Consider the following 105,337-nt stretch of genomic DNA (forward strand, 5'->3'; position numbering starts at 1 on the left):
AGTTGAATAGATAAAAAACAGAAAGCACAATGGAGAAACTACTGTTCATAATTAAGACCAATATGTTCTGCCCCAGGAAAGAGGAAGAATAAAAGCCCACGTGAGGCTTTTTCCAAAATGGGAACTGTGACCAACAGTAAGATACATTCTACTTATTCACCTCAATCTCTGTTACAGAGCTGAAGTTCTTGGATGATTCTGTTTAAAAATATTACATAAATTTCCTGAACTATAGAAGGAGGTGACTTGTTACACCTTTAACCTATTTAAGTCTGAGGCTTTCACAAGCTATTAAAACATGTATTTCTGCATTTTATTTGCATTTCTCCTTAACCATGTGATATCAGTTTCATTTCTCCTTCAGCAAGGAGGTAGCAGTGTTCCATTAAGTAGACAAAAGTATTTAATGGCTGCCTGCAACATTCCTTTCTTTCTTTTGATGTTTCAGCTTATGAAAACTATAAAGTTTACTGTAGCACCACAAGAAAGAGCAGCTTTCTATTATTTAGACAGACATTTCCATCACTGATAGCCCAAGTGAGACTATCATCAGGGTCTTGGAAGCTTGCCACATCTCCTTGTCATTAATTTCTAAGAACAAGCCAAGTTTGTGAAGAAAAATGCTGTTACAGGACTAAAGGAATTACCTGTTTCAGAGAAAGAAATACACAGCCTTAATACTTCATTCAAGGGCTGAGGCAGGGGAATTCTACTATTAGAAAGGGCTATGCTAATATATTGTTTTCTAGCTGCTGCTCTAGTCAGATGCAGCTGTCAGTATGTTGATAACATTCACCTGACTGTGGTTAAAGCTGTGGACCAGTAATTGCCCACATATCTCAAAGTAATCTGCTTTCTCAAGGTGTTGAAGTTGTTTGAACTTATTCCAGCTGCCAAAATCCATCCATTTTCTAAAAACAGGAATAGGAAGGACTTGACAGAACTCAACTGAATCACCTACTTCCTTATTTTTCCTGTGCAAGTTCTAGGGAAAAGCCAGCTCCATGATTCTTGCTTGGCAAGAATGAATCGAGGATGAGACTAAAGCTTCATGGGGATATTCACATGCTGTTGATAAAAATCACTGAAGGCTTCTGCCGCCTTATCAGCCAACTCAAACAGGCAGTAGATGAAAGGAAAACTTTACAATGACTGATCCAAACCAAGAACATAGTCCTTCTCCTACAACATGAAAATCCTAAGTGAAAAAAAACCAAGTGTTTGAGCTGTGATGTTTTAAAATAATACCAAACCCACGTAAGTCTTATGCTACAGGACTGACCATGTTTTTTTACCGGATACGTGCTTAGTGGTTTTTCTCATCTGCTTTTGAAGTGTTCAAATTAACAAGGCAAAAACCTCACAAAAGTATTTCAAGTCTTTGGAATTGCATAGTAACTTCAAAAGCTTCTCTGTGGAGTACTAAAGAAAAAAACACCAGCAGCATGTCCCACCTTTAGAAAACAGCATTCTCCTGCCTTTGAGCTGCTCCAGGCTCTAAAGCAGCACTATGCACCAATCCTAGACCTACAGTTCAACAAAACACACTTGTAGTGTAAAGTCTGTGAACTTCCTGGAAATGTTCCTCTGATACATCTTTTATTTACATAGATTGAACTAAGGTAGACATTGTGTTCTTTCCATGCAGCCTGCAGTTTCATTCAGCCTTGTTTACATTTAAAAATGAGTGCTGTCACTTGGCAACAGGTGTTAAAAGATACTCTGTACAAGTTATGCTGCCCTTCTGTGCCAGTATTACTAAAAACCCACAGTTTTTGTCTGTGAGTGCTCATTAGACAAACCAGAGCAGATAAAAATACAAAAGTGTTTGACATCTGCTCACTCACATCTATGGAAAAATGTTAGGAGCAAAGAGGACAGATTCTGAAAGTATCAGCTGACAAGTCTAGATTAAAAGAACTGTCTAGGATTACTGGCATACAGAAAGCACCTGTTTATCTGAAGGGAGGGCTTCAGAGCCACTGTTCTAAAACAACTTTGCCTGGGAAAAAAAACCAAGAGGCTGAACTTCACTGTCATAAAATATACTGGCATTCTAATTTCTCCCGAGGCACGCAGGAAACAGCTGAAATTTCTGTTCACATTCCAGATTCTGTATTTAAAGAGAGAAATCTTAAGACCTGTATTGCTATTTTTTTCTCATGCTGTGTGCAAGGCCACAATGCTATATTTACAGAGTTAGTGAAGGGAGTTTTGCACTCAACTTCTCTCATGGGTATTCATGGTAAAGGCAAAACAGAACTACTTTATCTATAATATCCTGTCTTATTCATATGGAAAATGCACTCAAGAAAGAACCAAGTTAGTACTTTATACAGCATCATAAAAAGTTATATTTGGCAATTACAGGATTAATCCTTGGATTTAAAAAACCCCTCCAAAAATCAGTTGTGAACACTGCCCTTTCTAAAAGTTGTACAGGGAGAGGCAGAGAAGAGAAAGTCCAATAAAAAGACAATTTTTAAAATCCACCTTTGAGGAAGCAGGAAGGAAACAGCTTGGGAAGCCATTTGCTAGTACTGCGTGCCTCAGTGCAGGGTGTTGGGCTGGGTCCCTTTCAGGCCTACCCTGCTACAGCTGAAAACACTTCCAATTTCAGCTTGCACAAGGGCAAACAAGAACAATCCAGAATTCCCTCTCACCTTGCTAGTGCATAACACAAGGAGGGGCTTTTCAGACAAACATGTCCTGGCCTTTGCAGTATTCCCTTGAAAAATACCACAAAACAAGTGCCAGCAGCCAGGCTCAGTGTCTGAAGTGCTTGGCTCAAACTGCTCTGAACTGGGTGTTGCTTGCTTCTCCATACTGGCTACTGCAGCAATCTTTTACCCACTCACACATCAAGAGGAAAAGAATTCCTCCAAATAGGTAAGTCCTCAGTTCATAGCACTAAGCTTGTGTTCTAAACAGTAGATCACAGTGTGTGTCCGCTTACCTGGCTTGAATTTTCACCACCGTCCCCACTTCTTGACTGAGTAGATGTTGCAGATGCATAACTTTACCCATTTGGAAGTCATCCACTTGCCTTCATCATCAACAGTAAGAGACTCTGAACCTTTCAGTTGTCCTGTAAGGATCAACTGCAGCTTTTTATTTACTTGATCCAACTAAGGCAAGAGGTGAAGTCTCAAAATGGCACCAAATAAAGTAGATATAAGAAACAAGACAACACTGGACTAGAAAGTTAGCTGAAGTAATAGGACTTTATTCTAGAGATACTAGTAACAAGCTATTATATTTTTTTTTCCTGAGCAATTTGTTAAAACTGGTACTTCAGACTAAATTAAGGATTCTGTGTAGCTTTCAGGCCCAAGGTAAAAGTATACAGACTTTTATGAGTTTTTATTTTCTGAAACAAATACAAACACAAAATTGCCATAATCCTAGACAGATTTATTCCTTATCATTACTCTGAGGTATACTAACAAATCTCCCTCTTGCAATGTACGAATACTGCACTAGTCAGCATTGCTTTTGCTCAAAATTCACTTACTTAAAAAAGGTTTCTATTTTCCACTTTTATAGGAGAAACTATTTCTCCTGCATATGAACTTAAATAGTGCAATTTCTATGCTCCTGCAAGATGAAAAGTGTAAGAAAAGTTTTGAAAGCAGTTATTTTCCAACACAAGCATCTATTGAACATGAAAACGAAAGAGGAGAATGTACCTGAATGGTTCTAGATCAATGGGAGATGGTAAAAAGTGAATGCTGACAAAACTTGCAAGGACTGCAGCTGGAAATCCCCATGCTGGGAACCTGGGAAGGAAAGAAAACCCCTCTGTACTCATACATGTACAGGAGGAGGGAAGGGAATGGAGACTGGTGGGGTTTTTTGCAAATGTTCAAAAACTGCAGTGCTGAAACTTCAGCCTGCAGAAAGACAAAGCAGACTGACAATCTGTCAATCCCTGCCATGGAGAGGAGCGGCCCAAGTGCTTCCACAGACAGTTGGTGCTGTCCTGCTCTGCCTCCACACTAAACTCATCAGTCTCCAGATGGATGATTCTGCCCCTGATCCAGCCAAAACACACGAGATTTCTTTTGCTGAGTTGTATTTCTGATAGTACATAACTGCCACAGGCAGAGCCCAGTGAATTGTATGGTCAGCAGCTTTGCTGACTGCAGTATCTGTAAGGCTTTTATCCATCCCACCCTGGCTGAGTGCTGAGGTATTAGCCATTTGCAGGCCTTACCAAGCACACACACAGTCATAATGGGGTTGTTGCACACACCAAACTGTGAGGTCTCACATAAACCAGCCTTCAAGGCACTGGCTGAGCCACTGCCATCTCCTCTGTTGTGGGGCCAGGGTGCCCAGGGAAGTGCCACAGAGACCAAAGCAAACAGCTCAGCAGCTCCCTTCTACCAGTTCAGTCAGGGAGGAATACAGCACTTCTATGAAACACAAATCAAGTAATTGGAAAATTAAACATGGATGTTACCAAAGAAAACCACTAAAAAGCCATTAAAGATAAAAAGGAGTGAAAAGCATTTCCCGGGGAGGGAGGGCCACCATATCACCTCCAGCCTTGGTGTATTGGCCTTGTTTCTGCAAGATGTTTTTCAACAGAAAGGAACCCACTTGCCCATGGGCTGTCCCACCCAGCACCACTACGCTCCCCCTATGGAGGGGTCAGCTCCATGAGCCCCAAAACCCTCAGCTCCCTCCCTCTCTTCCAGGCAAACCTCAATTTATGCTAAAGGCCAGCTGTGTCTGCCCACAGGACTCACTGCTGCTTTTCAGGGAAATTCATTTGGCCCCACAGTGATCACATCACCATCATCAGGTAAAGGAAAAACCAAACACATCACATAACCAAGTATTGCCAACTTCAACTTTAATAATGGAACCATCACTTCTTTTGCCATTTCAGTAATAACTTTTAGGGGAATAAACACTTCCCTACAAAAATAAAACTAAGCTTGTTAAAATTATAAATAGTTTAAATGTTTGTATTTAAAGACATACATTTTAACGTTTCCCTGCATTCCCCCCTCTCATCATTTAGTCATTCTGGTACCATCATATAATGACAAGAAAACAGTTTTGCAACAAAAGCTTTGACAGTTCAATTTGATGCTAAAATTAAAAAAAGAAAAAACTGACCAGGCAAGACCATTTCTTTTAAATTAAAGCTGCTGTAACTGCCAGTGTGTAGAACAAAAAAGAGGAAAATCAACTCCACACATGACATCTTACAGTAATTAACTGTGAACTAAGACAAAATTAAAATAAAAGTTCATTTTGGTCCCCCACCCCCTTCCCCTTCACCCCAAATCAAGACTCATAGTGCATACAACACTGATTGAGGTTTTTGGCTAAAGTAAATGCAGATGTGCCTACTTAAAAAGACTGATAGTTTAGTTCAAGTAAAACCAAAATTCACATATTTTTATACTCAACTTTAAAACTCAAACAGTGTTTAAATCTGAGCAACAAATGGTTCAATATTGACAGCGATTATGCAATGATTACATAGCTATGGGCAGAAACATAAATTAAGATGTTAACAGAATACCACCAACATGCTGCTGCATTCCTAGAAAAACAAATTGTAACAAAACACAAAAGCATTCCCTGAACCATTATAAAGTGTCTCACTTGAGGATAATGTTACTAACTCACACATGCACTACAATGTTACATGTGAAATTAAAAACAAACAAGATATGCCTTAGATATACTTTTTAGTTAGTCCTACTCTTAATTTCTCTTTACTCTTTAAAACATTATGATTGTCTCATAAGCTTGCAAATTCTTTTTACCTACAAAACCTGTGAAGAGTTTTTAAAAGAATCTTATTAAGGAAAGGAAACAAAGGCACAATTACATAAAATTAAGGGGAAGAACAGAAGCATCTTGGAGTTTCACACAGTATCCATTAGATGTCACCAAAGTTTTAACAATTCTTTGGGAATTTAAAATGAACACTTTAAGAACAGAGGGGGGGGGGGGTAAAAACCCCACCACAACTTCTGCTGCTCTTCAATCCTTAGCACTCCTCCACTCCCCCACCCCCCAGGACATAACTCATTTCCTCTCTGGCATGATAATGACTACAGTATCAGTCACTCAAATCTGCCTCATGCTTCCATGCTTCTATTGCACACCCACTTCTTTGGTTTCTTTTGAACAAGCTTTTTTTTTTTTTTAGATAAATAACTCTTAAAGAACAACAACTATATTTACACTAAAGTAAAAAGTTTTCTTGCTACATTTTTCCTACTTTTAAATCAAGTAAATCAGCAGTCTGCAGAATTTGGTAATCAGTTTTTCAATTAAGAGTTTAAAAACCATAAGGAAAAAACCTTCTGAATTATTAAAAGCAAGAGTTACTAAGCTCAGTCACCAACACAGACAATAAATGTTAACGTTCTGTTGGGCTGGAAACATGAATAAGAAATTCTATTTTCTTTGCTGGACTGAGCCTTTAACAAAGAAAGAAGCAGAGGAAGCTATTTCTGTCTTTCAGATATGGTAATTCAAGATTATCCAGCCTAAAAATGGATCACTGAGCCAGAGGGAAGACCTGACTTACAATAAAGACCAAATGCACCTGTAGCTGTAGCTTATGCCTGCATCCTCGCTAGACAGGTATTTCTCACAGAGTAATCTGAGACATGGACCACTTTTCAGAATTCAAGTAAGCAGCTTTTTAGGTTTGCCACACTCTTCAAACCCTGACTATGCCTTTATGCAATTAGCTTCTCCAAAAGGGACCTGTATGTGCAGCTCCATTTCCATTCTTACTTAGCTTTTGCTTCTTGTTCCTTCCCACTATTTCTGTCATCTTTATTTCTTTTCCAGTGTGGATTTACACAATTAAAAACCATAAAACTTATTCACAATACTATAACATACTAAAACATTAACCTTGTAAAATTAGTATTTCAACTTTCCTCTGTGTAAATACTATTTTTATTTAAAACCTCCTCTGTCAGCTATTAGAGTTCTTCTCCCCCAACTCTTACCTTCTTTTCGACTTTCTCTTTACCTTCTTCACAAAGACCACTTAAAAGCTTTTCATAAATTTCACAGTACAAACCATAAGATCTCATAAGCTTTCCACCTATAACAGTTCTCTCACAAATTATACAGTAACTATTCAAAAACAGAAAGGTAGTGCAAATCAATTTCATCTCTAAGATAGTGCTCCAACTAATTCTCATCCAAATGGCTTTAATAGTATTTTTAACCCATCAATTTGCACATCCTTACTTGTAAAGATACCATTGAGCAAAGAAGAAAAAAAAAAAGTATTATTTCATAGCATCCTAGGAAATTGCTTAAAGTTTCACAGCTTGCTCCAAGATAACTTGGGAAACTCTCTAGGCACACAGAGGGTTGCAAACTGATGTACAAACACGCAGAATCCCTTACTTGTGGGTGCAAGATGCTAAGTGACCTGGCTTATGGAACTAGAGTCTACCTTGGCCTCACAAAACAGTCTTCTGAATAAAGAAAACTACTCTCTGCTGCTCTCTGTACATTGGGTTTGGCATGCTCTACGGACATTTGGTAGTGCGCGTTTTCCTGAGTGTCCTTTGGCCCCCTTTTAACCAGGTTTCAGCACCCCACGAAGGGCTTCTTCAAGTTTGCCCCTGTAAGCTGCGTAGCGGTTCTTCAAGATCTGCAGTTGGTCATTTTCCTCTTTGTCCAGTATGCGCAAGAAGTTTTGCAGTTCAGGAATACTAAAAGCTTCCCACTGGAACGACAAAGAGAGCAAAGAATGGATGAGATGAACAGAAAATTAATAAATCTTTTATATATATATACACACAGTATTTCCAAACAAAACCTCAGACACTGTAGACAATTTCCAACTGAAATAGTATCAGGCACCTTCCTTGCAAATCTTAGGGCATATGAAAATATTTTACTCTTTTAAATTGATTTTTTTCTTCTGCAAGTAACAACAGGTCAATCTAACAACAAATGAAATGTTTACAAAAGGCACAAAGGGAATTAACAGGGGAAAAGAGTCCGGTTCCAAAAAATGAACTGTCTGGTCAGCACAGCTCAAACAGAAGCCACTCATCCATGAAGCTACACCAACACTGACCCAGGAGGGTGTGACTTACCATGACTTCTCCAGTTTCATGCTCGCGTAGAACAAAACTGAGCATTTCTGTTTTGGGGCCTGCCACCAAGCGCAGGTAGAGGGGATGTTCTCTGTCTGACAGCTTGCATGTATAAACTGCAGGAGAAGGAAACCACAGTAATTATCACCTTTACCAACAATGTTTCAAACACTTGGAATGACTAACCCTAGCTAATGCTAAAACATTTCAGAAAGATGCACGTGTAGCCAACATTTACATACTGTTTATCTATCAGTCTGCATACAAGTTCTGAGCAGTGAGTTTTAGGGAGGAGTTGAGCAGGTGACTGATGGTGACAGTGCAACACTGCATTTGCACAGGAATGAAATGGCCTCCAGCCAACATCCAGTACATGCAGGGCCAGGGGGAAAAAATAATCCATAAGAAAAAAATACAACACACTGTTGCTCTATCTAAGCATTTACGGTATCGGAGCTGTGTATCACTGTTCTGATACCTTCTCCACTTAAAATCTCACGCACAAAGTCTGAAAGACAACTCTGCCTGCCTGACAGCCAGAAACATCTGAACTACTGAAACTGCTCTCAATATCCACGGAAGGAAGGTGGATTTTAAGTGCAAGAACACAACACTGGCAAAATACACCTTTCCCTACAAAAAAACCTTTTCCATCTTCTGGTATTTCCATCACAACTTAAAACAAACTCCTAATAGCAGCCAGTGCCCAGGGACAGCCACGTGCAATAACACAAGTGAGCACAAAACATGTGCCCATGGTCGTCACCTCGAGAGCTGTCTGCCAGTGCCAGTACCTCATGCATCACAGACACCATGGCTTATCTTTTTAAAAACCTGTCCAGTAACTTAATCTCACAACTCTGCAGTATATCAAGCCAGCTGAAATTTAGGGCCTGATAAGGGCATAAAATAAAATGGACTGCAAAGCACAGCTGTTTAACGTTTTAGCAGGTGACTTTGTCTTGGATGATTTATCCTGAAATAAACCCAGACTTTTACTATCTTACCATGCTACTTTACATAAGGAAAAAAAGAAAAAGTAGGAAGATTGTCACTCCTATTTATCTGAGTTCTTCCACCCGGCTTATTTCAAGTATTACTATAGCACAACTCCCTCCCCAAACCCTTCCACTACCAAAATGTCACAAGCTCAGCTTATACCTTGATCTTCCTTGTGACAGCGTTTATAAAGTGCAAACTTGGCAGGGTTGTCGGCCACAAAGAACTTCTTGAGCAAGGCCTCGATAACTTCCCGCACGGTGTTGGTGCTGCTGATGTGCAGGGTGTTCACGCAGCCATCCGGCAAGTAAAACGCAGTCTCCTGATTGCTGGGAGTGTTCCTGCCCTGGGTCTGGGAGGACTGCACAGTGATGGGTCTGCATAGTTCCATCTGGACTTTGATGAAGCCAGTGTAAACCCCATTGGCGTTCTGCAAAGAAGGAAAGGCCTGAACTGTTAAAATCATCAGCAATGACCAGCTGTGACACAGCAGTGCAGCAGACACAAGAAAACGCTCACAGTGAACACTATTTAAATACCACTGCAATACATGACATCTCACAGGTATTGAGAATGACATCTTCAAGCTATTGTTTTGGTAATTGAGACAGTTATTCCTTCTGTTGTATCTTCTGAATATTGATTTTTCTTATTAATAACTACTGTGTATTAATCTTTTCTTAATAATAATTGATGAATTCTAAGTATATTAGGACCCCATCAAGCAAAAGGTACAACACATCAGAGAGATGTTTTCACTTTAGGAGACAACTATGAAGTGAAAAAGATAATAGCACCCCTCTTTAGCAACAGATTTCATGCAGAAATACAGAAATTATCTCCCACATTTTAGCCATCTTTGTCAACTTAGTCTGAGGCATTTAGACAGTCAAATCATGTCAGAAAAAAAACCCAACCAACCAAAAAAAAAAAAAAAAACAACAAACCCAAAATCAAACCAAAACATACACCTACAAAAATGAAACAAAAAAATCCCAGGCAAACCCCCAGAACAAATGCCAATCCAATTAACATCTGAAATTGTTCATTTCAGTTGCTTCTGAAAGACAAAATAGCAACATCAATCAAACCTTACTGAGCTAGAAAACTTTTGACAATCTGGTTTTAGGCATATTAAGTCCTGATCCACATGCAAACACATGAAGGTCTTTTTAGTACACAGTCATACTTATATGGCTTAGGACATAATGGAATTTCAAAATTTCCATATAAATCCACAAGAATATGTTGTGTATTAGAAAATCTGGAGAGCATGACAACTGAATGACAGCTTGCTAAGCAGATAGATATGAATTTTGTCAGTATGGTCTTGAGTAGACTAAACTGAATATGAGACCTGGTTCACAATCCTTGGAAATGAGAAGTCTTATGTATTTCTTCCCCCCAAAAACATAGACAATACAAACTGAAAGTCTCTTCATGCTGAAAATCTATACGACTCCTCTGAAAGTTAAGTCTCCTGTAATAAATATTGTATGTTTTAACTTTTATCATTGCTTGAGCATCCTTATCAAAGAAATCTGACAAATTTATCTGCAGAAACAAGAAGAATATATCTTAATTTTTACTATTTCAGCATTTTCAGAATCGCTGCCAGAAAATTCTGATAAATGTACACTTTAGTGTCAGCTGACAGTTTACCTTAAACAGATTTCAAATTACATCAGTTTGCCTTTACAAAATTTTGTTTTGATCTATGTAGAAGAGTTACAGGGATAGAAAGCATTTCAGATATGAGATTTAATTTGCCAATCTAAGGAAAAGTCTCTTGGAAAATCATTAAAACAGAGACAGTTTCATATGTAAGATGCTGAGAATAAAGCAATTCACAATGCACTACAAAGTTACACCTCAACTGCTCACATTAAAAATTACAGAAATTCTATGCAAAACTTACCAAGGTCATCTTTAATTTATCAGTGACAGATGAATTATAGCTTTGTATCTTCTCTTTAACTTCTTCTTTACTGAGATAAACATGAGGTTCTCTCTCCTTCTGAACATCCTTTAAAAACAAGACAGCAGTTTTAAAAAACAAAATAAAATAAATTATTTTATGATTCTGGATACGAACATTCTTAGTCCAAATGGTAATTATTCCACAGAAGCTCAACATAATAGTAATTTGCTGTGCAGCCATAGAAAGTATTAACACATTAAGCAAATCAAACAGAACACTCGAGCTAAAGGGAGATGGTTTAATCAACACACCCAAAGACACCTGTGCCTTTTGGCTGCCAACTGTTTTCCTTCAAATATTTTGCATCAGTATGCAAAACAGCTCAGCTCATTTTATGGCTTGATTTCCCCATGCGAATACCATGCCATCCTATTAAGAACACTTAAAATTTTCATTAAATATTATTTGGGATACAATTAGGTATTTCACAAATGAGGAGTACATCTGAAAATAGCAACACGTCCTAACAAGTAACCCCAACAATCCCAGTGTGTGCCAACAACACTACAGCATCCCTGCATTCCAATGTGACAGACAGGATGTTACATACAGGGTCACTGCCTACTCTATAAACCATCAGAAGTAACTCTCCAGATACATAATGTTACACCAATGGCATGTTTTTTTCCATGGGGAAGGCCCTATTAAGATTTTTCAACTGTTGCCTTTACAAGGTTGCTATGGATTTCACGTGTGGCAGTAAAAGAAGACCCTGGAATTGGATTTTTTCCAAACAAACATTTGCTCCCAATCTGCATTCCCGCAGCAAACCAGTGTTATAAATACACTCCAATTTCTACCACTAGCACAAATGCCATATATAGTATGAAAGAGTTTCAGCTCTCAGCTTTGATGATTTAAGGCTTCAATTAGAAAAGGGAGAAGCTTTGAAGAACCTCAGTGCTTTCAGAGAACACCTGAACACATTCACCCTACAGACAAACCAAGTCACAGTTTCATCTGTCCTCACAAACACATTCCAGTGTAGTGTATCCTGAGAAAGAACTTCCCTGACTGCAGTGGCCTGTCCTGTATCCCACTCTATTGGACACCACTCAGCACAACTCAGCATACATCTTTGCAGGCAATTCAGTTCTCCAGACATGACCCCAAAGGTATCTGCTGTGGCACTGTAAGGTTCCACTTGCCAGAAAGAATCTGCTGAACTTTCTCTGTCTCCTAATTTAAAATCAAATATTTTTAGCTCTTTTAGGCTTAGTTTTGCTTTTCCTATATGGCATTTCACTAAATGACATGCTGGAGCAGACTTTTTTCCCATAGCTATAAAAAGAAAGGTGTGGTCTGAATTGAGAACTTGAAGCCAGAAACCTTGAATTCTGATCTGGGCTCAGATACTTATTTCCTGCATAACACTGAGAACATACCTTTATTTCAAGATCAGGAAACTGAGGCAAAAAAGGAACACCAGCGAAAGACAGCTCCGCCATTAGTTCCTTAAGCACAATTCTGAGGTTGTTCTGTATTTTGCCAGACCCCACCTACTGTATTAAAAGTAAATTACTGAGTGTTTTCAGAATTCAAGTCTCTATTCTCCCTAGAGAAATGAAGCCTTCTTGCCCTTCTGTTTATCATTTTCCCTCTCGCCCAAATTGCCCCCCAAATAATAAAGACATAGCTTCATTTAAACTGCCCACTTCATCTCCCCAAAGGCTCTTTCAACTTTATAGTGTTATACCATCTTTCAAAAACAAAACAGGCACAAAGGGAAAAAGTGGGTACTAAGGGGACAGGAAACAGTCTGCAGGCCTCTGACATATATGACACATTTCAAGAACCCAAGCTTTAACTTGCAATGTTCCCTGTCAGTGTAAGCACAGACAAACTCCGTCATGTGGATACCAGCCCAGACTCACCTCAGAGACAAACACACTGTGGAATTCATACCTCTCCAATCTACTAACAATATTGATACTGAAATTCCAATACTGGACACCTCAGCTTTAATGCTTATTATTAATTAATGTCTGATTGTTCAAGCAGGTATCTACCCTGTTGGAGCTGTCTTGTCACCATGATTACTGAAGTCACCCACAACATCCACTACTGTTAAGCAAAAACACTAACTAGGAAAGAGGAAAACACCTCACCTTTCCTATGCTGACACATCAACCTTTAAGAACAAACAATGAACAAGCAAACAACCACTCCACATTATCTTCTATGCACCTCAAGGTTTAATTCCACAAAAATTCCTTTTAATAACAGTAGATGACGAAAAGAACCTATGGCCTTTAATGGAAATGGCAGAGGGGAAAGTTTACAAGGCTGACAGCTAGGAAATTATCTGTAAGCATTATTAAGTAGAAAACAAAATGCAAGAAAAAAACCCTTGCTGATTTAGTATCAACAGCAAGACACTTTCTCCTATTTTCACATAGGAATGTTTTTACACTCATTTCTGTTCTCCCAAAATGACAGAAATTTGATCTGGTTAGAAAAGACACTGCCCCACAAGATCACACTAATCCTGGGGAGTGCCATGGAAGCAGGCATGACAAGCACAATCCAAGCACAGCCTGGAAGCCCAGCACCCAAGCCAGCTGATTTCCCAGACTTGCCCTGGTGATGCCCTGGTAGTCAAGCCTTCCCAGGTGCAGCTCTGCTACAGAGCTCTGGGCCACAAGGCATCACCAGGGCAGCTGTCATTCCCTCAAGTGAGTTAGACATGATTCCATACTTGAACATACCACAGGAATTTCTGCCTTCTTGCACTAGCACTAGAGGCTGGACAATTTTGGCAAAGCTCAGTTAAGCCCACAAAAAGCACATCTGTGTGTTTACGCAAAAGTGGGGATTACCTCCTTCTGTAGCGAGCATTCTGCCAACAAACGGAGCTCTAACTCATTTTCTGAACAACCAGAGCCTGTGCCTCAATTAACTTCAATGGCATATAGTTCATAGCAAATGTCTGAACTGAATACAAAGAGGACTACTGGGATTAAAACAAACAAATGGACCCAAAATCATTCAATAAAAATACTGTACTTAATAGCCAGAAATGCTGTTTTCTTCAGTCATTATTTTCACCCTACTCCTCCATCTTTCACCATCAAGACCACAGGCAGTGAAAAGTGAAGATGTGTCCCAGGAGAGAAAATAACTTGATGCCACTGGAAACCTAAGAACAAGATCTTCATGAATTAATCTGGTGATACCATCCTGCACCCAAACAAAAAGCTCAGAACACTCCACCTACACATCATTCATCAGGGTACAACTCCAAGCAAACAAAACCTCACTAGTACACACCAGAACTCCCAGAAAATCACACTGCTGTCACACAAACTGCAGAGACAGTAAATCCCACATGACTGCTGCCAACAGAAAGACAACAAAGGAACAACTCACTGGGTTAATTATGAACAAGAAAGCCTCAGCCCACCATGATTCACTGGATCAGCTGCTCTCACTGAGTGTCCTTAAGCAGAATACACAGATTTGAGGCACCTGTGTCTTTTAATTTTCCTAATTATACTTAGCCAGCATGCAGAGAAGCTAACAAGATGTCATATGGTTTTTTTTCCTGGTTTTCTCCCCCAGCTTTCCTGGGGCTGAATTGCTCTCAGTATACATTGGTACCTATACTTTGCCATAAAGCTTTGCTAGCCATGTTAGAAGTTAAAATAAGTCTTCTTTGACCAGTATACTTAGGTGTGTTGAGGAAGACTTGACAAACTAATTTCCCACAGGAAATAGCAGGACTTTTGTAACAGGATCCACTAAAAGAAAAGCTGTCCCCTGCTAACTCTGCTTCTGTTTAGCAGATCAAAGTCCAATCCGCTATCTCAGCAGGTAAAGCTATTACCTGTGAAGACCTTGAGTCATCCAATACAACATTAGTACTTCATTCATCTCTACCACACTTTACAATGTGCTTCTGACATCTTGCTCTTGAAATGGCCACCAAGTAGTTGAAACCACACCTGCTCAGAGAAAGCAATTGCTCCCAAGTCAGCTGTTTTAAACAAAGGAGCAAGAGCATTTTGGAGGTAAGATTGGGCACAGCTTCTCAAAGCCAGTGCACAGCTGAAGCACCAGGGGATGGATTCATCTAAAGGCTGATTCAGATGCAGCTGATTCATCTCTGACTCCCTCCAAGACACCCAGCATACGCCTCACAAAAGTTATATGTGGGGAATTGGGCAACTGCTTTTCTTCAAAAGTCGGGCCTGGTGATGAGTTTCCTAACCACAGATCCTTGCATATGTCACAGCAGCAGAGTGAAATATGAGCACAACCAGCAGAGCAGTTCCCACTGTGTCTTCTTCCATCAACCAAGACAAGGCCTAGATGTTGCCAGGCTAAACAATATTACTTCTGTCTGGGTGCTAGTGTTCAAAAAAAAAAAGATTTTCTTCTATAAAACAATGCACAAACATTTCCATGCCATTTTTTGTAGAAATTAAATAATATAGATAGAATAGAACCTGAGCTAGGTTCCATCTTCCATCACTTAGCCAATAGATATTCTTACTAATGTCTGCCACATCAGCACCTCTTTCTCCTTTCAGCCCAATTGTTTTCCTCATCAGAGCTCCTGGTCTCCTTCCATTCTCTAATGCTAATGTGATCTGCTACTTCCTCCGACGAGCACAGAAGGGAAAGACAAAAACTAGTCTCAAGGAGACAGTTGAATACATAAGAACCCACACAGATTATATATTTGGGTGCAAACACTAATTTTCTAGTCTGAGCTATTAATTTTTAAGACAATCATTCTGTCCTTCAGAACACTTACAGTGCTCACCATTGGCAGCCATTTGTATTAAAGCCATTTCTCAGGTCAACCAAAGCAGCATTTCATTCTCAAACAAAATTCCTAAGCAACAGCTGCCAGCAAGAGAGAAATGAGGCAAGTGCTTTTATTTTCCCAAGGAGGATAGCTGGTCTTTCATTAGAGCTCATGATGCAATGCCTCTTCACAGTTGAGCTTCCTCACAAGAAAAAGCAGAAAATGTTTTTTCTTTATCGCCTGCACCCCCTTCCCACCGTGCTCATTTCATTCATTGCAGCACAGATGTTTAGAGAAGCAGCACTCTCTTTGTAACATTTATGCTGAGTGCAAAGCCCTGGCTGAGACTAGCTCAGCATGAATCCTCAAGAAACACAACTAAAACTGCACAAATTACAATTAAAGAGAACTGCAAATCAAGTTGTGGTCCCGAAAAAGAAGAATCACATCACATCACATCAGGGGCTTTATGGAAGTCTAAGTCTCACAGTTGCTGCCAAACCCTAGCCCTGCATGCAATAAGAAAGCACTAATAAAATCAACAGCTACAGGCTGCTATGGGATAAGGCTGAGAAAAAGTTTTACAAAGAAACTCCAAAACCGTGAACCCTGCATCCTCAGGATCCTTGCCCTGAGTCAAATACCTGACTTACCCAAACTGCTACTGCAGCCTTCTATATATGGAGAGATACAATAATGTCTTTCTCTTCCATCCAACCTACTATTTTCGCTAAATTTCAAGAAATTGGCATCCCTCGAGGAATGAGGAACCAAGCTCCTCTTAATATTTCAGTTTGAAAGACAAGAGGAAAATATAATGGACAAAAGGTTAAACCTATCCCAGGAACATATAAAAAGAATTTTTATGAGAAATCTGAAGAACCAAAGACCTGTGGGAAACTCAAGCAATCTTCTAAGACACATCAGTCCCTATCTCAGCTCTCATGTTTCACATTAATCCCACACATACAGTGACCATGATTCAGTCAGATGAATGAAGATGTCATGATCTTGCTGTTAATTGTGACCAGAAATCATTTTTGAAATAAAGCACTGAGGGTTTGAAACTGAGAAATCCATCCTAATCTATGTTAAAAAAAAAGTCTTGTTTAGTCATAAAAATTACAGTTAGTGAATCCTACTTACATCACATTTGCATTAAATAAAAGATTTAACTAACAGTGCTATCATAAAACCAAAAAAGCCCAACAGAATATACAGGAAACAAAATAAAGGGAATTGTAATCTCAGTTGTTACTCCTTCTACAAGCAAGAACAGTCTTTCCTACAGAGCATGTCAGCACTCCTACAGGAAAGAAAGAAACTGAAACCTTGCAATTAAACTATTTTGAAACAAGCATCTTAGTTCTCCCTCATCCTAACTCTCCTGAGAGCAGAGCAGCTTTCCCAGTGACAGTAATTCCTCCTTCTATCCTGGGGCAAGCCTGAACTCCAGCTACGTGCTCTTCCTTCATTGGAAACCCTGAGACTCACCAAGCAGAGAGACTGGTCACAGCCAGTCAGAGACACCAGCAGCCAAAAAGGCATGAAGACCACCAGCTGGGGCCAGGGTGGCTGAGAAGAAACATTAACATCCAAGTATCTCCAAGCATTGACCTTATCACATAGCTGAATTTTGAAATGTTCATCCTCCTGAACAAGGTGAGGTTGTTCTCTGGGTCAGGGAAAGAGGAATTTTTCTGACAGGATGAATGTAGGCAGAATAATCTCTGTATCTTCCTGTAATACCTTTTGCTTTCTGCAGCCAGGGAGATCCAATTTTCACGGTGGCACACAGAGCAAGGAAGCAGTCTCGCTTTTAGGAGAAGGTTTTGTTTTTCTAAGTAGGTTTGGCTGACCTGAGTCTTGAACAATTATACTGACAGTTAGAGAGAGTTCAAGAACAGCCCACATGTCCTCCTGACAGAGCCAGAGAAGTGGCACCCTCCCAGGTCAGGTGTACAGGGCATGCAGCCTGATACTCTGCCTTGGACAGCAGCAAAAACAAAAGCTATTTTGAGCAAGCACGTGAGCCTTTTCTGCAGCCCCTCTGCTGGCATCCACAAGTGTGGAAGCAGGAATTCAGAGGGCACCTCCCTTCCGAGTCTGTTTAGTGTCCATTTATGGGCCTGGTGCCTATGCATGCACACAAACCCTTTTTAAACCTGCCAACACTGCCTGTCTCTACACCTCCTGTGGCAGCAAGTGCCACAAATTCATGCCTGCAGTGTGAAGGGTTACTGCCATCTGCTTTAAGCTGATCTTCTATTAAGACAGAAGATAACTTCTGTTAAAAACATTGAGCACCCTTTAAACCTAATATGGCAGGACCTGGTAAACCCAAGTTTCACATTCAGCTTATCACCTTTGTGATCTTGTAAACCACAATCACTTCTTTTTTCCTTCTCCAAAGTGAGGAGTTGTGAACTCCTTAGTTTTTCCTAAGGTAGATGCTCCATCCTCTCAATCATTTTACAGCAGGACGACTAACCACAGAAATGGGATGTGGGACCAGACCTGCATCAGAACTTGAGACACAGGTGCACCAAAGCTTAGATGCTCTTTGTTTATAACTCTGTATGCTACAGGTCTATGGAAAATCTTTACTTTTATCCATAATGCAATGTGATCTCCCTTCAACAGTGGTTAAAGAAATCCCCATGCAACACCGCAGTTTATAATTTCATCATAATTTTACAAGACACAGGCAATACAGTTAATAAATACTTGTTACTTTCTAACTAGTTTCAGTTTTTACCAAGTATCACCATGTGGTTTGGCATGCTAAAGAAAGCAATGAATGACAAAGTCAAACATTACGGCTCCGTCTGTCCCCTCTGATGTAAACACTCAAATGTTTATATGGTGAATATTTATTTTTTAGTAGCAGAGAAACAAAACAAAAGTAACTTCCCTTTATTCCTTTTAAGAAATTATTTTCCTTCAGAGGCAACGTAAACACAGTTCACATTCAGGCATTGTGAAAGGGAGGCTAGAAAACTGAATATATTTGTTGGTGACATTAACATTGCTGCTTAAGTTTCATTTAAGTTCATCATGACCTCACCTCTGAAAACCCCAAGTTACAAACTCTGTCGTACCCTACATGGTTGTACTTTAACTACTGGCATGCAACCCAGTTTCAAAAAAGCAGTCATCTGTTTAAAGTGAAAACCAACTGTACAAATAATAGCAACTCAGGCATAGCATTAGATTTTGTCCCTGAAGACACAACAGATTTTACGCAGATTTATATATTTTTCCCTCTCCATACTATGACATGTTTTAAAAGAAATATATTACATGATTTAAATAACATTTGACAGCTGTTTCAGTTTTACAAATTTCAGTAAAACTAGATGTAAGAAATATCACAGACAGTACATTGTTTCCTTCAGGTCTCCTCTCCAGAAAGTATGAGTTTGACCTGCTGGCTTTTAAGCACATAAGGTGTTTAATGAACTAAAATGGATTACCAGCCTCTGTGACCTGCACAACAAAATCAAGCTTTTAAAAGACCATTAGGAAACAAGCTTATACAGGGTATTGTATTGAAAACTGCTTAGTGTATCTTGAAGGTTAAGTATGGTCTGAAGCTCAGGGTACTAATACAAGTAGAGATCAAACAACCAAGTAACATTAGGGCTCTAGGTTATTATACTACAGTATTTGCATGTGACCCCACAATGCAAGAATCCAACATGTTCCATCCAACAGAAGGCAGGAAGAGGTTGTTTACAATGACAACCTCCCAGGTCTTCAAATGCAACTATCTACATTTTACTTTAAAACTGACATTGGAAAGCAACCAGCCATTCCTGGGCAAGTGAGCCCCATGCCAGGCCAAGGCACAGTCTTCTCCCTGTGCTTGCTGCCAGCACTTTCCAGTCTGAAGCAAGCTCAGTTGTGAGCCACGTCTCAGCAGAAGCTGGGTAATGTGCCAGCTTTTGCTAAGTGTGTCAAACACCATTTAATCTTCAGAGCAACATTCCCTTCCTGGGTTTGGTTGGGTAGCTCTAAGATCATGTCACCAAAATACTTTTAAAACCTTTTGACAAAACCTGCCTGTACTGAGAAAAGACAACAACTTCATAATCAGGCCAAGGCTTAGGGCTGGTGTTAGACAAAAATGGTGAGCCTCTCCATATGATCACAACAGGCCCACCAACCAAGTAATTTTTGTTTGGATTCGTTCCACTTAAAAGAAAAAAACAAACCACAAAAATGTACACTAACAATTCTCATCTAGGAAACATAACACATTGTCTCTTTGAATATAGAACAACCCTGACAGTTTTCCCTTATCATAGATAGTACAGTGAAAAATGTTCAGAAAGATGAATGGTCTTTTCAAAGAAATGCCAGGGTCATGGGGAGGATGTAGCACTTTGAAGAACATATAGTTCTTCAAATTCAAAAAGTTACTGTTACTTTTTACTGTCTTTATCACCCTGGCACTAATCTTACATTTGAAACTTTTCTGAAGGGAAAATAGCCTCCTTTACCACACATGCATCTCAAACCCGCCAAAAAATAAGAAAGTACAGCTATTTTTCAAATGAAATCTACTTTTGAAGGGCCTCAAAAGCTTATAATGATAACCTTGCTGGGCTGGGAGAATGCTTACAAGTTTGAGCAATCACTGGTATCTTCAGTAATATACACAAGCTCTAAGCCAAACTAGCAGATCTATCTTCTTAATATGTTAAATATGATCACAATAAAACCATCACATGCATTTATAGCCAACTTATGTAACTGCTGCTTCACAAACAAAACAAACAGAACTAAAAAACAACTCCATCTAAAATCTAATAAAGTTTACACTGACTGTAACTCTATTTCACAAGTTAGGTTTTCATTAATTAAGTCCACAGGAAATATTTTTACACCAACACTACCTCTGTCACTGTAATTTGTGCAATTAAGTCTCTAAACAGCTTCCACAGAAATACTAAAAACCAGTCTTCTCAAAGAGACATCAAAATTAGATACTTCACAGTGCAGACAAAAGGATGCACTCCTGCAGCCTGGCCTGCATGAAAAACTTCCTCTTCCTTTCACGCTACAGAAAATTTGTATCACCTGGCACATTTCATTAACAATTAAAACTTGAATGACTGTAGCCTTCTGTACAGCCTTTATATTACCACATTTTATTAAAAATCAGATAGTATTCAAAAGACATTTCTAAAGCAGCATACTATAATCATCAGCTTTACCTACTACTGCCTGAACTGGTCTGGCAAAAATTCAAGAAAGAAAAATGGATGGGGACAAACTAGGCAACCACATACTACTGTAGAGTAAATTTACATGGACCTTAATGATAGGATTTTACCTCTGTTTTGTACCCCCAACCCTAAGAGGTAAGATGTTGGGAAATAAAAAACAGAACCCCTTAGGCAATTATCTCTAGGCTGAAGCAAACAAGAACTTTTCAGTTCTTTCTCCACCCTCCTTCAATTTGACTGGCACTCCAGTTTGAACTTATTAAGATTTCAGAGCTCAGATTTGATTGCTGTTCCAGTAATATGGAAAAAAAAAAAAAAAAAAAAAAAGGCTTGAACCACTCTTGGACTCTTTGCTGCAACTCCCCAGTGTAAGTTATTCTTCCAGTCCTGTGAGATGGATGACGGATGCAGCAGAGCATTCATGGCCCAGCTGAGAACAAACTGGTGAAGGCAGTTGGGCTGCTGGACCTCAGCCATGCAGCCCCATGGCACCACCCACTAAAGCCGTGTCCTAGTGACCTCAACATCACACTGGTAAGATGGTACTCAGTCCACAGATCTCTGCATTGTAAGGAAACCAACCAAATAAGCCAGCAAGATTATGCCTTGAACAAACTCATCAGCACGGTAATGATAACCTGCTTCTGAGGGGTTTCAAGTTCTTGTTTTTCTACCACCTGGATTTGATCTATCACACATATATTTAAGGCTACCAAGAATTCAGTTGCAAGCAGAGTGAGACTGACGAAAGGACAAGTTTCTTCAAAACTCCTAAATTCTCTAAAAAGACAAAACAAACTATTACCGTTACAAAAATTGAAAACTGCCACCAACTTGTGTTTCAATCCTTTTTGCAAAAATACATTTGTTGCCTGGTTTCAGTATGAATTTGTTTGCCAGAATACACAACACATTAATTTCTTACAAATGAATTCAGGTGCCTCCAATGCTGATACAATTTAAAAGATGGCTGCTTTTAGCCATATGCCTGCTTTTCTGCTAGATGCTACCACTGTCTGAGAAACCAGTGTCAGCTGTCACAGTCCTCACCCAGTAACAGAATCACTACCAGGCTCCAGATGACTTGCACAGATCTAGGAGGCTCCTTTGTTAAATAGGATGTGTTGGCAAAGATGGGACAGGAAGGGCTTGTGGGTATAATTGCCTGCTAAGAAATACTGGAGATGTAAAACCTGTGAGTGAAATTGAAACGAAAGCCAGCTTTGGGATGTGATCATGGCAGGCAGGAAGACGATGATTAGCTGGAGATAGGCTGAAGGACAGAAAACAAAAGGACCCAAGGGCGTAGCCCATTTCCACCCTGCCAAGGCATCAGGGAAAAAGTAGATAAGAAAAGTAATCTTTAGAGTTTAGAATATAGGATGATATGGTAATATAGCAGTTCTCACAGGCAGCATGAAAAGTTTGTAGGATTTGTATCTCGTGCCGGTTGGTCACTGTAAATTAGAATATTTAACACAAGAGGAGATATAATGTATTGTAATAAAGTCCTCACTCCCCTACCGCTCTGACCCGACCCCTGCACTTTTCTTACCTCTCTTACCTCATACCCTCTCTCTCTCCCTTTCTCTCTTTGGGGCTTCCCTTCAGCCGAGGCTGACGACTGAAGGCAAAGCCCTCTTTATCCACGACCCTTGCAATAAAACCTCGTGTTTCTAGAACATCTCAGGTCTGCAGAGTTCCTTCTCCCTGCCGTCCACGGATGCTCCTACAGGATGAATAAGGTAGTTTTTTCCTTTTTACAGGTGAAAAAGAACAGAATAAACAAACTGAAAACAGAAGAACCAGGAAAGGAAAGCCAGGGTTTTATTTTTGTACAGGTTAAAAAAAGACCACAGATAATATAAACAAGCATTAACCAAGTCTGCAGCATGAGAGAACTACAGTGCAATAAACACCTCATGGCACAAGTCCCAACTTACCCAAACACTGTGCTAGCCTGGTGCCATGTATCAGCAGACAGTTTACACCACTAACATCTCCAGTGCTTATTGTGAGCATGCTGCTCCCTTCTCACCAACTCACAATTTCTGTATCTGGGCAGACCATTCTGTAGCGGTGAATCACTTCAGAATTACAGGACAGTTGTTACACTCAGACATTTATTTTTTTAACACATCAACACAAAAGTATGGTGATACCAGAGCTATTTAGATCAATACTGGCAGGACACAATGGAGAGAGAACACAGTGGGAGGCTACAACCAGTAGGCGTTCAAGGGAGGTGTGAAGAGAAGACTTCAGAAGATGGTTAATGAATACCCCACAGGAAAAGCTGGATAAACAAACTCTCCGTCTGAGGAAAGGTCAGGAGAACAGCAATTAGGCGGCACTGGAGAACAGGGCTTGCTTGCTCACAACCTGATGCTATGGCACGACTCCAAACACAAGTTCTTTTGCCATGCTGGAGAACGGCCACCAGGAAACCAGAGAAGGGGGAAAATGATTATATGCTTTGTTCTTAAACAGCAAATGGGGGAATGTGTTGATTTTACAACAGAAAGTTCAAAAAGTTGTTCTTTTTTCCTTTCCAAACGTCTATTTCCCTGCTTTTATGGGCAGGATGTTACAGGCACAAGGAAGCGCTGCTGCTACTCCACCTTTCCTTAAGCCTGACCTGCTTCAGGAAATGTAATTATGCAGCTTATGAAGGTATGAGATCTGCTAGAGCTGATAGGTATTTCAGGTGAAAACAAAAGAGTCTAGGAGAATTTTTCATTTAAAGAAAATCCTTGTTAGAGTTAATAAGGATAATCAGTACCACCACACCCTCTGAGAAAACACTCAAAAGACAGAACACATTTGAAAGGATAGGTCACCTTCTGGGCAAGCATCAGATAAACTGAAACCAGTACAATCAAAATTTCCTCAAATAAACAATAAATTTTGCAAAGCAAAATCACAATTGCCTTCTAATAAAAGTATCTGAAATATTTTGTTAACATTTCCTGTACTTTAACAGAAAATAGTAAGAACTCAGGGTTTAGCTGATAAAATGAAGCATGCAGCAACCATTTAAACCATATCAACACCATTTAAAAGGAGGCCAAAATAAAAGCTTAAAAAAAAAATCACCTAACTGGAAACACAGTATTTGCCTATGACTTTAAACTTAAAGTTGTTAAGTTACACCACTGTCTTATCTTATTAGAAGTTTATAGATCGCAGGAACCATTCTTAGCTTACAAATATACACATACACACTTAAAACTGTACAGAAAATGTGAGTCTTTTTGAGAGCTGGAAAAATTAATAATATATCTGGAACTTCTGACACAGACAAAAGCTTTAGCCTGTAATCAGACCAGCCAATTCACATCCACTCTTCCACTGAGCATATATAATACAGGTCCACTAATAAGACCTCTCTAATTGCCACATGTGAAAGGCCTCAGCTTTCACACCTCAAACTGTTTAATTAATTAAAGTATTGTTATTTCTTCTGTTCCAAACCTTTAAGACAATTTTGCCAAAACACTGAAATTCAGCCAAATTTCTACCAGTATGTCCTTTACTTGATGTGATAGCAAAAACTTTTCAAATCCACAAACATTATGGGTTCACATAAGTTATTCTGTAATGCCTGGTTGCAAGGGGTAGGGAATGGGGAGAGGAACACATGGGTGCTCCCCCTATGCAGCACCCTACAAACAATACCAGATTATAACACAAAGAGCAGAACTGGGAACTACAGACAACAGAACAAAGCAGAGGATTTTTAAGAGGCATTAATTTAGCATCCAATTACTTCCATCCCACATTAAGAATGTTGGAAGTTACCATAGTACCATAGTAATAAAACTGTCACTTTTACACAAGAAAGTTCTCTCAAAATGGCAAAGTATAATCAAGAGTCCTGGATTACCAGGACCATTCATCAGGAAATCCTAATGAAATCAGCAGGATTCTTCATTTATTAATTAGTAAAAAATAACAAAAATCAAAATAGTTACTTACATAGGCTGATTAAGGTGACACCCACTGATGCCAACATATGCACACATGCAGGAACGACAACTTTTCAGAAAAAATGGTATGGCATCATCAAAGTGTAGAAACAGGAAGAATGAGGAACAAAGGAAGCTTACTACGTGCTTTTAACCAAATAGTTTTTATGTTGCAAAGTGAGAAGAAGTCAGCTACAGCTTTTTCAGCATTTCAGAAAAACTGCACAGGCGATCTGAACAAGCAAACTACAAAGGAGGTACGTGTCCCTAAGAAAAGATAAAGCTGTGGGGTATACAACTTGAGGTGCAACCACACTTTCCAGTTTTGATTCAGTAAAGCTGCATTTTGTTTGCAGTTTCCCAATCTCGTGAATCTAAGTAATTTACATTATTGAAAAATTAACAACTCTCAAACATCTTATAGGTTTAACCGGGCTAGGAAATACCACAATTTCTAGTGAGTTGGAAGTCTAGCTGTATCCTGAGGAAAGAGTTATCAAAACCAGCAACATCTTGATGTTACTGGTAACGTAAAGAGAGAGTGCTCTCCCTTTTTGTACTCCACACCTGCTTCCAGCTACCATCCCACATAGCTATATGGCAGTAACACAGCCCATACACAGGATATCCAAAAAGCCTGCTCTGGGATAAGGCCTCCCAAAGCACTCTCTGCATTTGACAGGGGGTCAGACACTGCGCAGACTCCGCACGGTGTCTTCCTTCTGCCACCAGAGTCCCAACTCCATGCTCCAAGACAAAGGATGAAGCTGGGCAAGAAATAATCTACTTTTTCCAAAAAGAAAAAAGTTTATCCCCACCGCCCCTCATCTCCTGCTTGGTGCACCTCAGGAGACCACCAGCCACCATTATCTGCTTTTCCTGCCTACCAGAACACCTGTGCCCAACCTGATCTCAAAATGATTTGAAGACAATTTATGTGCATGTAAACTGGCAGATACAGTACCACCACCAGGGGGTCACGCTCATGTTTTAGCTAGTTCAGGTGTTGTCAATGAAAGATGTAACACAATACATTTCCCTGGAGATGCAGACTCTTTTATAAATTAATAATAGATAATAGGTAGATGACCAACTGACTGCTATAGCTGGTGGGTGGAGAGAGGCTCCCTGCTGGTAGGCATGAGAATGCCAGCCTTTTGCAGTGACTTGCCCATTAACTGGGACCATCAGACATGCTCCTGTCTTTCAGGACTGGTCATAACCACACTCCTACACCCTCTGGGATCTCTTTGCAAACTACGACTGGTTAAGAGAATAATTTGCCAGCACAACTGGGAATATTTTGCAAATCAGCTGTAAACAGTAGGCTTAGCAAACCTTTTCTAAACACTACACAGGAGAAGCAAATATTATCTCTGCACCCACAACCTCAGCACTCTTGTGTTTCAGTTTACACTGAGTCCCATACGTCTATTTAATGGGATGTTTTGAAATACGAAGTTATCAGGAATGCTGGCACTAGAACACTGATTCTCACATTAATTTTTCTAACATTACAAGATCTTCCAGATCTGACTGCTCCAGCTCACAGAGCACTCCCACTGAAAGGGCTACCGCCACTCTCCACAACAGCTGTTTACAGAACATGATCTTAATTTCTGTCCAAACCCTCACTGGTATTTGCTGTCTTGACTCAAGCTGTTTAAATGACTGAATAGTTTTGAAGTAAAAAAACACTGAACAAATGCAGCTGAACAAGACTAAAAACTAAGGATTAACATAAGAAAGAGCAGCCAAAGGAGTACATCAATGCTTATTTAGATTTATAAATAACAGAACGCAATTCTCCCCATACCCAGACCAACTCAGAAACTCCCAATATCCAGCTTGCATATTAGAAACCAGAGATCTCAAAATGCTGCCAAGGGACACCTGGTCCCTTAAGAGGCCTCTAATTTACTGTCTCTGCAGCTGGATAATGGGCAAAGTCCATATTTTTCACTCCAGCACTCAAACCAGGAATGAAGAGCCAGTTCAGATTTTGCCATGAATACACATGTAGTTCTAAGAAGAGGTTTAATCTATGAGCTTTGAATTGTGTGCCCTTTGGAGGTAAAGTACTGAGCAAATGTAGGCTGTAAGCTTTACCATGAACCTGAACACAACCACAAAGTAATGGGTTTATGTATATTCCACTGAAAATAAAGCTAGGGAAAGGCACTAAAAATGCTTTCAGAAGATAAATACAGCAAACGCCCAAGTGTCAAATTTGCAACAATAATTTGCAAACAGATTATTTTAAAATAATACAAACCATTATCTCTAGCACACAAGCATGTATTGACTGAAATTGCACAGATGGCAACAGCCATTTTTTAGTTGATCACAAATGCAACTAATGTTAAAAAGGTTGAGCCAAGGTTCACAACATTACGTATCAAGAAGGCATTTTTTCCCCTCTCAAAACTCCAGCCAAACAGCTCCATTGCAGCAGAGGGAGAACCTGCAGGGAAACTGTGGGTTTGTCCATGACAGAAATTCCTCTGAGTGTCCCTGGAGCAGCTGCAACTGCAAAGGGAAAGCGGTGGATTCCACGAGGATGACAGGGAACCAGTAGGGAAAACAGCAGGTCAGGACCATGTGCTGAAAGAGATGTATTTAGCACTGTTTCAGAACTGTTGCTGAATTCAAGGTCCACCTACTCTTTAAATAAATGCATCCATCTTTTTGAGCAGCATTGTTAGACTTGTTCTCATCAACAACTCAACAGGACTATAGAACAAACCAATTAATTTATGAATTAGCGTATTATTCTTCATGCTACACATAGCACTATTTTCCTCATACACCTACAAATATAAGCTTTTTAAAGGTGTTCTGTAGCAATATTTTCATCAAGCAACTGTAACTGTGAGGCTGGGTCTCTAAAATCCCTTGCAGCAGAAACTGGAAGGAGCCCAGCAAATAAGGAAGGAACCTCTCAAGTGAATTTGGCTTGGCAGGAACAGGTTCTATCCCTGCCCTGGGAAGGACTTTTAAAGTACAAAAAATATCCCCAGATGATTGCTAATGGCAGGTTCTCTCCTTTTAGGGGAGCTGACTTGAGACTTGATAGTTACTAGGATTTGCTGAGTCATGAACATCCACATCTGCAAGCAAAGCGAGCACAAGCTGGACAAGTTCTCTGCAATGTGAGATACATGCAGAAGTCTGTCACAGCTGCAGATCTAACCAGATCAGAAGCAGAAGACAACTCTTACTACGCAGAGGAGGGAGCAAAGTGGGGAACAGGAGAGGACACAAGACACTGATTTGACCAAAACTCCTGAACAGTTTAATTCCCATGCCAGGTGATGCAGTAAGACAGAGGAGCCAATTCCACCAGATAAACAAAGTGCCATATGTGAGAAATCCGCACACATCCCAGACACCTGCACAGGGTTGGCAGATATGACAGAGGTTTAGCTGGACGCCTGCAACCTACCAAGTGGCAACAGGAGATTGGGCAGGATACACATCCAGCAGTACCCAAGACAACGTGAGACACCTCTGGTTTAAGCAGTCCCAAGTGCCGACCCACAGCCCGACTCGGTGGTGGGCTGAATGGCTCTCAGCTGTGCTGCCAACACAGTCAGTGAGACACCTGCATTCACACACCTGCACACAGGCATTCAGTCCAGAGCTGAATCCTACTCCAGTGACATCAACAAGAGGCAAACTTCAAAAACATAGAAAGACACAGTGGTTTTTGCAAGTGGATCTGTGGAATTCCATGTCTCAGCACTCTGGGGATGCTACAAGTTTACATGGGTGCAAAAGCAACTAGATAACTCCCAGGAAAAAGCAGCCCAGTCTGCAAATAGAAGAGGCTAGAAGAGTGTTCTGTCAGGACATTACCACGCAATTGCCCCATTTCTCTTACTCTTCCCCAGCATGAACCATTAGTAACTGCCAGACACTGCTCTAAGACAGATCTTGCTTTTGACTTCATATGGGTATCCACAGGTTTCTTATGTTTCAGCTTCCATATGAAATGGGCGTACCACCAGCAACGTGCAAGAGAGAAACAGCAGGTCCCAAAGTGAGGCTGGCCAACCAAGATGACTGTCAGATGAGGCATGCACAGAGCCCGAGGTGAAGCAGCTAGGGATCACCCAATTCAACCACAAAACAAAACACATTTTGACTTAAAGCCAGAAACATGAGCAGTAGTGCACTTGCAGAAGGGAAGAAGCTGTTGTTAATATGTTATTATTGGAAAGCACTTTTACAAACATTTGTGAAATATCATAGGGAAAAAAAAAATCCCTGCTGAAATTATTAATTATTCTTTTAAAGCAAGCTTTGAGTACCATGCAGAGAATTTATGGCCTTATGCCACATATTCTACAATAAGGAGAAGGGGAAAGACTCATCAAGATTAGCAGCATATATTCTGTGTGCTGGATGAGGCAAGGAGTCTGTGGGAGGGATGCTGGCAAGTGATAATGCAATTAAAAGTAGCTTAACCCAGAAAGACAAGGGGGAACAATAATGCCCGCTTTTCCAAACTTAGCTATCAAGTGTTTTTAAAAATAAACACAAAAACACTTCAATGTGGTAGTTTATAAAATAATTCTTTTATTACCTAGAAAGCACAATACAGAATTGGAGTACCACAGAACTACGATTCATTCAGTATCTATGAAGACTATGACAAGACTTTACACTTAAGGACAGTGAGATGTTTTCAGGTGAAACAGTTACACCTAACTTTACAGTGTAAAGCCTTGGCATGCATATATATATATATGCACATATAGATATACACATACATTCTCATACCTCAACAAGACTTCTGCTAAACAACTATTTCTTTTTTCAAGATTTATGATATACTAAAAGATGTGGAAATTGAACTTGAATTGAAAAATAAGCTCACGAACATCTGAAATATTGCAAAAAGGAATCATGTTTTCTTGCTTGTTTTCTTATTAAAATAGATGGCAGCATAGGTAACTCTTAAAAAGGCTCTTTTCAAGAGCTCCTCTCTTGGGCGAAGAATTTATTCAGCTTTTTATACAAATGGTCTTTGAAACATTTTCTTGCTTTACATGTTTTAGTTATCACTCATATTGCTGCTTCCGATTGAGACACACTAATTGCTTTCTCCTCATTACTAATGCTCTCCTCTGTTCTATCTCAGCACTATGTTAGCATATTGTCCATATACCTGACAAAAAGAGAGCTACCTCAAATTTAACAAGACCATAGCACTCTTCTCTCACTTGCTCAAGTCACAGCTTTCAAGCACAAGTCTTGAATCTGAAGTCAGTGTTTTAGTATTAAAAACACCCTCAGCTTATTTCAGAGCTCCATTTGAAGCCCACAGAAAAAGCAGTAGTACAAGTTTTCTGCTACCATGGAGAAAGTACGGTCAGCCCACCACACATACAGCAGACACTGCAGAGAGTAGCTGTTCCAGGGTCTCTACTGAGGGAAAAATAATCTACCAAAGAAACTTCCACTCTCTCAAAGAAAGTCTGGTATTCTGAATAGCAGGCCAAGCTTTAGAAAACACAGCTCTTGTTTCAACCCACAAGATAGGTATCAAATTGTTACAGATGGCTTTCATTTTGACAGGTCAAGAGTGATCTGCAAATCCTACACACTTAAGGCACATGAGAACTAATCTATCTGGCTAGGGCAAAACAAAAAGCAAGAATCACCCTCTCTGTTCACAGCCTTTGAGGACAGACACTCATGTTCTGTTCTATCTGCCTTTCAATTGCAGCAAGCATTAATAGCCTGGTATAAAGGACAAAATTTAAAAAAAACCCACCAAACTAAAAAAAGGTCACCATTTCTGCCTGAATATAAGTAGACAAAGAAATAAGGAGAAATGAGAAGTAAAGCACATAATAGATATGGTCTAATCTAAGTAGGAATACCAAGTAAATAGTAATTAAAAGAAAAATCAGTTGAACTACCATCCATCCTGCTTCAAAGGATATTAAATGAAACAAATTAAAAAACAACCTTGAACACCACCACCACCACCACTTAAAAGGATAATAAAGAAAAGTCTGAGCAGATAGGGTATCTGGTCAAGAGTTCAAGACCACGTTCATGTTTCATGGGTAATGAGATACAGTGTGGAAGCCAATGTAACAGGACACCCTTCCCGAGCAAACGAAAAATTATCAGCTGAAAACGAATAGAACAGCTTCTGTGTTCCTGGGTACTGGAGGGACCAAACCCAGTGTGTCAGGCAATCCTTTAACAAAGATGGTATGCATTAAAAAATGCACAGAGACACTGTAAAACCCCACTTGTGCATTTATTTACATTTCCCTAATCTGAGGAATAGGCAGAGTGGCACTGGTAGAGGCCAAAGAGCTACGTCTGGCACCACAGAAAAAGGAAACTAAAGGTCCTACAGTGTTTTCCTTGCAGCTGCAAAACAAAAACCAGAGTCAACCTTCACTGTTCATTTCCACACCTTTTCCAAAAATTTACACTGATAAGGGATGGGGGGTGGGGGGGGGTGGGGAATGGGATAGCCTTTTGAAAGTCATGTTTGAATAGAAGTCCACTTCAAAGAATCCCACCACCATCTGTTGCCATTTATAGCAGGGATGTATTTTAAACCACACAATCCCCTGAGGCAATGCTGCTCCTCACACTGGCCTCTCTTGTACAATTCAGAGAATTCTGACTGAGGAGCACCAACACACAGCCTGAACAATTAGAAGATAAAGACAAGTATCTTCTATTTTACCTGAAGTATCTATTTTATCAGTGAGTTTGTCTCAACACTTTGTAAATTCTGCTACTGCCCTGATGTTACAACTTTCCCTTGGGCTGAGGCATGCACGGAGAGATAATAGAACATTAACTTTTTGTGAAGTAAAAACCAGGCTACAGCATCAGGATAGGGCTGCTGCAAGCAGCTGCCAACAGATCAGAAGGGCAATATATACAACCTGGAGTCAGGGTAAACTGAGAAACCACCCCAGTGAGGGCAATTACAAAAAGAAAAGGATAATGAATTCCAAACACCCCTCCATTCCCCGGGCAAGATGGGAGTAGAAATCTTTGACAGCCCCCCTACATGAAAGACTTCTTCTGCCCCATCTTGTTTTTTACCAGCAGACCTCTGAAGGACAGCTCACAGCCACCCAGAGAGCAACTGGCTCAGTGCCCACCTGCTCCAAGCACATCTGGGGAAGCCCAAGCGTGGGTGTCTCAACCTGTGATGTGGCTGCACTGACACAGGGGGTGCAGGCTCACGCAAATTCATCTGGTTGAAAAAACCCACTAGCCTCCTACACAGAGCTTCTGAAAGGCACAGACCTGATGAATGTAAATTAGCTAGTTGTACCGAACTACAGTGGGTCAGGAAGAAAGTGCAGATGATCATCTGACCTATATCCCACAGGGATTAAAGCAAACACTGGCATTTGGGGAAGGAAACAGCTACAGAGAGTAAATACTGAGGGCTGCAAGTACCTGCATAGAGAGCAGGCTAGTAACTGTGGTATCTGACAAAGGAAAGAAATGGCTCTAGGAGGTACTAGAGATCAAAGAAAAGTAAGTAGTAGAGCAGGGAGGAGATTAAAGGCTCCAGCTGCAGACACCCAACCCAACCCAGGCTGAGTCAGTGTAACACCTTGGAAAAGACATGGGAGTGAAGTACTCAAACCACGGTGGAAAAGGGAATCCTGCTGCACCGAGGACATGTGCAAACAGAAGTCATCAAAGGGAGCAAAAAACCACAGCTAAGGTAGGGCTGGGGAAGAGGAATCAAAAATAGATGCAGGCAAACTAGTGGAAGGCAAACACAGTCACTGTTCCTACATCATGAGCACTTCCCTGCACTGCAAACACCTCAGAACCAGAGTGCTCTTTGGACATGGCAATGGTTCACCATGACAAACAAAGCTGTCTTCTAGTAAAGCCACACCACCACAACCTCCATGCCCAGGGAGGAAACACCTGGGAGAAGCAGTAGGGAAACCATTTATATTGCATCCCAGTATAGATGCTCACTGGTTCAGGACATACAGACACTTCTCAACTCTGGTTGAGGATCTGCTTTAGAAGGCCAGAAAACAGACTGCTACACTTTTGACTTCCAGCTCTCCAGAAGTCAACAGCATGCCCACGAAGGCTCAGCCTTAGTTTACAGATTACCCTGCATCTGGTTTAGTACAACAAACGTGATTTGATCTCCCTGCAGCAGGTGCTGTCTTCCTGCCTTTCCTGGGCCACTCTCGCAGGACACAGATGAAGGTAAGCTATAGCAGCCTGGCCTGCACAAACATCAATTTCCTTCTTTTCCTAAAGATTCCCTATTCGCACTACGTAGCAAGCAAAAAAGGAAATGAAGATAAAGAGCCAACTGCAACTAGTCAGCAGATTTGTGAGTTAAGTAGTACAGCTTCCTTGGTCATACAATAACATAAATAAGAAAAAGCAATGGAGGCAGTACAGTTCCATGATCTAGAGGTACCAAAAAGAGGAGCTAGGTTGCTGCTAACTAATAACCGAGATCAGGCTGTCTCTACTCACTGTGGAAACTGAGGAAAAAGGAAGCAGCACTTCACTTTTCAACACTTAAAAAAGCTAAAGGGATTTAAAATGCATGTTAAAAAGGAAAGGGAAAGACAGCTCTTTTCCTACAGATGTGCACTTTGTTTCACCAAATGTCCTCATGCATCTGGGGGCAGTCATCACTGCACCCACTGCATGTCTCAGAGGAAGCTGTGGGTGCCACTGACTAACTTCAAATTAAAGCCTAAGCAATAGGCAAGGTTGCTCCTATTGCTACATGTAAAGCAAGCTTCCAAGAAAGCACTGCTGTCAAGTCTTGGGTTTTGTTTTTTTTTTCTGTTGAAGTACCTGTCACAACAGCTAAGCCATTTTAGGCAGTGTTTATAAAAGAGTAAGCTCAATGTAGTGCTAAATTTAAGGCTTACAGAGCCTGAGTCTTTTTCCAAATTACCTTTCATTTCAATATCACATTTAACAGGTCAGGAGATTGAAAGGCTTTTCCAAACTTCAAGAGTTTGAAGTCTGATTTTCACAGGTGTCAAGTGCTCACAAGTTGTCATCAGCTATTCTGAAGGTGTAGGGTAAAGAGCTGTCAGCTGCATTGAAGAAAAAGTACTTTAATTCTTTCCATATCAAACTTGTAATAACAAAACTTGTTTGCACAGTAAAGTCCAAAAGAACTACGAATTTAAAACCTAATGCTCACTCTTCCCTTTACATTTAATACCATGGTATGCCTGCAATAACACAGAAAACAAAACATCCCTCATCACTTTCTGCAAGCTTGATATCACTGCATATTTGGTCTTTCTCAAAAGGTATTTAAGCTAACTTTGGCAGAGAGATTCAGCATGTTTACAAATTACTTCTGAATAGAGCAGATTACCCGCCTAAGTATTTTCTAAGTACTAAGCAATAAATGGTTAGACTTCAACAAAAATCAGCTTCCATTTGCAGCAACAAAAGTGAAATATGACTATATGGAAAAAGATTACATGGTAGCTTCACCTCAAATTTTCTTCCTTTAAAATAAATTTTCTGCCATTTTTGACATGTCATCTATTGCCAATTTAACAAAGCTGAAGGAAGACTTCTCTAACCAAGAGAAAAGATGGAGAGCACTTACAAGAGTTGTTTACGAGATGACAAAATACTTCAAAGAACCTATTACGCACTATAATATCAATTCAGACTAACAATCAAAGGTACTTCTGGAAAAAAGACACTCTTCATTAGATCTCTCTAAAAGACAGACAACATCTTCAGACTTGAAGCCTGTGCATCCAATTTCAGTTTTCCCAATAGCAAGTAATTTAGAACTGTAGCTTTCATGTGTTTTCTTAATGCTCAAGACTTGTAAGTAAGTGGCACTGCATGGTTCTGTGTGTAACTTTAAATCACCATTAAAGAAAGGCATTTATTTAAAAAACCCCAACATTGTCCAGTCAATCATCTACTGTGGGGAGCCAGGAAAATAATGAGAAGAGAGGCAAGCACAAGCAGTGAACAGTACAATGCAGAAAAACCCCTACAAGCTCTGTCTTCTGTCATGGCTAGTACCAAGCTACTGCCCATAAACTCTGCTGAACCTCAAGCAGCCTCTCCTCAAACACCAAGGCACCCTTGCAGCACGTGTCACTGCCAAGAGCTACAGTGCAGGACCCAGTCCATGCATTGCAAAACTCTCCAAACCCCAATCAGACTCTTCACATCCGAGGCATCCTGACTGGCAAGGTAAAAGCTCTAAACAGAGATAGACTCCTTCCTGCTAGCACACCTACTCAAACAGCCTCACTCCCTCTTTTTTCCTAGATGAGTCATGGTACTGGAGTTCTCTGATCTCACACACTACAGCCCCACCAAAGGCTGTGTCAGTTTAAGCAAGAGATAGATGGAACCAGTGTTACGCTGGGCAACACAGCCATCCATTCATGGCACACAAGAGTCATAACAGCTTTCATTTGCTTTAGGGAGCAAACACCACAGCATTATCACTCAGACTTGGTCAAACATGACTGTTAGGTTTTCCTAGGTGTGACACAACCCAGCTACTTGCTGCTTGCTCTCAAGGACAAATAGAGTATTTCAATTCCCTGTATCTGCGGGGTCTCACCTCCTACCCTGGCTCTCAGCATTTCATAGAACCCTTGGTGAGTGAAGGGCAGCTCACTAATGTGTTGGGAAACTAACTCTACAAGAAAAACTAAGCTAGCAAAACAAGGTGCATACACTACAGATTTTTCTCCAGCAGCTTCACACTGCTCCAGTCAACAACTTCCTGACCCAATCACACGATGCATGCCAAATCTTCTATTAACAAATTTTCTAAGCTTTGGGTTGGTTCCTTCTTAAATGCAAGAAATTAAAGGCATTTCTATGCAAACCTGCAGATAATGTAACATAAAAATTCAATCTTTGCTGAATTCCTTTACATTGCTTTACCCTTAAAAGACTACTTCCTCTCCCACTGGAGAAGTGTTCAAAATGCTCCCTGAGTAAACAGTATAGGCAAAAACTCGATATGTACAAGTTCAAACCTAAGACTCTGGACCCATCAGATCTAGAAGAAATCCAGACTTCAGGAGTATTAATATGGGTTTTGAAAGAAGATATTTTCATCATCAGTGAAGGTTTTTGAAAAAGTGCATCAAAGTAACTACACATGCAATTTTTTTCCTTTCCTATTTTTATTGTAGTCTTCATTTTGGAGAGATTGAAGGCCTTAAAGAGCAGATCTAGTATGAAAGTATGACACCAACACTGCAGATGCTTGCCTCTGGAAAATAGCCTAAGAGTGCAAATAATAATGGAAGAGTACATTGACCGCAACAGTCCCTGCACATGAACAATCTTTACCCAGAACTGTAAGAGCAAAACAGTAGAAAAATTGTAATATTGATACCAGAACCATCAGACAAACCTAAGCAGATAACTAACAGCCAGCCTTAGAAATTCATACTGTGCTTTTAAACTTGGCAAGTCCCCCCATGCCCAGCTGAATTTTTTCACTGGGAGCTAATGGACAACCTCACAAGTTATCTGTGTGCCTGAGCAGAGTCAAGCCTGTGTGGGTTTGCCCACTCTAGACTGTAATACTTCTTCAGTCAGATGATGCATTTCTTCTGCACCCTGAATGAACTGTCAGCTCTAAAGCAAAGGACAGCTGTGAGGTTTATTAGATAAAGCACCATTCAAATTTTGACTTAGGGCCTGTAGTGAAGAGAATTAGTATGGGAAAATGCTACTTGAAATGACGCAAATCACCGCGTGCCTTTTAGAATATTACCGAGTCACTGAGATAAGTTTCATGCATGCCAAAAATTTCACACACTCATTTAGAAGGATATACATTTAATTAACTTAAATGTGAATCTCTCATGCCCAGTAGTTGACTATTAACAATGAAAGCAATGGCTACTGGAAACAAATACTGGGAAAAGTTTATCCAGAAACTATTTTAAAATTACAGAACTGCAAATGTCACACTGTCCTGCTTGAGGCATCACTTCCGCATTCAAAAGAAGTGTTTCCTTTATTAATATTGTTCTAATCAGACCTAATGTTTAAAAAGTTTCCTACAATGCTTCATGATTTCCTCATAAACCACTTGCTTATAATCCACCCTGCAGAATGAACCATTCTTCTTCAAAGCATCAAAGTCATGTTATGCAGTTACTGAGACAGGGCAAGGAAGCAAGACATCTTCAGCAGGAAAGGAAGCATCTCTATAAAAGGCAGAGATGCAAAAGATCCTGAAATTTAGCACAATTACAAACTCAAATATTCTGTTATTTTATTCAAAATTGTTTTCCTGATTTAAGGTATTTTCCTGACACTATAAATACTCCAGCTTTCTTTGACAGCCTATAATTTTATTGACATCCCAGAATACAATTAAGAGTAAGGCAAGAATTCAACACGCTTCAAAACAATTTGCTACTCGAGAAAGAGTCATTTGCATGTTCTGGCTAAGACATGTAATCAGCTGCTTACAATAACAAAGAACTCCAAAGGAATCCCATTTTCCAAAGATGGAAGTGGGAAAAGCAGCAAAGACATTAAGAAAACAGCATCTTCTCTTCTGACATATAGTGCCTATCACATATGACTAAATCCTATGTCCTGTCCATGATCTGCAAAATGAAAACATTTTTTCCCTGTCAAAATGCAAAAGATTGTATCAAATGGAAGGATATTTTAATTAGAAACCAGGAAGTCCTCAACCTTGTTTCTCTTATATCAACAGTTGGTTAAGGAAAAAAAACAAACCCAAAACACCGCAAACTTATTCAGGTCAGAGAATTGCAAAGACCAAAACATGCCGTTCCCTTTGCTCAATTCTAAAAAACACAGATGTGATTAGTATGAAGACATATTTGATCTGTTTTTCCTATACAAGATTTTCCAGTGTTTACCTCATCTGGAGGGAGCTAGACTGCTGAACAGCACTTCAGTCTCTGCAATACAGCACAGAATGGATCTAGAAGCAGGTTTTTCACACGGGTATCTTGGGTTGTTTAGAGTACCAATGACAGATTTAAGCTGTTGTAGGAAATTAGTTCTGCATAAATAAGACACATCACTTCTAAAAATCATTCCTAAATCCCACTCATCATCTCCAATAAATATCTGCAAAAGGTGAGTGTTGGGATGGACCACATGGGGATTTTCAATTAACCAAGGGAAAACAAAGGATGAAATGCAAAGCCAGATGCCTGCTTTAAAAGAAAGCCAAATCTTTTGAGGCTTATAAATGTATTAAAGATGTATCTGCCCATTTTTATCTGTATCACGATAAGAATGGTTAGGGGAAAGCACGCATTCATAATCCTGCCAGAATCCAGAACAGGCCTGCTGCTGAGCACAGCTACCTCAGGAGCTTCCCAACTAACAAAGGCCTTTGAAGGAAGTCTTGCAGCACTTTATTCCAGAAGAGGAAGCACTGAGAGGCAGAACTGGGGGATGGGAAGAACCTTGAGTATCTGCAGCTCCAGAGGGAAAGGGGATAATGGGGTAACATCTGTACTGCAACAAATACACAAAAGTTCAGGGAAAAGGTAATATCAAGCCTCCTTCACTGGGACATTCACAGCTCCCCACTGTTTTGAGACCAAAGCAGACCACCTTCTGTAACCAGGCAGCCCCTGGACTGTCCAGAGCACAAACTGAACTATGCCAAACACCGTGTAAGAGAATAAACACACTTGAGATGCTGACTCTTCTCTAGATAAACACACACAACTGACAACACAACCACAGTCAGCAGCAGTGGACACAACCCATTTCCCCTCCCTACACTGAGTGCTCACAGAGTGACACACCAGAGGGAGAGCCAGGACAGAAACGTGGAACAAAGCTCCTGCTATACTCCCTGCCATAAAGAGTACAGGCTGCTACAGGCCATACAAACACATTGCTATTTATCCAACTTTTCAAAACTTCCCAGTCCCTCCTTTGTTCTGAAAAAGCAAGACTGTTCTAAAAACATTTTCTGATTCAAGTGACCCAAGGTCAGGGACAGCATCAGCTCCACTCAATACTGAAAATTCTTCCAGTAGCCTCTGAAAAGGCAACAAGAAACCCCCGAGTGATTTGAATGGAAAGGAACTAAATAAGGCCCCGTTTGCCTTGATCTTGCATACAACTTACTTGTGAACTAAACTACATGACACTTCCACATGGATGCCTCCAAAGAGGCAAGTTGTGATTCAAGTTATTCTCCCTTGTATGAATTGTACAGCTTGTCTTTTGAGCTGTTGCCCTGATGCCTCAAATGGCACTTGCTGACCTTCTGGGCTGGAGCACCAGCAGATTTTTTCCTCTGCAAATCCTTCTTACAGGTTAGCTAAAGATCTGTAGAACCTTCGATACCTGAGTGTTTCCAGACCTTTGTGAGTTCTAGTCAACATATTATCTAAGCTTAGGAGAGGGAATGGAAGTGTGGCTCCTGCAGGAAACTGTGCTAAAAATAGATAGCCGGGTCAGTTTTGAGATCCTACCACAAGCAGCAAGTCAGGAAAGGTTTTTGTGCTAAGCTATACCTCTGCCACAGTAACAACTGATTTTGAAACAGCCACACACTACATTAAGAGACAGCACAAACCCACCCCTATTTCTGCCACTCATGTTTCTATTTATGCACAAAGAGCTTTCAGCCTCCCTAGGCACCAGAGAGGGGCTCTACATGAACACCACAGATCTTTTATGCCAACATGACTCTCTCACAGCAATGAAAAGGGAGTTCAAGAGTTTCAGAAACACCACTCTCATGGCAGCTTCTTGCAAGAGGCTACTGTTACATCAGTAACACAGATGCAAAAGCAAAAATTCTTATGCACTTGTGTTAATTGTGCAACTATTCAAATAAAACCAGAAAAAAAATAGTTTTGCTCAGAAAATTAACTTTTCCTCCAGAGATGAATGTAAGATGCAGGTCACCTTGAAAATAACCCCTAAGATTAACTAAGAACATTTTCAAAATAAGAATAAAAGAGACATCATCAGGATTCAAGGGAAAAAAAACAAAATGGAACTGAAGAGACCTTTAAAAGCATAGCCTTGGCAGGGCAGAAGCAGAATTTGAAATGGGACATGGAGCTATAATTGCATGGGCATTTGCTAAGTAGGTCTGCATTTGCTAAGCAGGTCTGTGTATTCTGTTGTGCAAAAGAAAAGAAAACATTCAAGAGATAAGCACTTCAGCCTGCATAGGGCTTGGATACCTTCCCAGAATCCAGGTCATAAGCAAAGACTCTCATAAGCAAAGAAGGGTGCCAGAGCAAACACTTCCACGCAACTGGTCTGCATTTGCCTGTCTAGCCAAAAATTAAATGATGCAGTTTTTTCTTTTTACTGGCAAACATGCAATACAAAAGTGCAATTAGTGGACAGCAGCTTTACAAATCTCAGTCTCTCACCCACTTGCACTGTCTGTCAACACCCAAATTTTAAATACTGTTATATTTATTATATACTTAATTTATCTGTTGTGTTAATTCAGCAGAAAAAAAATTATACTTTCTACATTTATTTCCAAACAAGTTCTCTGAAGAATAGCCAAAGCGTCCTGAAGACTGTTGGAGAAAGTCAGTTTTATTTCCAGCATGGTCACACTGACAAAAAGAACTTTCACTTTTAAACTACATCTAAACCCTTAAGGATATCCACCTAATACTGCAAAAGAAGTCAATGGACTAATATTAGGCTGTGGTTTCTGGACTTCTGCATGGACATTTAAGCATCAGCAACTATCCTCAAGCCTCCAAGCAGCAAACAGGAGGGATTTACAGTTAATAATTACTCAACATACCAATGCTTATAAATAGGCTTGATTAAGAGATGTATGGTAACTGGTAGTGATAAAAGTCATATGAAAAGCATTTGCATCCAGCCAGGTATTGTTTTATGACCTCTTCAGGCATCACAGCCACCAAGGAAGAGGTTTAAAAGAACACACAAAAGTTAAGTTGATGGTATCAGCCAAAAGCTAGTCCAGCCGGTTCTGACACACAACAGTCACTGGAAGAAAAGATGACAAAAACACCCTGCACACCTTTCTTCATATATAAGCTGCTCCCATAAACATCACGGCTTGTATAGCACAGGCGAGACTCGTCATTCCTTTCAGATCAGATCAGCATCTTCAGAGCTTCCACCAATCCAATCCCTGCACTGCTGCAGCACAGACCACCACCTCCACCTGGCCACCAGCCCAGCTGAGGTCACCCACAGCACTCAGCACGTGTGCAAACCTCTGCTCCAGTTGCCAGCAGGTGCTCCCTGAGACATCTTCCTTGCTATTCAGATCTCTGGACTCCCCTCTCTTGGGATAAGGGCCCCAGCTGCTGGCTCTCCAGCTTCCTGCACTGCTAACTGGAATGAACTGAACACTCAAACTACAGGGCTCACAGTCCTCTCCCAACTCTCCAGCATCCCTCACCTGCTAACTCAGAAGCTAACTCAGAGCTCTCCCTTTTCTTCCAGGCAGCTTGGTCACCCAGATGCCTTATCCTGTACCAGGTCATGGCAGAGCTCTCTGGACAGCAGAGGAACCTATTCTCCAAGGCCATGGCAGGAACCCCCACCAAAGCCAGCACACTGCACGGACATGAGGGAAGTGCCTGTTGGGAGTGGAGACTCAGCCACAGCGCTGAGCTGGGGCACTCACAGGGATTCTGGCACCTGCCCACATCAGCCCTTTGCCCAGAGGAGATCTAATTCTTCACATAGGTGCTACACATGGAGAACCTTTGAGGCAGGGAAGAAGGAAGAGACAGAGGCCATGCACTGTCACCTGGTCTCCCTACCCTGACTAGGTAGGACACTCCATTTCTCCTGAGGGCTAAACACACATGCTCTTTGAGTCCAATGGCTCCCTTTTTCAGCTCTCAATAAAATAAAACAGACTTTGAAATTACTTCCTAAAAATATTAATTGCCAGAACCAAAACTCATTATGCACAAATCTAAGTATTTACACAGATTTCTCAGTGCCCCAGTGCACTGTATTCACCTAAGGATCAAGTTCAGAGACTATTAAAAAATGAGATTGCCTCCAAATAACTATCAAATGCTTCCAGGTCTTGGCAATGTCAGTCAGGTTTTGGTCCTTCTGCTCCTGCTGGTAGCCATTCATACTTGTTCCTTGTTTAACAAAGTACCTGAAGCGGATTCACACTTTGTGAGAGAAAGATCTAAGAGAACACAGAAGGGAGGGAACATCTTGCATCTCCGACAATAAAAACAATCAAGGTAAAAAAATAGCTCTAATCTGCCATGTAATGAGGTATCATTTTATATATTTTTTAAACTTCATACTTTTCTTACATTAATAGCAAACACAGCTCTGCTATTTACCACGATCCTGACAACACTAGAGCCTTACTCATCTGTCCTATTTGTTACATCAATCTTGTGGGGGAGAAGGAAAAGAGAAGAAGGGAAAAAAAGGAGAAAAAAAGAACCATGATGTGGTCTTCCAGTTCGTCCAGAAGCCAATCAGGTAATGTTCTCCCTTCTTAAAACAAGTAAATTAAATTATTAAACAGTCAGAAGTCAAGATGGTCAAATGTCCCCATTCTGTGATTAAAGAAAGGCAGGAGGGCACAGGCCTGCCTTCTCTACTTCCAGTGGTCCACCAGCAGAGCAAGATCTCCTACCAAGAGCAGCTGCCTCCTGCCTTGCTGTAGCTTCTTCACCCATATTTTTCTGTCTTCCATCCAGCAAAAGAAACTTTCTTCCTCTCAAGCAGTTAGATCCAAAAAGTTGCCCATATTTACACTTGCGAAAACAGCAGTAAGTGCAATTCATACCATAACCAGTAAAGCCCAAAACAACATCATGGCAAAAGTTTGATTACAGCAATCATTACCACAGGCAGACAGTTTCAGCTTTGAAACTTTCTATGGAGTGGCATGAAAATAGATACTGATGATACATTTGTCAAACATTCATAAATCCCTTCCAACCTTCCCTCAAAATTGGCAAGCAAGGTAATAAGCAAAAGGCTAACACCCAATTTCCATAAACAGGCTCACACTTGCAGTGGAAAAATCTTACAACAGCTGGAGACTGAAGTTGGTCAAGGCACAAGAGTGCAGTCACCTTTTGGTATGGCCTAACATTTAAAATACATTTCAATATGTTTAAAATAGTACCCTTAACTTTATTCTTTAAATAGATGAGCTGGCCTGTTAAACCTGTTACAGGGAACAATTAAGGGAGGATTCTAAAGCCACAAAAAATACAAAGAGCTAGAAATACAAAAATGCATGTATTTTGAAAATCAAGAACCTGCAAGTAAATCCAAAGTTTACATTGCAATCCTATTTGCTGCGCTCCTTTCCATCAGATACCAAAGCATAAACCATATTTTCCATTCAAGAAGTTCTACTGGTTTCTTTCTTTTAGAACCATTATTCATTAAAAGAATAAACACTATAAAAAAAGCCAAATCAAAACAACACAAAACCAAAATGCCCAGACTTCTTCACCTTCTGCCTACCTTTATCGTGTCTATCCAGTTAAGAAATCTGTCCACTCTACAGCACATCTTCACTGGACCATCAGCTGGGGCTTTCCTTCCCAAAGCACAACTCCACCAGCTAAGCCCAGCCTCTTGTGGTCCCACCCTCTCAGTCGGTTTCCCCAGCTGCACATTCCTCCATCTGCTCTAGCACCAGAGCTGTTCCTCTTGCAACCACAGAGAGATCTGATTCAAGGAAGGCATCTGAACAAAAACCTACCTTAATTAAACTAAAGCTTCAGTGGAACCACACCCTCTGCTCAAGCAATGGCAGCCACACAAACAGCCTTCAACCTGCAGCATCCACCTTGTAGGCGTGTGGCTGAGATACAACAGGGCACAAACAACAGAGGTAGGATTAACTGCTCAGTGACTATCGCTTTGTGTTCTGCCTTGTGAGACATCACTTGTTCCCCATGGCTCATAGGATAAATCTAGGAGACTGGAAACCTGGCAGTAATTGGCAACCCCCTTCTACAAAACATCCAAGAAACCTGAGTTCTGCGAGTTTCACCAGGCCTGTGTTTTGACCTTTTACATCTTAAAACTTACCTTTAACATTTAGTTTATTGTGTTTTCACCAGGATGCTTTGTTTCTCCAAAAGTGAAGTATGATGAAGTTATGAACCCAAAAAACCCCACTACCCACCTATTTACAGACAAGCTGTGCAGATTGGCAATCCAATTACTACTGCAGGTTAGATCATCTCCTTGGGAGCATGCAGCCATAGAAGTGCATTGAAACCGCCAGAACAACAAAGATGGAACAGAGCAAGCGTTGACCAGGAACATTATGTTCTGGTGTTCCACATCTGAAAGAACGGGATCCAATTCCAGCTCAGTTTCAGCATGGCATTCCCACCATATTTCAGACTTTCTCACTTGTCTGTTGGGAACAGTCAGAACAAAGTTTGGATTTCTCTGGAAGGGCAGTATTGAGGTTCATTTGGAAGTACACAGCAAGGAGACAGGGAAGAATCATGGAATGGGTAATGTTGGAAGGGACCACTGGAGATTATCTAGTCCAACCTCCCAACTCAAGCAGGGTCTCCCAGAGCACATTACTCAGGAGTGTGTCCAGAATGAGAATGGATCTCTGCGAGTACCTAAAAACCACAGATCCTTCCCATAACCAGGGAATGTCACCACATATCTAATGACTGCCTGTCTTGGGGTGACAAGACTGAGACACTGCCCTTAGCGCATCATAACGCCCATACCTACAAAATAAAGAAATACCAATGCTAGTTTTAATAATCCTTATAATAAAAAATACTCCTCACCACTGCCTTTTGTTTTTGACACAATTACTACCAAATGCGAAATGCCTTCTGAAAGTTGTTTTTTTTTCCACTCTATCTTCCATATAGACCTCTGAAGATGTAAATGTAGGTTACTAGTTGTTAAATCCAGACAAGTAGCATGGAGCTCCCATCTTATATCCTCCACATAACATCTTCACAACTACTTAGTGCAGTAAATCTGCATTACATAATAAATTGTTTTTTCCAGTACTGGCCATAAAGGCTGATTTAAAATCAAACTCATCTTTAAACAGGACTCTTCATTAGAATTCAAAGAGAAGGAGACAAAAGAAAAGAAGTGAAAAAACAGGGGCAGCATGCTAGCATTCCATACCATGCACTTCACCAAGCTGCTTCAGGAGCTATAAATCACTAAAACAGAAGTGCATCATGAACTTAGACTGCTAGAGGAAAAATCACTAGGTTTATGAATTTATCTTTTTTAATACAAAGGTATTCCACAGTACGTATCATTTTACTGTCTTAGGAGGCAAATACCTCCTGCACTAGTAGTCTATTATCATTGCAACTCAAAGCTTCATCTTTATATGCCAGTGGCATTTGAAAAAAGCCTCAGGGAGGAAATTACCAAATCATTAAAATCAAATATGCTTTGAAGTATATTTGGGGTCTGCATTCAGGGGCGGGGAAAGATGTGACTTTAATTATTTTTTAATTAAATTAACTGCGATTTTTAAAGCTCAGAGCATAAGAAACTGCTTTGATGTTTCATTTCACATATTAACCTTTTAGCACAATATAAACAGTCATGTTCCCTCATCCTGAGATAAGCTTCCCACCATGTGAACACATTCACATGAATTCAAAAGCAGCTGTCAGCGTAGACAAACTGACAAACTTTAGCCATAAAACAAAATCTGTGACACAACTCTGTTAATCACTCTTGCCCATGACTGAGCAAACACAGAAGATCATTAGGAAGATGCTTCTAAATATGTAACTTCTGTTCTATTGGAATAATTCAGTAAGTTTTTTTAATCCTCCAAGATTTGTACTAAGATACATCAACCCTCAGTCATAGGGACATGTGGAACCACAATGGAACAATGGAACCACAGTTTGGAGATATGAATTGCCAGCTGCTATGACCATCAAAGCAGAGATTTCCACTGTAAGAGCACCTAAAGCTCTCCTCGCAAGTGGGCTGACTCCTTTCAGGGGAGCCCAGTAAGAGGAGAAAATTCATTCTTCCATAAGCTTCAGCTCAACAGATTAAGACTCGCCCCATGCCCACTGCTGCCAGTGGGGGACAGCATAACAGCACCTGGAAAACCAAGGACACCCAACAGGAGGGAGCCAAACCAAGGAGGTGCTGCCAATAACTTTGTCACCTGAAAACACACTTCCCAAGTTCATCTCAGGCACAGGTGAGCACAAAGCAGCTTTTTGGTGACAAAACACAGAATTAAACTCCCAGGAACCTCACTATGATTTGGTGATCATAAAGAAGTCAAACAAATTTGCATTACACAGCCTGCTACATTTCAAAACAACTTACTTGATCTTCTGATAGCTGGACACCTCTTTAGAGTCACTGTTTTACAGGCAGCTCCATTCTTATCCAGAACTAGAGAAACGTATATATAAAGTATCAAGGCAATCACAAGTGCCCTATGGTTTAACAAACCAAAAGAGAAACCCTGGTGGAATATGTCCTGTTACCAACACAGCCACTTCAATTTACAAAGCATCACTGGTTCTCCACCTTGCCTAAATACTTGGCATTTATTTGGGAAAATGTTATATAGGCTGTGATCAGGTCTAAGATGTAGGAACTGTCTACACTGTGAAGGGCAGACAGTGGCTGGCTAATTGGTACCCAGCCTAAGCCAGAATATAAAAGTCTCACTGTACTAAGCACAGAACTGTCTGCTTCATTTTACAGATCAAGAATTTTGACCAGATCAACAAAAAGCCAGAAACTCATAGTTAAATCTATTTCATGAACTCCTGTTGCTCACAGGTTTGAGTTAGCAACAAGAACATTTTCCCAATTATTATACTCTTTGACAACACAACCTACTGAATATTCACTCAAGAAAAAAGTTGTAATTCACAGCACAGAATTAAAAGAAGGTATTTTCTTTAACATACTTTAATTAAAACATGGTGGTTTTAGTTAAGCTGAATTTTATTTTGCTAACATTATACTATTTTTTAAGCAGCAAAACTACCTCCTAGGCAAGCAAGGGACCAACAAAAGTTCACATTAGTAGATCACATGGTCAGCTGAACACTAATACCATTTTTCAATTCCTATGAAAACAAACTTGTTCCCATGAAGCCCAAATCAGACCCCAAAGCAATACTGTGCAGTTGATACAGAGAACATTTAGAGAATGTATTTAGATTTATCAGCAATTCTTGTCATAATTGTTACAAGCAACAGCAGTGTGAGTCAGTCTCAGACTTAAAGAAGAAAAGAAAGTAATTAGCACCCAAAGAATAAAACAAGCTCTTGCTTGGCTAGGACCTTGGAAAAAAAAATGGGGGGGAGGGGAGTGGGGAGGGTAATAGGAAATTGTTCATGAACAATTTTTGACATAGTCACAGAGCCCAAAGAAAAAACTTAAGAAAGGCAACTAATCACATAAATTAATTAAACTTTATATTCAATAAGAATAGAAAAATGAAATTTAAAATAATGTGATTCAGAGGTTTATCTGACGTCCAGAAGCTTTGCTGTCTCCTCTGACATTCACATGCATATGCAGTAGTCTCTTACCACTACGGTGAATTAAAAGGTAACTAAAGTAATTCAGTATTTCAAGAGTCACTTCTCCAGGGAAATAACTAAATTATATTATATTAATTATATAAATACCACAAAAGATATTCCAGTCTTCGAATTCTACAATAGCCCCACTCCATAAGACTATCTTAACTAGCTACTGTGAATCCAGTTACTTGGATCCTGAGATCCACTTACTGGGCTGTCTGAAAGCAGCTACATTATTTTAATTACAGAAAAAATTGATTAAGACTCCTGACATTAGATATCATCCAATATTCTTGGAAGGGGAAAAAGGCATTCCCTTAATTCAACAAATAAAGTGCCCCTGAATACAAGTTAAATACTCCCAGTTCATCTTAAGCTGACCTGCTAACTCATGTAAAAACTGCAAACTCTACCCAATAGAAATTTTACATCAAAATTAACCCAAAGATCTGGATAAACTTCTAAATACAGAAGTCAGACTTGAGAGTTACAAATTTATGTAGACAGTGCAGTAGCAAAGTAACACTGTGCTAAGTTGGGCTCCATGAAAGCTGTGAGTATCATGACCAGAAGAGTTCTTTCATTAAATATCAAGTTCCCCTTAATAAAGCAGATTTCTCTTGCACAGATTACACGGGAGTCTGGTTACTGCTTGCATCAGGTTGCCTGCACAACTAATATTCCCCTGACTCTGCTGTTCTTACACTGCCAGCACTTGTATGTGGGTACCTAATGGAGCAACTGCCTCAGGCATGAACTTTCGGTTAAGCTGTGTAGTTTTCCACTGGACATAAGACATTGATCCTATGTGCAGAAATAGGAACAGGCAATTTTTCAGCCTGCACGTACTGCAGGACAGATAGAATACTTTCTCTTCCTTCTTTCCATCAGAGCTCCTAAAAGACAACAGAGTCACAAATCACCTCAAATTACTTATACCATGCCTCATATATATATACAGGATAATTTACTTCAGTTTGCTCTCAATAGTTGATAAGTGCTCATATTATTCTGCAAGAGATGGAGCAAGTCTTGCACACAAAGATTCCTTCCTTCTCCTCCTCCTTCACTATCAAATATAAAAGTTATACCTATTTCTAGCTTTCAGCTGCCAAGTCCATGCCCATGGAGAGTTAAAGATTTATTTTAGCAGTTTTCAGGAGCATCCCCTTATTGCAGCTTTTACCCCTGGCTACATATCACAGCCATCACATGGGTCTAAGTTTTGGATCTAAGTACTTCTGGTGATGGAAACAGGGAGCCTGTACGCGTGACAGGATTAAAAAGAACTTTCCTCCTGCTCATATTTCTGTTCCTTGGTGTTCAACACTTAGGTTCAAGAGTCTAACCTGATGGATCCAGAAATGCTTCTTAAGAAACCCTCTCTCTCCACTGCTTTTTGAAGTTAAACACACATTCATGGTAACAAAAAAGGGGCTGGCCATTCTTTAAGTCACCAGTCTGGAAAGCTGGGGGATCAGTTCTTGCAGCTGGCTACAGCACCTACCTGCTGTGCACTTCAGGCACAGCCTAGGTCACTTGCCACACATCAACTTTTCTACTACTTGCAAGCTAATCAAAGATGCAAAAAAACCCCAGGATTGGGGGTTTTTTTATACATGTTATCATAAAGGGCAACATAAGACACCTGTCTATGCCTATACTACATAATTTTTCCACACATCGATAATATAATAAAAAATTGTATTACAGTAGTTCAAATTACATCTGTTTTGAACATTTGCACTGACTCTTATGCTAATCTCAATAATACTGACCCTTGAACTTACTCATTTAAAACATGAGGAGAAACAATGCAGACCAGTTCTCCCATTATGCAATACACAACCTCCAAATTCTTAATCTTTCAGGCAGTGCCAAGGAATATGCCAGTTTTTGTACACACAACCTCCATGGGTCACGCTGAAATCCCTAGTGCAGCTGCTGGAGTTTATATGGCTTTACCAAATGCTTCTCATATGAACTATGAGAATATCTGAGAATTAAATGAGCAGCTCTGAACAAAAAGACTTCCACAATATCAGCTTATGTATCTAAGTGACCACATTAAATCAAATTGCTGGTGGACTGAACAGCAAGATGAGCAGGCTTTGATCTTGAGGAGCCCAATTCTTCAGAAGAGAGGAACTCACTAAGAGAAAAATAATGCTCTAAATTAAACATCTGAATTAAACTCTTTCAACTTTACGGGCTATTGTGACCTATGCACAACAGTACATAAGAAGTCACTGAGAGGAAGTCCTCTACAACAGAGGCTATTAACCATCAATAAAGGTGTTAGGCTACTTGTGAAGTATTAACAAATTTGTTCTATTACAAACTTTACTCCAAAGAGGAAAAGTCAAATAATGGGATTCCTGCTTCAGCAGAAATAAAATTAAGCACTTAAATATTTGGCAAACTATCATGTTCAGTCAGAGAAGACCTTGATAGTCAGTTTTTATTATTACCAACCTGGCTTTAGAGAGACTGTACTGATTGTGTATTGCAAACACAAGATGCAAGGGCTGTGCATTGTGAGGAAGAGCATAGCATAGTTAGTTAAGACTGTGCATCCATGCACTTGACCACACCTTGGATCAGTGAGGAGACAGATCACAATACGAGCAGTCCTAATTATGGACAATAGGGATATCTACAAAAGATTAGAGGCAATTGCCTTAGTAATTTGCCTCCAATATATTATTTCATATAATTTACAAAAGAAACAGATGAGCAAACAGCATTTTCCACAATTACATAGTGGGTAAAGAGTGAGACAGAGAAGCTGACAACTGGCACGCCAAGTGCTCCTACATACCCAGCATCAATGTTTGAGGCAAATGAACCACTGCTGCTTTTACTATTATTTTCAGCACAGCACAGATTCCTCTGCATACAGGAACACAAATTCCTCTCCAGCACACACACAGATGAGTAACTAGAAAGCATTCTTAATTGCTACATAAATCACATGTGGCTACTCAGCATAGCCAAATACATGTCTGTATAGGAAGCACTCTCCTCAAAACTGTCTGCAGTATTTCATCAACCTCACAGAACAGCAAGCATGCCAAAAGGAAAGCAGCAATTACTCACCCCAAGTCAATCCCTACCTGTCTACAGAAACATGCAGGCTTTGATACAGGCACCTGAACTCATACAAAAGCCTGACAATGCAGCAGTCAGGTAAGAGCTGCACTGAAACTGCAGGGATGACAGCATGCTGGGCTAGCTTCAGTCCCATCAGGGCACACCTCTAACATCTGTGGGACTGCTGGTTTTAAGACCTTTCCTGTATGTCGGTGTCAAAAGCCACAGTTCCACATGCGTGCGTGTCAGATTTATAGATATAAATCTAAATATTTTGTGTGTATATATATAAATAGCTAACATATAATTATTTTTTTTAAATGTGAGCAAGCATCTATAACAGCCCTACTATTTCTACCTAAAAATGATGTGCAGGATATACTGAATGGCCCAGCCCAATGTGCTGCCTGCCCATTGGCCTTATCTGCCTATCCATGAGGGAGAACCAAACAAGAGACCTGACATTCCCATGTCTCTCTTCACAAAGCTTACATTGCTTATCTTGACTCACTAGTAGTGTCACAGGCAAATGCTGCATTACATACTGAGCACTTAATCCAAAATCAGTTTATTTTGAATCATAGAATGTCCTGAGTTAAAAGGGACCCACAAGGATCACCAAAATCCAACTCTTGACCCTACATAAGACACCTCAAGAATCACACCGTGTGCCCAAGAGCATTGTCCAAATATTTCTTGAATTCTGTCAAGCGGGTGCTGTGACCACTTCCATGGGGAGCCTGGTCCTGGGCCTGACCACCCTCTGGGTGAACAATCTTTCACTGATATGTAGTCTGAGCCTCTCCCAACACACTTTCAGACCATACCCTTGAGTTCTGTTATGGTTACAAGAGTGATCAGTACCTGGCCCTCCCTTTCTCCTCATGAGAAAGTTGCAGACTGCAATGAGCTCTCCCCTCAGCCTCCTGTTCTCCAGGTTGAACAGACCAAGTAACCTCAGGCACTCCTCATACAGCTTCCAGTTTCCCCTCAAGATCCTTCAACGCTTTTATTGCCCTCCTTTGGACACTCTCCAGTAGCTTAACATCTTCCTACACTGTGCCTATTCCTTACAGTTTTGGGCAGTATCTTCCTTACATTGCCCAAACCTGCCCCCAGCACTTGAGGTAAGGCCATCCCAGAGCAGAGCAGGACAATCCCCTCCCTTGCCCAGCTGGTGATGCTGGGCCTGATGCACCCCAGGACACGCTTGACCCTCCTGGCTGCCAGGGCACTGCTGACTCATATTCAACTCTCCCTTGAGCAGGTCCCCCAGCTCCCTTTCTGCAGTGCTGTTCTCCAGCCTCTCACCCAGGGTTCCCCATCCCAGATGAAAAATCTGTCACTTGCCCTTGTTAAACTTCATACAGTTGGTGATTGCCCATCTCTCTAATTTATCAGTGTTTGTCTGCCTTTGGGGGACTCAACAGCTCCTCTCAATTCAGTATGTCATCAGCAAATTTATTTCATATTCCTTTCAGTCCTGCATCCAAGTCATTAATGAAGATGTGGACAAGCTCTGGGCCGAGGACAGAGCCCTGCAGATCTCCATGAGAGACCGACTGCCAGCCTGCGATGTCACCCCCATTTACTCTGGCCCTTTGTGCCCAACCCATCAGCCAGTAGTGTTTGCAACTGTTAATTCAGCGCTGGTGCCACTGGCTTTTTACAGAACAGACAAACTGTAGCATCAGTTTCTACTGTAGTTCTCCTTCATAATTTTGCTCTTGTAGTAGCTAAATGTTAATCAGCAAGATCCTCTCCCAAAACGGTCATTCTGGTATTACTCTTACACACTGATCTACAGCTGAAATAACAGACCATGAAAAGGAGGTATCAAATTTTCTCATTATGTAACATTTTATTGGTTTGGGTTTGTGGGGGGTTTTTTTATCTCTTTAGTGTATTCAGACAGCCTTGAGCTCTGTTGCTCTGCAGAGCACTGTCCTGGATTCACCAGACTCTTCAGTTAAAAGAATACTCCTTGTGTCTCCATGTCTATTCACACGTATCTAAAGAAGCCTAAATCTAAACATTTCGGACCATAAAGCTATAGGTTCCCAATACTTTCTGACTTCATCAAAAGCTCTTCCACAGCTCTGCCCTTCTGCTTTGTACTTAAACCTTTGCAATTATCCCAACTCAACTACATCCCTTAATTCACAAAATACCCACTTACTAAGTGCTCCTGGTCTAACTGTGAAGCCTAGCTACTGTACCCCAAGACTGATAAGTGAATCAAACCTTTTTTCTCCAACAGAAGGAAAATAATCAGTGTTTCTCTGGTGATATTTAAATAAATGTCAATAACAAAGGTAATAAGGTTGCTTGTGCTCCCAAAGTTTGTAGAGAAGTAACTGCCTGAGATGCACTTTAATATAGTATTAATACAATAGACTAAAGAGAACAGTGGAAAGCTTAAGAGTTACTCAACTAGTTTCGATACTTCCTGCCCCTGGTGCTGCACTCATGACACTTAAATTGCTGAATCTAACAGCACCCCTCACATATTTTAGACTTGAACTCCAAGTAGGACAGTATGTTAATCCATCTCTCCTAAACCTGCTTCTTAAGTTTTTGTGTGCACTAGTAGTAACCATTTTATATAGCTAAGTCCTCAAAATTTAAACTGATGATTCCAAGAACCAACTGTGACAATAACCAGCGGAGGGCAATCAGCATCCTCTGCACAGAGCATAAATCCCATCTCACCTCCAGAGGCTGTCAGACACCAATTGGGGAATAAGAGTTCACCAGAAAATGGCCCCTCCAAGTCACTGACGCACACATGCCACAGCAAGTGCTCCAAGAGAAGAGTGAGGCAAAAACACAAAATAAGGACTACTAGTTTACTGTCACAGTGATGTGGGCTTAAAATAGACACAATCTCGATCCTACTCATTCCTTCAGCTCTTAACTTTCAAGTATTTCAGTTGCGACAATGTTTATCCCATAATATTCACTGACTGCCAAATGGATTAAAAAAAAAGAACAACACATTACTGGATATTTTTAGTTGCCTTTTTTAAAAAAAGTTTCACGACTACATGTCAAACACAAACCTAAACTTTTTGGCTCCAAAGCAAGCCTATAATTAGAAACCTCATTTTTTCTGGGAGTCAGGAGAGCCATTTTCCCTAGGGAATGTTACTAAAAGGAAACCCAGGAAGAGTCGTAATGGCCAAACAACGTGAAACATTAATAATGGACACTGGTAACACAAAGAGGTCCTAACCAGGCTTGAGCAGCTACAAATTGGATTTTACTACAAGAAACTGTTTTCTTCTCAAATCAAATGCCTTTTTTTATAGTCTCTCTTCCTCTCAATTATGTGCCTCAACCTACTGTGAAAATTCATGTGGAAGAAACCTAAAAAAATATGTCTGTGCCCAGAAGTTTCTCCTACTTCTTCCCATTTTCACCAGCTCACTCATATTAAAAAAAAACAAAAAAAACAAAAAAACAAACCTGCTATACCTTTCCCTTCAAATCTCCTTCTCCAACAGTGAATGAGAGATTGCTGATTACCTCGCCAAGATTAGTTAGGGATGAAACTGTCACCCTCTGCCTTTTGCCTTTCCCCTTTACACCTCCTGTGCTCTTATCTATCTGCTTTCCATTTCCAGGTTTTTAATTAATTTCCTTTCCCATCACCTGTACCACAGTTGCAAATCCCAGTGACACGCAGAAAAGACAGCCACAAAGCCAATGTCATGGCAGGAGGCACTGGGTGAGGGTGCAGAGGAAGGAACACAGGAGGCCTGGAAGCCATGAAGACCAAGACCAGTAAGGAGAAGAAAGAGGGAGAAATCAGACCTCAGACAGAGAAGGACCAGTGCTGACAGTGAGGCAATGAGGACATTCTTGGGTGCAGAAGGAACACGTGTATTTTTGGAAACTGCCAACAGAAGAGATTGCATTTTTCTTACAAACACTTTTACAGAGCCCTGTATGAAATGGTAGAAAAACAGAGCACACAGCAGCATTTTGGGGTTTTTTTTCCAAAGAAGAGAGCAGCATCTAAGTGTCAAACGTCCTATATCCACGCCATTCTGCATGAGACATCAACCAGAGTTCTCTCACATTTTGTGTGCAAACTATTCACAATTCTGATGCTGAACAGAACCTACAGGACTGGCCCTCTTCTAACTGGGATCTATGACCTTCATGGCACTGCCAGCTTCCAAAGCAAGGTTTCCCAAAGCACAGTGATGTCCTGTCTCACAGATTCCTCATACGTAAGGGCAAAGAGAAAGCTTGACAACAACCTGAACTCATGTTTCGAACCTTTACAGTTACAGGGGAAGGTGCCCTCAAACACAGAGCAGGCAGAACCAAGTACAGGGATGTCCTCAGGCTTTTGCAGCCATCCTGATAGATGACATGAGCTCAGCATGGCTTGGAACTAACCACCTATGATGCTTGAAAGGCCAGTGTCCATTGAGACCCCTGAGAAAGGAAAAGTATTGCAAGGATTTACATTGACCCTGCTCAGAGTGGGATAATTCAGGGAACTGGCACGTGGAAGGAAAGTGCAGAAAACACACACAGGAAGATGTGCATCCCTCCAGCCCACAGTGGGGCTTGCAGCAGCAGGCATGACTGGTTTCAATTTTCCTGAAGGATGGGGGTGGGTGGGAGGAAATAGGGAGAGAAAGAGGTCAGTTTTGAAAAGTTTGCCAAACATCTTATTTTGGTATTTTCTCTAGAGGGAATGGACAATTTCCAAAGGCTTGATCATACAGAAGCACCAGTCTGATCTTGCAAAAGCCTATGCACATGGATAACTTTACCTCACATGAGTAGTCAGACTGGCAGGACAAAAATATTTACAGTTCTGCCTTTTTCATTTATTAAATGACTCATTGCAAACATGAAATAAGGCCACACTGAGCTTCATCTAGTCTCTGACACTCAAATTTTACAAGAGAGACGGATATTAAGAATCCTTAAATAAAGCTAAACTTTCAGGAGCAATAAGACAGCAAAAAGCAATCTGATTTTTTATTCACACTGCCCTCAGACTGAACTATTTCTTGCTTAATAACTTTGGGGCTACTGCTGAACCCTAAACCATCATATGGCCTTATTATATGCTGCAATGGCTTTATGCGGCAATTTTCTTTCAGAAGTGGTATAGAGAGAGGAGGAGTTGTCTAAATCTTTAACCACTCTGGAGACTAGGCATCCTAAGCAAAGACCAAAGGTACTATCACAAAATTTTGCATCAGAACTGTAGCCAATTCGTTAATCCTGTCTCAGTTGAAGAATTTGATGTATTTAAGCCCATCCTTGCACAATTAAATGAAGACAAAAATTCACTGCTTAAGTTAGTGAATTTCCTTCTCTCTTTCTTTTTTTTGGAAATCTATACAAAACAAGGCTAAACACGAGTACTGCATTTTTCTGCAGGCACAGCTGCAAACCAAATGCTCTAAACCATTTCTTCCCTGCAAGAAAGGGGGCAGAGGGAGCTAAGAAAGAGAAACATTAACTGCCAGCACCTAAAGTCTTCTGCAAGAAGAGAAACCCACACTGCAAAACTTATTATTTGTGTAGTTGAGAAAGACACCGAAACAATAACTATCAGCTCTGCTCTTTTCTCTTCGCTCAAGGGGACGTAGTATGCATTTTTTAACTAAACCTCAAATACAAACCAAAAGTAACATCCTCATCCCTACAAAGAGGCTTATTATGACTGTTATTGCTGGAAGGGGAAACTCACTGGCCACATGACTGTTGAAATCTACATTCAGCATTGTTTGGAGGGTTTTTCTCTTTTCTCTATAAATCATCAACTGAGAGCAACTGGTAGTAACTTTATGACTAGAAATACTAGCTGAGTATTTCTGATGCTGCAGAGTCAGCAACACAGATGAATTTGTTCCAGCCTAGTAAATTCATACTTAAATATGTACCCTGCAACACCTCACTGCACTATTCTTTTGGGAAGCAATACTAGAGCAGAATACAAAATTTTACTCATAGGGGGGGTCTTTTTTTTTCCAGTCCCTCTTGTTTGGAAATGTTAACACCACACATAACAATTTACACAGCTGCATCAATTTACTACTTATACAGCCAGCTAATATTTAGCAACACAACTCATACAGTAGCATTAGAAAGATGCGTAAGTTTTTAGGATCTGAATTAAGACATGGGTCTTCTGACACGTCCTGATACAGTAGCTACACAGAGGCAGACAGCAGTTAGGTATCTATTCACACAACACCGTCACACCAGGATCTGCCTCTCTAAGGACCAGGTGGCAGCCAGTGCTGACCAAAGAGGTTACCAGATGAAGTTCAAGGACACTCCACAACACTCAGCAGCTCCCAGAACATCTGAGGTCAGTGAGAGGCTGAAACTCACAACGGATGAGACAAAAACAAACGCGGAGGAGAGGTGTCAAGAGAAGTACCCTGGAGAAGTAGCTATGACCTGGTACACAGCTGGTCCCAACCTACTGGCTCCAAGTGCCCAAGCCCAGGTGTAGGAAAAGGGTGTGCCCAGGCTCCGTGCCAGACTCTGCAAAGGAAATTAAGCCCCAAGAGAGCTCTTGCACTTCCTCAAAGGAGAGCAGGAGTTTCCTGAGGGGCAGCTAGAGGGTTTCAGTTTTAAACAAATCACAAATGGAACATAACCTCAGAGAAACAGAAACCGAGATTGGCTTTCTGCAGCAGAACACAGCCTACAGGAATGGCTGTGGGCAACAAATTATGTTTTTTGACTAGTGCCACAGGTAGGCCAGAGGACAGCTGACATATCCAGGCTTTCAAATGCAAGTTTATAACCAGGTCCCCACAGCAGCAGTAATACTAACACTGAAATCCAATGGGAAAAACTACAAAGAGTGTGTAGAAAGAAACAGACACTGAACAGAAAGAAGGCACTGATGCTGGTGGGAGCAGATGAAGTAGCATAAATAAAACAGCTAGCCTATAGTTTCCAAAGACACCAGCCATCTCTGCAATGAGATCTGTGCTTTGGGGAGAGAGAAATGAGGGGGACAGACTGCTTAGCTAAAAAAAGTGTGGCGTTCACCCTTCATGGTTTAATGACTGATCCGGGTCGGACAGGTCCTCCACTGCATTTCAACGCTGCCCACACAAGGGGTTGGTTCGGAGTTTTTGCTTTGTATTTAATCAGTTCTTCACCTCAAAGCCCCACTTGTCTGAGCCCGAATGCTTAAACCGAGCCACTTAAACACTTCAGAGGGCCTTTCCCTGCCAAGAAACCAGCTGAAGAGGCTGTCATTCCCCTCGGAATGAGCTCCGAAAGAGCGAGGAGACAGACCCCGGATCCCCCGCAGCGGGGCCGACGGCGCGGTCACTACCGCACAACGAGCCGCTTGTGGCCACATCCCTGCCCGCCCGGCAGCGAGGGTCCCCCGGCCCGGCTGCCGAGAGGGGCACATAGCCGGGCCCTCCAGCGACCCCCGGGAGCCCCGCTGGAAGCCTCCCAAGGGGAGCCCGCCCAGGGGAGCCCGCCCAGGGGAGCCCCGCCGAGGGGAGCCCCGCCGAGGGGAGCCCCGCCGAGGGGAGCCCCGCCGAGGGGAGCCCGCCGAGGGGAGCCCCGCCGAGGGGAGCCCCGCCGAGGGGAGCCCTGCCCGGCCGCCTCCTCCCTGCCCCGTCCCGGCGCCCGGGCGGCTCCGCGGGTCCTTCCCCGTGGGGGAGGGGGCGGCGGACACGTGGAGCCGGGCCGGGCCGGGCCGGGCCGGGGGGAGGCGGCCGCAGTCTCCTCCGGGCCGGGGGGAGCCGGGGGGAGCCGGCCCGGCCCGCGGCAGCCGCCCCTCCCGCCCGGCACTCACTTGTAGGGCGGCGCGGCTCTTGCCCGGCGGCCTCCTGAAGAAGGAGGTGCGCGCGGTGAAGAAGAACTCCTCAGACTCTTCCTCCTCCAGGCTGCTGTACCCGCTGCTCATGCTGCTGGTCCAGGTCATGGGCGGCGGCGGGGGCTGCTGGCGGTGCTGGGGCCGGGCGGCGGAGAGCGCCGTCCCGGCCGCCGCATGGAGCCCCGCGCTGCCGCTCCGCGCCCAGCCCGCGGGGTCCGGGCAGGAGGAGGAGCCGCGGCTCCGGCGGCCCCGCTCCCGCCCTCGCTCCGCTCCCTTCCCTCCCTTCCTGCCGCGCCAGTTCCCGGGCAGCGCCGCCCCCTCCCGCCCGGGCAGCAGGTGAGGGCTGGGGCGGCTCCTCCCGGCCCCGGGCCCTGAGCCGTGAGCCCTCACCCCGGGCCGGGGCCGGGCCCTGCACCAGCAACGGGGCGGCTGAGGAGGCCTTGCTGTGGTAAGTAGTTCCCAAACTTTTCCCTAATAATTGTCCAGTTTTACTCTTCCATGCACTGTAAGAATAACCATTTAAAAGAACGACCGACGGCAAAATACTGGGGAGAGCTTTCCCCAACAGTTCTTACAGCGATCCGCGAATCCCTGGGCAGCCCCAGCCCCAGCCCCGCGGCCGGGCCGGCCCGACCATCCCGGCACACCGAGCAGTCAGTCAGTGGAATTCATCGCCCCAGGACGCAGCGAGGAGGGAGGCTTGTGCAGACTCACCAGGGATTAGATATGTGTGCAGATAGCAAGAATATCCAGATCTGCAACTGGAAAACATATTTAATGCACGAAAGGCCTGATAAGACACAGGGGAAACAGATTCATCACTGCTGGGGAAATGACAGGCAATGCCTGAAGGCCAGATCGCTCCGTAATCACCTCCCCCAGAGCCTCATGTCTTCCCTTAATTCATCTAAGGCTGGTCACTGTCACCAACAGGATACTGGGTTTAAGGTACGGCTTCCTAAAGCTGCGTAGCTGCCCGTAAAAGCAGATTTGCCTTTCCTGCACGCCCTTAGCCCGGTGTTCCTGCTGTCCCCTGTGCCACAGCAGTGGGCCCATGGAGGGAAGTGAGTCACGTCAGCCCCTGCTGCCGGAGCAAACTCCAGAGACTGGGGATCAGAAAGGCGATGCCTTTCAGCAACAGCAGATTAAGCCTCAGATTAAACATATATGAAGTTGCACGTTTACACACCAGTTCCCGTTGTCTCAGTACTCAGATACAGATGTAATCTGGGACACCATTAACTCACATCTCCTTTCCCTCCTCCTGATCCCCATTTCGCTGGTCCCTCACACACTTCTCATCTGCTGTGCATGGCTGTTCCTATCCCAAGCAGCAGCTGGGTCTGTTTCTGTCAGTGGGTGCTCTTCCTGGACCGGCTATGCTGTACATATTGGTAAAGTCACCTCAAAACCAGCCAAACAACTCACACTGAGAACTAAAACCAGTCAGTCAGTTTGGGAAGTGTTAAATCCTTACTTTCCCATCAACTCTGATTCTTGCAGATTTTCGTATGGAGTTTGGCATCTGGCAGATTAGAAGGTTGCATAGCTTTTAAAAACAAATAATTGAGTCTAACAGTGTAGATGCAGATGTGTCAGCTCTTGAGCCTACTTGTTGGCACTGTAAAGCCTGTGGTATGCCAGATAACTTTAAGTTGAATGCCAAGTTACTTGAATGCGACTAAAATGTATTAAAATGCTTGCTGTAGACAAACAAGCCTTGTGTTACCTGCCTTGCTGAGCCCAGACCCATGCCAAAAGGAAGTCACACCACAGATCTGCTGGGCATGCCTCTAAACCTGTCCAAGACCCAGAAACTCCAGTTTACAAAATTTTTGGAAAAAACAGCCTTGTCACCAGTTAAGGTGAAGGATTTTAAGTAGCTCAGGTGTCATTAAAAATGGCATTTGCGTTTTCAAACTACAAAGATATTTTTATATGTTATCTGCTGGCACACTTGATGGACTCCCCAGCAACAAGAGGCACTGTGTGTATTGTTTGCTTGGCTGCAGTCTCAAACCTGATAGTGTGTGGGTGGAACATTAAACTGGTGAAGAGGATCATCCAGACAATGATCTGCTGCAACAGAGCTCAAGTTCATCCGTGCAAGATCAGTTGCAAGTCCTGGGCTCAAGTTTATATATTCCCCAGCAGCAAGGCATGGCATTCACCTCATCTGTAAAGCATCATTTATACTGATAACACCAAATTCCCAGCATAATTTTCTCTTCCTGCAAGAAAGAATAATGAAGAAAACATGTCTAAGCCAAGGAATATGGCACAGGAGTGACATCTGAAACACAGAGCATTATGAGGCTCTCGGTCCTTCTGAGAAATAATTCAATCCCATTAGAAATTAAGTTGTCAATCAGTTATCAAAAGATCACACAGGCAGTTAGCAAGAAGAGAAGAGGGAGATGCTTTTTTTTTTACATGAATCATTAAATTCAAGTAGCAAGTAGTGCTACAAATGCACCTGTGAAGAAAAGAGAATGAACTTTTTTTTAATTAAAGCTTGATGACATAGATAGAATTTCACAGCATTTTTAAACTCTAGCCAGTTAAAAGTGGTGGCTCAAGTAACATAACCTAAAATAGTAATAGGCACTCTATTTCAAAGCAAGAATCTCATTAATAAAATATAAATAAAAAGCAATCACAGACAAAGATAACTTGCGTGGCATACAGTTATTTGTTGTGTAGGGGAAGAACAATAATTTAAATCACTGTTCCTTTCTAGGAAAAAAATCAGTTTTAAGTCACTTCATGGTTTTGGAGACTCAGCTGAGAGAAATGAAATATCAAGCATAGCTTCCAGAGAAGTGAAAATTGATTTCCTAAATGGCAAAACAGGTGTGAATAGTTTTATGAATTGGGCAAGAATTAGGGCTTTTGAACTACCCTAATTGAAATAACCCTTAGAATCAGACATCAAATTGCATAGAGGTGGATTGCTTTACAAGGTCCTGCAGCATCATTGCTTTATTTGCATCAAAATATCACTTTATTGAAGTGATCACAATACCACAGGAAAGTATGGTTGAACAGGATTACACGGATTATTAGTTCTGTCAATTCATCTCCTGCTCTGAAGAAGAACCAAGTACTTTACACCATCCCTAACAGTCCCGTAGCTAAACCGTTCTTAAAATGCAGTATGGTGCTGTAGCACCTCCACTGTAGGTCATAGTCCTTTCCAGTGTTTATTTATTGAGTTAGAAAGTTTTTATTAACATCTCATTTTGAATCTTTAACCTTGCCCATTTATTTCTGAACAGAAAAAACAGAGGTAGAACAGTTCATTACTGGTTTTTTAGAGAAACCTTTTGGGTATTTGAGGACTCTTTTTGTTCCTCCCATTCTTCTGCTTCCCAGACTAAACAAAGGGACAACTGATAAAACATCCTATAGAGTTTACATTAACTCCATTACCAACTGCATGATGTTTACATGTTTCTAAAACATCCCCTCAGCCCTCTGACAGAGAAACTGGGAGGACTCCTTGAAATGGGAAAGCTGCAAAACATTCACTTGGCCAGTAATTCTGCTTCGAGGCTCTGACCCGGACACTCACTTCTGCACACAAGCCTTGGTCTTCTCTCCAGGCTTGTGCCAGACTACATCTAAAGGCTTTGGGTCAAAGGAACAGGAGAGGAAAAACCAAGCTAGGGCATGGGTTGGAGGGTCCTGTAGCATTTAAGATTACATTTCTATTATAATTTAAAAAGTCATGTGGAGATCTCAAGAGAAGAATTCCTCCTTTTCTGCTTCCCCTTTTCAGTCTCCCCTGGCTGAAGTCCTGCAAGGGTGCTTGCATGCTCTGGGAGGCAGGACCTGTGGTGGTCCCACAGTGCTGGCAGCACCTCCCGTGGGGTGGGAGCAGTGAAGGGAAGCAGGACACGGGCTGTGGGAAGGAAAGATCATCACAAGGGTTAAACTTCCTTACACCCTCTAAATCTGCTTTGGTATCCCTCCAGTTTCACCAGTGCTTTGCAGGAGGAGTCTCTTTAATGACCCTAGCAGTATTTCATTCTAGCTGCTATGGATTTGCCAGATGTCCCTAGCCCCTGGCTGTTTCAGGAACCCTTTGGGTCATTTCTGGAGTGCTGAAGTCTTCTGAGTCTGTCTCTCCACCCCCCTCTAATTTTCTGCCTTCGTATGTCTTTGTAAACCCTGTCCCCAACCCCAACAGTTTACTGATGATTAGTCCCTATGGGACATATTAAATCTTAAAATAGGCGTAGGATGGAAATCTAAAGGGATTCCTACCAAATAGCACGTTGGATTTGGCTTCTTTGTAAAACACATTTAACTGGGAAATATAATTATTCCATTATGCTAGTTATTTAAATTATGCCCATATAACAAAAACATATCCTAAAAACAAGTTGCAGAGGAAGAAAGTTTGTAAGACTATCCCTTTAAAATCTGAATAAATAATTGATTTTGTGGGCTTAGTTTTTTCTACATTCCAGCTGAAAACAGTAGTAATTTTAAATGATCAAAGGAAAGCAATAAAGTTGAAATACAACCAGCATAGAACATCCACTCAGGCCTGTAGTTTCCTTACACCAGTAAACTTTCTGTTTACTCATTTCTCCCATTTGTCTTGAATTAATAGCTCAGGTCTGTTTAGTACCACTGGCAGCAGTGACAATTATCCTTTGATTCATACCCCAGCAACTTGTTAATTCAAACAAGGTCATTCCAGCCACACAGGCACATGAGTGCAGACTGAAAACAAACAGGAGCCAGGTAAACAGCCTCTCCCCATCTCCTGATAAAGAAATGCTATGGGGACAGGTACTGGTTATGCTAGTCACAACCTTAGACAGCATTGTCAGGAATCCTTTTCTGGCTCTTAAAATTCTTGATTCTGCCCAACCCTTGAGCCCCTTTGGTGCAACTTTTCATCCAAAATCCTCAAAAAGAAAGGGTAACTGGAAATTAAAAATAACCCGTGTAATCTCTTTCTTACATGTTTGCACATTGTCACTCACCAGATCTCTGTTCTTCATCTACCATACCTGGACAGCTCAGAAGATAGCAGAAATCAGAATAAGTTCACCTTTCCCATCCCAAGGGTTGTACTCAGAACAGTCAGACCTACATTATTTTGAAGGGAGGGAGAAAGTGGATGGAACAAGAAGATTCTGCTTGTCTCCTTTCTTGTGATGCTACAAACATGTGGCCATGCACCTAAATGCATAGTTTGAAATCAATACAGCTAGTCATAATTTCAAACATGCACATTTGGAGGATTCTTCATCTTGTTGCTACCTAAAGCTATAAAGATAAAATTGAACCTTTCTGACAGTTTTGGAATTACCACCATCCTTGTGTTAGAGTCTGACAGCTTTCCAGAATATTCTATCCTCTTTTGTCTCAAACAGATATGTCATCAGTTCCACTTAGCAAGATGACTCAAGGTTGCCCAGGATAAGACAACAAGTACAACCTTCTCCAAGGGAGGATTTCTGCAGTTCAGAGACACTGACATGGAGCCTGGCCTCATCATGTGGTATCAGCACTCACCTTCCCACATCCTGTCCTGCCCCAAAACCCACTAGGACCAACTGAAAGACTCCCATTGCCTTTGAAAGGATCTTGATAAAGTTGATAAAGCAGTCCTTTGTTGTATTTGTGTGCATTTTCCTATCAGTTTTTTTGCATTCCAGTTAGGCAGAAGTGCTCTCCAAAACAGACAGGTTTGTTAGCAATTTTCCTTTCTTCCTGTCCTGTTGATTAAAGACTGCATTATTAAATAGGTACTTTTTTGTCAAAGATCCAAAAAGGTAGATTGTATAATACAAATTATGAAAAAATATTTCATATGTCTGACATATGTTTAATCAGAGGTCTTCAGAGAGCTGTGCAAATGTACCGAAGTGAGAATTGCCCTGCCCTTCACTCTCATTTCCAAGGCTGGATCAGGAGTATGTCAGTATAGTGAGAATTCAAAGGTGAGAGCCATGTTCCATCTGGCAATCCATTCCCTGCAGCAATAGCCTTCTTAGCTTATGCTGTAGCCAACAATGTCAGATAAAGTCTGTCAGGACCCAGATGTGGCCCTGATACTCCAACTCAATAAACAGGTAAATAAACATTCTTATTCACACAGTCCTATTGATGTGAATAGTCAGACATAAGTATAAGCAAAGGTTGGCATAAGGGAAGCTCAGAGGCCTGGGAGTGCTGTCATCCAATTCTCTGCCAGCACCCACACCTTGCCAGGGTAAGCAGTAGAACTACTACACGAGAGAATATAGTCTTAAGGAAATATTCTATAACAAAGTGTACAAAAACCAGACATTCTCCTACTTTTAATTCAGTTCCTAATTGCTAACAGTGTATAAAAATACTCAGGGCAGTAAAATTAACTAGGACCTTCTGTTTTAAGTATAGAAACCACAACTGTGGAAGCTCAGCATGCTTTGTGGATACCACGAAAATGTGAGCCCTAACGTGCTGTAGCTGCAATCTGATTCCCAGCATCTGTCCTCAAAGTGGTGGATCGGTGGGGGAAGGGGCCTTCTGGTCTGGGAATCACATCTCAATTGTCATTTCCTAGAAAAAGAACTAGAAATTGTCTTCTCATACTGTGCATGAGATGACATTTAGTTCTGTTTAATAAGTCTGACTGCAGTAGATCACAGAAACTCCCTAGAAGCTGCCCACACAAGTTTAGGACTTTCTAGTAAATCATCTCAACAGCAGTCCGTGAAGACAGCCATGCCATAAAAACAGTGCTGTTTGACAGGACAACAGATCTGGCAACCTGTTTGCTGAAATGCCTGCCTAATCCATCCAGTCCACCCTTAGCTGGAAAAATCTGAAAAAAATCGCCTTGAAGTGCAGTGTGCTGTGTGCCTTGTGGAGCCAGCCCAGCCCGCTGAAATGCTGGGGGCTGCACAGGGCTCTGCCTGCTCTGCCTGCCCGCTCCCTCCCCAGCTCCAAGGCCCAGCGGGCAGTGGGAGGAGCTGCCAGCTGCTAATGCAAGGTAATTTAATTGGGGTTTGGCCTCTGTACTTCTGCAGTGCTGTGCAAGATCAACATTTTTCACATTTTCAGCAGGATGTGACCGCCTTTGAAAATTTTGCTCTGAATCAAGCTTTCTCTTAGCTAAATCTCACTAACTCCTTTCATATTTGGTCTGTGTTCCGTTCACTGGTCCAAGACCTTTCTGATTCCCATCTTTGCTATCATGCTCTTCCTCCCTCACTGGGAGAGCACTGCTGCAGGGGAAGAAAAAAGTAAGACCATTTAAAGAAGAGACAGAAGAGCAAGGAGTGGAAAAGTCAGAAATGAGAAATAGGCAAGTCATCAAAGTAAAACCCAAATTAAAAAGGTAATATTTTAGAATAGAAATAAGTTTTTCCTTACCAGAATTCCATAAAATTCCCAAACAAATGTCTATGGAGATTTCTGGGTGGAAAAAGAGCACATGTTCAGGAAGGCTGAGATGTACGTTTCTAATTTTGAAAGAAGATTTAGACAAAAAACATACTGAAAAATTAGAAATTAAATAATGAAAAAAGTAATCTATGTGAAAAGGCAGCTAAGGAAAGCATGTGTATCAGGGCTGAGAAGATACTGAAATACTAGAAAAGAGAAAACAGAAAAGGAAAATATAGTGCTTCTATTTTTCTTTCAAAATTATAGAATGATGTGCACGCAGCATTGCAAATCCTCAGTTTAGGAGATTTAACATATGGAGGGAAGAGAAAGAGAGGGAGTGGATGTTTTATATCAGTGAGAAGTCCACAGAGCTGCAGATCACACGAGGCTGTAGCCTTGCCAGAGGCATCCCAGCTTTTGCTCTCTTCTGCCTACATTTCATCAATCAGACAGAACTTTGGGGGGAAAAAAAAGGTGACCAGAGGGAAAAAACCCAACATATGCACTTAAATGCAGTAGGAGCACCATTCCCACCCTGAGGGAAGGAAGCCATTTATGCCCCCACAGACTGCCACATCTGGTCCTGCAGCGGATGAGGAGGTCAGAGCCTAAGCCCTGGGTTGATGCAGGGAAGGTGACATTACTTATTTTCATCTCTTTCATTAACAAAACCCCTATGACGTTATAAAAAATAAACACAAAGGGGATATATTTGGGTCTCAAAGGCATGTACTTGGGAGGTGGGAAATGCCTCTTTCATGACTGACTGGCTCAAGCTTAATGTACTCCTGCAAACCCTTCATGCAGGGCATGACCAAGACCCTCATTACTTTTCTGGCCTGCAGCAGAGGTCAGACATGGGTCAGTACTCAGGTCACAAAGGAAACTATAAATCTAGCAATTGATATACTTTTGTCTATTCGTTATAGATAGTCTTTTATACATCACATGTACATGACCTAGAATTTAGAGGACTTGAACCAACACTGCCAAATAACGCCCTGCCCCAGCTCAGCCCCAAGGACTGGTGTTCTGAAAGTCTTATTTCATATATTAGTTCATTTCCTATCAAAAAAACTGATAGGAAAATGCACACAAATACAGCAAAGGACTGCTTTATCAGCAAATCAATACATCTCCTTCAAAACAAAACCCAAAGGTTCTTCCAAGGGTAGTCAGCACCAGAAATCACATCATCATGGCAGTGTGGAGCTCCCCAGTCTTTTTCTGCCTTTCCCCATCTTGCACTGTCCCAGCCAGTGCCACCCCCTCAGCCCCCGCTCACGTTTTCCAGGCACTTTGAACTGATAAAACATGCATGCCATATCCGGAGTCCACACATACAGGCGTGGAGGACACAGCCTGCTCTGAGAAATGTGGACCTGAGGTGCTTTATGGGACCTGGCCAGAAGCCAGAGGTCACTCCCTAGGATGGAAGGCCACAGAGACAAATAGTCTTGGCTGGCTCAGAAACCGTGCTGCATCTACTCATTATTTTTTAGACTTAAGTTTAAAAGCAAAATATTTAATTACTTTAATTTTACAGACTTACATTTACATGGCTTATGTTTACATTGTCTAGAATGTTAAACTAAATGAATGTTTTCTAAAAATGAGTGTCTAAAACTTTTTTCCAGGAAAAAAAAGAAAGCAACTATTCCTACAAAATAAATTTATTTTTTTATTTCACTGAGCTTGCATGGTTACTCTTTCCTGTGATCTGAAGAGAGAGAATCCGTCTGAAATTTTAGTGCTGTTGTCATCTGGATGGACATAAATGGTGGAAGAATGTGTTAAAAAAAGGTTTTATAGTGCAGAGATTTAAATATGAAACTTTGCCAGTCATGGGACACAGCAAATTGTACAGCAGTCCTACCGAAGCAACATCTCTGGTATTTTCCCACCACAGCAACATCCAAACTCTGATGACATGGCTGTAGATTGATTTTTCATGGCTTTAAAGAGTGTAAACTCTGAACTTCTGGAAGCTAAAGTAGTTGTAAAATTAATAAAATTTTTATAAAATCATGGGCAATTGCTATCCAAGGCTTTCTCTTCAGACACAGCCAGACTCAGCACATGTAGGTACTGCTCTTACAGAAGGCAAGGGTTTCAGTTTAGCATTTGCAGAGAGGCCTTATACAGGAGCAGTCGGTATTTAAGCACTGCCTCTCCAGCATAACCAGTGCTTCACGAAAGCTTGGTACATCTGAAGAAGAAACTGGGGGAAGGGAAGCAGAGGAGCAAAGCAGATGTGTCTAACTCAGGCTATCTGACAAGCTATGACTCCAGCATTTGGTACCAAGCATATGCTATATTTTCTACTTGAAAGCTGGCTGGCACTTCAAATGAAAATGGTTTTGTATGTGCTGCACCATAAAATTACACAGACACACAGACACAGAGGGCCACTCTAACTAGCTGTTTACCTCTGTGCTTCTACCACAGCACAAAAGTTATAATTGGAGGAAGGAAACTCCTAGGAGATGTGAAGGCTTTAATTGTTTCAGTGTGCAGATGGTTTGCATTACAGCGAATCGACACAGCTCAAGGTCAATTCATAGTTCAGCAATAGCTGTTTTGGCAAGTGAGTTTAGTGTGTTTACACCTCTTCTGGGAAAGTTTTAACTGCTATGTTACTTATTTTATAGATATTTCTATCTAGGAAACTCTGCAACAGGTGAAACTGGAGGAATGTAGGTTGCCACAGCCATTTCTCTCATGTCTGATGCTTAGCAATTTTTAGAGCATCTAAATATAGCTTTTTTCCTACAACATTTGAACAACATGTTTCATCATGTTCTCTTTTCTGTCACTGACACAGAAATGCTCTGTTTCAGGCTCACAAAGACATCTCCCACAACTCCAATTTCCTTTGCTAGACTGAGATGTGCCACGCGACCTGTGCACCTAGAGACTGAAGTATGATACAAGTATGACACAAGTAGTTGCTCCTGCCCTTAACTATCAATCTGAGCTGCCTCTCTTTGAGAAGTTTCTGTTCCTTCTGCACAGGAAGCTCAGCTGTTCCTGAGGCAGCTGCTGAACCACCTCAATTTAGGGCTTAGATGGTTAGGATAAACTGGAACCAATTTTTTTTTTTTTTTCTTAATAGCACCAGGCTGAAATCTGCCACAGCAGAACAGCTGCCTCATCAGCTGAGCCATCCCTCCAGGCAAAATGGAGCTTTCCAAGAGGAAAACAAGCTGTGTACTGGGGTGGACTACCACAGCAATACTAAGGTAAGATATCACTGGTCAGAGCTTGGAAAGCTCCACGTAGAAGAGGAACACAAAGTACCCTGGGGCACAAAGCACAGGCTGCATGAGCCACAAGCGCTTCCTTTTATGCCATTTACCAGCTGGATCCCAAATCTGGGTAGCTGCCATTACAAAGGCAATGCCACCAATGCCAATTATGAACAGACTGTATCTGGCATGAACAGTGTATGACTTTTGTTTTAAAAAGGATGGTCTTTGTTCCACACACCTTGAGTATTGCTTGTCAGTGCTTATTCTCATCAGCTATATGCTGTCTCCATCATACACCCTCTACCTCTTGTCCCACAGGAGCAGTGCCAGACCCTGACATAATCACAGGACAGCACCACATCTTCATGCCTGCAGTCAGTGTCAGGAGTGCCAGACTTGCAAAGCAAACCACAGCAACACATTGCCAAAGAGAGGTTATATTCCTGTGGCTTAACAGATGTACAGATGTATGTCCATATGTGCAGGTAACTTAACACTGTGGGTGCTCCTCCCCTCCTCTGACATGTGACCACATTAGCAGAGTCACAGGATAATTGAAAAACAGGTTGTACTTCAAAGTCAATAAGTGGTAAGTGAACTTGCAGTCTTACATGCAGATCTAAAAACATGTCAGAAACATCACTTATAGCAGCAGAACAATGCTAAAAAACTCATGCTCTTTGCTGTATGCACTAGGGTATCTGCCTTCATTTTCTTTGGGTCTGAAAGTCTTTCTAAAAAGTCTGTTTCAAAGACCTATTTTTAAATTAACTTACAAAAAGTCTGCAAAACTTTTAAAAATACTTTTTTGTGGCAGAGGTGTGAGGATTTGAAACAGAGATGCACACCAACACTGCGTGCCATACCTAAGAACTTCACATCTATGTCCTGGAAGCAATCTCTTGCCACAACCCGCGCTGCACTCAGTGGTCCTTGATGTGAACTTAACATCTGCTTCAGCATCTGGTCCTTCAGAGGACCTGCCCTTGTGTGCTTCTGCTTTCAAAGCCCTCCTGCGATTGCTCAGGCTGGCTGGCAGCGCCCTCCACTGCTCTGCGGCCACGCAGATATCCTTACAAGGCAAGGCAACGATGGCCCCCTCCTCGGCCAGCCTCCGGCAGCCACATCCACCACTGTAAATCCTTGATCCAGCTTTAATGGGTCCATTTAAAATAACTTTGGGAGGCAAAAGGCAGCCCAAGCTTCAGGTCTAATTCTTCATGTAGATAAGCTGAGGTGCACTTACAGGACAGTGAATAGAGTCTGTCTAGCTCCTAACTTGGACAAGAGACTGCAGGCATCTGGACCAGAAAGCGTGCAGCTGCCAAAATTAAGCAGGCAGCTGGAATCAGAGCAAACTGCCTCCAGCAGCCCTGCCAACAGATTCTGCAGGTCAGCTATTGAAATTATTTGCACATCAGCATATTTTAAATTTTGAATGCAGCCTTTTGTGAAAGATCACAGTGAGAGCATTTGTGAAGAAGGGGTTGTTCTCGGACAAAAACAATTTCCTAAAGAATATATTTCCTTAACCGGACATCAAAAAGGTGGAAGGTTTTCCTAAAACTGGCACCAAGAGCATATCTGTGACATGGAGATAATTACTGGAAGTAACCAGTGAGACTGCCAAATCTGACTACAGCAGAACTGCCAGATTTTTTTTCCTTCTTAACTGAAGCCAAAACACACAGGTGACCTATAAGAAATGAAAGTATGGAGAAGAGTGTAAAATAAGACTGCTCTTATGCACAGCACTTTAGCACAGTCTAGAGGACTTGTCTATGAAATGCTGCCAGCTGTTGGACCATGGCCAACTCATCTTAAAATTCAGATAGCCTGAGGGTGGGATGGAGGTACATCCCTCTCATCAGAGGCCCCATGGCTCAGGAACATGTGCTGACTCCCCATCAGGCAATCTCAGTCCAAAGAAGGCTCAAAACTGCAAGTTGAGGAAACTTTAAAGGAAAAAAAAATGGATGTTTACAAACTGTTAGTGAAACAGGATCTGTTGCAGCAAAACTCTGCTTTTACTGACTCTGCTAGACCCTACATCTCCTTTTTCACTGTCTAACCTAATGTCATGATTCTAAAGAATCCCCAAGAGGGGCACTTCTCTGGGAGGTCCAGACAGCTTGATGTGACACACAGGGAATCAAGAATGAAAAATCCAGATGGCTCATGTCAGCCTCTCTTGTCCATTTTCTTTCTCTCTCTTTCCCTGGCAGTGGGTCCTCTCTCTGGACCCACATGGGGGATGTACACATCTGACAGGCTGCTTCTTGGGTGAAGCCCAGCAGCCTGGGGTGTGGGTTGAGGCAGGGGAAGTTGTGGGAGCTGTGCAGCACACCTTGGAAGGTTCCTGCTGGGAGATAAAGCATGGGATCTCAGAAAGATGGTTCAGCCAAAGGAGAGGATTCCTGACCTATCCCCAAAGGGTAGTGTTAAGGACACTTCTCAGACAGACAGCAGCTGCCAAATGACAACTAAAAATATGGATCCTAAGTATTTTCAAAACACTTTTTTCATGTATTCATTCACTCCAATATATTGTTCCTGTCTTTAGTTACATCTACTGATTGTGGAGAAAATAATATGAAGAACTCAGTAAAATCATAGTTCACAAATGCAAGTACCAGAGATTTTATTTCTTCCACTCCCTCAAACTGAGTTGAATCTGAATTTACCTTCATCTGTAATCCTCAGCTTTAAGAAATCAATCTTGTTTTCCTTTCCCAAAAAATGGATTCTTTAACAAATTCAGAAATATTCATAGAAGTTACAGATAAAGCATAAAGAAGAAACAATCAAGTTCTCAGAACTCATGTTCAGAACTCTGTGCCACCTAGTGCATTCATTCACCCCTAACATTTTGCAAAAAAGAGTTCATCCTTGTTGCGGTGATAAGGTAAGGAACAGTAATCACAACCATTTCTAAAGCCAAGTTCTACTTCTGACTGCCCAGACTGAGAAATTTTTTGAGGTAAAATGAAATAGCAGGTTTGTATGCCATGGGCAACTCCCTCCCCGCAAAACAGTGAAGGAAAGAAAGCTGGAGGTGAGAGACTAAGAATTAAATCAGCACATCTGAAAACCAAGGCCAAACTGACTTGCTGAAGGCCATATCTAATCAGTCATTAGTAGAGCAAGGACTGCATATCTGGCTTCCTTGGTCCGTTTCATGCTCTAATTCCCACCTCCAACAAACTGCTTTATAATAATCATAAGACCCTACTGATTAGTCATATATGCAGATAAGGAAATCTCTCTTCAATGTTACTGTAAAGGAAAATATTACTCAGGATGGCAAAAGTAAGGTCAAAGGAAGAGAACAATGCAAATGGAAAACAGAGTGTTCCTCTAAAGCAAAGTTCAGGATACTGGGAAATATAATACTAGTGGTCAGCCTTGTGATACAGTGGTCTTCCTTCTCCAGAGAATAATGTTGCAGAATTTTCTGATAAGAAATTGTGATAGAAAAGCCTAGTGAAATGAAGACAATATAATTTTTATCCTGAAATCAACTAAGCGAGGTCAGCCCCAGGAACAATGCATGGTGCTGACCTCATTCTGCTGCCCCATGGTAACCATCATCACTGCTTTGTTCTCACCTAGGATTGTAAAGCAAAATAATCAATGATGGTATTTATCTTCCTGTAAACAAACACTTTGTCAGAAAAGACAAAGCCTTAAAAGGGGATTTACCATGGCTACAATACACACTTGCAAGCATCAGCAGAGAAAGAGATGGAGAAGTATAGGGTATGATTTAGGTAAATCAAGTAATCATATCCAGTTATCCATCTTACTGCAACACACCAGCAGTCAAAATACCTGAAACGGGCACATGCAGCTTTCCATGGGTTCACAAGACTAATTGTAATATATGTGTCTGAAGATCTCTTGGGATCCCATAATGAAAGTTTTCTTCTCAAAGGTAAAGGGAAGGTAATTTTTCCATTTTTCTCTAGGGATTACCAAATAGGGCAGGCATGCAAACACCAGCCAGGTTTATCTTCTCAGGAAACTGTGTCCAAGCATCATGGCTCCAGCATCATCTGGGCCAGGAGCTGATCCAAAACTCATACATAGGAGGGGCCTCATGATTAGGAACCAAGGCACAAGTCATAAGCAATATGAAAGTCTCAGATGAAAGGTGATCAAGATGCAAAACTACTGTTGTATCAAAAATCCCAATTGGGACATCACAACCATAATGTAAGGTGTGTATCTTGAAGAAGTGATAAAAAGATTTTATCTAAATTTTTAAAAGGTTTGTTACATCATTTGTGAAATAAGCATTCTGAGAAAAACCCCCAACAAAAACCAAACCAACCCAACAAAAAAACAATGACAGCTGATCATCAGCATATTTTTTGTAGAATAAACCAGATCTGAAAAGCTTGTAGGAGCATACATTTTGTATCTGTGCCTCTGTGTTCCCAAGAAACTATAAACCAGCCTTTTGTATCTGGGCAGCTTTTTTCACTTGGCAGTAAAGTATCAAAAGGTCTTGGGAAGCAGAGGTGCTGAATCTGCAGTGGACCTGCTGCAGGAATGGTAAGAGGCTTAACATAGCAGAAATAAAAAGGGAGGAAGGAACACGACAAGCTGGCTATTGCTTGAGATCTCCTGGAAGTGTTAAGAGAAACCAGCATGTTTTGATCTGGAGAAGCCAGCTACTTCTTCATGCTTTAGGTAGGAACAAGGCTACTCCCCAAAAGGTTAATTAGTAGGACTTCATTGTTGTTGCATTCAAATGGCATGTAACTGGTGACAGTTTCCCCTTTCCCAGTAAGGATATTGAAGCATTAACACTACATCACTGAATTTTTACACACTTATACAAACTATTTGCAGAGTAAATGAGGAAGGTTTAAGTTCTTATCCCCAATTCATGTGGAGCACACAGATATGGAGACATGTGGAGACAACACATACAAGAATGGAGCTTCACTCTAGAATGAGATCCCTTGCAGAAGGGGAACACGAGTGCAGCACATGCACATAACTGGGGAGAAAGTGAGCTCCCGTGAACAAGCAGACTCTTCTGCACTGAGGAAGAGTTTGGACAGCAGCTTTTAGGCAGTGTTACCAGTTAGAGGAAACCATGAATCAGTATGAAGAAATGCTACCTGCTGTCATTTGATTCTTGTTCTCTGGGAAACAAGACTTTTCTGTAAGAAAAATAAACAGAACAACATAGGGCTCTGTTGTCTACTTGTTTTCCTGACAGCTGTCTTTGTTACTGCTGGTTGGCATGCTACTTGGATCAAAGACTGGGAACAAATATTTTCCTATCTTCACCCAGCAATGTTATCATTAAAAATAATCAAAAACCACTCCCCACCTTCCTTCCCCACCAGGGAAGGTTTTGCATCATGCCCTTCCTGCACTGAGTCAAAAGGCAGCAGCAATCTCTTCTGTGTATATTTCCAACAGCTGCTAATGCCATAAGTCAAACAAAAAGGTTGAAACTCTATTAAAAAAACCCAAAACAACCAGATAATGTGAAGCTGGAGGAGTATTTGAGAACATGGGATGTGAGTTTCCCCAACAATTCTGACTTTCTTTTCTAATCAGTTCTCACTGCCATCTTGTTATTTGCTCAGGGCAGGTCTACGTGGGATGATTTAAGTAGTCTGCATCATATCACAAGCCCAGCTACCTTCCTGAAAATTCAAATGCAAAATAACATCAGCCTCTTAGTAAGTGCACTAGAAAGTGTCTGATATTAAATATCTCTTCAGACCCTTGTTATACTTGAAAACCAGTCACCCCTTTACCCCTGTGGATTAATAGATTAGGACAAAACTGACATGGCTGATGGTAATTCTATTTATACTGAGGTATTTAATGGATATGAAAAATATAATCAGGCCATGAGGATAGAATGAAAGCCACCGTGACTCTGTTTGCTCACCTGTCTCTATCTGAAAGGCAAAGTTCAGTACTCCATCTGTCATCTACAGCATACGGACTTTTGAAAAAAAATCAGTGTTAGGACTTCACTGAGACAGAGATTTGCAGGGCCCAGCATTTACACCCCATTTAACAATTTCCCTACCAGTGCTCATTTTCTTTGCATGTTTTGAGCACTCAGTAAGGCACTCAGGACACTATTGTGGTCAGTGATCTATCACCCAGCAACAGTGGATCTTCCATGTACAGTCTAGTTTACAACATAAAGCAGCAAAATACACATCTTCCACCACACAAGTTTTGATGCAACATCCATTTGCCTTCACATGCTGCATCAAAACCAACTGTCCTAGTGGTTGCTGTCCTGATCTGCATGTTGAAAAATCTACTCTGAAGATAAGACAGAAATGTTCTCTGATCCCTCTGCTGCAAACCCCCACAAGCCCAACCCTCAGGCTCTGCATGGAGCTTAATGTTTTAGAGGATCAGCTCTCCTTGAACTTCTTCTCCAACATGATTAAGCAATGCTATTTGAATACTGGAGAACCACCTGGAACATACAGGACCTGCAAGCATATATTACCTGTATTAAATTAGGAATGTGATCATCTGTGCTCTGCTGAGCCTGATGAGATACTGGGAAGATATTAAAAACTTTGAATTAGGAAGAAAACTGGCACAATAAAAAAATACAGTAGGCATTTTACATCCTACACCTGGCACAACACTGACAGCAGTGGAAAGGATTGTGAAAAAATGTGTGTATTAGAAATAAAGAGTGGAAAAAGATCATTGATCTTAAAATGGCAGCTGACAAAATGGTAGGTTGAGGCTGGCTACATTTTTAAGGAAACGTATTTTCTAGGAGGACAATACAAATTGAATATGAAAACACCTAATGTGCAGAAAATCTAAAGTGCAGTTTAAATGTTCCCCTTGTCTAATAGGAGAATTTTCCTGTAATTTGAAGCCTTGTTTGCTTCTTCAATGGAACTAGAAAATTAGAGCTGTCTGACTATATTGATCTGGTTGCTAAACAACTGATAATTGATCTTCTCTAGGTTTCAGTAATGTGTGCTTTAAGCAGTGAGCCTGTTACCTTTCTGTTGAAAAGGTCAGGCCTGACTATTAATCAAGTATTTAAAATGGAAAAAAAAATCCCAACAAGCCCAACTTAAGAAAAAAAGTTTAAAGAAAGTTTTACTGATCAAAATGTGTGTTTTTTTAAAAAAAGTTTAAAAAACATAATGCCATACAAACACAATTCAGATTGCTTCCATGGGTTGAAAATTTCCACCAGGAAGCTGAAGTTAATTCTGTTAAATATATCAATTCAATTACTAACTCTATTTGGTGATATGATGTTACAAGTCCCCTCACCACATGCCCCATCCAGTCTTTACTTACTGTGCTTGAGGTCTGCTCTGAGTTCTAAAACCCTCTCCTTGTTTAAATGTGTCTTTTGGATTTATCCTGCTTGCAATATTCAACTACTGCCTCAGTCACACGAGCGTTTATTCAGTGTGCTCAAGAAAATCCATTAGAGTATTCCATGATGCTTATGCCAGAGAATACTGAAGAAGTCCAAATATCTGATAAAGTAAATTCAACTTTACAATTCATTTATGATTTAAACGCCTTAAGTCAGTATTGTGCAAAGCCCATTTCAATAATATTCCTATGAGGGTGGGTTGCAAAAGGTAGTGCCCCAGGAACTGTTGTGGATACTCTCAAATTATTTTTGAAAGCTTGGAACTAATTTCTAGTTTATATTATGGATCAAGCCTTTTATTTTTGCCAAATATATTTCCCGAATAGTGACCCAAGCAATATACATAATTAGAACTGAAATCAGCTTCAGTTTTGGTTTAAAAGCTTTCACAGTTACTGTCAAAATTGAAATCTCGCTTTGTCTGCCAAAACAAATATAATTCAGTTTTCTTCTTTTCCTTTCAACTACTACCAAGCATGACCAGGTTTAACATAGATTTTCAATATGTGAGCCATAAACCCCATGCCCATTGTACACAGTACACACTGTTACCAAGAGTTAGTAGAAGAAAGCAATCAACAGCTCAAAGGTAGCTTTCATTATTAATCAAGAACTGCACACACCTACATTATGAAATTCTGCTCTGTGTTGTCAGTTTTTTCTCCATGAGTTATTTTTGAAGAAATGTTCAACTACCATATCTTTTAAGGGAAGGAATAGAAACCACTTTCAGTTTCAGGTACATTTAGGTGACAACCTCAGTGCCATTCTATGTCCAGAAGTTTCTGTATTAGCACTGTGAGATCCTCTTATTCTTCTCCATTCATGCAATTTAAAGCAACCTGGGGGGTGTTGTTATCCAAGTCATTTGCAACATCCTATATCTCTTTCTATACTTTACCAAGTGCCTCAGGTCTTGTACAAACTTCAACTCTGAGTGCCCTCTGTCTTTTGAGAAAAGTTGAGTGCAGTGAGACCTCTTTGGGAAGGCTTGTCAACTTGAAGAAATGAAATTCTATCTGTGACTTATGCATAAAGATTGAAATTTTTTGATTTATCTAGGATGACAGAAAAACAGGAAAATTAAAATCCACATAATGGCTTTGATACTTCTTAGACTTTTGAGAAGGCCTTGGCATTTCAGTCAGAGTGCTGTGCCAGTTAATTGGCAATGTGGTAGCACAGGAGAGGATTCCTGTAAAGGAGCTTTATTCATCCCACTCTGCTTGTTCATGGAAGAAATTGGCAACTCTTTCCCCAGCTTTTTCTGAGTGCTCTGTTACAAGACCACAGAGAATTTATATACATCGTTTCCTCTTTAATCCCTGTAGGAAGTCCCTTCAGAGGGGAAACATCTAGGGCCACACAATTTTCACCTGAACCATATATTTCTGCCATTGGGTACTTGCAGTGTGTTTGACATTGTGAGTTTCATTTTCAAGTATTTAACCCCGCAGCCTTAGTGATCCGTAAGAACAGCTCCATCATGGAATTGCCTAGACCTTTCTATAATGAAATATTTATGTGTGTATATATACACACTCAGAGAAAGAAGCTCAAAAATTAGGCCTTTTGAGTTCCAGTGACTTGTTAACACAGTCAAGCAAAGTGACCATATTGCAGATTCTGAGACTGTTTGACCACTCATGTGTGCACCCAAGTGCTCCAGTTGCTGGCAGAATTGAACAGGAGGGAAATCCACTGGAAATCTGTTGACTCTCTTTGCAAAATCAGCAGTTAAGAGCCTGTAAGGAATTTCTTTCCCATAAGGGAAATCTTAAGCCTAGATTCTCAAACTATGGCTCAACTAGACATTTGTTCAGGGTTATTTGGAGTTTAAGGTGTTTCAGCTACATTGTAACACCCAGTGGTGCTGACAGCACTGTTCACAAGCTGCGTTGAGAACTGTAGAGCTGATTGGGTTCTGCAAGGACAAACATCAGAAGTTACAACATTTTCCTGACCCATTGTAAAAGAGCATTTTCCAAAACCAGCATTCCTGGTGCCACTGGAGTGGAAGAGCAAGGGGAACATGGAAAAGTGTGTGAGCATGAACAAGTGTTCAGGACCAGGAACTGCAGCTGGGCACCAAGCTCTGCTGCACTCAGGGCACCAACAGGTCACTGCAGCAGAATGAAGTGCAGTTTGTATCACCTGTATCAAGCAGGAGGTATATTCACATTGCCTGACCAATCTGAAATGGTATTAGGTCATAGAGAGTTAGAGTTCAAAGCATTGTCTGCCATCATCACAAGGTAATAATCTCCCAGTGTGAAGGAACTTATGCAAATACAGAGGTGCCGTAACTCTTTACAAGAAAAGATCTAACCTGCACCAGCATGAAAGTGCCAATATAATGACCTCAAACTAGTGCTTTAGTGTTAAAAAAAAAAAAATGCACTTCAAAACAAAACAGTTATCCCAGGAGAAAGAAAAGACACAAAGCTGAGGACTATAGTCTGTTACCAAGTCATCTCTCTCCATAAATACCAAAAAGTTTGAGCATTCCTGCAAAATCCCTTCACAATTTAAATTGATGTTCACTGTATGGGTGAGACATTCCCAAATACATGTGTGATCTTTGCAACTCTTCATTTGACTAGCATAGCTCATGCAAAATTAACTGGTTTTGCATGCCATGTGATTTTCAAAGTCATGATATAGATAAAGCAAAAGCAGGCGTCACTGGGGACAGTTCTGTGCCAAGAATCTAATGCTTATTTAGCAAATAATGTAGTGCAACACACAGCTCTGTAAAAGGCAGCAAGTGGTGCTGAGAATCCAAAGTCCTCAAATATAAACCCTTCATAATGTCTACTTAAGAAAATCTCTGCTTTGATCCCCTGGACTGAGTGTGTTCGGTCGCCTCTTGGAGTGCCTCTTCTCACAGGCTTCAGGAAGCAGCTTAGTTTTCACCTGAAGTGGAATTGATTTTATGTGTCCTATGACTACTCCCTGATATCAACCAAAACAAAGGAAGTGAAGACAATTGGAAGATTTGCTTCAAAAGCACAGTCTTGCATTTAAGTAAAACCCTGGAGACTAGACACCATCCACAGAATATGAATGCAAGAATTATTTTGTAAAGAAGATATGTTCAGTCTTTTTGCCATCCTCTTTTTCCCATCCTCTGACTCTTCACAATGTTATACTAAACACCTGTTCAGCTTTCTACATGAGATGCAGGTTCAGACTTTAAACAGAAAGTTAAAAATCACCTTAAGGCTGATAAAGTCCATAAAATTTTAGCATGGAAGGAAATAGTAATTTTGAGAAGGCAGCTGAGCTGGCAGTTGTGTTTAATTAAATAGTAACCTAATACTAGCTTTTGCAGCAATGTTCCCATTCAATGATATTAAAATTCTTTTTTTAAATTCTAATTCCTTTTTTACCTACAAGAGAGGTAGACAAGTCCTACAAAGACAAAGTGGTCTGAGTGGGTCAGTAGCAGAGGGAGTGATTTCAAACCTTGCAGATTCCCGTGGTAGCTCCGTCTGCACTATGCATGCGGGACAGCTGTGCGTGAAGAAAATGACCCAACAGGAAACATTCCAGGTTTTCTGCATGTAAATGATCGCTCAAAACCAGTGGATGATGGATACTGAAAACAGCATTTGAATCCTCATCTTTGGTGTATCAGTTGTCAGGCACACACCAACCCAAACAGCCAGCGAGGAAAGAGATTAGCAACAACTGTCACCCACTGCAAGCAGCCGAAGTGTGACTTCTTCCAAAAGGAAGGAAATCAGTAGGAAAAACAGTACTTCTTTGATGCAATCTTGTTACACACAAACAAATGCACATGAAATTTGGCTCCCCTAAGTACTGTAAGGCTCAAAGAGCAAGAAACAGTTTCATTGCTCAGTATTCATATCCAGGACAGCACTACCTCTTTTTTAGAACTCTTGCAGGCAAACTGTATGTGTCTTTTTGAGTAAAAATTATTTTTAATGCCCTTCTCTCTCTGCTCCATCATATTTTCTTGCTGGCAGTCACCCACACTTCCAAAACCTGTGTTGCCATGTACTTCCTCCCCTCCAGCCCTGCTACCCTGCCTTTCAGCATCTGAGTTATTCCCTTTCACTCTTCCCAAGAAAGACACACAGGGCTCACAAGACACACTATGTCCTCAGTCACAGTTTGGGTGCTGGAGCAGCATCTCTTCTACAAAATAAAATGTTGCGCTTGTAGAGAAAATTAGTGATGACTGGAATACACAAAGCAAGCTCAGTGAGGGTGCTCAGAAATTTTAGAATCATAGAATCATTAAGGTTGGAAAAGTCCTCCAAGAGCATAAAGTCCAACCTTTAACCAAATACTATTAAAGCCACAAAACCATATTGTGAACAGTCATGTCTACTCATTTTTTGAACACTTCTACGGATGGTGACTTCACCCCTTCCCTGGGCAGCCTGTTCCAGGACTATGCAAAAAAATCACTCTAATCATTAGAAATCATTACACATCTTTATGTGACCAAATATTGGTTTTACTTATCTATATTTTTTTTCTTTCTGGTAGAATTATTATTTCATAAAAATTGGTTTTGACATAAGTCTGTAGCAAGTTTCATTTTCCTTCCTGCTAAAAAAATAAAATTATAAAAATGCTTCCTGGAATCTGTCTGACATGTCTATGGCAAGGGCTGAGGATAAAATCTAAGTTTGTCCATCACAAATGTTTCCCAGCTAGATTTTAGGTCTTCTGTATATTCTATAAGAATTTTCCTTAACAGGAATCTGGAAAGGAAAAGTGATGCACTATTTTCTAATTTGGAATCCTCTGAGAAAATATTTCTTTTGGCTGATTCACTGGTGAGTAAGGGATGATCACAGAGGAATGTAAGCATTGGGTTTTATCTCAACTATATGTTAATATTTCTTGCTGCTTTTTCCACTGAGTTAAGCCTGATTCACTTTGTGTGTCCTCAGACTATTTCACTGAAATGGCAGTGCATCATCTTTAGTTAATGACTGTGTTGCTGGACTTCAGAGCTAACTCAGAATAAATTTTTGCAATCTTCAAGGAGTCCCTTGCCCTCCTTAGTATTGTTTAGTATCTGCTTTTAAATAGGGCTATGGCTACAATCACCTCTGATTGCATATCACAAATTGGTAAAGCAGCAAGATAGTAATGACTTTGAAGACAAATGGCATCTCTTTGATTCCTTAGACCAGACCAATTTCAGGAAAGAAAAATTTAAAGCAGAAGTTGCTGTCTAGAAGGGGTATCTGCTGTAGCGTGTTAATATATTTGTGGAGCAAATGTACATAATTGGCAGCTTCTGTGGCCAGTTATAGGGCCTCCACTATATATAATGGACAGTACTGCAAGAAAAAATACCCAAGAATTCTAGTTTCTTGCCATACAAAATAAGACCTTAGCAAAACCATTTGTAAGATACCAAAATGTGCTTAACTTCAATTAAAAATGTTTATTCTGTACAACATTATTGAAAAAAAACCAACAACCCAGACCCAGACAACCCACCCCATAAATCTGCTAACGTGATATCCTTTGCATAGGAAAAGCGACACAGGGTATACGACCAGTGTGTGTCTGAACATTAGTTTTATACATTTATGCATCTTATAGTGGGGCAGAAAGAAGGGAAGAGGAGACTTCTTGGAGACAGAAGTATTTTGGGTGGGCATAAATTTTACAGCTGGTAGCTTGTAGCATGGCACAGCCTGTGCTTGGCAGTTCTGTGGATAATGAAAGCCAGGGTAAGTCTGACTGTTCTGTGAATCTCTCTTGATTCTTACAGTGAACTTAAATTCTTACAGTAAATAAAATGAACATGACCAATGATAGCTGGGTCTGGGATTGTTTGGGTTTTATCCCTCTCCCCCAATAAGGACATTTCTTCAATATGAGTTCTAAAGATAGTAAAAGGGTTAAACTGACCACTGTGGATATGTATATACCAATTTGTTTTCACTAATTATATTTTGAATAACACTTTTCAATTAAACAAATAACACTCCCAAGTTTAGATCAGACCTGCATTAATGAAGGGGTTTCCTGGTGCTTAAATAAAAGGCTTGAAAAAAGGAACTTACACACAAGCAACTATTCTTCATCCTCCCTGCCCCCTAAAAATAAAACCAGAGAGTGTCTATATGTTATCACAGCTGACATCTCAGAGGTTTCTACTGATTAGGTATAAATGACCCCACAGTGGCCAAAACCAACAGGAAAAACACTGCTTTGTGGGATTACTTTTCAGTCAGTTTAGCTGAAAACTAACTGGAGCAGGAGTGACCCAGCTGGCAGCCGCCAGTTGCACCTCAACCTGGCTGTGCCATAAAATCACAGCACCGGGTGGTAAATCCAGCTTTGCTGGCCATGCTGAAGTGAGACATTCTTCTTGAGCAGCCAGATGAGGCAGGCAGACCACACTTCATGACAGAGCTGACAAGAGAAAGCAGTAATTACCTGAGCACAAGATCTCTTACCTGGCCAGCGTTGTAAGGTGAATCTAAGGTGTCATGCGGAGCGAGGCAGTCCATTAATTTTCCATTCCTCCGGCAGCCCAGGTGCACCAGGTCTCGGCAGTGAGCATGGCAGGTGTACCTGCAGTCTTAAAAACCCACACACAGACACCAGGAAAAGAAAAGGAAAAAAAAAAAAAAAAAAAAAAGAAATTAAAATAGTATTTAGAAATTAGGTTTCTCCAGGCAGAACATAAGAGTGAGACACATCCTCATTTGCTACGTGACCTCAGAGAAATATCCAGCTCTCAAGTGAATTTCCCCACCCGTATCAAAGATAATAATAGCTACACAGTGCTGGAGATGTAAATTCACCGGAGCGAAGGTGACAGTGCAGCACACCTCCCAGTGTCACACTGACAGGCCTGCACTCGAGCAGGTCTTCAGCTAGATCAGAGCTGCCTCAGCTCTGAGGAAAAAGTCCGTGCCACAAACGAGGTATTAGCTGTTGCAATGTAAGTATGAAAGGCAGATCTCAGAAAAGACAGAACATTTTTGACTTACAGACAAAAAATTCTACCCACACAGAATTACTGCTACAGGGTTTTTCATGTTTTAAGCTCTAGGTACTCATAAGAATATGCACACGAATATTGAAAACAGAATAAGTGGCTTATCTGAAGCTTAATTATGCTGATAAATCACATAGTTGCCTTCAGTAACAATTCAGGAATTTAACTTGCTGGCTATCAAAGTCAACTAAGATGGCTATTAGAAATGTAAATTCATTATAACAGGCAGATGGCCCTATCTCTAGTAAGAAAGAGATGATCCACACACTCTCTAATCTCAAAGGAAGAATCACTTTAAGAGTATTTGCTTTGCAGACCTGTTGTGTTTGCTGATTTTCTCTGTGAGCTGGGCAGAGTTCACGATGCCATCTTTGTCTAGTACTGAATGTCACTTTCTATTTTTAGGTTTTAAATTGCTTATAATTTTGCCAAAGAGCAACCACATGTATTTCAAGTTTCCATGCTGGGGAACATCATGCTGTTTGTTTTAGAACATTTCGGCTAAAACAATTCAGCCATTTCCAAGAATGACTTTTGGAGGAAATGCTTTCATTTTCTCTAACTAAACTACACTTACTTTTTTTTTTTTTGTTCATTGTTGTTACAAGGCTTTACACTTTCAAGATTCATAGCAAAAGATGAATTCTGGATGGGCTTTTTCGTTCCCTTATCAGCCTCTCAAAAATTTCAGTTTCCCTTATGTTTAATTAAATTCCCATTGCAAAGAATAAGTTCTTGAACTTTCCCATTTCCAATCCCTATTCATCATGGTGTTATGGGGCAAGACAGAAGTGTTCCCTGAAATGATGTTCCTCTTGGCTAGGGACTGGATCTTTAATGTAAGACCCCTGTACCACCAGACCATTCAAAAGTAAAAATTATAATGTGGATAAAGTGTAAACCTGTAATTACATTCCTGTGCCCGATACAGAATTTATGTTACACTTGCATTAAGGCAAGATTAATTGTATTTATTTGGCACAAAGTCAGCCTGTCAAAACTTTTTCAACACCAGCAACTCAGCATAGTGAGTCCATCCTGGATCAGCACTCCAAGGCAGATAACTGGGATGTTTCTGATCATAAAACAGACTGACTACATCACAACAACTGTATCACAATAATACCACTGTATCTCAAGTCACACTCCTCTTGAGACATCAGCAAACAGCTTCCAGCTAATTATGGGTTACAAAGGACCCTGTTGCAGTATAAATCAAAGCACTGAAACTCTAAAACAGTCACTGTATTTAATAGAGAATTTGAAAAAGGTGAAGCAAAACAGGCAGAAGACTACGGAGACAAACAAAAAGAATGGTTAAAACACCTGTAGGGTGCCCAGGAGAAATGATAGCTGTCCCTACATCCCTGTGTGAGGCTGACAAGCCATGTCAGGCTTACTCCAGTTGCTGCCTAATTTCTCCTGGGTTCTGCATTTGAGTTCTTTTATCCAGTTTTCAGTTAATATGGAGTATTCCCAACTGCAGCTGAAGTCAGGGAGAACTGTGCTTTTGACCCAAATGAGATTTTCCCAGGGCTCTATTTTATGCTTATTGAGCTGGGATTATTTTTGATGACTCATGCACCTCATGAAATTCTGGAGGAAACAGAACGCTCATTTTCATGGATGCCTTGAGAAGGATTTTGTCTTTGGGAAGGACCCTGTAAGACACAGTGGAAAAGCCAACAGGAATAAATAAAATTTGGAGCAATTGTTCATCAGGTGAGGGAACAGGGCACCTCCATGAGAAAACTTAAGCTCCAGGGGAGCACTTAAGTAAATATTACATTACACTGCAAAGAAGATCAAATGAAAGTAGTATTTGAATCTTTTTTCCCCCTTAATTTCTGTGTTTTTTACTTTGCAAGCTCAGTTACTTTCTTTAGAAAAAATGCTTATGAGATTGTACTGTATGCCCACCTTTCAGTTCTCCCCCTGTAGTTCTGACAGAGCTGACCATTTCAACTACAAATGGTCTAAAAGCTAATTAAGTTTTATGAGAATTATCTCCTGGCTAAAGGATGGAGACCCAAACTAACACCCACACTAAGGGCAAAGTTGACAAAATTCAGCCATTATGCCATTGTCTGACAGTGTCTACTGCACATCATCTGTGTGGTGAGGAAGTTATGGGGAATGTCCTACAAATCTGTAGGACACCAGGGTTCAATAATTTCCCAACTTCCTATGGCTGCACAAATGTATGTACTGAGCATGCACCAATTCATAAATAATATTAGGAAAAAATCTGTTTGCTAAAGAGTGTTCTGAAATAGGATTACTTATTCAGTTAGGAAATATTAACTCCCAATACTATTTTTTTTGTCATTTATATTCATTTTAATTTGTGAGTCCATAATGTCATTCACAAGACAAGCCCATAATTTCCACCGGGCTATTATAGGCATAATTACAAAAAATGTGAAAGCTCCATCTCTAAAAAACCTTCATCTCTAGAATTGTTTCAATCTTAAGCTAGATTTTAACATACTGTTTTTAAGTTTAATAAGCAAGATTAGAAAAAAGGATGGGTTTTTTCCTAAAACAGTGGATCTATGTATGATCTTTTTCTCATATGTGTTTCAGCTTTAAATATATATTATTCCATTCCAGTTGTGGCGTACAGTGTTCCACAAAAGTTCAGACAGCATTGAATTTAAAAATTACCTTTTTCTGGTAAACCTTTACTGGAGCACTCCCAAAATTTCCATGAGTTCAAAAGTAGCTATAATTCTGGAAAGACTGTTTTGGTCATCAGATCATGGATTGCCATATCATTTCTGCTTGGAAAGAAATCGGAATCAGGTCCTCTTTCCTGATGTGGTCTGAAATGAATCCTGTTCTTTGAAATCAGAGCTCTGGGGACTTCATCTTAGCACATTTGACGAAAGCATTCACTGACAACTAGAAAAGCTAATAGTTTTATTTTACTGATGCTCGGACTGTCATGTACACTGAACTTACATATGAAAATGATGTATCAATGCATATTAATTATGAAAATTGTCCTGAATTATTAGGAAATGCAAAGTAAGTATCTACTTATTAAACATATAAGTATTATGCTTTAGAAGTTTCGTTGTCAACTATTGAGACATAATGAAGCACCTTGTGATTTATTATTCTATTGCAACAATGGCTTGACCAGAGTCATAGAAAAAAATAACTTATATTATTGCTAGAAATCAACACCACTCCTTTCCTGCCCTAGTAGGGGTCAACTGTAAGGCTTCAACATGTTCATTTTACGTGAATAGACCCTACCTGATGTTCGGGTTTTCTTCACCCAAAACTTGATTCTGCTTGATGGCTTGTAAATAGCTGTTCCCATAACCAACTTGCTCCAGGGTGGTGCAGCAGAAAGCAAGCAAAGGAACAGGCAGGAACCCAACAGATGCTCCAACATCAGACCCTAGTAACTAAGTATTAGTACATCAGGCAGAGGCTCAACAGCAAAGTCTCTCTATCCCACTCTGGTCTCCCCTGCCTAGAAAATGTGTGGTTTCATTTCTGTGATGGCCCAGACAAATTTAACTTCCAAATGGATATGCAAAATGTATGTTGTGCCTAAACAACTGAAGCACATGGAAAGTTCAAATCCAAATTTGTATTACCTTTGCATTATTTATCAATGCATCCTTTGCATTATTTTATCAAGAAAAACACTTTTATTAGAAAGTGTGAGTAGGATATACAGCTTCGTCCTGCTATTGTGTTGGGAAGTTAGCAAGTAAAATCATCTTTACATGAGAACCTGTGCCTTGGTTCCCAGCAATCAGAAGAGAGCTTTACTGCTGTGCTTGCTCTATGGAAAGTATGGCTGTAAAGTTTCTTGGAAAAATTATTCAAAGTATGTGAGGTGTTTAATACTTTAATTTTTAATCCATTTTCAGCCAGCAGGTAACAAAGGGAAGGAGAATGAAGGTCAGCTATATTTCTCCTGCAAGACAGAACTGAACTGTATTATTTCTACAATACATTTGTATCAGCATGTCACATTTCAGTTTATGCTTAATATATGTTGTGTCTTATATACAAAATATATCTTTTTTGCTGATGGTCAAATGTCTACATTCTAATTTGATGCTAAAGTTGCTACGAAGGTCTTTTTTAACAGTTTCACTCAAATCTGTAATGGAATGAGAAACCTATTGGTAATAAACAGCCTTCTAGGAGGTGGAGATCTGCTGTAACATCAGTTTTATTTCTATGAAATACTCTTTATTTCTGCTACTTTGTTTACCTGTAAGTCACACTAAAATAAAATTCTAACCATATTTCCCAAATAGTGATTTTTAAGGGATCACTATTATTACAGATAAGACAGGATTTCTGAGGCCCTTATGGCCATTCTTCCCCTGAGGGAACTCTGTGAGTATTTTGTGCTCCTTCCCCATTGTGGAGCTACACAAGGCTTAGATCAGATTGAAGTCCAGCAAAGCCCACATCTTCTAAACTCCTGTAAAGCTGTTACTGTCCACAAGTACCACTTAAGGTCTTCTGCTGTGTCTCTGTAGACTCTGTTCTCAACAGGTACAATGGCCATTCACAGCCACAGGTCCTGAGGCCCTTTTTGGGATACACACTTCCCATAGAGAGGATCCTCTGTCATTTTCCCAAGAACAGAAAGACCACAGAACTGACTTAACTTGCTATCTAGGGAAATTCACCACGAAGCACTTGAACTGCAGCCCTATCTGTAAGTGCCACAGCTCCATTCAGGGTCAGGAACCCTGCCCTGGAAACAGGATAAGCTCCTAGAACAGTCTCTATTAAGAACTACTCATGGTGATTGAGATAAAATTAACCAGAGTGCCTATGGCACAGACCTGCAAAATCATGAGTTGCATATATTTGGACCTCAGAAGACGACAAGTGCTTTAATCAAACAGTCCAGGTTCCAACACAACTGCTTGTGATATTTTTGTTTGCCAAATGTCTTACTGAGCTGGAGCTTGGGTACTGCACAAAAAATTGCCATATTACCAGTTTCAGATTCAGAGTTTTCAGATAACAGGTTATCTATCATCTAGGCAGGCAACAACCTGACCCTGTCACATGCAAAGGACATTATGTCTGTAAAGCAGGAGGGACTGATCAGCCTTTTGGTAAGAAGAAAACACTTTCCTGAGTGAATCACTAACTGAGAACTCCAAGGGAGGCCCAAAGGAGAAAAGGAGGTATAAAAATCAGCAGCCTGCATTAATCTAGGACTGTTTGATGTCCTCAGTGCCTGGGAACTCAGGGACCCTATTTCTGATTTCCTGAACCACATAGCAAATAATTGGTTAATACATAAATTCAGCTTCCCAACTGCAAAACAGGAAAGAATGACAGGTATTTTAGAGTAAACAGACTAAACTGGATTTTTTTTTTTTTTTTTTTTTTAAAGTTTCTGCTGCTGGTACCTCTATAAACTTCATCTTAGAGCCTTTAAATACTTTGTTTTGTTTTTTGTATAATCTAATGTTAACCTGATTTGTGCCAGATGGTTTGCTGGATAACTGGTAAACACCAGGACACATGTGTTCTGTGTCATGGTCATCCTTGGCTGGGGGGAGGTGATGAGGCAGGCTGGCCAGGACTGGCATCCCAGGGCAGCTCATCAGCCTTTCCCAGAAGTGGAAGGTGACATTGCCATCTAGCTGCACGTTGGAAAACTGTGATATAGGTGTTAGCACGGATGAAGCATCCCCGAGACCACCGTTAGCCAGGAAAGGTTGCTGGCAGCTTCCATAGAGAAGGTCCCTGACTGAGGAGGATTCTCCACTCTTGATACCAGTGACTGTAAAAACCACGAGCAGGGTCAATGATCGGGCTACTGAAATCTACAATGGTTCTCAAATGATAAAATGTCTCTGAGTACCTGGCCCTAAGTGACATAGGAGCATGAATCCCATTGATTTACTCTGGAGTATCAAAGAATTAAAATCAATAGAATTGGTTGATAATGATTGTGTTTTTATCAATGTGACAACAATCAAGTCTTCTCCCTCCTTCCAGCACCTGCCAACAGGATCCAGTGAAGACTTGTCACAGGAGACTCTTGCACAAACGTGAGATCCTACACAACCAGCCTATAAACAGGCTTCTGCTCCTGAAATCTATTACACTCCTTTTGGCCAGATACTGCTCTGCATACAGTCCTGTTTACAGTCTCCACTCCCACAGAAACAGAACACCCAGTGTTTGCCAGACCACCCTAAAATAATCACAAAATCTGTTTGCAAACAAGGCTGAGAATATTCACTCCATTCAATCGAGGTGCAGGTTAAAACATAAATTTCCAATAGTGGAAAAACTTTAAAAGCAAAAGCACAAGACAAGAAAAATCAAGTTTAGGTTATGTTTACTTCTCACAACCTCCTTTATCTGTTTCAGCATCACACATAACTGGAGAGCTGGACCACATCCCTGCCTTCAGGCTATACCATAGCTATTATGATTTTGGGAGCTCTTAGTATGCCAGTTTCTGGGAGGCATACAGAGAGGTACACAGCTGAGCTCTTCCTCCTCAGGAAGCCTGAAATGCCTCCTCCCTGTAAGGGCTCCCCTGGAGGTACCTGGGCACAGGAACACCATGCAATAATGCCAGAGTGTGAAGGAAAGGAGAGGCCTCATTTCTCCTTTGGTACTCTTCATATACACACATCTATGGCATCCTTTAGTTTTTTTAACTTTCAGGCTGCAGCCTAAGAAACAACTTCCTTGGGATGATTACATTGTTTTTGCCCTGAGCTTTGAGACTCCTATTTCTCCATGCCAGATAGGGGTGGAGAGGCCAAGTTCCTCTGTGCAGTAACTCCAAACAATGAATTAGAGATAAAACTTGGCAAATACCTTGACATATCACCATGTCTATCCTTTCATGACAAACTTCAGAGCGTGCTTTTGGCACACTTGACCCAGTGAACCACACATCCCTCCCACATAGGCTCATAGGCTCCAGAAAATCTCATGGACCTGGATAGTGTCAGGCTTTACTGACCACATGTACCAGTAACAAAACCAAGGTAACCACACAGGAACTGTATTTCTTCTTCAGCTCAACAACAAAGAGATTGCATTTCTGGAACAGAAAACAAATCTTATTCTTCATATCTGAACTGCAATGAAATTATGCCACACACACAAAAAAAGTGCCCTGTAGGTAAAATCCTAGATTTGACCTGCCCTAGAAATCAGTTTACAATAATTCATTTACATTTGATTTCCTACAGAACTATTGATTTTAACCTTACTTTTGCAAGACTACAGCAGCTGTGAGGTATCTCTATGCATCATTAAGCAGCATGGGGGGAGAAGTAGAGAGCTGAGCCCCTGGCCAGCATCCGGCTCACAGCCTTGTGCTGTGCCACACGCAGACCCCAGAGTCAGGCTGGAAGGACAGAACCAGCAGCCCAACGAGTTCTGGCTGCTCCACCTTTTCCTACCTGCTCCATAAGGCCAAGCAGCCAGAGAGGTGTCTTGACATTGCACAGAGTTACACTTACAGCAGGGGCTAGGATGGTAAAATGGCAGATACAGCCTCTTTCCTCTGACAAACCTGTCCACAGGCATCTGAATCCCAGCTACCAGCCTAATCCACCAGACCCAGTAAATTCTACCAATAGTCTAAAAGCAGTTCAGGTTGTCTTTAAATTAAATTAAGCTTTCATATGGAAACCACAAAATGCAGCAACCCAGAGCACACACAGAATTCCTAACTTCTGAGGGAACAGAGCCTGAACAAGAATGGGGATGTGGGTCTACACACATTCTCACACCTCTTGTGGTGGCTTTGTAAAATGCATTTGAAATTCATCTTTGACAGAATCAAAGGCTTCAGAGATTATATTCAATAAACACCTGGCTCGGGAACACATGGCTGCATACACTTCTGCACTGCAAGTGTGATGGAAAGAAATAGCAGAATTTCTGTTTAAAAAGTCAAAAATTGGTCCAAAATATTTATGCAGTTCCATTACAAATCATGCTGGTATCTTGGGACTTCCACTTGATTTGACTGTTATCCTGTTTCCAACATTAAAAACCTAAACAAATGGGTAGAATATCCCCTCCACCTAAAAAACCAGAAGTGAGCTTTCACTTTTGTATGCAAATGCAATAAAAATACTGCTTTTTGAAAGCATTTACTCTAGTGCCCTCTATTGCTGAATCCCCAGAATAGCCAGCATTACGGATACTCACAAAGCAGCACTTCATTTTGTTTGCCCTTTAGGAGAAACACAGTGAAAACACAACAGGAAAGAAAAGTATAGTTTAGGTCTCTCTATCTGTACACTCCCAGAACTGTGAGTTCCTGACCAGACCTGAGTTAACAAACTCTCTCTTCTTGCTAGAATTAGCAACAAACAAGAGTACCACGTTCACAGAGGAGATGGATCATAGAAAAACAGTCCTGAGAGAGCTCCCTGCTTTACCTGGCCACAACGCTGGGGTTGGGAGTTAATTCTAAATAGCTGCTGGAGGATCAATGATCACTCCATTAGAGGAGTTAAACAGCCAGTTATATCCTAGCAGGACAGAAGCCAGACCTTTAACTGACAGATCACATGAAATTTAAAAGCTTGGACTTTCTGAAAAACAAAACCTGCAGTCTCTTCTGTCTAAATGTGAGATGAGAAAAAAGTTGATGCAAACCCATCAAATTAAATGAAGTTTAATACAAAAATAGTTGCACTTGTGCAGATCACCTTTCAGCCTGGGTCCAGCTCAGTTCTAAACCTGCTTTTTCATGCTGCATCCAAGCTTGGTCTATGTTTACATATCACACTCTAATGTTACATTATCTCTTTAAAACAGGTAATTCCACACTACTAATTTATTAATGTTATTCCTCATAAATGACTAATTCACAGCTATTATTTCAGGTGTTATGGGTCATCATGCCAGCCCTGATAGTGAATCTTCCTGCTGGTGCTGAGGGCAGCAAAGAGGTGCAGTGGAAGGAAACAGAAACAGCATCTTCCAACTGCTTTTGCTTGACATTGGCAAAAGAAACAAGAAATCTAGCAGAAGTAAAATGAAATCTTCTGAATACTTCAGAAGAAAAAGCCTGCAACAGACATAGAGGGTATTAGCAACTAACTTCTGGTGATACTGACATTCTGCGTGTGTTATGTTCATTTTGGTAACCTTCATCCATGCAGCAATTGAGTCCATGAGATGTAATTCACTCTCTGAACAGACATTTTTCCTTATATTTATCATAGACTTGTGAAAATTCTTAATAACTTTACAGGTACAAATCAGGATTGTCCTTTGGATGGAAGGCAGATTAGACAAAGAGATTTGTCTTGTGTAATTTAAAACTAGTAAAGCCAAGAAAAATGAAATTTACTGGCATTATAGGATATTAATCTCATCTAATTATCTGAGAAATGGAATAAACACATGATGCAATTTGCAAAAGCCACATGACTGGCTATGAATGAAAACCACTTTAAAGAAAAACATTCAGACTCGCAAATAACAGAAAAACAAAACATTTATTTCACGGGTGGAAAATTACACAGAAATTAACAACAGCAAGAGAGGCATTCATATTCCCTAGGTTTCATCAGTATTGCACTTGAAGAACACATGAACAGATAGACTGAGTTAGACCAAAGATCTGCCTAGGCCAGTAGCCTGTCTTGGGAAGAGCCTGTCAGAAGATGATTAGAGAAGATGTATGCAAAAAAGGGGTGACTTAGGAGTGATATTTCCCCCTTACACCCTTTCCATTCTCTGGCAATTTGCAATTTAAAACAAATAAACAAACCAGGGGCTGTATTTGCACCTTTTAATATCCCTTGATGGCTCTTTCCTCCATGAATTTATCTAATCCCTTCTTGAACAAACATAAGTCTTCTTGTTTCCTAAACATCCTGTGCCAGTCAGTTCCACTACTGAGTTACATACTTGCATGTGTACATGAAAGAGTCACTCATTTGGCCATTTCATGACGTGGCCTTGACTTTTACATAATCAGAATCAGTAAATAACTCTTCTGTTTGCAATTCTCCACACTGCTTTGATTAGTACAAAAATACATTTTATTAAAGCTGCCTCTTAACAAGGGAAGAAGACCTGTAGGAGTTTACTAGCCTCTTTGATAATTCAAAATGTTTGTTTTTATCTTCAAATACTATTATACCCATTTAAAGAGGGCAGGATGACCAAACTGCTTCATATGATGTGCAAAAATAGCACAGTTTTCTAGAGTTTTACTTTAGTTTTTGAACAATGAGATGAGTCTCTTCAGAGAACTGTCCACTTGAGTAACTCTGTTTTCCGAGTGATAAGAATTAAACAAGAAGCCACTGCTCCACGTCTGCAGTAAGCATTTTCCTCAAATGGTTTAGTTCATATTCATCCACACTGAGCTATGTTTTACTGCCCAATCACTCAGTATGATTTCTTCTACTGCATTTTATAATTAACTCTAAGTGATCTTGATGACCTGGAAACATTGACATCCCACACACATCTTTTTCATTTTGTTAAAAGATGTTTTTATATTACTGATGCCAGCACAGCTTATTTTCTAACTATGTAAGTGGCCTTTTAAGCAGATCTTACAAGGAAAATTACATAGATATATAATTAAAATGAAAAGAGAGAGGAAAAGCATACAGATGTATGTGAGATGCCCTTGAAAAGGAGATTAGAAACTAAAATCATACTTTCACAGCACAGAAGATCTTTATATGGCATACTTTCATAAATAATCTACATATTCTTAAATGAACATTGGGCATAGGTTCTTAAATGAAGATTAAGAACACTAAAATTAAATGGGCTGAAATGTCTGAAGTAGATGAACAAACATGAATTGAAAGATCTGCACCCTGATGGTGTGATGGTAAAATGTCATCATCTCCTATCTGCTTCCAGCCTTGTGCAGTATCCTACCCATCTCCAGCACCATGTAAATCATGAACTAGATGTTTGGGGAACAAACAGGTATAGCAGTCTGATGAAGTTACATCTGAAGTCCTGGTTACCCACCCCAGAACGTCTCAGCAAGATGAGACTTTTCATTGCTGGATCCACACTCCAGAACAGTTACCTGCAGTCATAACCTCACTTTGTCTGCTACTGCATTAAGTTTAAATATACCAGATTTATATCCAAGCTGCCCTCCACTGAGTGTTCTTCTCCTCCCTCTCCCAAACACAGCTAATTAAGCTTTCAAATTATATTCCCTTGCGAGCAACCATCCTGTCTGCACATCTGAGCTTGAATGCTTCAGAGCTACAGCTCCCAAACGTCTCTGCACTCTTTTATCATCTGTGTTAGGACAAAACTCTCCCCATCATTCCCAGAGATGACCACATCCCTCTCCAAGCTCTGTATGCTTGGCCTGGAAGAGCTGCACTGGACCCAGACACTGCAATGGCTTTAGTGAACTGTGGGGATGACCAGGTGAACTTCCTTCAGCTAAGCAAGAAACATGACTCAAAATCACCCACCTCAGACCAACTTGATTTCTGCAGCTATTTATGTATTATAATGGCTGCAGAAAAGGCAGAGTTTGCCACTGGAACAGTTTTGCAAAGTGAAAAAAAAAAAAAAAAAAATTAAAAAAAAAATTAAAAATAAAGTCGGCAAGCATTGTGCTTTTCATGTTTTCCACAGGATGTTATGGGATTCTTTTCTGAGCACGTCTAAAATCTGTTTTTTCTATAAAAGCCTGAAAAATATCATAAAGGCTTAAATCAATGCAGATCATAAAATTATCTCTTCCAGGAAGGTGCATTAGTTGCTTAAGGAGAAATTGCATGAAACAGTAACAGTTGTGAGATCTGAGCCACAAAATTATCTCAGACTAATACTTAATTGTTAAAATTTATCTTAAACTCTGAAGCAAGAAGATTTATGTGTCTTTCAAAGCTGCTATAGTAGCTTCAATTATAATAATATTGAATATTCTTACTTTTCCAGACCCTCTTTAAATCTTGTTATATTCCTGACCTCAGCAGCATCCTCTGGTAATGAGTTCTACAATTTAATTACATGCTGAATTAAAAATAATTTTGAAAAATCCTTTTATCTGCTCTATATTTGTCACCCCTCACCTTATTCCTGTGCTGTGAGACAGAGAAAACAGGAGTTACTTCTCTATTTTGAATTTTTGCATCATTCTATAGTCTTATCATGGCCCTCTATGATATTTTTTCTAATTCTTTTGTCTTTCTCTCCCTGTACATATGTACTTTATCATGATAAAACTTCTAGTCACATGATGTGCCAACATAAATTCTCCTAGGATGTTGCAGGAAAAAAATTCAAACAAGTTTCAAAGAAATGAAGGCTCCAGAACTCCAAACACTATATGCCTCAGTTTAAGCCTCTCATAAGATGTTATGTACACTTGTTTAAACTAAATGCAGTTAAATGATTATCCATTTAGTATATTCTGAACCACTTCTAAGATATTTTTTTAATCCTTCAGTAAGTAATTTAATCAAAATCAGCTACTGAAGAGCACCCGCAAATTTTCTTCCTTCTTTTAGAGCTTTGCAAGGAGCACATCAGCTGGAAGCAACAGTTTGAGGTCAACAATCCCAAAGTACCTATCCAAGGACAGACTGAAAAGCTAAAATTTTTTAGGAACAGCAACCCAATTAGGCTTTGACAGCTCTTTCTAAATTGAGCACCTTTCTGAACACAGTGACCTACAACATTCGTTATTATACTTAAAAATTAATTTTGTGCTTTGGCAGAGTTGTGTCTGGGTCAAGCAGAGAGGACAAGGCATCCTGAGACACAGAGTGATAGAAGCAGAACAAAAGCAACAAGTCTGGGGGTACTAGGCAGAGGTACAGTGCCCATCTCATGGTTCACATCATGAATGGTATCACAAAAATCTGTAACAAAGCATAATAGAGAACATAATCTCTGATCTTCCTAATATGTCCAAATAATGAAATTTTCTCTTTTGTTTTGTTAAAATGTTAATTTATCTATTAAAGCACTAAAGCAGCTAAAAACCATCAGTAAGTATTACTGAAAGTTTTAATTGCCAGCTGGGTTATTCATCTGTGGAAAAAGCCAAACGACACAGAATTGTTCTGCTGGGTCATCCTGGATCCTACTTAATCCTGAATAAAAAATTCTGTTAGTGCCAGTCCTGGAGTAAAACCCATCAGAAAGACAGCAAAAAGTTGGAGAATAGTGTGCTTGAAGCAAGGGTAAATCCGTGTACCAAGGGATGGTAGTCAATATTTCTCAGGGTAGATGGTCAGTACTGCTCAAGGTAGGCTTTTGTGTTGAACAACTCTCTCAGAAGGACAAAAGGGCATCTCGGTAAAGAATTACCAAAATGTGATTTTTTTAGAGTTGAGGAAGTTGAGGAAGTAGGAAGTTTTGTAATTCACCAAAAACCAAAGGGAAATTCTGGACACTGAAGAAGAAGGCAGAAATGTTCATGGACTTCAGGGTAGCTAAGATGTTTTTTCATTTGCTGTCTTTGTACACACTAAAGAGCAATCAGGGGATGTGTCTCCTCTCCTGTGAGAGGAGCATCAGGACTTCAGCTTCCAGTTTATAACATTGGCTTCTGTAAACTTACAAGAAATTTGAGTTCAATTGCCACACTGAGATTTTTTCTGCTCGGACTCAACCTTCCACTAAAATGACACATTTCCATCAAAGCCACAATTTTGTGACAAATAACTCATTGCACATGTAGCAAAGCACTTACAGGGCACTTCAGACACCATTTACAAATTCAGATCAAAAGAGATGTTACAACATACACTAAAATGACAGTAAAAAGGCAAATCTTTTTCAAACCACTAGATGTGGAGGGTGAAGGAAGGTAACCCACAAAAGCATTCTTTATAAAGCACTCAGAGTTCACCTCATTTCTTGTTACAAGTCATGGATGCAATTATTTTTTTGCAATACTGGGGGAAAAAGATAACTGGCATGCAAACATTTTCACATGCGTGTAACTCAGCTAGTAGTTAAAGCTCTCAACATTTATTGATAGTTTTTACAGTAACAAAAGAGATGCAGGAATGAGCTGATGTGTTATGAGGACTCATGATGGTTTGGTTTATTAGGAAGACTTGAGACTACCCATATTCAAAGAGAGGTTAATCAAAACTCTAGGTTCATCAAGGACAAGTTTCATACAGACTTCAATGGGCTGGGATTTTCTTCTGAATATTTGAAATCTGTGGACTTCTTCAGGAAGAAGTCATACGTCATTTAGACATGGGGTCTAACAACTTTTCTGTGACAGATTTCAGGTGGCATATCTCCTTTCAAGAGGGGATTATCTGAAGTACAACACTAAACTGCTCAGCTGTGGAACTGACCCAAATTCTACCCCATGCAAATACAAATTTGCTTTTAATGTTGCAGAATTGACAAGTTCCCCATTCTGTTCCAAAGAGTCCCAATCTAAAGAAAATTGACCTTGTACCATTAGTCCCTTAAGAAGAACAGAAAGAACTTGGCTTCCCACGCTATGGCAGTGCACGTTCTTCCAAACCCTGGGAACATGCTGCAGCCCCAGCCTTCACAGACCATGCTAAAGGGACAAAACAGTACTTGGGCTTTAACAGTGTTTATGAGAATGTTAATCTGAGAGATGCAAACAGTTTTCTGCCAGGCCTGGACAAGGATCAGAGCACTGAGTTGTTGTGAGGAGCAAGGCCTTTTACTAACTGGTGAGCTGATAAAATGGAAGAGAAGGCAAGTGCATCACTGCTGAACACAAGCCTCTCTAAGCTGCCCATCACTTTGTGTGAACACTGGTACAATGAGTTAAAGTCTAGTCAGTTCAGTCTTTGCACAGCCTTCTAGATCAACTAACAGCTCAAGGCAATTCCAAATAATTTTCAGGCAGTTATTTGAGTCATATTAGAGCTCCTATATACATACTTAAGGGAGAAACACGGTAAAACCAAGATACCAAATATCAGTGACATGAATAAATTATGCAGCTGCAAGGGAACTCTTTGTCTGAACAAGCCTGATGAACCTTCTATTGCATTTCCAGAATATTTTTACCATTTTGCCTAATGAGGCTCCAAGAATGAAAAAATGCAAACAATTCTGGCCTGGAAAAGTTAACCAGTTCAATGGAAACAGATTTCTTTTATTTTTAAAATTTATTTATTTAGCAGGAAAAAAGCCTGGGCAAACATAGCAGCAGACTTACCAGGAGATTTCCAGAGAAGCTTTACCGTCCTTCTCCTCGAACTGCTCAATGATTTAGGAAACCAGTAAAAAAATCGTGCTATCCTCCTGATGGTTTTGCTCAGATCATTTCTCACTGCCATGGCTGAAAGGGCTCCACAGCTTCAGCAGGAACAAGAGGCACACGTATCCAGAGGAGAGAGGAGAGCCCACAAACACCCACGGCGAGTGCGCTGGCTCTGAGCTCAGCGTCAGCCAGCACGTCTCAGGACCACCTGTTAGCCCTAAATCCCCTCCCTCTCTGTCGCTCAGAGCCTCCAGACCTCCCTCTTTATTACAAGAAGCAGCTATATTAATAGATGCTTCAGCTAAAGAAAGACCAATGCTTCAGAGTCTTAACCTGTTACTGCGTTTCCAACGATGTTAAAACATGTTTTCTGCAGAAAGGCTTTGAAGGGCTCCTTTGTTCATCTCTAGCTACCTTTTCCAGGCTGAAAACAAATAAACACCAAGACTGATAGTGACAAGTCCTCTTTCAAAATCCCTTAAGGTAAATCAACAGAATTTTCCTTAGAGAGAGTGTCTCTCAAAGACTTTCTTCTGAAAGTTCTGAGCAGCAAATTTAACAGAGATTTCTGTGGATACGCATGTTGTTCAAAATGCTACTTTACTCTTAATGGATTTTAAGGCAAACGTAAGAGTCAAATCATTCACTGCCACAATTTACTTAAGAATTGAGCATCTATCAACATATCACAATCCAAAGAAATTAACAGCATCTCATTACAAAGCCTACACATGCTCCTCCAATTATGGTACATATTAAACTGTAAATCCAGAGATGCTACTTACTAATGCCCCTGCAACATTTATCATGACTTCTAGTATACACTTTCAAACAACAAGACTATGTAACAACTTCCCAAGGATGGCATGATTTCCTTGACTACGTTCTCACATTTGATTTGATTTTTTTTCTTCTGCTAGATCTGAATAGCAGAAATCCCTGGAAAATCAAGACTAATGTCATTACAAAACAAAGGTCCTTTTGTATCAACCTTTAAACTACAGAAAGTAAGGGCTTTGTTACACCAGCTATGTTCACAGCATACAGTTAATAAATCTTCTAGAATTCACAATGTATTTTTCTACACTAAAATATGTGAAGTATTTAACCCCATTTTACACATCTGACTTTTTAAACACACTGCTGCTTCTTAGGACTGAGCTACTGGTTTCTGATTGCATTTCCTGTTGTCAGTATGTCTCTAAAAACAAATAAACATTTTCATTTATACTGTATCTCTCACAATTCCTTAGCCAGTGTCAATGAAAAGAGCAGAAGGCAGGACACAGACCACTGAATTTTGTCTCTTGTTTGAGCTCCACCCTGTCATACCAGAAAGAATTTAGTAGCAAAGTGACAGTTTTAGCACAAGTAGAACGTCTGTCACCCAATTCAGAATAGGCAAGGAGCAGAGTTAGACCCAACAGACAACTTGCTTTTCTCAGGAAATAGCAGGGGTCTGAATGTGTATTGGCATCCGCCAAATACAAGATCAAACAATTACTTCTTTTTTTTCTGAAATTTATATATATAAAATTTAAGGAAAATCAAAGTGGCATAAAAAACCCTGTACTATTTCACACCATAAGTATGTGATAAACTGACTAGTTTTGCAAATTGTCAAAGAATCCATATAGATATATATATGTCCTTTAGCAGGATATGAAGGGCACAGGATTTTTTTTTTTCACTTTACAGAAAATGCTGATACAGTATCTTTATACTGGTATTTTATGAGGCTTAAAAAATACTCAGTAAAACATACCCAGTTGGAACAATATAAGGTAATAAACTGACTCTGCTAGTGAGAATAACAAACCTGTTTATACGTTTATACGTATAAAGAGGTTTATACGTATAAGAGGTTTATACGTTACAATGTTTAGCAAAACAAAAATAGGCAACAATATAAAACACTGTGTATTATTCTAAAGCAAACAGAACTTACTCTATACAAAAAAAGTCATTGGGATGAATCTGACAGTTATACTAAACAACAAACCTGGTAATACAGATGAGAACACAGATCTGCATTCAAGCTAAACTGAACAGCAGTGCTAGTTAGACTCCAATAATTTCACAATTTCTTCAGTATTTTACATTTTTAGGCCATAGTTAGGCCAAAATGTAAAGCTAATGAACAGCAGCCTGTTTCCTACAGCTTATGGATCAGGGGGGTGTGATGATGACTCCCAACCTGAACTGCTAGTTTTAGAATATGAGCCACTGTGCTCTGCACAGGAATGCACTCCTCTCAGCTGGACGTGGGAAAGTCCACAGAGCTCCCCTAAGACAACTCTGATTCCTCACACTACACTACACCGATGCACTACTAAAGTTAAGAATTCACTGTGTTAGAAAGGTACTACATAGGGCTGCATATGTACCTCTCAATCTGCTCTGACAGAGAGACTGCACAGGGACTTTCCGAGGACAAAAGGACCTGAAATGTGAGCAGACTCAGACTCTTGATCCCTGCCTCCCTTTTAGGGAAAAAAAGCCATGTAAGGCTTTTTCCTGCAACAGACTTCAACCCCCAGGTCATACTCTGCTCATCTAAGCAGTGTCTGAAGGAGGGGAGGGAATGACTGCTGCCTTCACTGCTGTCCCACCTGCCTGGGAAGGGAGGTGAGCAGCTGTTCCCTCTGCTATGCAGGCAGCCTCTGACCTCCTACCTCCCCACAGCAGTGCAGAGGTCAGAGCCCAGCAGGCCCCTGAGCAGGGCAAAAATGCCCACAGATCCTCCATGTGTGTGGTGCCTGGGGTGCATGTCAAGTCACTGCCTTGGCAGGAGAGCTGGGTCCACCACACTGCTCTCTACATCTGCCTCCCAACCCACTTTCTGCATGGCAACCTGTGCACACCAGTAGGAAAGCAAAGGGGTGCTCATGAAACATCCAGCAGTTTAGACATGTCTCTGTCTACCCTGACCTACAGAGCTCAACAGACCAGCTCTGAACAGAGGGGGATACACAGTGACCTGGTGGCTGCCTTACTGCAGCCCTCCCATGCCCACTGACAGAGCTGAAAGAACTAAAATACCCCAAACAAACCTTCATTGCTACAATAAAATACTCTTCAATGAACTGTAAACAACCAGCAGTGCTTGACTGGAAATATTCTCTTGGGGTGGGCTGACTTTATATATTTTAAAAGCAAATTCTTTCCTAACAAGCATTTTTTAGAGCAACACAGTGGTGCTGAGATACCATAAAAATGAAGTCTGATAACCAGGAGGAGCACACACAGTGGTGCCAGATGTGGGGCAGATGCAGAACTCTCTGCTCTGGAGGAGAAGAGCATTTTTCCTCAGTGAGCACTTACAGCCATTTCCAATACCCCCAGCTCTTAGGTAGCAAATGGCTGGGATGAGTAAAGGATTTAATTTGCTTTGACTTCAACTGGAACTTCTCCATTTAGTCTGGTTTCAGGAACAAAGATCCCCACACACCTGTTCACAGTAAGAACTGTGTGTAGGAAAAGCTGAATGTATTAAGCAATATCTGTTTGTCTGCATTGGCAGATGTCCCTATTAACTAGGCTCAAAATGAGGTTTTGCTTTCTTTGTAGGCAATAATACATTCATAAAACAAGGCGGTGTCTTTCCAACCTCTCCCAGTGTGGGTGTATGTCACTACGCTATATGCCACACACAGGCACAGTTCAGTATGGAAAAGCATTTACAAGCCAGCCTTCACAAGGATATTTTCCATATTGACGGACTTTGAATCTCCAGAGAAGAGGGAAGAGACTTCCAGAGCTCCATAAACTGTTTCCCTTAACCATTTTTTTTTTTTCTCTGAAACAGACTACAAGATTTTTGCAATCCAGAACTGGGTTATGCAGAGAAACACTGTACCCATGCACTGAAACAATGGAATGTGTGAAACATATTTACCTAGAAATTATAAACAAAAGCGCAACCTTCCCTAAATTCTGTTCAGCTGTATGCCAGAGTAAATTTTATCCAACTCTCAAAAAAAGGGCTCTGCCTAACTGGTCCCTGGGCTTTGGAACTACTGCATTACCATGACACTGTCAAGACACAGCATCACTGATTCCATATCAAAACATAATTTACAACATCATGATGTGGGACAAGGCTATGTAGTTGCTAGGAAGTTTATAAAGAACACAACTACTGAAAAAAAAAAACAACAAAAAACCAACCTGCTGTATTTGACTTTAAATCAGCACAACTAGCACAATACTTCCAATTTCCAGCTCAGCTGTTCATCCCTCCCTAATCCAAATAAGTGGCTATATTTGTGAGCTTTCTAAAAAAGCTTTTGATTCTCAGCAGCTGCACATACACAAAAAGAAAGGACTAAAAATTAAACAGTGATTGGCAATCTGCAGCTTCCAAAACCTTGCCTACTTTAGAAAGGTAGTAATTGAAGAACTGTAGTATTCAAACTGATGTGAAATACATCTGTTATCAGATTTAATGATCTATTAATGACTTTCTTTGGAGAATAATTTGATTTGTCCCCTTAAGATGTAAGGAGTAGGAAGGTTTCTTCTTACTAATGGCTCCAATGAAACATATCCTGGATTTTAAGGAGGGAAATCACTGTTCCAAAGCACATTAGTTCATATCTGGTTAGTCCTTGTTTAACTCTACAACATATTACTCAGTAAACAAATGTCTTGCTGCATTGTTACATGGAAAAGAATGTCTCTTTGTGTATTTCAGCAGTATTTCCTCTTGATTCTTTTCACTATCATCCATTGTACTGTACAGTCATTCTCTGTTTTATTTCAAATACTTCAATCAGTAAAATTTGTTGAAATTCTCTTTATGTTCTTTTCCAGATGCTGGGAATGTGCAGAGGCAGGCAGGACCAGCACAGTACTGAGATGGAAGTGTGTGAGGGAGGCGTTGCAGCACTGGTGCAGCTCAGCCTGGGGAAGGTAAGGCACTATTTCCTGGAGACTGCTGCTGGTACAATGTGCTGCACATGTTCCCTTCTGATGTGGTCTGGTTACAGGTTTACTGTATGTCTGCAGCTTTGTGCTTCAAAACTAAAGCTGAATATAAGATTAAAAAGCCAGATGAAGAGAACAGTAGTGTAATGTGAAAATACCAGTTTTGTGCTAATTTTAGCTTTGCAGTAGGTATTATGTTAGTAGCAGCAAATTCAGGGAAATTATTAAACAGTCTTTAGGAAAACCACTTCTGTATGTAAACAGCTACACTGTATAGTAGAGGAAAAATAAAACTCAAGGCTAAAACTGGAGAGAAGACACTGAGTTGCCTTGTAACATAGTTTGACACATAGGATTTGACTCAGTGCATGACAGAACAACTTGCCTGTGGGCTTCGGGTGACTTTGTGCCAAAATTAGTAGACTTCTCAGTGAGAGTTTGCAGGGAGCTATCATTAAGAGAAAATGGACTGAAGCAGAAAAACAGAAACCTGTTAAACTTTGCTAAAACAGTAATTTTGTTCATCCTAATCTGGTCTGCTTAAAACCTGATCATTTTTCAGGGTGCAAGCAAGCTGTGACCATCCTTCTTTAGATATCTGGATTGCAGTAGGAGTGATTACATGCTGTTTGCACTTGAGATTAACAAGGGTACACCTTGTACATTTCTCCTCTCTTAGAAGAGTAGAATGTTTTCTACTTTAGCCATGGCAGCTACTAGATAAAAAGTGAATGTTTAGAACACAAGTATAAGAGAAAAATATAATACAATAGAACTTTCACTGTAGCTCTTCATACTTACTTCCAAGCTCCTACACTCACTGTCAGGCTATGGCACCTAAGCCTCTGCACACAATGCATTCTTCCTTCAGTGAGCAAAATAAAAAGGCATCCCTCAATACTCAGTACAGTGTGGAGAAAACAGGCATGTCTAGCAGCTCCTAAAGCCGCCTCACCAGCACACGACTGACCTGCTTTTCACTGTCTGGATAAAGAGATCTTTCCAAGAAGGCTGGAGATTTCTGGTCAACACCACTTAACAACAGAAGGAAGGGATGACCACAGCCCCTGGACAAGAGCTGAGCTCTAACGCTGGCTTGACCAGTGACCTCACAGGTAACCTTGAAAATGTTACTTAATGTATCAGTGCTTCCCCCTCTGTCTGCTTGGCTGATAGCAATTCAAAGAGGGGACTGCTTCTTCCTGTCCAAGTATACTCTCTCTTAAGAACTTACAGTAGCCAAGAGCTCCTACTGCTAGCCTTAAATGCAAAAAGCCCCCAAACCATAATATGACTTTTTGTTAGTCATTTAACAAAACCATGTATTATCCAGTAAAACCTTCAGTTTTACCTTTTTCTCCAGTGTGTCAAAATCACAGATTTTAGATAACATCACATTTAGATAACATCACTAGCTATATGTATATAGCACACAGGCACAACATAATTTAAAAGGTACCTGTATCATTACATCCCACAATGACTCAAAGTCCTGCCCAACAGTACTAATGTTGAATTTTGAGCATGGTATAAATGTATAAAACTGGCATCAAGTCACAGGAAGTTCTTCAATGCTTTCCCATGACAAAATCAAGTTTCTCCTTGGT

At 40.8% G+C, this 105,337-nt stretch overlaps 1 protein-coding gene and 1 long non-coding RNA gene across 3 annotated transcripts; one reads left to right on the plus strand and one right to left on the minus strand.

Moving 5' to 3' along the window:
- Nucleotides 1-4,846: 4,846 nt before the first annotated feature.
- On the minus strand, nt 4,847-98,877 carry RASSF3 (Ras association domain family member 3; the record flags this gene model as incomplete). Of its 2 annotated transcripts, XM_083859951.1 has the most annotated exons (6): nt 4,847-7,729; nt 8,106-8,221; nt 9,267-9,534; nt 11,023-11,130; nt 83,046-83,170; nt 98,757-98,877. In XM_083859951.1, 6 exons carry the CDS (start codon nt 98,875-98,877, stop codon nt 7,580-7,582), a joined length of 888 nt encoding a protein of 295 aa, XP_083716077.1. In that variant the 3' UTR covers nt 4,847-7,579. The 2 variants fall into 2 exon arrangements, with proteins under 2 accessions (XP_083716077.1, XP_083716078.1); XM_083859952.1 differs by lacking the exons at nt 83,046-83,170; nt 98,757-98,877 and adding an exon at nt 58,507-58,672.
- Nucleotides 58,869-64,620, plus strand: LOC310908669. Its single transcript, XR_014589929.1, has 3 exons — nt 58,869-58,975; nt 60,540-60,685; nt 63,921-64,620. It is a non-coding gene; the product is annotated as an uncharacterized lncRNA (long non-coding RNA).
- Nucleotides 98,878-105,337: the final 6,460 nt, after the last annotated feature.

The sequence above is a fragment of the Zosterops lateralis genome (genome assembly GCF_965231275.1).
Source record: "Zosterops lateralis genome assembly, chromosome: 4".
Classification (NCBI taxonomy): domain Eukaryota; kingdom Metazoa; phylum Chordata; class Aves; order Passeriformes; family Zosteropidae; genus Zosterops; species Zosterops lateralis.